Below are 144179 nucleotides of genomic sequence, written 5' to 3' on the forward strand. Positions count from 1 at the left end.
AACTGCAGGGTCTAGGGATAATCACTGTAGAAACTGGATGTGGGTTAACATTCTTTGTTTTCTATAATACCCTGAAGCCATTTGTCCTTTTCCTGCTTCAGAGATAGCATGGACTCCTGAATCAAGTCCAGATTTCTCTGCCTAACTACCATATTTATCCATGATCTTAGTAATCTGGACTAGCTGATATTTCCCTTTTATCTGCCCTTCTTTCTGGCCAGGTAGTCACCACTTGTCCCACATGTGAGCCTCTGCTTATAAGACTCCCTCTCCATTCAGCCTCCTGGCTTCCCTGCGTTGCATGCACTCACTTCAATTTCACACATCTCTGCATTCTTTTCTCTTTCTCCGCTCAATCAACAGCACACAATTTGGGAGACATAAGTGATTATTTCACATGTGTCAGTCTCAGGTCTTCCAAAAGGGAACCAGAGCTTAGCAGTGGTTTCAAAAGTGTGGTTGATGCATCAGCATCACCTGGGAACCAGTTAGAAATACATATTCTTGGGCCTCATCCTAGATCTACTGAATTGAAACTCAAACTTTAGGGGGCATCAAATCACTTGTCGGACTTATTAACAAGATCACTGGACCGACAGTTTTAAAGTCTCTGATTACAAAGGTCCAAGGTGGGGCCAGCAAATTTGCATCTCTAAAAGGTTCCCAGGTGCAATGAACTGAAAGTTTGTGTCTTTTCAAAAGTGTGTGTTAGTCACTCAGTCATGTCTGACTCTTTGTGACCCCATGGACTGTGACCCACCAGGCTCCTCGTCCATGGAATTCTCCAGGCAAGAATACTGGAGTGGGTTGCCATTTCCTTCTCCATCTCCCTCCAGAAAGTCATAAGTTGAATCTTAACCCACAATGTGATATCAGGGCCTTTAGGAAGCAATTAGGTCATGAAGGTGGAACCCTCATGAATGGAATTAGTGCCCTTATAGAAAGGACTCCAGAAAGCTCTCTCGTTTTTCTTCTGCCATATGAGGACACAATGAGAAAACGGCTCTCTATGAACCAAGAAGTGGTTCCTCAAGACTGCATCTGCCAGTGCCTTGATCTTAGATTTTCGGTCTCCAGAACCATAAGAAATAAATGTTGTTTAAGCCGTCCAGGGAGAAAGAAATGGCAACCCACTCCAATATTCTTGCCTGGAGAATCCCACGGACAGAGGAAGCTGGTTGGCTACAGTCCAGAGGGTTGCACAGAGTCAGACATGACTGAAGCGACTTAGCATGCAAACAAGTCATCTGGTCCATGTAATTTTTGTGAGAGCACACCAAATGGACTTAGGCGCCAGAAGATGCTAATGCAGCGAATCCAGGGACCACACTTTGAGAACTGCTACTATAGAGCTTAGCTTGAAGCTTGCCTCAGTAGACACTTAATTGGAACCTGAGCACTTAGGCGGTTTTTCATCTAAAATCTGATTTATTTTTCAAGGATCGATTATAGTTTGGTGAGATGGCATTTCCATGTTTTAAAATCATTTTAGAGACTAATTGGAGTAACATCTTAATACATATGTCAGCCTGGCGGCAGATAGGTTAAAATTGAAATATAAAATAGATAGCAGTGGACCCTGTTCAAAGTATGTAACATCTCTTTGTTTATTTAATTTCCACAATTTATGAGATAGGTTCAACTACTGTCATCTGTAGTTTATAGACAAAGAGGCATCAGAGATTAACTAACAGATTCATACAGCTAGTAAGGCATGGAGTTAGGATTTGAACTTGGTGTAGTTCCAATATCCACAGTCTTGACAATGATGCCGTGCAGTCTCCATCTTACAAGTGGGAAGAACAAGGCTCAGGTTGATGAGGTGTCTGGGAGCCCCATCCCTCACCACCTTTGAGCAAGATCCATCAGTTTAGATGGAGAAACACAGCATCCTGGGGTCATTTCAGCAACCACCAGCAGTACTATTTTGGTCAATGGTAATTTAAATTAGCAAGTTTGTAGGTGATTTTGGGGGGATGGAGAAGACAGTCACCATTAGGGTGGCATAGCCTGGGTTATGCCACCTCAAGTTAGCAGCCTGGACCAAATGGTTTCCTGGATTTCCACCCACAGACCATCCTGACCACACCTTTGAATAGCAGGTCTCAAAGTCCCACAATGCATCCATCTTCCCTCCTATAGATGTGGTGTTCAGCCTTTGCTTGGATGTTCCAGTAAAACAAGCTTATCAGTTCCCTAAACAGCCCATCCTATCTTAAGGACATAATTACACATGGTTTCTCAATCTTGAGCTGAAAATTGTCTACCATTACCCTAATTGGTTTTGGTTCTTTCTCTTGGGGACCTCCAGAACAACTATGATTCTTTTTTCATATGCTACCCTTTATGTATTTGAAGATTGACAACGAATATTTCCTCCTCCTCTACATCTCCAAATTTCCTGATCGCCGAAGAATTGATGCTTTTGAACTGTGGTGCTGGAGAAGACTCTTGAGAGTCCCTTGTACTGCAAGGAGATCCAACCAGTCCATTCTAAAGGAGATCAATCCTGGATGTTCATTGGAAGGACTGATGCTAAAGCTGAAACTGCAATACTTTGGTCACCTCATGCGACGAGTTGACTCACTGGAAAAGACTCTGATGCTGGGAAAGGTTGGGGGCGGGAGGAGAAGAGGACGACAGAGAATGAGATGGCTGGATGGCATCACCGACTCTGTGGACATGAGTTTGAGTGAACTCCGGGAGTTGGTGATGGACAGGGAGGCCTGGCGTGCTGTGATTCATGGGGTCGCGGAGAGTCGGATATGACTGAGCGACTGAACTGAACTGAACTGAACAATGACCCTATATGCGAGATAACAAAAGAGACACAGGTGTAAAGAACAGACTTTTGGACTCTGTGGGAGAAGGCGAGGTTGGGATGATTTGAGAGAACAGCATTGAAACATGTATATTATCATATGTGAAATAGATCGCCAGTCCAGGTTCAATGCATGAGACAAGGTGCTCAGGGCTGGTACACTGGGATGACCCTGGGGGATGGGATGGGGAGGGAGGTGGGAGGGGGGTTCAGGATGGGGAACACATGTACACCCATGGCTGATTCATGTCAATGTATGGCATAAACCACTACAGTACTGTAAAGTAATTAACCTCCAATTAAAATAAATACACGAATTTTTAAAAAAATAAGAAATGGGCCTCTCTGTTTCCAGAATTTCCTAGCTCTTCTGACTATTGACATTGTAAAAGGCACCCTGCCTGAGTTAGAAATTTATTTTGGAGCTATTTCATCTACCTCACCATTGGAAAGTATCTGTGAAAAGACTATATAACATTAAGGATTTGCAGCAAATATATAAATGGTCCAGGAGAAAGGGAGAAATTCAGACAGAAGTGTGAGCTCTCTGCCGCTAAGCAATACTCAGAAAACTGCCTGTTCAGGAAGTAAACCAACCCCTCTTCTACATCCAAACCAAGTGCAATGGATGTTCCATGTTTGTTTACAACATTTAAATAAAGAACCTTTGAGAATAGGCTTTGCTATGGTCCCAGGAACCATTAGGTCCCATTTTTATCTCAATTCTTTAAAAATTTTAAAAGATAGAAACAAATGATGGGCATTTCATGGACATGTCCTGTTTCTAAAGAGCATAGCTCTAGACAGACCAGGAGAGCATAAACATAAGTCTCTATAGAATTAAACTTCACATAAGTCTCAATATTTTTTTGACAACATCAATATAAACAAATTGGATCATGTTGTTCCTGACTTATGAACAATCACAATATATTCCTATCACATGGATTTCCTGTAAGCTGTCTTGCAGTAGGAAAGTGAAAGGCTTCACTTCAGTTCAGTCCCTCAGTCATGTCCAACTCTTTGTGACCCCATGACTGCAGCAGGCCGGGCTTCTCTTTCCATCACCAACTCCCAGAGCCTCCTCAAACTCATGTCCATTGTGTCAGTGATATCATCCAACAATCTCAACCTCTGTCGTCCTCTTCGCTTCCTGCCTTCAGTCTTTCCCAGCATGAGGGTCTCCTCCAATGAGTCAGTTCTTCACATCAGGTGGCCAAAGTATTGGAGTTTCAGCTTCAATATCAGTCCTTACAATGAATATTCAGGACTGATTTCCTTTAGGATGGACTGTTTGGATCTCCTTGCAGTCCAAGGGACTCTCAAGAGTCTTCTCCAACACCATAGTTCAAAAGCATCAATTCTTCAGTGCTCAGCTTTTAGTCCAACTATCACATCCATACATGACTACTGGAAAAACCATAGCTTTGACTACATGGACTTTCGTTGGTAAAGTAATGTTTCTGCTTTTTAAAATATTGTCTAGGTTGGTCATAGCTTTTCTTCCAAAGAACCCACATCTTTTAATTTCATGCCTGCAGTCACCATCTGCAGTGATTTTGGAGCCCCCCAAAATAAAGTCTGTCACTGTTTCCACTGTTTCCCCATCTATTTGCCACGAAGTGATGGGGCCAGATGCCATAATCTTAGTTTTCTGAGTATTGAGTTTTAAGCCAACGTTTTCACTATCCTCTTTCACTTTCATCAAGAGGCTTTTTAGTTCCTCTTCACTTTCTGCCAAGAGTGTGGTGTCATCTGTGTATCTGAGATTATTGATATTTCTCACAGCAATCTTGATTCCAGCTTGTGCTTCATCCAGCCCAGCATTTCTCATGATGTACTCTGCATATAAGTTAAATAAGCAGGGTGACAATGTACAGCCTTGACATACTCCTTTCCGGATTTAGAACCAGTCTGTTGTTCCATGGCCAGTTCTAATTGTTGCTTCTTGACCTGCATACAGATTTCTCAGGTGGCAGGTCAGGTGATCTGATATCCCCATTCCTTTAGGAATTTTCCACAGTTTATTGTGATCCACACAATCAAAGGCTTTGACATAGTCAATAAAGCAGAAGTACATGTTTTTCTGGAACTGTCTTGCTTTTTGGTGATCCAGAGAATGTTGGCAATTTGATCTCTGGTTACTCTGCCTTTTCTAAATCCAGCTTGAATACCTGGAAGTTCACGGTTCATGTACTATTGAAGCCTGGCTTGGAGAATTTTGAGCATTATTTTACTAGCATGTGAGATAACTGCAATTGTGCAGTAGTTTGAGCATTCTTTGGCATTGCCTTTCTTTGGGATTGGAATGAACACTGACCTTTTCCAGTCCTGTGGTCATTGCTGAGCTTTTCAGATTTGCTGGCATATTGAGTGCAGCACTTTCACAGCATCATTTTTAGGATCTGAAATAGCTCAACTGGAATTCCATCACCTCCACTAGCTTTGTTCATAGTGATACTTCCTAAGGACCACTTAACTTTGCATTCCAGAATGTCTGGCTCTAGGTGAGTGATCACACCATCATTGTTATCTAGGTCATGAAGATGTTTTTTGTACAGTTCTTCTGTGTATTCTTGCCACCTCTTCTTAATATCTTCTGCTTCTGTTAGGTCCATCCCATTTCTGTTCTTTATCGAGCTCATCTTTGCATGAAATGTTCCCTTGGTATCTCTAATTTTCTTGAAGAAATCAATAGTCTTTCCCATTCTATTGTTTTCTCTGTTTCTTTGCATGAATCTCTAAGAAAGGCTTTCTTATCTCTCCTTGCTATTCTTTGGAACTCTGAATTCAAATGGATATATCTTTCCTTTTCTCCTTCGCCTTTAGCTTCTCTTCTCTTCTCACCTATTTATAAGGCCTCCTCAGACAACCATTTTGCCTTTTTGTATTTCTTTTTCTTGGGGATGGTCTTGATCACTACCTCCTGTAAAATGTCATGAACCTCCGTCCATAGTTCTTCAGGCTCTCTATCAGATCTAATCTTTTGAATCTATTTCTCACTGCCACTGTATAATTGTAAGCGATTTGATTTAGGTCATACCTGAATGGTCTAGTGGTTTTCCCTACTTTCTTCAATTTCAGTCTGAATTTGGCAATAAGGAGTTCATGATCTGAGCCACAGTCAGCTCCTGGTATTCTTTTTGCTGACTCTATATAGCTTCTCTGTCTTTGGCTGCAAAGAATATAATCAATCTGATTTTGGTGTTGACCATCTGGTGATGTCCATGTGTAGAGTCTTCCCTTGTGTTGTTGGAAGAACGTGTTTGCTATGACCAGTGCATTCTCTTGGCAAAACTCTGTTAACCTTTGTCTTGTTTTTTTTGTACTCCAAGGTCAAATTTGCCTGTTACTCCATGTTGCTCTTGACTTCCCACTTTTGCATTCCAGTCCCCTATAATGAAGAGGACATATTTTTTCAGTGTTAGTTCTAGAAGGTCTTGTAGGTCTTCATAGAACCATTCAACTTCAGCTTCTTCAGCATTACTGGTCAGGGCGTAGACTTGGATTACTGTGATATTGAATGGTTTGCCTTGGAAACGAACAGAGATCATTCTGTCATTTTTGAGATTTCATCCAAGTACTGCATTTTGGACTCTTTTATTGACTATGATGGCTACTCCATTTCTTCTAAGTTATTCTTGTCCACAGTAGTAGATATAATGGTCATCTGAGTTAAATCCACCCATTCCAGTCCATTTTAGTTCTCTGATTTCTAAAATGTCAATGTTCACTCTTGCCATCTCCTGTTTGACCACTTCCAATTTGCCTTGATTCATGTTCCTATGCAATATTGCTCTTTACAGCATTGGACTTTTCTTCCATCTGCAGTCACATCCACAGCTGGGTGTTGTTTTGCTTTGGCTCCATCTCTTGTTTCTGGAGTTATTTCTCCACTCTTCTCCAGGAACATATTGGTCACCAACCGACCTGGGGAGTTCATCTTCAGTGTCATACCTTTATGCCTTTTCATACTGTTCATGGGGTTCTCAAGGCAAGAATACTGAAGTGGTTTTGTCAGAACTCTCTGCCATGACCTGTCCGTCTTGGGTGGCCCTCTGTGGCATGGCTCATAGTTTCATTGAGCTAGACAAGGCTGTGGGCCATGTGATCAGTTTGGTTTGTTTTCTGTGATTGTGACTTTCATTCTCTCTGTCCTCTCATGGATAAGGATAAGAGGCTTATGGAAACTTCCTGCTGGTAGAGTCTGACTGAGGGGGAAACTGGGTCTTGTTCTGATGGTCAGGGCCAGGTTCAGTAAATCTTTAATACAATTTTCTGTTGATAGGTGGGGCTGTGTTCCCTCCCTGTTGCTTGACCTGAAGCCAAACTATGGTGAAGGTAATGAAGATAATGGCTGCCTCCTTCAAAAGGTCCCGGGTTAATGGCAACCTCCTCCAAGAGGGCTTATGCCATACCCAGGTCTACTACACCCTGAGCCCCTGAAGCAGGCCACTGCTGACCCGTACCTCCACAGGAGACACTGAGACACAGTCCTGGCACAGTCTCTGTGGGTTGGGCATGCGTTTTGTGCCCTTCCAGGTCTGAGCAGCTCAGGTGACCAGGTGTTTGGCAAGAGCACCATCTCAGGTGTGCCGTATGTCTCCTCTGGAGAGCTGATCTCAGGCTGCAACCCTCCGGGCATATGTCAACCATCCAGGATCTCAGGAAGACGTGGTTAGCAGCTGGGAACGTGCTCACAGTTTGGTGGAAGATGACACCTTTGAGACTGAGATTATAGCCTGCCTCTCTGCCTCTGGGCAGGAGTGGCCGGTATGCAGCTGGCTCTCCACTGGTATTTGTTCAATCCTTTGTGTTGTTATCAGGCCAGGCTGAGCTGAGTTGGTTATTAGGTTAGAATGTTTCGCTGGAAATTTCTCTTTTCTGCAGTTGCAGTTAGGCACGTATTCTCTGTGTTGTTGTTGTTTTTTTCCTCTCCTGGTTATGTTGCCTTCTGAGATTTCAAAACTCCCCACAGACCCGCCTGTGAGAGGGTTCCTACTGTGTGGAAACTTCTCCTTCACGATTCCCTCCCTAGTCTCCGTCCCTAACTCTTTTGCCTCGCCTTTTGTCTTTTACATTTTGTCCTACCTCCTTTTGAAGAGAATGGGCTGCCTTTCTGGGTGCCTGGTGTCCTCCGCCAGGGTTCAGAAGTTGTTTTATGGAAGTTGCTTGGGGGTTTAAAAATTAAAGTCTATCGTGGCATTGTCAAGATTAACTATTTTTATTGGAGCTCTTCATGAGTGGGTCTTTTCGGATATTTCGGTGGAAATAGGAGTGATACAATTAAAGCAATTAAGAAAAGCTAGGTGCTCTCTCATTGCTTACACCGGTGCAGATTGAGACTCAGAGGGCACGTACCGGGTGTGAGGAAATGGGGCGGATGATGATCATTGAGTCTTTTTCATTTTAAAAGTTACATTAATAGTAGCAGTCAAATGGAGCAGCTGGGTAGTGTGACTGGCAGCACCGCATGTTTGATGGTTTGACTTAAACTCTGCCCAACAGGAAAAGGTGTGCAGAGAAAACGGCTGAAGATATTGGAAGAGGATTCATCCAGTGGAGAAGGTGAAGGGACTGAAGGCAGGAGCAGAAGTTTTGACCCTGGAGAGAAGAGATACGCCTCTTTCTCTGTGTTCAGGAGCAAGGGGTATCCCAGGAAGACAGCTTGGGCTAGAGGCTGGGGACTCAGCACAGGATGGGGATCTGTGCCCAATTGGTCACAGACCACCCACAGCTCACCTGAATTCCACCCCTTACATGTCTTCCCTTCTGAAGTCATGGGCCCTTTACATCAATTCACGCCACAGAGAGGTGATTGTAAGCTTTTAAGTATTGTTTTCAGTGTGCATGCATGTGTGCTGTCGCTTCAGTTGTGTCTGACTCTTTGCAATCCTATGGACTGTAGCACACCAGGCTTCTCTGTCAGTGGGATTCTCCAGGCAAGAATACTGGAGTGGGTTGCCATTTCCTTCTCCAGGGGTTCTTCTCAACCCAGGGATCGAACCTGGATCTCTTGTATCTACCTGCATTAGCAGGCTGGGTCTTTACCAGTCGTACCACCTGGGAAGCCCATTGTTATCATTGTTGTTTATGAAATCTGAACTCCTGAGCTAGCCTGTGTAGCCCAGGTCTCTTTCCCATTATTTCCTGCTCCCAACACCCACGTTCTGTTCTGCCCCCTTGCCCCAGTGCTCTCAGAGTGTGGTCCTGGATCAGCAACATGAGTACCACTTGGAAACTTTTAGACATGCAAGAGCTCAGGCTCTACCCTACTCTGAGAGAGGGCACCAGCAATCTGCAGTTTATCCGGGCTTCCAGGAGATCCTGATAACAACCTCAAGTGTGAGAACCATTGTTCTAGTTTTACCAGCAGTTCCCCAGTGTGTATGTTGGACACCTCCCTGCCTTTACACACGCTGTTCTCTCTAGCCTTCAGAAGCCTCCTCTCCCCCCACTCCTCTTTTTAAGAGTCATTTAAACAATCACCCCCGCCTCTGTATCTTGTTCCCTAACCAGCCCTCCCCACCTCTGCCTACGATGACTGCCTCTCTCTTCTGTGCCTCCCTGGAAACTGGCGACAACTTCTATCATTCAAATGCCATGCTTTGTTGCAGCTCAGGGTGGATGTGTCTGCCTCGCTAAAAGCCAGCAAGCTCCCCAAGGCTGTGACTGCTTGTGCTGGCACTCAGAAAATGCTCGTTGAGTCAAAGTGTTACTGATGAGCAAAGTATGAGAGAGGAGAAAAACAGGGAAAGTGAAGAGCGTCCAAGAGGACACCCACAGAATGATTCTAGCTGACATCTGAGTCCATATGTGTGTGGGTATGGTGCCACGTGCTTCGCTGTCATTTAATCCTCCCGACACCCTGCAGGTGTTACTGGGACTCACGTCACAGAGAAGGACACTAAGGCACAGAGACCTTACATAATATGCCTCCAGCTGGGACCTGGTAGATTCACACACAGGTGGTTCTACTCTTAACCCTATGATCTGAGAGAGGAGCGGGCTTGGCTCGGAGCCACTGTCAATGTTCACCAGTTCAACAAACATTTCCTCAGTGCCTGGGCCAGACTGAGACAGAAGTAGGAGGCAGACGAGGGCGCAGATGTGACAGTTGTTTCTGTTTTGGCCCTGGGGAAGCTCACCTTTGGGCGGAGAAGAAGGAGGGGTGAGCCAGGAATATATTTCACTTACGGACGATGACCGTGGATTATTCCAAGTCCTGCACAGCTCCTGCGGTAGGCAGGATGGATTTGCTCTGCCAGGAGCTAAGAGCTAGGCATAAACACACAGGCAGAAGAGTGAGGGAGGGGAAAAGAAGATTCAAGGCAGAAGGAAATGCAAAACTGACATGAAGAAGGCAGGCAGGTCTTGGCAAGCCTGCTGCAGAAGAGCTGTCCCATGGGGGCTGGGTGGAGCATGTGCAGAAGAAATGGTCTGGACTCTAATTCCACATCCCTTCCCAGTGTGCCGCCTGCTCCGGCAAACTGGAAATAAAGCCATATTTCCAGAATGCCTTGAAGCTGTGGTTCTGGATGTGACTCTGTTAACCAGATGTACCTGTAAAACTCACCACCTGCAATCTGCCGTAGCAGAACACAGATACTTCTGTTTTCCTCCAAATTTATCTCTGTGGTCACTTAGAGAAAAGAAAGGATCTGTGGAAACCCAAATGTTGGAAGGCCAAGTGGCTACAGCAATAAACCTTTATGGCAAGAGTGAAGAATTTAGACACTGGGGAGTTGGCTGGCTTCTTGAGTCCCTCTGGAGCAAAAGAAAGAAAAAAGACACACATGGAGTTACCTGCAGCATCCCCTATTGGGTACCAAGTTCTAGGTCAGTTAGGATCAGGTTCAGAAGAAAGGGACAAGAACAACGGCTTAACCATGTTATAAGTTTATTTCTGGCAGAAAATTCCAGAGGTCGGTAGTCAGGGCTCTGGCAGTTCTGTTCCATGGCACCGTCCACCTTGCTGTTCTTCCTCCCCTGAGGTATGCCCCTAGTCTTCATGGGCCAGGCTGGAATCCATCACACCTGCGTTCCCGGCTGTAGGGTGGAGAGGGGTACAAAAGAAACGGGGCAAAGGATGCTCATCAGTGTCTTCCTAAGAAGGGTTTGAAAACTCTCTCGTGATACTTCTGCTTTCATTCCACTTGTCCCTGGGCCACATCTAACACAAAAGACTTGAAAACGTAATCAACAATTGTTACTTTAATCAAGATGAAGGAGAGGCCACAAATCAGAGGGTTGTCTATCATCTTTCCAATGGGATGCACGGTGGAGGATGTCCCAGGAGGACATTCGGATGGATGTGTGTGAGACCGGAAAGGCCTGATGTGACACAGCTGGTACCCTGGGCTTTATCCTCTGACAACGAGGGTACCAGCTAGGTTTAAGCAGGAGAGAGACGGAAATGGAGCTGTCTTTTACAGAGATCTCAATGTGTGGATGGGTTCTGGCAAGGTGATACTGTGACCCAGAAGCCAGTTAGAAAGCAGCTGCCCCGGTCCAGATGAGAAGGGATGAGGGCCTGGACAGGGAAATGGAGGAAAGAGGATGGAAGAGCCAGGGTAGGGTAGGTGAGGACAGACCTTGGTGACCACTGGGAGATGGCAGTGAAGGAAAAGATGGGGTTTAGGATGACAGCAGGGTTTATTGCTCCAGCAATTTGGTAAATGACAATGCAGCTAACCAAAGAAAGGAGTGCTGGGACTTCCCTAGTGGTCCAGTGGCTAAGACTTGTGCTCCCAATGCAGGCGGCTGGGGTTCAATCCCTGGTCAGGGAAGCAGATCCTCCATGCTGCCACCAAGACCCAGTGCAGCCAAATAAATCTTAAAAAAAAAAAAAAAGTACAGCAAATGAGAGCAGTGCTGCTTGTGGTGGGGAGAATGTGATCCACTTGATGTTTTGATTAGGAATTTGCTGAGTCTAAGGCACCTTTTGGATGAGAGATGTTCAGCAAACAGACAAAAATACACGTTTAGAGCTCTGGAGAGAAGCCCGGACTGGAGTGTGTGTGTCTCAGTGACACCTGCAAACACAAGTTTGGGATGGCTTGACCAGAAAAGAATGGGGGAAACAAGTCAAGGATGAAGCCTGAGGAAGTGCCAGTGTGGTATGAATTCTCTGCAGAGTCCATTCTGATGGAAGGTTCTTTGGGAATCTCAGCTCAAGAAATTCAAGAATGCAAATGAATTCTTTTCCCAGGCATTCGGAACCTAGGGCAAATCTCTGGATTTCAAAACAAGCTAAAATCGCTAAAGGCTTTTCATTTCCCTGGATGACATACTTTAAGTTTGAAAAAAAAACACGTCATTTTGAAAGTTAAGGTTTCCATTACTACTCTGCCTGTGCCCAGAAAACCTCCTACCCCGTCATTATCCAGGGAGCCTCACTGTAATTATTCCGCCAGGCCCTGGGCCTGGACAATATCAGCAGGTTGAGTTCTGTGTTGTCAGTGCTGACATCAGAGATCCCTCTCTGACAAACTGCTTTTCAGCTTCTGGATGATTAAATGCCTTTCTGATTGCTTTCAAGAGATAGGAGTTTGACGGTTGGTCCCAGTAACTGCTGCAGTTCTAGAATGGTTAAAAATTTGAACAGCACTCCTTTCATTTCAATTGATTTTCTTTCTTTCTTTTTTTTTTTTTTTGGTGCATGTGGGATCTTAATTCTCTGACCAGGGATGGAACTCATGCAGTGGAAAGCACAGAGGCTTAACCACTGGACCACCAGGGAAGCCTCTTAATTGATCCCTCATTGCTCTTCCCCTTCTCCTCTGCCTCCATCCCTTTTTTCGTTCCTCGCCTCTTTTTCCTTCCTCCTTTCCTTTTTACTTTCATCTCCCTCCCTCCCACTGTCTCCTCCTCCATTTCATTTTAAGGGGTTGGTTAATATAACTCACCTTTGAAGCACTGTTTTCTTGAAATTTAACAATTATACTTTGGAAAATACTTTAGGCCAAAGAATATGATATCAGAGTGCTCACTTCTTTGGGTGGTCACTAGCAGAGAATTCAACTTACAAGAATCCAAGTAAAAGGGCATTCAATTATCTAGAAAATACTAAAATAACAAACCTAATTGAAACAACTTTTGTTCCTTTAAGAGAAACAAGAGCAAACTATTTTTTAAATGGTATATTTGTCTGAACTGGAAAGCTTAGGAGTGGGATTAGTATAGAATCCTATGATTAGTATAAATTAGGGATTAGTCTAAATTCAGCCAAATATCTAATAACTTCTAACGGCTAAGCTACATAACTCCCAAAGACAATAAAGATCCAGGGTTGGTTAGAACAAACTTTTAAATAGGAACTTGAGTTCTCTGGCCTCCAAAAATCAAAGAAAAATTTCAAAACCACTTTTAAAGAACTATAAAGAAAAAAAAAACTTCTTTGTATAAATTCTTAATCCACAGATAACAGTATCATCAGGATTCTATTGTTACTTCCCAGAAGCCAACAGAGAACATTTTCCAATTAATCTGCGCTTGAAACTGGTAAAAATGTAGACAGCAGCCAAGTCCATCAGAGTCCTGAGTCGCTGAGACAGAAGCCTCCAGCTGTGTTACTAGGAGACTCAAGCACTGCCTGGTGCAGCCAGAGGTGTTGATGAGCCTCATCTCCTCAGTAAGATGGGGAAGCTCAGAGAAGCCACTGGGAGTTAGTCTATGTATTGAAGAGGAGAGGCAGCCTTAAGAGAGAAAATGGATTTTAAAATAGTAACAACTCACCTGCACCCTTATTTTCAAGGTAAAACAGTCAGGAAATAAGAATCCTTTTAATTCTACCACCTAAAAATTACCACCGTTAATATTTTGATGAATATTCTTCTAGGGATGGAGGCATGCATGCATGAATGTGTGGATGGATGAACTGATGGTCTGATGGACAAATACACTAATATCCACAATAATATGCTTATAGGTATACGAATGCATTTAAGAACTTATAACTGTTGTTTATGGAGAGCGGAGTTGGTAAGATGATGGTGAAGGGCGACTGATTTTTTGAAAATATACACACAGGTTATTTGGATTTTTCACAACTACATATTACTATGTGTGTATTACTTTCCTACTTTTTTTTTAATTGTGAAAAATAATGCAATCATAGGGGAAGTGGGATCTTGTCGCCTGCTCCCCTGGGTGTGCCCTGGTGCAGAGGTGACCCAGGGTGGCCTCTGGGTGAGGCTGGAACGCCTGCGACTGGGAGCCCGGCGGAGATGGGTGGAAAGCAGCCCTGGCCGGGACCGACACGCAGGGCCATCCTCAGCTGCGAGGATCGCGCCTAGGCCGGGAGAGGCTGCCCCCTGCACTATCTGCGGGGAGGCGGCGGGACCGCGAGCCTCACCCAGCAAAGAGCGCCCGAAAGAGCGATAGGCGAGGACACGGCGGCCCGACCCCAGGGCGCCCTCTGGCGGAACTGAAGTGGGGGCGCGACGGAGGAGGAGCCTCAGACTCCCCAGGCCGGGATACCCTGCGGAGGAGCGAGCCTGAGGGGCCTGCCCTGGTTTTCTGAGATTAGTGTTTGGTTTGGGTCTTGGTTTTCATTTCCCACCTTCTTGTCTCTCCATCCATATTTCCTTCCACTCGTGTTGTTTTGGTTTTGTTTTTTTTTTTGCAATCCCAATCATTTTTATCTCCTCTCCAAAGTTATGCCTAGTCATTGTTAAAAATTTTAGAAAACACAAAATGTCGTAAAGATGAAAATAAATAAATCACCTTTAAACCTATAATTTAAGAGCTAAGCATATGCTTAAAGTACTTCTTTTCTTCTAGTATTTTTTCCTATGCATGATATTAAGTATAAGATGGGCTTCCCAGGTGGCTCTGTGGTAAAGAAATCTGCCTACCAATTTGCAGAAGATGCAAGTTCCATCCCTGGTTCAGGAAGATCCCCTGGAGAAGGGAATGGCAATCCACTCCAGTATTCTTGCCTGGAAAATTTCATGGACAGAGGAGCTGGGCGAGCTACAGTCCGTGGAGTCTCCCAGAGTGGGAAACGACTTAGTGACTAAACAACAAATATATAAGATAAGCCAAGAGGCAGCCAGGCTGGGTTTCTAGGGGCTGGAGGCCTCTACCCTGCCGTTTGGCCTTTCTATTTTCTCTTTCACCAAGCCATTTCAGCACCAGGGTGACTCCAAATAGCCTTACCCAGTTTGTTTAAATTACCTGACCTCAGTTTGTTCATCTCCAGTAGGGAAGAGTATAATTTGCCTAGAGGTTAGGCTTCCATGATTGCTGTGGAAATCAAATGTGTCTTGGAGCTGCATTTACAAGTTTTCTAACCTTGGAAATGCTATACGTCGTTGTGTTTGATCCTCCTGCATCAGTAATGAAGTCTCCCAGCTAGCAGAATGGCAGCTTGATGGGGGGACATGACTCAGTGTTGAACTTGTGTGTGGCTGAACCACACTGACTCCATTTTGTCATCTCTGTCTCAGGACCCCAGTCCTACCCACTTTGTGCCCTTTCTGCACACTAAACTGTAGTCTGGTCACAAGGACTGTGCCCAAGTCAGGTGGGTTCACTATCAACTTTTACGCTTGCCTTCATCTGATAGGAAAACTGGAAGAATGCCTTTTGCTAACCAGATGGTTAATGATCATAAGACTCCCGGCTGGGGGGGGGGGGCGGGGAGGCAGGGGGACAGGGAGACCCCAGATGCGGGCAGTGCCAGCTGTGCTTCTCTGGCACAGAGAATCTATCTGGATAGTCAGATTCTAGTTTCAGCTTTGACCCCTCTACATTCCTCTGCATTCCTTTGGTGGTTCCCAGTGCAGCTGCTAATACGCCAGCATCCTCTATCTGCCCCATCCTTCCTACGTGTTGTAAGTTACCCATAATCAGCTTCATATTGTGCTTAATGGAGTTGCCTGCTTGATTTTTTCCATCTCAAAATTCTTTCTCAGTTTGGAGGTTATTATTCAGTATCTTTATGGGCTACTCTGATGGCTCAGTGGGTAAAGAATCTGCCTACAATGCAGGAGACACAGGAGACATGGGTTCTATCTCTGGGTCGAGAAGGTCCCCTGAGGAAAGAGATGGCAACCCACTCCAGTATTCTTGCCTAAGAATATCTTCACCTCCCAGCAATTAGACAATTTCGTCACGATGTAGTGGCAGAGGCTTGAAGGACCAAACAACTGGCCCAAAGGCACACAGCTTGGCTGTGACAGGACTGGACTATAGCCCATAAGGCTTCTGACCCCCTGCCCATGCATCATCTCTAATAGAAGATGGGGAAGGAGAATTTCTTTGGAATTGTTCTAGGGCATGACTGTCCCTATGCAGAAAACACAGAGAAAGGGATAGAGGCCCTCAGATTCTGCTCAAAAAGTTCAGGACTGGAAGAATAAGCCCATTATTCTTTATGCATTTAAAACCTTTTTCTTTTTAATGATGCTCTTCACATGCCATAACAGAGCTGAACATGAATTTAGAAGCTGTTTGAAAATTTTATACACTGGAATTTCAAAATAGACAACTCAGTAGTCTGCTTGGATGTTAAATGAGTCACTTGAAATTAAGATTCTCTATTTTTCAGAACTGGTGGGATAATTGTCAGGGACTATTTGTGGGAATGCTCTGACCTGAGCCTTCATAAATACTGAATGACCAGTTTAACACTAAATACTTTCCAGTACAGACTGCAGCTTTCTTGATCAATTTCACAGACTAAGCCCTGAGCTGAGTTAGGACATGGAAGCAATGTATAAGACCTAAATGTTTATACTCAGTCCCACAGAAGAGATCATCCAATTTTGACCTGGCTGAGCAACCAGTAAGAATTTTTTTCATTAAGTCACCAAATTTATGTCTTGCCCTATTCTTATTTATGTACATGGTAACTGTTCCGGCATTAAAGGACTCAAAGGTAAGAGAACCCCCTTCCTCCTGTTAGCATGATTGATTGTATTATCCTAGAAGAGCAGTCTGCCTGCTCCACCAGGGCACCTGGCCTCTGCTGCCTTCCCCCACACCCATGTTTCTCTTGGGATGCACATGGGCAGTGGGGAGATAGGCCCTCCAAACTTGAAAACAAGAACCAGAAACATTTCCAGATGACTGTTGGGGGACCCAATTGGTGAAAATGAAGTAAGTACCTAAGAGCAAAAAAAGACCCTGGACATGAGAGTTCTTTTGTAATCCTGTTGGGGATTTTATTTTTGCCTGTTTATTTCATTAATAGTCAATTCAAGTGAGAGTTTTCACCTTAGGAGTTGTGTCTGTGAGACAGAAAATGTCAGTTTGTTCCCAGGTGAAGGGGAGGATAAACAGCTTTCTTACTCCCCTGTCAAGGGGTGCATCGTGCAGGCTGTGGCTCCTGTCCCAATGACCACAGATTCAAGGACCAGGTGGGACACCCAACCACCAGGAATGGAGATTAAGCCACACTGCAGGGTCCTTGGGGACAGCCCTTTGGCTGCAGGCTTCTGTGAACACCCCCTCTCCTGAGGACCCTCACTAGCTATGGTCGGTGACAGTCGCGAGGGAGGACTCTGCCAGCACAAAGACATCATGAAGTGTTTACGACCTGCTCTTGGGGAAAGAGGTTTTCCCAGGTGGCTCAAGTGGCAAAGAATCCACCTGCCAATGCAGGAGACTCAGGAGACTTGGGTTCGATCCCTGAGTCAGTAAGATCCACTGGAAGAGGTCATGGCAACCCACTCCCAATATTCTTGCCTGGAAAATTCCATGAACACTGGAGCCTGGCAGGCTACAATTCGTGAGGTCACAAACAGTCAGACATGACTGAGCACACACATACTTGGGGAAAGAAGAAAATGAGTTTTCCAGAATCCATCCTACCTAATTGCGCCAATACTATTGATAGTTCCCTCTCTTTTCCAGGTGTTGAATGGAGCCAATTACATAATAATTCATCTTCTGAAAATTCACTTAGCTTTGGAGAGCTGGAGGGTTGATTTTGTGTAGGATATTGTTTGATGAGACAGCCCTCCTCTCCCTTTTACCTCTGCAGGTAGGCAGAGCAAAAGGTAGGGATTGAGGGCAGAGGTGCCAGGCTGTTTCTGTCACCCCTGCCACTGGTACCATCGCCCCTATTCTTGTCACTTTCCTGAATATTTTCTGAGGAACTCCAGGAGAAAATGCAGGCAGGAGAAGAGCTTTGGATAACACCTTTCAAATCCCAGTGAAAAGGATCCTTTGTAACCCAGAGGCAGAAGGGGTAAACTTCAACCGGTTGGTTGAGAGCTGTCAAGTTCTGGAGCAAACCTGACCAATATCAGCAACCCACTGGCAGCATGAGATCCAGGGCTTTGTGGGGGCCGGGGTTTCTTGCATCTTCATCACCACAGCCTCTGCAAGGGTAGGCTCTGGTCTCCCGTGGGATGGATTACCGCAGCAGGTCTCCTCTTGGAAGCCATCTTGCAGCCCAGCAGGAATGGTGGCACCCACGTACACAACACACACCCCTTGTGCCAGCAGTGAGCCTACACCTTTCTATTGCTTCCAAGAAACCTAATGAAATGCAAGTGTGTGGGAGTGACAGTAGGGATAAGCTTAAATTTGCTGTAAATAACATTTTAAAAAGGAATTCATTTGCAAGCATTTATACTTTACTGTAACATTTCTTGCCACATATCTATGGATAAGAATCACCAGCCTATCCATAGTATTGGGGGGTTTCTACTCAAACGCCTTGGGGACTGGAGTCTGCCCATGGGTGTGGGGTCCTGACCACCCACACAGGCCTTGCCAACTCCTTCTCCTGGTAGGGTTGACCTCTTGCCCTGTATTTCCAACTATAGGTTGACATCCTATTCGGTTGGGGTACATTGGTAACACTTTTTCAGTTTCTTAAATGAGTTGCCAAATAGTTTTGCCTAATCGCTTGCAGTTGGGTTTCCATCATTCATACACAAGATCAAACATGATTTTGTCATGATGGACTGCTGGTTACATCCCTTCCTTGAGGATCAGCCTAGGAGCTGGGATGATGACCCCAAACCTGGTCAAGCCCCCACTGTGGTCTCCGTCAAAAGAATATTTTGAGGTATGTAAAAATTAACATGAAACTCAGTGTCAGTGACCACAGCCTAAGTTTTGCACTGACACCACCATCTTCACTCATTTATCCACCATCTGTGACTGCTTCCATGGCAACAGGACAGAGTGGAGGAGTCGTAATGGGCCGTATATGATGCCCTTGTTGCTTTGCACAGCTGCTCAGTTATAACTGGGTGCTGCAAACTGCAACCACACCTTGACCACATTTCAAGGGCCATATAGTGACATTTTAAAATTCTTTTTATTACTTGCTTATACTCATAACAAATCAAGACAAGTGAACTCTGTTGTATTCTTAAGGTACAATAGAATTTTGCTATTAAATTAGATATCAATTAGCAGTCCATGGGGTCGCTAAGAGTCAGACACGACTGAGCGACTTCATTTTCACTTTTCACTTTCATGCATTGGAGAAGGAAATAGTAACCCACTCCAGTGTTCTTGCCTGGAGAATCCCAGGGATGGGGGAGCCTGGTGGGCTGCCGTCTATGGGGTCACACAGAGTCGGACACGACTGAAGCGACTTAGCAGCAGCAGCATGGTTTTAGACTCACAGACATGGAGAACAGACTTGTGGTTGCCAACGGAGAGGGGCTGGAGGAGGGATGGACTGGGAGTTTGGAGGTGTCAATGCAAACTATTATTTGTAGAATGGATGAACAACAAGGTCCTACTGTATGTACAGGGAATGATATTCAATATCCTGGGACAAACCATCATCTAAAAGAATATTAAAAAGAATATATAACTGAATCACTGCTATACAGCAGATATTAATACAACATTATAAATCAACTATACCTCAATAAAAACATATTTTTTAAAAAAGCATGGTTGTATTATGCAAGGACATGGGCTGTGCTGAAAGAATACAATGCATGTTGATATAGATAAGCATTCATCACAGAAAGGCTTCCCTGGTGGCTCAGACGGTAAAGGCATCTGCCTACAATGTGGGAGACCTGGGTTTGATCCCTGGGTCGGGATGATCTCTGGTGAAGGAAATGGCAACCCACTCCAGTAATATTGCCTGGAAAATCCCATGGATGGAGGAGTCTGATAGGCTACAGTCCATGGGGTCACAAAGAGTCGGACACAACTGAGCCACTTCACTTCATCACAGAAAAGCTGTGGTCAGAAAATTTTTAAATTTTAAAATGGAAAATCTCCTTATAGCAGAATTTCTTCCCCAAAACAAAAAATGAAAATAAGTCTTCAATCAAACTAAGTTTCCAAGGAGTTCATTTGTTATCCATGCAAGGAAAACTGCTTACCAATGGTAAATTAATCAAATAACATTTGATTATGCAGCTGAAGACATGTGTCCAGACAAAATGAATTTAAGATTATTCATTTTTAGAGGAAGTTACTCAAAGAATTAGGACCTCTCTGGTGGCTCAGTGGTAAAGAATCTGCCTACCAATGTAGGAGGTGTGAGTTTGATCCCTGGGGTGGGAAGATCCCCTGGGAAAGGAAATAGCAACCCACTCCAGTATTCTTGTCCATCTGGAAAATTCCATGGATGGAAGAGCCTGGCAGGCTAGTCTATGGGGTCACAAAGAATGAAATAATTGATCAACTGAACAACACAGCTCAAAGAATTGAGGGCATAGAGGCAACATCAATAGAACATTTTTAAAAACCAAAGAAAATGATTTTGAGTCATTTTCTTTGGCTCTTGATGAGTCAACAGATATTACTGATAATACCATTATTTGAGGCATCAACAGCAACTTTTTTTTAACTTTTATTTTGTGTTGGACAGTTAATTAACAATGCTGTGTTAATTTCAGGTGTATAGAAAAGTAACTCAGTTGTACATACATGTGTTGCTATTCTTTTTCAAGTTATTTTCCCATGTAGGCTATTACAGAGTATTGAACAGAGTTCCCTGTGCTATACAGTAGGTTCTTGTTGATTATCTATTTTAAATATAGCAGTGTGTACATGTCAGTCCCAAATGCTCAAGCAAATTTGCAGTGATGGAAGAATTAGACTCTGAATAGTTGGCATGCAACAATCACAGGCAAGAATATTTTCAGAGACATTGAGAAAACACTAATGCAGGACAATGTGAAATAGAATTTAAAAATACAAGTGATGGTAATGTGTGGAGCAGCAGCTATTTTGCAGAAAGATATGAATCTATTTGAATTTATTATGCAATGACACTACAGCTGTGATTATTGAACCAGTGGTCCCAGTGGTGAATTTCCTTCATTCACACGGTTGCCAATTCTGTGAATTTTTGTCAGCAATAGGAGTTGAATAGTTCAGCTTTCCTGGCAACATAGCCATCTGGTGGCTTAGCAAGGGTAAGTTTCATTGTGATTATCTGAGCACAGGATCAATACTGGAATTTTTCAAAGCACCTTCATCCACTGTTATTGAATACTGAATGGCTTTGTAAATTCACTTTTGCTGAAGACTTTGATGTTTCTTAATGAATTCAACCTCCTTACCTGAACTTCCTTTAAACTCTCTCTTCCTAGGGACAGTTGGTAACTTTTTGCTATTTACTCTCAAAACGCTGGCTCTAGTGCTTACACACTTGCCTTTTAGATGCCAGGGATACCCAAGTCTTTACCTTCTGCCTGTCATTCTTTCTCCTCTTTGACTTCATCTACACCTATAGCTGGGCTTCCCCAGTGGTAAAGAATCCATCTGCAAGGCAGGAGACACAGGAGACAAGAGTTAGATTCCTGAGTCGGGAAGATTCCCTGGAGAAGGGAATGGCCACCCTCTCCAGTATTCTTGCCTGGAGAATCCCATGGAATGAGGAACCTGGCCGGCTACAGTCTATAGGGTCACAAAAAATCAGACATGACTAAAGCAACTGAGCACGCACGCATGCCTATAGCTGCAACTGTCCCATATGTGCCTATTCTCAGAATTCAGTATCTAGATTTCCAAACCCATATTTCCAGTTGCCTACTTGACACATTAACTTAGATATTTCAGACATCTTAAATTTAACATATCCAGAGCAATTCAGGGATCCCTAAGACCATTCAGGGTTGACAATTCACTAGGATTTATAACCTAAGAAAAGCTGTTACCTTCATGGCTATGATTTATTACAGCTAAAGGATACAGACTAAAAGCAAGAGTGGAAAACTATAAGAAACCAATGCAGGCAGGAGTACTAATGGTCAGACCCAATAAAGATAAGGGTAATCAAACCAGATGAAAAACCAGGACCAGCTGAGGTTCTTGCTGAGGGTGAAGGGAATACAAATGGGTAATGAAAAGAAGGTATTTATAAATACCAGCAAGTAAAGGTGGCTGGCTTCAAGACATATATTTGGTTGTTGTATTTTTTAATTTCTGTTTTGAATCAGTCGGTGCACATTTACTACATACGTGTATGTGACTAGTGACATAGAGCATATTCCAAATATGGGGCCCTTTTGGTTGACTATCATTGCATTTAAACAATTAAAAACCCAAAAAGGCAAAAAAAAAAAAACAACCCACAAACAAATGAGGATATTTTGTTCAGCATATTTTGTAATAACTTTAAGTGGAGTAAACCTATAAAAATATTGAATCAAAAAATACAGAAAATGGAAAAAAAATGTTAAATGTACATTATGTAAGGAATGTAAAATTCAAAGACCATGATTATAAATGGTCTATAAAGTACTTCAATGCCATACTGTCAGTGCTCAATAAATTTAAATAGTAAAAAGTGAAGTTACAAAAAAAAAATCGACAGAGCAATAAGGCACATGGGCAAACCCCATGGCCCAGGAGAAACCAAGCTCAGGCTTCCAGGCATCCTCCCCCAGGAGAGTCACAACAGTGTGTGACAACACCTGTGAAGTGTTGCCAATCCAGGAAGCTCACCCAGGCCTTGGCATCCTGGGGTTTTACTGGGAGTCAGTCACGTAGGCATGTGGCACCCATATGAATGATCTCAGCTATTCAGATGCCAGTAAAAGCAGTCATTCACCATGAGTCACATTCTGCGTGCTGTTGCTTTAGTCGGGCCTGACTCTATGCGACCCTATGGACTGTAGCCTGCCAGGCTCCTCTATCCATGGGATTCTCCAGGCAAGAATACTGGAGTGCGTTGCCATGCCCTCCTCCAGTGAATCTTCCTGACCCAGGGATCGAACCCACGTCTCTCACATCTCCTGCATTGGCAGTCAGGTTCTTTACCACTAGCACCACCTGGGAAGCCCACAATAAACTTATATGATAAACTTATGTGGTCACACTGGTACAGTATAGCCCGAGGCTTCATCCATATGTTGCTCAGTCACTCAGTTGTGTCCAACTCTTTGCAACCCCATGGACTGCAGCACACCAAGCTTCCCTGTGCTTTACTATCTCCCAGAGTTGGATCAAACTCAAGTCCATTGAATTGATGATGCCATCCAACCATCTCATCCTCTGTTATCCTCTTCTCCTCATGCCCTCAATCTTTCCCAGCATCAGGGTCTTTTCCAATGAGTTGGCTCTTTGAATCAGGTGGCCAAAGTATTGGAGCTTCAACTTTAGCATTAGTCCTTCCAATTAATATTCAAGGTTGATTTCTTTTAGGATTGACTGGTTTGATGTCCTTGCTGTCCAAGGGACTCTCAAGAGTCTTCTCCAGTATATAAAAATATTCTTATCTGGCAGAATATTCCAAGAGCTCAGAGGTTCTTAGGAGTCAGCTAAGGGCCAGTCCTGAAGGCAGAGCTTTCTAGGGAGTAACGTGCAGGTAACCCAGGGCTACAGAGTTAACTCTTTTCTGCACAACTTCCCTACACTCTAAGGAAGCTGTTCTTCCTTACACTGTATCATCTGCCATTACCTGAGAAATCAGCCTAGAGTGCTTTGCTTAACCCAGCATCCAATCAGATCTGCCTGTAAGTCCATTCCCTTTCTCAAATCACTTCTTGCACGGATTATGGCAAACTGGACTCATCTCCATTTTGCTTTCCTTCCAGCAGTTCTCTCTATTGCTTCCATCTGGAAATTAGGATCGTGAAAACTGCTGCGACAGAAGTATGCACAATCTAGGCATTGGTAATAAGCGCTCCGATAGAGGAATGCTTGTGATGCTGTGACAAGCAAATAGAGGGAACAGTCCGCTTGTGTCATGCTCCGCTCGACATACAGCATCACCAAGAAGATAAATTCAAAATCCCTGTATCCAGGACCTCTTACCCTGGCCCCTGCCTATCTTCCCACTGGCTTCCTAGGTCCTTTACTCTATGCAAACAGAACCACTTAGAGTTTCAATAAAGTTCACATGGTTTTGAAAGCGTTCACCTCAGATTGGGACTTGAACTGGCCAGTCTTCCAACTGAGATCACATACACGGTTTCAGAACCTAATGAAACTCAGGTTCTTGCTATCTCATCGCAGAAAGAATTCCATGACAGACAAAGTGACAGGTAAGAGGTGGATTTATTTAGAGGGAAACATTCCACAGAATGTGGGTCATCTCAGAAGGCAAAAGCACCCTCAAAATGTGGTGTGGTTAACTTTTACGGGCTGGGCAGTTTCATAGGTTAATGAGTAGGAGGATTATTCCAACTGTTTTGGGGAAAGGGAGATTTTCAGGAATTGGGTCACTGCCCACTTTCTGGTCTTTGAAGATCAACTTTGGAACTGTTGACACACCTTGAGTGTGTCATTTAACTTGCTGATGTGTTACAATAAGCATATACTGAGGCTGAAGGTCTAGTGGAAGTCGACTTGTTCACCATGTTGGACCCATTTGGTTCTATCAGTTCATCTTTCAAAAGTCGTGCTCTGCCCCCTTCCCTCCTGTTTCAATTTGACCTTGACTGTTCTGTTTCCTTTACCTGGAATGTCTACTCTTCAATATTTAGCTCAAACATCCTCTCTGATCTCCTACCTCCTAGTCGAAGATGCTGCGCTCCCTCCACCCTGCTTCCCTGATCCTCAGAGCATTCTGATACCTCTACTGTATTAATTTTCCAACTGCCTTCAATGGTTCATTCGTTTCCCCTTGGAAGATTGTTAGTTTCTGACAACAATCAAGTTATCTTCAAGGCCACAGCCCTTGCACCTAGCACTCCAATCCTAATAGGAGCTCAATAAACATTTGCTGAGAGAATAAAAGAAAGTTAAATTCTGAAAGAAGAGGGGAGACTGCCTGCTTATAGAGGGAGGGGAAGTTGTATAGACATAGGAACTTTTGAGTTACCATTAAAGGAAAATAGATGTTACCAGATTGAGAGAAAAAGCCATAAAATAATTTTCATCTGATTCCTATGCTCCATTATATACTAGCTGTGTGGCACTGGGCAAAATTCTCTCTCCTTGGTTCAGTTTCATCATCTGTCAAGTGAGGATAACTATTGCTCCTACCTATAAAGTTGTTAGAAGTAAAAGAAATTGCTTATTATGGCTTAGTGTCCTGTCTGGAACACAGCAAGGGTTATGTGAAATTAGGTAAGTTTCTATCCGCAAAGATCAGTTCGTTACAGATGTGCAGATCAAGGGAGGCCGGCACGGAATTTTGAGAGGCTCCCCAGCAGCCTCAACTATAAACGGCTCACTAGAAGGTTGCTCTTTTCTATCAGATCTGCTCTCACACACACTCCTAAGACCAACATGTGCAAAACTGCACAGTATTAAACACAGGGTGTTTGGGGGAAACAGGATTATGGGCAGAACACTCAAAAAACTGCATCAGTGACTCAAAAAACAAAAGTCCTAATAAAATCAACAGCAGCGTTTTAGAACTTTACCTTGGGAAAGACTGGAAGTTTGCTTGAGGAAGGGGTGTTGGAAATGTTACAGCTTGTGAGTTATTGTAAAGTGGCGGCAGAAGGTCGTCTGAAATGGAAGAGGAAACTATAATGCTAAATAGGAGCAGGCATTGCTGTAACACACATGATAAACTGAGGTTGGATATTTAAGGTGTCTATGTGTTTTTTGCCTCCCTACCCAGATCAGTTCGGCTGGCTGTAGTTTTTTGCATTCATCTACAGTGTTTCTCGTACATAAGCAAATGCAAATTTTGCTCTGTGATCAAATCATTCCCAAATATATCAATCACACAGACAAATTTGGTTGTGTGTTGTTTGCAAACCAAGTATTTTAGAACTGTTCAGTAAGATAGACAATAACTAGATTCTATCTTTTGGAAACTGTATCTGAGGAATGAATTAAAGGGAGCAGTTCTGAAGGGATTAGAATTCAACAACTGAAACTCAAGTCAGAGTTCTGGTTACTTCGAGGAGCCTTCAGCCACACGCAGGATGACCATTCATCCCACTTCACACCTCCGGTGTGGATCTCATTACAAACAGATCCCTGTTCATTTCTGAAAATTCTCAGTTTGGACAGTAATTTATAGATTTTAAATTAAAAGCATGATTTGGTTTCCTCAGAGCTTTGCCTTTGATAAAAATGAGCAATCATGTGTCACAAATAAAAGGATCAACCCTGAACTTTCCAATTCCAATGAAAATTTTCCATGGTTTCTTTAAAATCAAAATAGTTTCTTGGGACTAACATATGCCACAGTTTTCTGTGACTAGTTGTTGATCTATTTTTTTTTTTAAGGGCATTAATTCTAGAACAAATAACCATTTGGAAAAGTTTGAGTTCACTAAATAATTTATAGAGATTTTCAGTATGTAATACTTTTCACTTAAAATTTAAGGAATGAAACTATCAAAAATAATCTATCAAGTAGTTACTTTTCAAGGTAAAAGGATTGATAAAGGAAAAGGACTAAGAGTTTAAGCTGATACTTCACAAAGCATTACACTCCTGGGCAGCTCTGAAAGGACTGTTTCATTGAACATTTTCACTAATATAAAATTGGGGGGGGTTATTTTGACAGAGTCAGAGTTACAGGTATTTGGGGTAAATTAATTATGACATTATAATCCGATAATAACCATACTTAGGGGCTGACAGGACAAGGAGCAGACACTTGTTAGGGCTGAGAACCAGAGGTGTCTTATCCTGCCCCTGGCTGGACAGTTTCCACTTCAGCTTAGACACCAGGTACATTAGAGAATTGGGTCCAGAGAACTGGAATGGAGGCAGTTCTAGAAAGTCTGAGAGCTCAGGGGAACATGCAAACTCTGCTTTTTTTCTAATCAGTGCACTGGATTGGGGCAAGGTTTGCTTTAATGGAGCACTATAACCAGAAAACTGTCTTGACAGACAGAAACCAGAAAACTAGATATCTAAATGCAGACACAGCAGGGGAACTAGAAAAGCTCCAGCTGCCCTGCAAGCAGCTGTTCTTTTTCAACTAAGTCAAAATATTCATACACATTACTTCATCCTACTACTGTAACATTCATTTTTAATGGTGACATCTGAGAAAGGTTACTGGACCATTGGACAAAACAATCTTTTGGCCACTGTGACTACAGTCACAGAGGGACATGGGGCACATACTAAGAATAAAAAACCTGGCAGAAAGCCGGCTGTCTAGGTGTGTCTTAGCATTACTCAGTGGCCTTTCGTTATATTATTTACTATTAATTTAGCTACTTCAATTAGATCCTTAATGTCCTAAACTTGAAATGGTAGAGAGATTCAGCTTATGGTCACCATTCACAGAAACAAGGGTGAGTCTCGTCTGTGGACCAAGTGATCAGTACCTTTGATGTTGAAGATGATAGCATGGTGGATTATGGATTAAGAACTGTAGTTTCACTTAAATAGTCATATAAAAGGTACTATAGAAGTCTGGAATAAGCTGAAATTTAGGGGTTGGAAGATCTGGGGTTTTAAGTTCTCTGATTTTGTCACTTGTTATGTGACCTTGCATTTGTCCCTTGACATCTGGGTCTGTTACCAAGTCTCTAAAAATAGGAAGGTTAATATTCTTTTTCACAGGGTTGTTGAATCAACAGAAAATACATGTTATGTACACTATGTTTTAGTAAATGCGTAAAACTACCATTTAAACTTTTAAAAACTTCATATTATGGAAAGGTTCAGTTCAGTTGCTCAGTTGTGTCCGACTATGGAAAGTTTAAAGACTTAAAATACATTCCTTCCATAAATTAAGACTATTTGAATCTTTAATAATTAATCAGCAATAAATGCTGTGCACAGCTAAGTGTGTTTTGCCGATTTTTAAAAAAATAATTTATGTGCTGGGTCTTGGTTGCTGAGTGGGCTTCTCTCTAGCTGCGGAGAGCAGGGGCTACTTTTGAGTTGCAGTGCGTGGGCTTCCCTTTGTCGTGGCTTCTCGTTGCGAAGCACGGTCTCTAAGGCACGTGGCCTCAGGAGTTGCGTTTCTTGACTCTGCAGCACAGCCTGCATAGTTGTGGTGCACGGGCTTAGTTCCTCCATGGCGTGTGACCTTCCTGGATGAGGGATCAAACCCACGTCTCCTGCATTGGCAGGCAGATTCTCTACCACTGAGCCACCAGGGAAGCCCCTTGCTGTTTATTTTTTAAATAAGTTAACTCACCAAATATATTATGTAGTCAAGTAAGCTCTCAGTGCTCAACAAATAGCTACATTTCCTGTGTCTTCCAGTCTTGTTTGTTGTTAGGCTGGGGCTGTAGGCCTAGGTTCTGGATGAAGTAATGTATAGAAAGCATGTCTCTTTCAGATCTGGTTCTTAATAGCCAACATCACCAACCGGTCTGCTTTTTCCCGGATTTGACAACACTGTGGGCCATGTGATCCAGACGGCATAAAGATGGAGGCAGACTGCCCAGTCCACATTGGTCATTTCACAAGCAAGAATTCAATCTTTGTACTTAGCCACACCAGTTTGGTATTTTTCATTGTAGAATGGCTTACTCTATTCCAATGCCCTGTGTGAGGAATCAAACTACATCAGGTTGGAAATCAACCCAAAAAGGTGCCTACCACTATTGAGAAAGAAGAGTTTAGGATTCTGACCTGAAATTTAGTCCATCCATGCCAATGAAGCAATGTGTTTCATTATACAAGTATAAATACTACTTGTTTCATTAGTATTTCACATCTCTCATTAACAAATATACCACGCTCACTATGCATTAAACATCTTACAAGGTACTAGTATTTCTGATGAGTATGGAAGAGGACCTCTACCAGGATCTTTATATATCACTGGCATTGCAGTACCTTCTGAGACCTCTGAGGTATTTATAAATGTTTTTGAAACATTTATTAGGTATTTATAAATGTTTTAAAAAAAAAACACTCAAGTAAAATATTTTTATATAAATCAAATAATTTAATTAGTTCCATTCCACTTCAATCTACATCCAACCTGAAAAAAATGCATCATATTTAGAGAAATGACCAGGATAATCTATCTCATTATCCTTATCTACATGGCCCAAATCTTAACAAATTCTTTCTCTATTAGATAATAATACATGTTCTTGTGGGCAGTAATTCTTAATGCTGTTTTGCAGGTATTTTGATTGTAGAAAACAAAACCCAACACCCAACAAAAACAAAATAATATATTAGTTACGTAGTTCTTCCCATAGGAAATAACGCAAAGACTCTAACTAGGAGCTTGCCACAGCATTGTTATGAGATGGATATACAGTCCTGGAATAGAACAATCAGTCCAGGGTTATCACCAGACTAAACATATGAACAGCATTTCCCATCGTTTATGACAATTTAGGTTTTTATAGCTGGTCTTTCACTCAACCCAGAGATCCTCAGTGGCAGAAAGCATTAGTTGTCTTTCTCTCCCTAGTGACTGACTAGAAGGTATTAATAAGGCCTGACAAAGCAGGTACTTTATGTGCTCATGAAAAGACTTTTTAAAATTAAGGATAAACATAGGGAAAAAATATATTTACTAGACTTCCATAACTCATGCGTATATTTTAAATACAATCTAGAAATAAGAACATGATTTACATCAGGCAACAAGGCATTCAAGACTTTTAGAACAGGGAATCACACAGGGGCTTGCTAGCTCACAGTCTGCAAAAACCTCTCCCGGCATCCCAGGTGCTTTCAAACGTTCCATCAGGGTGGGAAGACTGGATTCTAGGGTGCTTTCCTTCTCACCATGCACCGTGAAATGTGTTTTCCCAGAAAACCTGTTACATCACAGGCCTATGAACAAGCCTGGTCAGCAAAGGTAGGAAAAATGGAACTTTTAAGTAACAATAGTATTTTAATTATACTATGAAGGAAACAAGTTGCTATGAACTGGTCTGTGAATAAACATTTAATGCATTGCTTCTATAAGAAAATACCTATTTATTATGTTTAATTTTTATCTTAATTTTCTGGTAGGATTATTGTTCTATTAAGTTTCTCATCATATACTGAAATATAAAAATTTAAGAGTAGGAAATAAAATTTTTCTCTATTTCCTTTGCCACTTCTATGCTTTGAAAATTCAAAATGGGTATGCCAGGTAAAAACTAATAAGGCACAATATATTTCAGATTTGCATCTTGATAAACAAGATAGACATTTAAGATGGTCAAGAGGACTTTCAAGCAAAAGTGAACATGATGCTCTCATGAACCATCATGGCTAAATGCAAGACCGCCACATGGCTCAACTACTGCTGCTGCGTCACTTCAGTCATGTCCGACTCTTGTGTGACCCCATAGACAGAAGCCCACCAGGGTTCCCCTGTCCCCAGGATTCTCCAGGCAAGAACACTGGAGTGGGTTGCCATTTCCTTCTCCAATGTGTGAAAGTGAAAGTGAAGTCGCTCAGTCGTGTCCGACCCTTAGTGACCCCATGGACTGCAGCCTACCAGGCTCCTCCATCCATGGGATTTTCTAGGCAAGAGTACTGGAGTGGCTCGCCATTGCCTTCTCCGGGCTCAACTACTAGTACACTGCAAATACCTACAGAAGGAAGGGAAACAAAATCTAGTAGGAGTTTTATGTGTGGAGTCAGGAGTTATCCAGCATGGAAACCATTTTAACATTCTGGGAAGCTCTGTATAACTATGAACCATTGTTGGAGCTGGAACGTAAAACAAACTGACACTGTTAAGTAAAACACACGACTTCCGGCAGATCTATGCACATTTTTATCACAAGTATGATGACCCTGGCTTTCATTTTACTGTTTCTTTCACACCTGAGATTTCAAAGTAAGTCTCAAGGGAATTTTTCTTTCCAATAAGAGAATTCAACCAACTTCAAAATGGGAAGAAAAAACATGCTGCTTTGTAGAAATTCATCACCATGGAATGCAACATTCCCTAAAATAAGATGTACTTTAAAAATTAGAACAACTTTCTAGCCAAGTACATCATGGAAACCCCTGAAAAAAAAAACACCCAATTCTTGACAAATATATCACTATTTAGAAAATTTGACTGCTTTTCTTTGATATCATTATTGCTCAAGTTCAGTTCAGTTCAGTCGCCCAGTCGTGTCCGACTCTTTGTGAGTAGCCAAAGAATTATACCACCAGCTGTTTCTTCCTTTGGAATATGGCATTATTTCTGAAATTCTGCATAATTTCTAATATTTTAAATGGTAAAGAAAGGGCATGCACCAAGCTGAATGTAGTGAGTGACTAATTTGCTTTTGCTCAAGAGCCAGCTTTTTGAGACTGTAACTGTGGTACTTTCACTAATGTCTTATAAGATACTCAGTGATATGCTATTAGCCCTGAAAAAGTTTTCTATACAGTGAGTGGGTGACAAAAGTACTATTTATTTAACACGACAGATGTTAATGGGACAGCCACAACCAGGTGAGTGAATATAAAGGGTTAAAACTGCTAGAAAATGGGAAGGCAGAAGGGCCTCAACCACAATACCTGCAGCAAGGACTGGATATGCATGCAGAGATAAATAAGGGCTAGGTACTTAAAGCTTTCTGATGAAAATTCTGCAAAGGGCTTGGGCCCACACTTACATTATTCTTACTATAAATAATAACAACAATAACAACCATGAAGAAACATGCAATTAGTCCTGAAAATAAAACAAGTCTGTCCAGAGTACCATAATATCTGGACTATAAAATCTGATGATTTATGTGGTCAGATTCCCTTATTACTAAATAGCTCACTGAAAAATTATTAAAGAATTACTGGCAACTATACAAAGCCTTTGCTGGTACAGGCGTTACAGTATGGGTACCCATCTGGTAAAGAAAATATCACCATCCAAACATCTTAAATATCAGTACCCTCTAACATCCAAGTATCCTAAGCCAATACTCTTAAACTGGTTTATCCAAAGGTACTCTCGTCATCTTACCTCTATTACCCTAAAATCAACAGTCCTTTGAAAAATTATAATATCCTTCATATTAAAAAAATCCAATGCCGTAGAAATCTCAAAAATGGAATGTTAGTAATGTTAATTATCTAAAGAACTTGGCTTCATGGAATAGCTTTTGAGTATTTATTGCTCAGATGGGTTCAAAAAATTCTTAAACATAATGTGGCAATGGCTTTCATACATCTGTAACAGAATATCACTAATAAAAATTTATTGGCATGAAATACTATAATTATGGATGTGTAAAATTTTTAAATTTTAAAGCCTCTTAACATAATCATGTATATCTATGTACAAAACATACATAAACTTCACTTTATTTAAAACATATGAAAGAGGGAATTTCAAATCACATTAAACATAATAAATATAGAACTTGCTTTGTTAAAAATCTACAGTATACATTCAAGGAAAGGCTAAACTTCCAATGCCAACTATGCATGAGACAAAATTAAACATTTACAATAATCAGTTTCCTAAAAGTGCTATTTTTAATACCTATAATAGGAAACTCATTCTTAGTGCTTTGTTTCCATCCAAACGTGTATACATTCCTTTATTCACAGAACCAGATGCTTCTGTTACTAAAAATACATATCCAAAGTTTTTATATCCTTTTAAATAGATTTAACATTTTAGCTCTTTGGGGGAGGAACAGGGAAGTCCAAACAAACAACACAGACCATCTTAAATTATTAAGAGATCACTGACTTTATAACATGCCCTGTTTCAACTCAGATATGAAATCTGATGACCATGTTAATGAAAAAAAATTCCCTGTTCATATATCTAAGGTAAGTCATCCTTCTCTACATGAGAATTTGTGTAGGCCGAGGAGCATCCACTATAGCAACCTTCCTGTGACCCAGGCCTTGACGACATGCTCCACTTCTGATTTGTACATTCTCTTCCAACCTGATTTGGCTTAGTTTCTTCAGGAGTGATATTCAGTACATTGATTGAACTGCTGGGGAAAGAAAGGTAGATCTTAATCATCATCTTCTCTTTTCATACCTTAGATATGCCTGAATGTCTAAAATCTGATTTCTCCCTTGCCCCATGCTAAATAAAAATTTTGAGGACAAGAACATACAAGTGCTTTCAGTTCAGTTCAGTTCAGTCGCTCAGTCGTGTCCGACTCTCCGCGACCCCATGAATCACAGCACGCCAGGCCTCCCTGTCCATCACCAACTCCCGGAGTTCACTCAAACTCATGTCCACAGAGTCGGTGATGCCATCCAGCCATCTCATTCTCTGTCGTCCCCTTCTCCTCCCGCCCCCAACCTTTCCCAGCATCAGAGTCTTACTAAAAATTTTGAGGACACACTGGTCAAGAACATACAAGTGCTTTAACATGGTCTAATTTATCACCTTGACTTATCTACCTATTTATTTATCTGTTCAGTCTACTCTGAAGGATGCTACCCAACCAGAGCCTAAGGTAGATAGATAACATGTGAGTTTTGAAAGCTAATGTCTCCCATACCACAACGTTCTAGCCTTTTTATGCTTGCTTTCTTCACTCATCGATTTGTTCATGCACGCTTTCGTCCTCCATCCATCCAGCCATGCAGATATTTAATGAGTGCCTACAAAGTAGTTAAGAGTCCAGAACCCGAACAGATGGTTTAGGTTCACATCCCAGCTGAACCACTTAGTACATCATTTCTGGCAAGTTAAGCCCTGCTCTTCTTCAGCTTCCTCAGCTGTAAAATGGAAATAATAATAGAATCCATAATTCACAGGCTTGGGGTGGAAACTAATTGAGTTAATATACACTAAGCACATGTGATGATGCTCAATTAACTTTAAGTGTCAGACAACAATTTAAGTGTCTGAACACTGATACAGCACCCTAGCTTCAGAGATACTGTCTGAGGTATGCTCTGCAACCAGCCTCAAAGCAAGGAAATTTAGTTAAATGATCACTTGCAAATCATGGGGCTGAGCCAATCAACAATACATTTTTATCAACTGAATAGCTTAATTTTTTCCATAAAACTTATTTTTCCTAGATATTCATTTTTTGGTGTGACTTTGGTTAATAACTCAACCCTATAATGTGGCAATCCTTAAAAAAAATTAAGTTGCTTTAATTCTAAAACTCCTAACCAAAAACATTGACAATTTTATACTTATTTGCTTAAAAAAAAAAAAAGGCACTTGCTTATAAATCAGATTCAGAATCCCTGCCATCTCAGATGAGAGTAGATCAATGGTGAACTAAGTTTCCTACATAACTTAGTACGTGAGTTACTTTGCCTGGAATGCAGGCACAGCTGATAGGTAAAATTCCACCCTACAGTGAAGAAGGAATGAGGGTGAGCTATAGAAATTAGGCATAAACACTCCTAATTATTTTGCCATAATCTTATTACAAACCCAAATCCAAAGTGCTTTAGGAGCAGGAATTCAAATACACCAAATAATTAAAAATTTCAAGGCCGATGTCAAGCTGCACAGCTTCTTGACTGATAACTAGTGACATGACTCTTATTTTATCCTCAGAGGCCAGCAACTGGGAACAGCTTAATGAAATTTTCTTAAGCTCTAAAATTCTGTTTCTATGCCAGTGATACTGTTCAGTGTAGCTCTTGGAATACGAGAAACAGAAAAGCATTTTTATAATCCATTTATGCTTACGTATATTTTTATATGCTGTTACTGAAGGTTTACAAAGGACCAAGTACTGTTTTAAGTGCTTTACATATACTGGCACTGAATCTCACCCAGTACCCTTAATGTAGGTACTAAACGTTGGCCTTTTTATTAAACACAGAGTCTTCAAGGAGTTATAACTATAAATAATTATGTAAAAAAGTAAAAATTTTAAATATGTAAATATTGTGGCAACTAGGCTACATTCTCTTTTAGGTACAGAATGCATTATAAGCATACTTCATTTGACTGCATTTCAATTTATTGTACTTTGCAGATATTGTATTTTTTACAAACTGAGGGTTTATGTCAATCTTGGGTTGTTTTTTAGTGATAAAGTATTTTTAAATTATGGCAGGTACATTGTTCTTTAAATACACTGCTACTGCACACTCAATAGATAACAATACCGTGTAAACATAACTTTTATACGCACTGGGAACCCAACAAGTTTGGGTAACACACTTTGCTGTGATACTCACTTTTATCGCAATGGTCTGGAGCTGAGTCTGCAACATCTCTGAGGGCTGCCTGCATTTGTAAATGGTGACTAGAATATGTATCTAAATCTTTACACAGAGTTCTGATTGGTCAATTTGGGGGTTTCAATAACATTCTACACATACACTCTGAGCTTACATTATCTTTTGACTGTAAGTTAAACAAATTTTAACTTCCCACATTTAACCCATCAGTCAACCCACTGGCTCTAACTGCAGAATACAGCCTAAATCTAAGCATAATCCTATCTTCAAGTTATGACCCTAGAGTCCAGATGACCACATCGCTCATGTCCACGCCACGGAGGTCTTCTAACTGGGTCTCCTGGCTTATGCTACTGGCTCCTACAATCTGTTTATCACATAATAAAATGAAGTAATCTTTTTAGAACTTAGATTTTTAAAAAATCATTCTCTCACTTATAAGGTCTCCAATTGTTTTCCAATGCCTTAGAACAACCCTACTTACAAGTACAGACTAACATAGTTTACAAATGAAATCTTAAGTGCGTCGTAGGAGGGGAGGTGTCAAGCACAGCAGGGTTGTATACAAACATATCAGTCATGAGTTGATAACTGATGAACCTGGGTGATGGGTACACAGGGGCCCTGACCGTATTCTCTTTATATCTGTATATATTTGAACTTTTACATAAAATATTACCTCTCACCTTCACTCCACTCAGTTTTGCTCGCACAAAAACACCTGTGTCCTACCTCAGGGTCCCTATACTTGCCTGGAGGGCTCATCCCCAAGTCCTTTTATGCCCCTCCATATTTAATACTTAGAGCCCTAATCCTTTTAAAAGTCAACTACAAAATAGAGTGCCTTGTCCTTTTCTAGAACTTCACATTTTTGTTTAAAAATTCTTAAATTTTATTTCAAAACTGGGCAATTACTGGTTCAAGGGCTATCTGGCCTCTTTAGCACTTAGCTCCATGCTAAGTGTCTGTCACTGGACAGGCCAAGTGTGTGCTACAGCCCCAGCTCCTGCGTTCTGAGATGCCTGGCCAAGTCCAAGTGCCACTATCTCCTACTTTAACAAAGAGGAATGAGATCACTGCCACACTTTGCAACATAGCCCTTTGCTCTTTTCTGTTCTTCTCTATCTCCCTAGGAATGTTCCATCTGCTTAGTTCAAAATTAATCTCGAAATAGGCTCTAAGGTAATGCTGATATTATATCTTAGAAAATGATTTAACAACTTAAGACCGAGGAAAATACTGAAATGCAGCGGTTAAAGGCAGTTATCTGGCTTTCCTGGGGGTGTGGAGCCACTCTGCCTGTCCTGTCGCCCTTGGACACAGACCCTCGTTACCAGTCCAGGGAAGGCAGCTCTTCTCAGGTCTGTGTCCTTCCACATCCATGACATGGGCATTCCACACGAGCCGCTTAAAGCGGTGCTCTACAGAAACTATCGATGCAACGTCCTTCTATTCAATACAGTTAAAATATTAAGTAACTCCTGAAATAAGATTGTACTTTAAGTTGTATTTTACCCGTGAAATAAAGAGTCACATGTATATATGACTCGGCTCCCAGAAGACAGACCAGAGCTACCTTGTTCACTACTGTATTCCCCCCACTAAGAGGCGTCTCTATGTAATGGATACCCAATAAATACGTGTACAATGAATGAGTCAAACTACTCAGTTCCTCTTCATAGCCTTTACCATTGCTCATCCTAGACAGGCCAACTCTTCCTTCACAACGCCTCTCTGGCACTTAACAAGTGTGTCAGGAGATCACCTACAGGCCAGTACCTATGTTCAGATGCACAAGAACGTGTCTGGCAAAAGTCTGAAGTAGAAGGAGAAGCAGGAAGAGACTTAGTCAGTTTAGACGTGCAAACTGGAGACCCGCTAGGCACACCGTGAGGCTTCTTTTGCCGTGGCCTCGAGGGTAATGCAGGGGTGTCCCAATCAGAACCTGTTAAAAAATAAAAAAGAAGAAGAAAAAGAAGGAAGAAAAAAAAAAGCACATATGAGGAACCATTACTAATAAATACAGTGAAGGTGATCAACTAGGATCCTAGACTAGGTTCATTTGCAGCTCTAAGGGAAGTGTGAGAACAAATTAATCTCAATATCTTCTGTACATATGAGTGTAGTCTAGCTAATCTGGTGATCTTTGCTATGTTCAGTCCACAAACATTTAGGAGGATCTAGTTTAAAAAATATTTCTAGATTGTGAAATTTTCAAAACTTGACATTACACCCACAAAAGTTGTTTTGGGTATGCAAAGTCCTCCTGTCATTTCTGTTTTGATTACAGTAAATTAAAATGTCAAAGTTGCCTTTTATTCCAATTAGAGAGTTCTTACCAGTGATTGCTAAAGTTATATATTAATAATCTACAGTACTTTATTTACATGTATTTTCAGATTAAAATGCTTACGAAGTACTCACTTCCTGAGAAGGCACTGAAAAGTTTCACATTTTCTGAGTTCTGGTGGTCAAAGGTAGTCATATTTAAAAACTGTTGCTTTAACCAACTGGCTCTTTCTTCTTCAAATGCCTTTCTCTACCGTAACAAGCAAACCAAAGAAATACTGATCAATATTTCAACATTCACACAGTTGCCATTTCACATGATTTCTCGAGGTATTTGTGCTTACTCTCTGACTATCTCTATATATTAAGTCAAAGGAATTAACCCTAGAAAACAAAAATTAAATTTCATTCAAGAAAGCTGTTAAAAATAAAAATTCACCCGTTTCTCCTAACAAGTCAACTATTTTCACATCAATTCTGAATAAATTCAAGAGTATAATACAGAAAAATAAGCACATTAGCATAACTTTAAACATATAGAATATCAGCATAACTTTTGAACATACAAAACATGGTAAATATAAGATTACAAACAACAGAAAAATACCCCATTGTGAACTAATCACTTGAAGAAAAAGAAAAGGCTTCACTGAGCACTGCTCTCTTCCGCGAGCCTCGTCCCAGTGCCTAGCAGCCATCATCACTTGACCACAAGAGGGCGCATGTCTAACCTCCCCCTTCTGGATAGGTGATGGATCCTAAATTCTCCCTCACCTCTCAGGTCTGTTTCCCACCTCTGTACTCAGTGAACTGAGGCAGGAAGATGCTCAAGCAGAGGATGGGGAGTGGTATGCAAAGTAACAAGAGTATCTGCTGGAGTGGCATGGAGAGAGGTGAGGGATATGAGATCAGAAACAGAGGTGATACCGTCAGATGGGAGAAAATGCTGGCACCAAAACTGTCTGTTTCCTGAGGAAGATAATAGCTATAGATAACATAGAATTTCGTAATTAAGGAGGAAGGCCATGTCAGCTACTTAAGATAACATACAGTCTTTCATTCATAAACATTAATACAAAATCATGGATCACCAGACATTTGAAGAAAATAGCATAAAAGAAAAATGCCAGGAGAAATAAAGAGAACTGGCAATAGGTAAAGTTCAAGGCAAGTTTTTTTAAGATAACACAAATTATCAGACAGATTTACAAACAACCGTAAAATATAATGCTAGACACAAAACAAAAAATACACTATAAAACTTAAAAGATAAATTGTCAACTAAAAACTCAGTGGATGAAGTGAAAAATCAAACTGACCTTGCTGAATACCAGGTTGGTGATGCACAAGATAAAAGAGAAAATATTCCCGAATTCGGAACATAAAGTCAATCAATAGATGTAGTCAGAAGGCCAAATATTTGTCTAGCAGAAGTTCCAGAATGCAAGAAAAGTCAGAGAAGGAAAAAATACAGAATTGAAGAAAATGTCCCTAAACTGAAGAAATATAGCATCTTCAGGTTAAAAGGAGATACCCAGACCTACCCTGGTAAAATTTCAGAACTCTTAGTTTAAAAATTCCAAAAGCTTCCACAGAGGGGGAAAAACACAGCACAGCTGTCTAAAATTAACGCAGGGTATATTATAACCAGGCTGCTCATGAGCAAAATCAAACAATGGAAGAATTAGAATAACTCAAAGTTTTGAAAAGAAAAGTTGGAAAATAATTCTATATCCAGGCAAACCAATCAAGTATGAATATATTTTTGGATAGTCCAGAATTCAGAATATTTTTCACTCACACACACTTACGAAAAAATTACTTAAGAAGGTAATACAACAGATTGAAAAAGGAACCCAAGAAAGAGAATATAAAATAGAAGTTTAACCTGATTCAGAAATCATAAAGAAAGCACACACAAAAAAGTCAAAGAATTTACTACAGATTCTCTTCTGTGTGGCAGTCTTAACGACAAAGAAGTGTCCAAACATATTACTTGGCTATAGAATGAATATTTATATAATCACAATGTTATCAGTGTTCTCTCTGGTTTTCAATTCTTAAATCTCCATCTTGGACAAAGTACTTACACTTGAATTTGTATTAAAAGTCAGAATATAAATGTGATAACACTTCACAGTGAAAAATAGTATCAACTGACAAAAACTCAGGAGTCGAGGGGTAAGAGCAGTGCAACAAAGATAACTACAAGGATGCCCCCATCTTTCATTCCAGGGATAAATCTATACTGTCTAACGTTGAGCAAACATGAAATGGAAGCATTAAACAAATTTACCTGAAGTAAAAAAACCAACCAGGAGAAACAGTTCTTTAAAAATTAGCTTAAAAAAGTAAAAATACTATGAAGAAATCATATGTATACGAGAAACAGTGCAGATGGGAGGTATGGCAAGGGTCCTAAACTCCTTGTGTTTCATAGTGGGGAATCAACAGGCTGACTGTAAGAAAAAAGGCTGAATTTTATTCAAGTTAAAATAGTTTTTCCCAGAAGAATCATAAACCTTCAATAGTGGTACCTCTGAGGAATGAAACTGTGAGAAGAATGAAGGATACTTTCACACCTTGTAGCTTTTTAGAATGAGTTTCTTTTTTAAAATCATGTCCAGGCATTACTTCTCTAATTTTTGAAAGGGAATAATGTATGTATACACTACTAAATAAAAAAGCGAGCTTTTGAAGTGTGCACACACAGTTCATCCCTGGGTAAGGCAATGGGGAGAGAGACTTTCATGTATACTGTATTCTCCTTTCCCTTTAAAAAAAAAAAAAAAAAAAAACCAAGACTCTCTCAGTTGAACTCTCTCCTGACTTTATATCTACCAACAGCGGAGAGATGACAGATGCCCAAGAGAAATCTCTTGTATGAAGCTAAACTCTTAACAGTAGAAAGCTACCTAAAAGGCATGACAAATGCTTAGTTTTTTCAATATAAAAATTTTTTTCAATTCCCAAATCTGGAGGCAAAATGATATACCTCTATTATAGCTTACATTTCACTATAAAATGAAATCACTGGTAAAATATTTGAGGAAATGTACAGCAAAGAAACAAAAAATAAGGACTTCAATGCATTCTAGTGAGGCTTCTTCAGGACCTTCAAACATTCTACAAGGAAGGCCAATTGCTTAAAATACCTCTAATCCTAGGCGAATAGCTGCTTCTGTAAAGCTTCGTCTTTCCTTCTCGAAATTCTTTTTCTGCTCTTTAAATAGGGACCATTCTTCTTTGAGGCGTTCCTTTTCTTCCAACAAGTAACAGTCTCGTAGCAGTGAAGTGGTGTCATCATCACATGCAGTAGCAAGCTGCTGCTATTAAATTTTAAAACATAGTAAGTTCCAGAGGGTCCCTGCAACACTCCAACAAGTTGAAATGAAAGCAAGGTGAAAAAGCATGCCAAACTTCAGGGGAAGGAGAGAGATGAAAAAGAATCAGAAAGTCAATGGAAATGAGGAGCCTCATTTCCCAAATGCTTCTACTCGAAAAGGCAAAGCATCGACCAATGATGCTTTGTGGTCTACATGCTAGCAAGCAGAGAACTTAGACTGTAAAACGTCAAGTGCTACATAGCCTATGAAATAAAAGAGTAAAAATCTAGTAAGGTTCAATAAAATTCTGATCCTTCACAGGGGAGAACAGTTTTAAAAGGTGTCTTGCATTTACCTGTAAAAGTTGCTGCTGAGTTTTAATCATCTCTTTACAGTGCTGAATTTCTAACTCGAGTTTTTCAGTTTCTTGTTCATGGTCTTGTCGTGAGATTACATCTTCATCGTTAAAACCTTCTAAGTGTACCTTTGAAACTAACACAAAACCAATAATTTGACATAAACCTTACAGTCTCCATTTTAGTTTATGGCATTTGGGGACATATATTTAAAAATCAAGAAATAAATTTAAAAATCAGAAAGCTTTTCCCTTTCTGGAATCTCAAAGGTTTTCTAAAAGGTAGTTATTTCCTTTGTCCTTTAAAAACTCCACTAGCTATAATAAAATAGAATAAATGGTAAATCATTTTAACACTAAAAATTTTTTTAAAGTAAGCAGCTATAATGAGCTCATGGTAACTATAAATTCATGCTATTTCTGGACTAAATGATATCCTTACTTACAAAGTTCTATTTCCAACATTAAACTTGTAATCTGTATACATGTCCTAATTAGAAATGTAAACCTATGTTCCCAGAAAAATTAACATTCATAAACTATACTCTTTTGACACTTCAGTGTCAGTGCAGGATTACAAATCTTGCTCTGTTATTAAATTTGACAAATATCAGGTCCAAAAATACTTGCTATTTACTAATAGACAGTGATGACTGAAATCAACAAAATCTCATGTAAATTAATTTTGATACTCTAATTGTTCTGACTTTACTTTTTAAGACAATTAGCAATGAGATTGTCATTTCTGACAATTTAGAATAAATTTTAAGTAGACTGCATTTACTTAACAGACGTCTTAATTTTCTTGATTTAAAAGCGTGCAAACTTGAACAAATATAAAATATTAAGGATATACTCATCAACATAAATCTACTATGTATCTATAATGACAGGAAGTGGTTATCTAAAAATAATACACTGTTGAGTGAAAAAAGAACACTGTAGAAAAAAACAAGAAATATTCAATTTATGGTTTATAGACATTTAAAATAAGTATTTTGCAAATGCAGAAAGGTCTAGAAAGGTATGCACAAAGCTGTTAAGTGTTACACATAGGGAACAGAGACCTGACTATTCTCTTGGGTTAGCCAGAAAGTTTATTTGGAATTTTCCATAAGATCTTATGGACAAACCTGAATGAACTTTTTGGCCAACCCAATACCTTATATACTTCCTGTTATTTTGCATCAAATGTCTATTATCTTGAAAATAATTTAAAAATGAATTATTAGCAACCTAAGAATAGGCAAGTATCTGGGAATACCAAGAAAAAGGTTTATATTTATACTATATTATGATTAATATTTCCTGATTGCCAAGATATAGTAACAGACTCAGTTTACTTTATTCAACTGTCTTCTGCACTTGGAATGGATGGACATAAGATGTCCTTTTTTGAGAGATTCTGAGAGCAAATCATATTTTCTCAAACTGCACATCTGGAAGTAGGCAGAATTTTGCTTTTCAAATTGCCAGGCCAAGCTAAGGACCTCAGTCTGAGCCCGTAACATGACTTTCCAAGTCAGCTTCCTGAGTGTCGCAGCTTACTCTATCTGCATTCAGGCGGGACTTACCTTGGTTATCAAGTTTTTCTACGTGACTTTTCAAAATTCTCCACTGTTTTCTGATGCTGTTGGTAAGCTGCTCTCTCACAGTCTCACAGGAAAGGTCCCATATACTCTCTCTACTCAGTTCCCCAGCATCCTCTTCAACATCAGAGATAACCTACAAGTGGCCGGAGATGGGAGGGAAAGACCAGTATATTAAAAATGACTTAAAGACACTCAGACAAAAATCATCAGACTGATGGTCAGATACATGCATCAAAATCATTTCTATGTTGTATGTGAAACATAAATGACCTAGTTCTTAACATAAATGTCTTGAGAAAAAATAATTAATACTAGAGATAGAAATTCCCCAATTCAGGTCTCTTTAAACCTGAATTTGAAGCCAAATATAGTTAGTGACAAAGGCATGGAGCTGTGTGAGGAAGAGCATCACAACCTGTCTCATGCTGTGTGAGGAGGTTTCACATGTCAATTGGTCCTCAGATCATGTTAGCACGTGAGGAAACTGAGGCTCAGAGTAGACTAACTATCCCGATGTCACACAGCTCTAATCCAACCTGCTTCCAATTTGGCTGTTGAGACATCTCCAAAGTAAAAGCAACTATTAATCCTATTTTTCTCAAATAATTTTTAAAAAGAAATTGGAAATATTTCTCTCTGTATTCTACCAGGACATTAAATCACTGTAAAATGTAGCAACCTTTACTGATATGATCAAATAGAATCAAAGCAGCGGAAAGAACACTGGGAAGCAATACTAAATGTATACCTGTCATAATAACCTGCATCTACATAAAATGGGCCTAATTTGTTATTAACATTCAGGAAAGTAGATATTCATACTTAACTAATTTGAACAATAGATATCTTGCTGGAGAAAAAAAGAAGAAAAGAGAAAATAAAAACAAAGAAGGGCTGATTAGACTGTTCCCACATGCAGAGACAGCAGAAGTAAGGAAGTGACGGAGTCTTAAGAACTGTATCAATATCTGAAGTCAGCAATGGACTGACAGAGGTCAGGCTCTCCCAGGGGGCACAGATGAGGGAAAAGCCCAGGGTATGGCTCACTATGACTCTGGTTCCTGCCAATCAACACTCTGGAGCAAGCTGACGATAATTTTTTCAAGAAGCTGCACCATCTCCGTTATACATTTCAAAGAATACCAGAACACTACAAATTCATTATTAAAATTAATAATTGCCAAATTGAGTGCAAAACCATTAAATGAAGATTAAAAACACACTTAGCAAAAAAAAAAAAGTCACCACACTTAACTTGAATTTTGGGTATATATTTTGGCTACAATTAAGTCAGCAAAATGATAAATGAAAACTTGGATGCTAACTAGGCATTCCAAAGTTATATTTTACTAATGAGCCAAAATCTTTCCTTACAAGTAAGGAATGGCTGAATTACTTTTAGGAGAAAGTGGATCTAGAGAAAGATCTTCTAAAAATTAGAAATACACTTAAGAGATTATTGTTTCTCCAAACTTCAGCATTTGAATTATGAAAAACTATACAGGATACTATCATATGTATTAAATTTAATTTTTAAATAAATTTAATTCAAAAGACACTTGCTCCTTGGAAGAAAAGCAATGACAAACCTAGACAGTATATTAAAAAGCAGAGACATTACTTTGCCGACAAAGGTCCGTCCAGTCAAAGCTATGGCCTGGCAGTCATGTATGGATGTGACAGTTGGCCCATAAAGGAGGCCGAACGACAAAGAATCGATGCTTTTGAACTGCTGTGTGTTAAAGAAGAGTCCCTTGGAGTACAAGGAGATCAAACCAGTCAATCCTAAAGAAAATCAATCCTGAATATTCATTGGAAGAACTGATGCTGAAACTGAAGCTATAATACTTTGGCCACCTGATGGGAAGAACCGACTCATTAGAAAAGACCCCGATGCTCAGAAAGATTGAAGGCGGGAGGAGACAGGAATGACAGAGGATGAGATGGTTGGATGGCATCACCGACTTGATAGACCTGAATTTGAGCAAGCTCTGAGAGATGGTGAAGGACAGGGAAGCCTTGTATGCTGCAGTCCATGGGGTCACAAAGAGTCGGACATGACTGCGCAACTGAACAAAAACAACAACTATCATTTCAGAAAGCTCCCCTTCACTTACACCTACTTTTGCTGGCTAAAAGTTAATGAGAGGTGAGGAAAGGCTGGGCCCAAAACTGAAAAACTAGAGGAGTCAGAGAAACGACGCCAACCCTGGCAATGTGTAAAGTGAGTTATGAACTGACCCAAAGTGATAGAAAACCTTTCAGAGAAAAGGTTAATTAAGGGAATATAAGATGTCAACATCAAGCAGATCTCAATTGGAGAGTCTAAAAGAACATTTAGGTTCTTCTTTAAAGAAGGAAAAAAAGGTAGAAGATGAGCTTATCAGTTGGACTGATTTTTGATACTACAAAATAATCCTCAGATACAGGTTAAAAGGGGGATTCCCAGGTGGTGGCAGTGGTAAAGAACCCGCCCGAAAATGCAGGAAACGTAAGAGACATGGGTTCGATCCCTGGGTTAGGAAGATACCCTGGAGGAAAGCATAGCAAGCCACTCCAGTATTATTGCCTGGAAAACTCCGTGGACAGAGGAGCCTGGGGGCTACAGCCCACGGGATCACAAAGAGTTGGACACAACTGAAGGAACTTAGCATGGCTCAGCACATGTTAAAAAACAAGTTTGGTGACTTACTGTTAATTAGCACTTTCCATCAAAATCGTCATTTTCACATTTAAGTTACTAAACTAATGAACTTGTCTGAATTTAAATTTCTATGTAAAGCACTAAGTTTAAAACACTTTTCACCAATATGTGACTTGTTTTTTCAGACCTCTACACATTAGGCCCTTATCAAATGATTTCCCTACACTTTCTATCTCAAAAATACCTACTAAGGGCTAATTCAAATGTGACTCTCTGCAATGCTTTCCATAGTTTTGTTTTATACACTGCACCACCTCATGTACCTGTTAATGTGTATAATAATCACTTCTCTATACACCTTTCTCTCTCAAAAAGAGCTTCTTGCAGGATGCAATGGTCTGAGTGCTTGTGTTCTCTCAAAACTCATGTGTTGAAATCCTAACCTCACAGCATTAACAGGTGGGTGATCTTAAGTAAGTGATTAGATCATGAAGGTGGAGCCTTCATAAATGGGGCCCCCATCAGTTCTCGCGCCTCTTTCCACCATATGAGGACAAAAGTGAGCAATCCAAGCAGGAAAAGGGCCCTCACGGACACCCACTCTGCTAGCATCCAGGTTTTACGTTTCCAGCCTCCAGAACTGTGAGAAAACTTTTTGTTGTTTATAGGCCAACCAGTCTTTGGTATTTTGCTTTAGCAGCCTGAACAAAAGAAACAGTCAAAATCTTCTTAGCTTTTTCTTTCCAGGGATTAGAACACATAACGGACATTCAATAAATTTATGGACTAAGTGATCATTTGGTTCCCAAAATTAATAAGAGTTTCACTCTCTGAAAAGTAGAGCCTGCTGAAGTTACTGAAAACTGAAGCTACTTAAAGGACATTTGGCACAATGCTCAGAAGCAGGAGCTGTGGAGTGAGACAGCCTTGGATTCAAATTCCAGTTTTATCATATGTTGACACTGAACTGGCTTCTGTGCCTCAGTTTCCTCACCTATAAAAACAGGGACAATTACAGTTCCAAAGCCATCAAATTATTGTAAGATGTAAGTGAGACAATGCTTATGAAGTGCTTTTCAGGGTGCGTGGCACAGATTGAGTCCCTAGAAAATCATTTCCATCATTTCCCAGGGGATGTCAGGAAACTTAGAGGGACATTTTTTGGGGTTGTCAGAGTGACTGGGGGTAGCATAGCAGTCCAAAATATCAATAGTGGCCTATCTACTATTTTACTTGTTCTAATGAGCAATCTGAAGACTGTATCAAGAGAGGAAAGAGCCACTTACAGTTCCTGTACTATCATCTGCTCTTTCTCTAGGTTTCTGCTTTTGGGGAGAAAGAAGAGAAATCATTTCCTTTTTCATTTGCTGAAGAACCTTCTTAAGTTCAGCATTTTCCATTAGGATTTGTTTCTGACGATATTCATAATCATTCAAGAGAATTTTATACATTTCATCTTCATTCCTGAGAAAGAAACTGTCAGTATGAAAATGCAGTAGAGAAAGGGAAGTCTGGTGAAATGTGTCAGTTTCAATTGTGCTTTACCTGGCTTCGGTTTTACCCGTCCTCCAGGAGCCTCTTTTCCCATCAGCTCTCCCCACGTAATTTAAAACTTCCATAGCTACAAACATGAACACAAAGAACAAACCAATTCTTACATTACATGTTTAAGTGTTTAAAACTCTAACACTCTATATGCATGAGGGACATAAGTTAACCTGGTATACAGATTAGGATTTAAGTTTCAATTCCATCACTCATAAACATCTTGGCAAGTTACTGAACTGCTAAGCCTGTTTCTTCATCAATGGGGTAGTAGTAATGAAAGTATCTAAGAGCTGTTGTGAAGATGGAAAGAAACGTTAAAGTACTTAACATAGTAAGTACTTCCTAAGCGTTAATTATCACTATTAAATTTTATCATCAGGGTTGACAAACTATATGGCCTGTAGGCAACTGCCTGATTTTTTTAATAAAATTTTTATTAGGACACAGCCTCACCATTTGTTTATATATCTTCTACAGCTACTTTTGCACTACGATGGCAGAATGACAAAAGACCACAGAACCCACAAACGTCAAAATATTTTCTATGTGGACCTCTACAGAAAAAGTCTGCCATGCCCTGTATCTTGACCACCGTTGACATCATCGTCAAAGGAGTCAACGTTCCTAACAGGATTAATCTGTCTTCTGCCCCAGGTGGAGATGAAAGCAGTTGACATAAAAAGGAATAAGATCAGAGTAAGTATTGTAATTTTAGAGCTGATTAAAAAATCATTACAGAATGGTCACTTCCAGTTGGGTTTTGAACAGGAAAAGAACTAGATACCCATAATAAAATGGCTCTGCTACAGAGTTAAATATTTAATAAACTTCTCAAAGTGTTACATTTTATACTTCTAGTATATCATCCTGCTCTTTGTTATTTCTTTCATGAATGAATGACAGGTTAACCCATCTTAAAAAGTATTAAGTGTCCAAATTGAGTTCAAGATTTATAATGTCAGAATACGTAGGTTTCTAACCTTGTCTTAATTGCTGATTATTACACTTTCATTTTTCAATTAATTTTAAACTAAAATGTTCAAATAACCGTAACAGTGCTCCTGTACTGAATGACAGTAACACAGTCAACACTGAACTGCTTGCTGGTAACAGGCTTAGCCACCATGTGACAGCCTGAAACATCTGCTCATCAGCTGTTGTATGCAAGTCCAAGTTCAGAATGATGTATAATGTGGGTTAGATGACAGTGTATAGTCCACTTGGAAACCACTCTTCAATAAATCAATGCACAGATTTCCTGTTCCCTCTCTTGGCAGGCCTGCATAACTTTATCTGTGTAGCTTCACTTTTGTGTGTCTGTAGTTCTATTTTTTTGAAGTATAGTTTATACACACATATACGTTCTTTTTTATATTCTTTTACACTATGGTTTACCCCCGGAGATTGCATATAGTTCCCTGTGCTATACAGTAGTATCTTCTTGTTTATCCATTCTAAATAGTTTGCATCTACTAACCCCACACTTCCAGTCCATCCCTCTCCTTCCCACCCTTCCCCTTGGCAACCAGAAGTCTGTTTTCTGTCTGTGAGCCTGTTTCTGTTTTATAGATAGGTTCATTTGTCCCATATTTTAGATTCCACATATAAGTGAGATCATACGGTATCTGTCTTCCTTTTCTGACTTACTTCACTTAGAATGATAATCGTTACTTGTATCCATGTTGCTGCAAACGGTATTCTTTTTATGGCTGAGTAGTGCAGTTCTATTTTTTAATCTACAATATTTACCTGAAAGCATGCGTAAACTTAGATGAAGTGAAAAAAGTATATTTTAACGAACTTTAACTTTCACTGTCAAACTGTACTTCAAAGATGCTCAGCTAAAGTAATTGAAAAGAACTCCAAGTGACATGAATGATTTGGCCTGATGATAACTAAAAAAATCACACTTTTGAGACTCAGGAACTGATCCTAATTTTCATATTATAACAGTTCTTTGCTACGAAAGATTAGTGTGTCCTCTGGCTTAGCTGTCTTCTGTGGATTAATCTTACAACTGTCATGTTAAAAAAAATACATGCAATTCTTATATGCAACTAAAGTAGCAAAGCAAAATCACTATTTTTCAAGTAACCAGTTGTCTCAATTTCTAGTTCACATAAATATACACCATCTATAATCAATTGTATAAAGAATGAAAATGACACTTCATGAATTACTGAGCTCAATCCCTCTACATTTCTTAGCGTAATACTAATTTATTTCCCTTTGTTTTATCTTAGCCAGCTGCTTTTTACCAATTTTTTTATCCTTCTTGTTCATAACAAGTTGATGTAAACGTTCCTTTAGTTTATTATATTCACGCTCTTTTCTCTTCATATCATGATTATATTGAGTAGCTCGACTTGCAATGATATTTTGTAATTTCTGCACCTAAAAAAAAAAGCATTTTCCATTAAATGAGTCCCTTTTGGATTGGTAAACTCAGTTAAAATTTACAAATTCAAGACACCTTGTAAATCATCCTAGAATTCAGCTCCTCATAGAATTTAAAAATTATAGGATTATTCTTCCTTCTCTATAAGCACTGGAAACCACTCTTTAAAACATCATTAAATAAAGCACATAAAGTGTTTATTTTTTAATTCTGAAATTTCCAGAGCTTCTAACTCTCTAAATTATCTTCTATATCTTTCACCCCTAGATATATAGATTCTGATCATTTAGAAACCACAAACTCTTATGGAAGTATTAATGTGATTAAAGCTTCATTTGAAACAAGCAGATCATCTGTAAGGACTTCCTTTTACCACTGACTTGAATCATTTTATTCTTTCTCAATCTGTGACAAGCCCAATTAGTTAAAGCATGTGGCAGCAGATAAACAGGTTTTTCTTTCTCTGATCAAAAACAGTTCTCAAATTAGAGTGAGACAAACAGCAGAAAGAATCTGGTTCAGACATTTGCTAAGTACATATTATATGCCAAGCACTACTGGTCAATGTTTATATCTGCTACGACTGCTTAGGCAGCCCTGGATGGGAAGTAAGTTCTATAAAGACATTCTTTATCTCTGCTAGAGATGATCATGTTTGACTTAGTCCTTACTAAAGAAGAACGATAGTCAAACCATTTCAAGTATAATCAACAAATTAAGTGAAAATTTTCCATGAAATAACTCAAGGAAAAGTATACATAACCTTGTGGTTTAGGTAAGATACTTCATTACCCACTTACTAAATATACTACTACATAATCAAACATGGCAAAACAAACCTGTCTAAATCACTATAAGGTTTTTCAAGAAATATGCTCCCTTAAAAGTCTTATTATCATCAAAGCAACATATACAACACTGAAAATGTTCTGCTTTTACAGTGATCACATGGTCAGAAATCAAACTGCAGAGCAGTAAAAACCTAGTGATTTCTTATATAAATTGAAAGATAATTTCAAATGCATTATTAGCTCTATAGGTCCAAATACCAACTAATCAATAAAGCAAAAATGAGATTAGAATTATAATGTCTTCAGCACAGAAATAAGATTTCTAATGTGAATTGCTTTTTTCAAAGAGTAACTCTTGTGTTCATTTAGTCAAGGAATTCTCTCACTAGATGGACAATGTCAATATTTCAGATAGTTCAGGAAGAAGCATTCAAGATACAAGTAAAGGTATGACAGAGAATAAAAGATCTGCATTTAAAGCACCCTGTGTCTGACAAAAAATGGCCGTGCATGTTGAGTCCAGGATGGATGGTACAGATGGTACAGGATGGATGTCACGAGCTGTGCACTGACATACTAAGCCAGGTAAACCCCTAGGGGAGAGGGAACTGGAGAAGGTTCCTGACCTCTCAAGTTGAGTATGATACAACACTATATACAAAGGAGGTCTGCCATACCTATGTGACACAGGATGAATAAACGGTTCTTTTTTGTTATAAAGTTAAGTGACCATTAGGGTCATCTCAAATTACAAACAACAACAAAAAATTCATTTAAACTTTATCTGCAACAACTGACAACTCACCTCATCTTTTTCATTTTTCAGTAGCTGATGCAAATTCCTATTCTTGCATTGTAATTGTCTGTCTCTTTCCTGAAGACCAATCATTTCTCTCCTGGAGGTTTCCAGTTGTTCCTAAAACATTCGTATGCAATTCTGACTAAAATTAACACTGGATTCAGAGCAACTGAATCCTTAAAAGATTAGTAAAAACAAGTTACATGCACTAGGATTTGTTACCTAAAATTGAAGTTTAGCAGCACACAAAATATTTAAAACAATTATTATAAAGCTTGATACTATAGTTACAAATTTTAAATTTGGATAGCAAATTTTATTTAATTTAAATACCAATTTTAATATATATGCAAAAGACCTTCAAAGTGAATCCTTCAAAAGACCCTTCACCTATTCCAGTGATATTGCCACTGAACACTGTCATAATTTCCTTTTAATACTTTTTAACACTTCTATGGTACACTCTTAAGAAAGATCCAGAAATGATTTGGAGCTAAGTCTGAAGACAGGTGACTAAGCAAAGTAAAACACTCCAGATCAGAAAAGGTGGGACTGCAGCATACCAGTCCTGCCTTGCAAACGGTAAACTCTCTCAAAACCTTTCCCCAAGGGCAACGGCAGCATTGCCAGAATCAATATGGGATTAAAATGTGTGTGTGTTAGTCACACAGTCGTGTCTGACTCTGTGACCCTGTGGACTGTAGCCTGCCAGGCTCCTCCATCCATGGGATTTTCCAGGCAAGAATACTGAAGTGGGTTGCCATCCCCTTCTCCAGGGGATCTTCTCAACCCAGAGATTGAACCCGGGCCTCCGACATTGCAAGGGGATTCTTTACCGTCTGAACCACCAGTGAAGTCCTGGGATTAAGATGCTCACTTTCAATTCATTTCACACATTTCCAGAGGAACTGTGCCAAAGTCTGACGAAGCTGCTGGAGTATTTTTTAAATCCTCTAATCTTTATAAAATATAAAAGGCACTCAAGTGATGTCACAACTAACCACAAACAACTTGCATGATTTCTGTAACAATGGACCTCAAGAAAAATTTAGGAATATAACTTAGATAGTTACAAGGTTGCCAATATTTCCTATCATGATTAAAACTTCCTATCATGCCAGCTCATCTGGCACTGGGCCAGCTGACATGTCCCACACACATCAAATCAGATTCTCTCAGAGTCATCCACACTTTACATGAACTCACCATCTTCTCTGCAAATCTATTTCTTATCCCAGTGAATCATACTGCCATCATCAGTAAATTCAAATCAGAGACCTGAACAGTATCTTTAATTCATGACTCTCTTTTCCCCAAATTCGATTTTTCATAAAATTCTACTCATTCTACTTCTTGAGGTTTCCTCATATCTCACTCTTACTCTCTTCACTGGCACTTTCTCAGTTCAAGCCCCAAACACCCCTGGACTGAGCAATTGCTAAGGACTGCTAAGAGATGACCTTTTCACCAGGCTTTCTGAGCCCTTTTCCTCCATTTCACTATCTTCTGCACCTCCTCCTCTAATCTCTTCAGCCAACTGCCAGATGGATAGTCACATGATGCCTTCCTTGTGTTTACATTCCTTGGTGCCTCCAGGTTTCTGCACAATGCCTTTCATACCTGGAGACAGCATCCCAGCCTCATGTCTTACTATTCTTCATCATATATCACCTAGGTCAGCCCCTACCGAGCTATTTGATGTTCCCTGAAAGGAAAATGCTCTCCCTTATTTCCATGTTTTTAAATGGGTCATACGCTCTGACTAGAATGGCTTTCCCAACACTTAGTTCAGTTCAGTTCAGTTCAGTCGCTCAGTCGTGTCCGACTCTCCGCGACCCCATGAATCACAGCACACCAGGCCTCCCTGTCCATCACCAACTCCCGGAGTACACTCAAACTCATGTCCACAGAGTCGGTGATGCCATCCAGCCATCTCATTCTCCGTCGTCCCCTTCTCCTCCCGTCCCCAACCTTTCCCAGCATCAGAGTCTTTTCCAGTGAGTCAACTCGTCGCATGAGGTGGCCAAAGTATTGGAGTTTCAGCTTTAGCATCAGTCCCTCCAATGAACATCCAGGATTGATCTCCTTTAGAATGGACTGGTTGGATCTCCTTGCAGTATAAGGGACTCTCAAGAGTCTTCTCCAACACCACAGTTCAAAAGCATCGATTCTTCGGCGATCAGCCTTCTTCACAGTCCAACTCTCACATCCATACATGACCACGGGAAAAACCACTGCCTTGACTAGACGGACCTTGGTTGGCAAAGTAATGTCTCTGCTTTTTAATATACTATCAAGGTTGGTCATAACTTTCCTTCCAAGGAGCAAGCGTCTTTTAATTTCATGGCTGCAATCAGCATCTGCAGTGATTTTGGAGCCCAAAAAAACAAAGTCTGACACTGTTTCCACTGTTTTTCCATCTATTTCCCATGAAGTGATGGGACCAGATGCCATGATCTTTGTTTTCTGAATGTTGAGCTTCAAGCCAACTTCTCACTCTCCTCTTTCACTTTCAACAAGAGGCTTTTGAGTTCCTCTTCACTTTCTGCCATAAGGGTAGTGTCATCTGCATATCTGAGGTTATTGATATTTCTCCCAGCAATCTTGATTCCAGCTTGTGCTTCTTCCAGCCCAGCGTTCCTCATGATGTACTCTGCATATAAGTTAAATAAGCAAGGTGACAATATACAGCCTTGACGCACTCCTTTTCCTATTTGGAATCAGTCTGTTCCATGTACAGTTCTGACTGTTGCTTCCTGACCTGCATACAGGTTTCTCAAGAGGCAGGTCAGGTGGTCTGGGATTCCCATCTCTTTCAGAATGTTCCACAGTTTATTGTGATCCACACAGTCAAAGGCTTTGGCATAGTCAATGAAGCAGAAATAGATGTTTTTCTGAAACTCTCTTGCTTTCTCCATGATCCAGCGGATGTTGGCAATTTGATCTCTGGTGCCTCTGCCTTTTCTAAAACCTGCTTGAACATCTGGGAGTTCACGGTTTACATATTGCTGAAGCCTGGCTTGGAGAATTTTGAGCATGACTTTGCTAGCGTGTGAGATGAGGGCAATTGTCCGGTAGTTTGAGCATTCTTTGGCATTGCCTTTCTTTGGGATTGGAATGAAGACTGACCTCTTCCAGTCCTGTGGCCACTGCTGAGTTTTCCAAATCTGCTGGCATATTGAGTGCAGCACTTTCACAGCATCATCTTTCAAGACTTGTAATAGCTCAACTGGAATTCCATCACCTCCACTAGCTTTGTTAGTAGTGATGCTTTCTAAGGCCCACCTGACTTCACATTCCAAGATGTCTGGCTCTAGGTCAGTGATCACGTTATCGTGACTATCTTGGTCAGGAAGATCTTTTTTGTACAGTTCTTCTGTGTATTCTTGCCACCTCTTCTTAATATCTTCTGCTTCTGTTAGGTCCATACCATTTCTGTCCTTTATCGAGCCCATCTTTGCATGAAATGTTCCCTTGGAATCTCTAATTTTCTTGAAGAGGTCTCTTGTTTTTCCTATTCTGTTGTTTTCCTCTATTTCTTTGCATTGATCACTGAGGAAGGCTTTCTTATCTCTCCTTGCTATTCTTTGGAACTCTGCATTCAGATGCTTATATCTTTCCTTTTCTCCTTTGCTTTTCGCTTCTCTTCTTTTCACAGCTATTTGTAAGGCCTCCTCAGACAGCCATTTCGCTCTTTTGCATTTCTTTTCCATGGGGATGGTCTTGGTCCCTGTCTCCTGTACAATGTCACGAACCTCCGTCCAGAGTTCATCAGGCACTCTATCTATCAGATCTAGTCCCTTAAATCTATTTCTCACTTCCACTGTATAATCATAAGGGATTTGATTGAGGTCATATCTGAATGGTCTAGTGGTTTTCCCTACTTTCTTCAATTTAAGTCTGAACTTCGCAATAAGGAGTTCATGATCTGAGCCACAGTCAGCTCCTGGTCTTGTTTTTGCTAACTGTATACAGCTTCTCCATCTTTGGCTGCAAAGAATATAATCAATCTGATTTCGGTGTTGACCATCTGGTGATGTCCATGTGTAGAGTCTTCTCTTGTGTTGTTGAAAGAGGGTGTTTGCTATGACCAGTGCGTTCTCTTGACAGAACTCTATTAGCCTTTGCCCTGCTTCATTCCGTGCTCCAAGGCCAAATTTGCCCGTTACTCCAGGTGTTTCTTGACTTCCTACTTTTGCATTCCAGTCCCCGATAATGAAAAGGACATCTTTTTTGGGTGTTAGTTCTAAAAGGTCTTGTAGGTCTTCATAGAACCGATTAACTTCAGCTTCTTCAGCATTACTGGTTGGGGCATAGGCCTGGATTACTGTAATATTGAATGGTTTGCCTTGGAAACGAACAGAAATCATCCTGTCATTTTTAAGATTGCATCCAAGTACTGCATTTCGCACTCTTTTGTTGACCACGATGGCTACTCCATTTCTTCTAAGGGATTCCTGCCCACAGTAGTAGATTTTTTTATTATTTCTTTTAATTGGAGGCTAGTTACAATATTGTAGTGGTTTTTGCCATGAATCAGCTATGGGTGTATATGTGTTCCCCATCCTGAACTCCCCTCCCACTTCCCTCCCCATCCCATCCCTCAGGATTGTCCCAGTACATGGGCCCTGAGCACCCTGCCTCATGCACCAAACCTGGATTGGTGATCTATTTCACATATGGAAATATACATGTTTCAATGCTAGTATCTCAAATCATCCCACCCTCGCCTTCTCCCAGAGTCCAAAAGTCTGTTCTTTACATCTGTGTCTCTTTTGCTGTCTCGCGTATAGGATCATCATTATCATCTTTCTAAATTCCATATATACTGTATTGGTATTTTTCTTTCTGACTTACTTCACTCTGAATAAGAGGCTCCAGTTTCATCCACCTCATTAGAACTGATTCAAATGCATTCTTTTTAATGGCTGAGTAATACTCCATTGTGTATATGTACCACGACTTTCTTATCCATTTGTCTGCCGATGGGCATCTAGGTTGCTTTCATGTCCAAACTATCGTAAACAGTGCTGCGATGAACACTGGGGTAGACATGTCTCTTTCAATTCTTGTTTCCTCAGTGTGTATGCCTAACAATGGGATTGCTGGGTCATATGGCAGTTCTATTTCCAGTTTTCAAAGGAATCTCCACACTTTTCGCCATAGTGGCTATACTAGTTTGCATTCCCACCAACAGTGTAAGAGGGTTCCCTTTTCTCCACACCCTCTCCAGCATTTATTGTTTGTAGACTTTTTGACAGCAGCCATTCTGACCAGCGTGAGATGGTACCTCATTGTTGTTCTGACTTGCATTTCTCTGATAATGAGTGATGTTGAGCATCTTTTCAAGTGTTTGTTAGTCATCTGTACGTCTTCTTTGGAGAAATGTCTGTTTAGTTCTTTGGTCCATTTATTGATTGGGTCGTTTATTTTTCTGGAATTGAGCTGCAGGAGATGCTTGTATATTTTTGAGATTAATTCTTTGTCAGTTGCTTCATTTATTATTATTTTCTCCCATTCTGAAGGCTGTCTTTTCACCTTGCTTATAGTTTCCTTCCTTGTGCAAAAGCTTTTAAGTTTAATTAGGTCCCATTTATTTTTGCTTTTATTTCCATTACTCTGGAAGGTGGGTCATAGAGGATCCTGCTGTGATTTATGTCAGAGAGTGTTTTGTCTATGTTTTCCTCTAGGAGTTTTATAGTTTCTGGTCTTACATTTAGATCTTTTATCCATTTTGAGTTATTTTTGTGTATGGAGTTAGAAAGTGTTCTAGTTTCATTCTTTTACAAGTGGTTGACCAGTTTTCCCAGCACCATTTGTTAACGAGATTGTCTTTTCTCTATTGTATATTCTTGCCTCCTTTGTCAAAGATAAAGTGTCTATAGGTGCATAGATATATGTCTGGGCTTTCTATTTTGTTCCATTGATCTATATTTCTGTCTTTGTGCCAGTACCATACTGTCTTGATGATAGCTTTGTAGCACAGTCTGAAGTGAGGCAGGTTGATTCCTCCAAGTCCATTCTTTTTTCTCAAGAGTGCTTTGTCTATTCAAGGTTTTTTGTATTTTCATACAAATTGTGAAATTATTTGTTCTAGTTCTCTGAAAAATACTGTTGGTAGCTTGATAAGGACTGCACTGAATCTATAGATTGCTTTGGGTAGTATACTCATTTTCATACTGATTGTTCCAATCCATGAACATGGTATATTTCTCCATCTATTTGTGTCATCTTTGATTTCTTTCATCAGTGTTTTATAGTTTTCTATATCTATAGGTCTTTTGTTTCTTTAGGTAGATTTATTCCTAAATATTTTATTCTTTTCATTGCAATGGTGAATGGAATTGCTTCCTTAATTTCTGTTTTCTCATTGTTAGTCTATAGGAATGCAAGGGATTTCTGTGTGTTAATTTTATATCCTGCAACTTTACTATATTCATTGATTACCTCTAGTAATGTTCTGGTGGTGTCTTTAGGGTTTTCTATGTAGAGGATCATGTCATCTGCAAACAGTGAGAGTTACTTCTTCTTTTCCAATCTGGATTCCTTTTATTTATTTTCCTTCTCTGATTGCTGTGGCTAAAACTTCCAAAACTATGTTGAATAGTAGTGGTGAGAGTGGGCACCCTTGTCTTGTTCCTGACTTTAAGGGAAATGTTTTCAGTTTTTCACCATTGAGGATAATGTTTGCTGTGGGTTTATCATATATGGCTTTTATTATGTTGAGGTATGTTCCTTCTATTCCTGCTTTATGGAGGGTTTTTATCATGAATGGATATTGAATTTTGTCAAAGGTTTTCTCTGCATCTATTGAGATAATCATATGGTTTTTAACTTTCAATTTGTTAATGTGATGTACCATATTGATTGATTTGCGAATACTGAAGAATCCTTGCATCCCTGGGATAAAGTCCACTTGGTCATGATGTATGAACTTTTTAATTTGCTAGAATTTTGTTGAGGATTTTTGCATCTATGTTCATCAGTAACACTGGCCTGTAATTTTCTTTTTCTGTGGCATCTTTGTCAGGTTTTGGTATTAGGGTGATGGTGGTCTCACACAATAAGTTTGGCAGTTTACCTTCCTCTGTGATTTTCTAGAAGAGTTTGAGTAGGACAGGTGTTAGCTCGTCTCTAAATTTTTGGTAGATTTCACCTGTGAAGCAATCTGATCCTGGGCTTTTGTTTGTTGGAAGATTTTTTATTACAGTTTCGATTTCCGTTCTTGTGATGGGTCTGTTAAGATTTTCTGTTTCTTCCTGGTTCAGTTTTGGAGGTTATACTTTTCTAAGAATTCATCCATTTCTTCCAGGTTGTCCATTTTATTGGGATATAGTTGCTGATAGTAGTCGCTTATGATCCTTTGTATTTCTGTGTTGTCTGTTGTGATTTTTCCATTTTCATTTCTAGTTTTGTTGATTTGATTCTTCTCCTTTTTTCTTGATGAGTCTGGCTAATGGTTTGTCTACATTACTTATCTTCTCAAAGAACCAGCTTTTAGTTTTGTTGATTTTTGCTATAGTTACCTTTGTTTCTTTTTCATTTATTTCTGCCCTAATTTTTGATGATTTCTTTCCTTCTACTAACCCTGGGGTTCTTTATTTCTTCCTTTTCTAGTTGCTTTAGGTGTAAAGTTGGGTTATTTTTTCGATTTTTCTCTTGTTCCTTGATGTAAGCTACATAGAGTTACATAGAGAAGAGAAGAGGGAAGAGGGAGTCAGAGGTGACCAGCAGGAAAAGAGGGGGAGTCAAAAGGGGAGAGAGCAAGCTAGCCAGTAAGCACACGCCTAAGTAAAAATGGGTACTGAAGATTAAGATTCTTAAAGGTACAAAATTGATAATACCACAAAGATTAAAAATCTAGATGTTTTAGACTCTCAAAAATACAATATTAAAAATACAAAACAAAATAAATCACAAAAATTATAAAATATATATATGAAATTTGTTTTAAAAACAGGGTCTTTTCTTTTGCAAGGTAATAGGTTTTAAAATTAAAGGAGTAATAAAGAACTTAAAATTTTTTTTAATTTTATTAAAAAATTATAATAGTAAAAATATATCTAGGAATTTCTCTGGAGCTGTTCAGGGTAGTGTGGGGTCAGTTCAGTTCCAGACAGTTCTTCATTCCAGCTTATACTTCTTCTCAAGGTCTATAGGCCCCTTCCAAGCTTCCTAGTCAATGCCAACTACAGGGTTTTAATCTGTTGCACCTGTCACTTCCACAGGGGTTCCCTCTTCTTTGTTTATTTTGGTATCCTCTGTTTGCAAGTCTCTTCAGTGTCTAATTTCCACCCTGACACAAGGGGGCGAAGGTGGTCACTTATTTAGGCCCACTTTGCTGTGGGGAGGGAGGAACACGGCAAACAAATATCATTAGCATGTGTGGGGAGTGCGCGCAGTGTATGGACCACAGTGGGTTTGCCCCAGCTCACAGCGGCGTGTGCGTTCCCGGTCTACACTGCTCAGGCTCCAGGTTGCACTGCAGGGGAACTGTCCAAACGAGACCCTGCATTTCCTGCACTTCTCAGGTCTAAGCTGCTCAAGTTCAGGTTCTCAGGTACTCCACAAAGTCACAGACTCAGTTGGGTATGCATTTTGTGCCCTTCCCAGGCTGGAGCACCTCAGGCGGCCAGATGCTTGGTGAGTGCACTGTCCCAGGTGGGCTGTGTGTCTTAATCACCTCCCCGGTCCCAGTAGCTTGGTTTTCCAGTTACACCACGAGAGCGCTGTCTCAGGCATGCTGTGTGTCTCCTTTGGGGAGCTGATCTCTGGCTGCAACCCTCTGGCAGATGTCAACCGTCTAGGATCCCAGCAAGACTTGGGTTAGCAACTGGGAGTCTGCTAACAGTATGGTGGAGCATGCTGGTCTCTGGGGCCGAGATTGCCCTTTGTCTTCTGGCTCTGGCTGTCACCAGCCTGCCTCTCTGCCTCTGTGGGGAGATGGTCCGATCTGCAGCTGGCGAGCTCTCCTCTGGTATTCACTCAATCTTTTGTTATGTGAGCAGGCCAGGCTGTACCTTAGGTTAGAGCTTTTCACTGGAAACTTTTTTTTTCCTCTTTCCGGTTATCTCACAGTTTGGGTTGCTATCTCACGTTAGCTCCCTCAGATTGTCCTCAGGGCATTCAGGCCCGGTTCTTACCTAAGCATGCAACCCGCACCTCACTGTCCAGCCCACACTTGCTGGTGGCAGACACAAGCATCTGGGCTAGTTCTCCGCTGGGAGCTGTGGTTAGGTACATATTCTGTGGGGTTTTTTTTTTTCTTCCCCTCCCAGTTATGTTGCCCTCTGAGATTCCAAAACTCCCCACCCACAGACCCGCCAGTGAGAGGGTTTCCTGCTGTTTGGAAACTTCTCCTCTTTCACAACTCCATCCCCAGGACAGGTCTCCATCCCTATCTCTTTTGTCTCTCTTTTTGTCTTTTATATTTTGTTCTGCGTCCTTTTGAAGAGAATGGGCTGCCTTTCTGGGTGCCTGGTGTCCTCCGCCAGCATTCAGAAGTTGTTTTGTGCAAGTTGCTCACCATTCAAATGATATTTTGATGAATTTGTGGGGGAGAAAGTGGTCTCCCCATCCTATTCCTCTGCCATCTTAGGACCGCCTCCACTAGTGAATTTTTATTCATTCCTCAAATCTCAGATCAAGTGTTACTTCTCTCTGTAGCATTCCTTACCTCCCACACCAAGAATGAGTGAAGCAAATAATGACAGATCAACCTGTCCTTTTACAATGGACTACAACCTCCTTGCAAAGAGGGACTGGGTTCTACTCATATTTGAAACCCAGAGACTACCACAAAAATACTCCATAAATTCTGCACAACGAATTCAGTGAACAGTAGTTAGATCTAGAAACTTTTCTAGGACAGATCAGCAACTTCTCCCATTATACACACATTTCTGTCCACAGCTGATCCAAAATACCAGATTTTGGCCCAGGTCAAATCCCAAATTAGAAGATTTCTTAGAAAACACTCTACGCTTTGGATCGTCCCAATGAATGATCATTTCTTAGAGGAAAGGTTCAATAGTCCCAGATTATCAATATTATTATGTAATTACTCACTAGCTATTTACAAGACAATGAACCAAAAGTGCCTAGAAAAAGTTTTAATGCAGAATTTCTCCCTTCTAGGACTTAAAACTTTGGGTCTGTCTAATTCATAAGATCTTCCATAAGTTTCTCTGATTAAAACTAAAATCCACAGCCTTTATATAAGGTTGGGGGCTATCAACTATCCCCTTTATCAAAGTTCCCCAATCAGCCACAGCATACAGAATGTACAAAAACCTAATATTATTATAATAGAGAAAATACACTGTTATATATGTATATTAGCTAAGACAACAACATACAATAGGTTCGGCAAAGACAGGCTGGTATGGGCAAGGGCTGCTGAGAAGCTAAAATGCTTCCCTATTATATATATTTTATATTATATACTACAGAGTCTATTATTTTCTAATAGAGCTTAGAGATTCAAAATGCTGAGCAGGTTGTTGTTGTTATCTGTTCTTGGAGTGGGGTAGGAGAAGATATACAAGAAAAATAAAAAAGGAAACCCATTATAGAACAGTATCTTTAAAAAAATTTTGCCTTGAATTGACTATCACCTCCTTTATAATATACAATCGTAAGTCCCTACCAGACTGTGATTTGAATACCTTCTTTCCTCTCAATAAATGAGAAATTCATTTCTTAAATAAATGAATATATTTTTTTTAAAAAGGAATACATCTGTTCCTTTAAAAGGAAAGAATGAAAACAAAGTAGAGCCAGCAACAGATGTTCCATAGTTCAAGGTAGCAGGTCAATGTAAAAAGTATTTCTTTTGTTCTGAGAAATAAGCAGGTCTCTGAATGCATTCTTCTCTGGTCCTCTCTAGAGTCCCAGGGACTTCTAAGACTTAGTAGTTATCTGGTCTGCTTTCATTATTGAGCTTTAGCAACTGTGGCATAGATCACATCAAGAATGTTATTCTTGAAATAAACTGATGCAGTATCTCACAGTAAGATTATTTTAAATTAAGCATATACTTTATTAAGCAAGATTGCACAGGGTTGGGGGAGGTCCTCATTTTATTTTCCTCGGATGTAAGTTAACTTGTCAAAGATTCATTAAGACACCAAACAGTTCATAAAATCATCGCCTTCAACATGGATATCAGGAAGCAGCACAGTTGATTTGTACAAACTATGCTCACTTTCACTCAGCAATTTTAAAAAATCCTAAAACTTAAAAAAAAACTAAAATTTGTTTGATAAAGTCCAATGAAAATTTATAGTATCAAACTACATAACAATGGCATTGAAATACATACTGAAACGTAATTTCTACCTTAAGTTTTGCATAGCAGTTCTGTAGATGGTCCATATCGCTTCCCAGTTTCAAATTCTGTGTTTCCACATTTTCCTGAGCTAGAAGGTTCTTCCGCTGAAGTACAAGTAGCTCATTCATGCAATTTAAAACAGCAACTATATTTAATTCTCTCTTTGTCTCTTTACCTTTGGATTCTTCATATAATGAAGGAAAACCGAAAGTAGTCAATTCCTAGTAGGAGAAAACGTTTTCCTAAAAGTTGGTTACTGACAACTTAGTAAATAAACAAAAGACAGAAATCTCTTCTGAAAAAGAAAACTATCCTGAGATACTTCAGAGAATAGTACCTATGCCAAAGGACAAAGAATTAAGAGACCTTGGGCTCTCTCAGCCTCTGCTCCACAGTTACCTGTGATCTGGAATAGGCACTTAGGTTTCTACATGTAAAATAAGGGTAAGACTCCCCCTGGCAGAGCTCCTGGAGTGATGAGGGAGCCGACTGGCTCCAGACAAAAGCATTCAGCTGGTATCTAGACTAGATGGTCACCAAGGTTCTCTGCAAATCTAATATAAATTCTGGGCCAATATGTAACATTTGTGTGCTTGACAAGTTTACCATTCTTATGTTCTATTGTATAACATGATTTCTGTTATTTATTTTATCTTACAAACAAAAGTTACCTGATCCAGATATGAGATACTCTGCTCAATATTCTCTTCTGTGCAGAAGGCACTAAAATAACTGTGCACGTTTTTTGACAAAGGTATTGAAGAACATAGCACTTGCTGTGAGTATAAACTTGATGGAGACATCTTTGTTTCTGAGGTATATGGAGAGAGAGTTTTGCTTTCTGAAAGAATCAATAAAATGCATTTACATAAATAATTTGCAAAAATGCATGCAAAGCTAATAACATGATCTTCATTACCAAAGATTCTGAATGATAGAAATATAGTTTTTTCAAATTAGGGCAAAGCTGGCTTTTGTATGAAGACTATATAATATTTTCTAAAAAATATACAATAAAGTGGTGCTCTTAGAAGGCATGTTAAGTTGCAATATTCTATCTTAAAAATTAACATTACTTTAGATTTATAACACTGTTAGGCAAAAACCTACTTATCTATGCACTCAAACTTTATGTGATTAAAGGAATAAATCAGAGAAATACACTGAGGTAGCCAATGAATTTATTTCAAACACAGAAAAATCTCCTCCTCAAGCAATCAACTCTTCAGCAAAAGCACCTAATCCTACTAATTAGGCACAATTCTTAGCTCTCCCTGATGATTTTACTGAAGAAAGATGAAAATTATATATTTCACTCCTATTTATGTCTCTTTCTAGGTACATCTTCAATGTTTATGGTAATTTATTGTCACTGAAAATTAACATTTGCAATTACTGTTCTAGCTTACAACCATTCTAAACTCCATTACCTGAAGACAGACCTGGATCTGTAACAGTCATCCAATCTCCCATAGCAATCACCAGAGCCAGGATACCTGAGGAACCAATTCAGCAGTGACACATTCAGCCCAGCTGCTGTCAGTCTTCTATGTAGGCATTTCCTTAGAAAACAAATCACAGAATAAGAGCATCAAATTAAATATATGAAAGCAAATATAAAGTCAATGTGTCAGAAATAGTCATATGTGCTTCATACCAGAAGGATTCTGTATTACTCTCAAGTACTATCATATAGAACACAAGTTAAAGCACAATAATAAAAACATTGTGTGTGCGTGTGCGTGTTTAAGTTCAGTTCAGTTCAGTTGTTCAGGCATGTCCAACTCTTTGTGACCCCATGGACTGTAGCACACCAGGCCTCCCTGTCCATTAGCAACTCCTGGAGTTTGATACTCAAACTCATGTCCATTGAGTTGGTGGTGCCATCCAACCATCTCATCCTCTGTCATCCCCTTCTCCTCCCACCTTCAATGTTTCCCAGCATCAGGGTCTTTTCCAATAAATCAGTTCTTCCCATCAGGTGGCCAAAGAATTGGAGTTTCAGTAGTCCTTCCAATGAATATTCAGGACTGATTTCCTTTAGGATGGACTGGTTGGATCTCCCTGAAGTCCAAGGGACTCTCAAGAGTCTTCTCCAACACCACAGTTCAAGATTCTAGCTTGTGCTTCATCCAGCCCAGTGTTTCACATGATGTACTCTGCATATAAGTTAAATAAGCAGGATGACAATATACAGACTTGACGTACTCCTTTCCCGATTTGGAACCAGACTGTTGTTGCATGTCTAGTTCTAACTGTTGCTTCCTGACCTCCATACAGATTTCTCAAGAGGCAGGTCAGGTGGTCTGGTAGGAATGGCAAACCACTTCAGTATTCTTGCCTTGAGAATCCCATGAACAGAATTAATACTGTGTGTGTAAGGATCAAGGTTAAAAGGCTTCTCAAGTTATAGTAAGGTATTCGCATTACTTCACATGTACAAAGTACATGATCTGACTCACTATAAACCTAAGGTACAGAATTGTACTAGAATATTGGAGTAGGTTACCATTTCCTACTCCAGGGGATCTTCCCAACCTAGGGATCAAACCCATATCTCTTGCATCTCCTGCACTGGCAGGCCGATTCTTTACCACTGAGCCACCTGGAAAGCCCTAAAAAATATTTCCAAATTATATCCTTTAAAGTAAAATTCCTACTTTACTTTTTTGAAAAGAAAAAAATTTCCTCGCCAGCATTCCCAATTTTTGTTTGCAGTTTTTACTAACTATATTAGCAAAACTTTTAATTAGTGTTGGCATGGATGCAATGAAATGAATACTCCCATACACTGCTCTCCAGAAAGATTAGATCAATTTATACTACTACCAAGCAATTCAACAATATATACCAAAGTCTTAATAATGAAAACATATTTTGATCCAGAAATTCCACTTTTGAAACTTAATCCTAATAAAATAACATTTTTCACAAAGATTCACCTACATATTATTCCTTAGATTATGAAAAAAGACAGAAATCACTTATAAGTTCCACAATAGGAGATTGGTTACATAATACATTTATATACTGGAACACTGTGCATCCTTTAAACACAATCATTCAGAATTAGAGTGGCTAACAAATACACAAAAGGCAAGAAACATATATGAATCAAGTAGACTAAGTATAAGAAACACATAAACTTTTTAGTCTACCATTCATACTTCTATTTTTCTATAGAGATAAAGTGAAATTATAAATTGTAACTGGAAATCAATTTCAAGGTCAGGAACAGGAGGAGAGAGGTGAATACGGGAGGCAAACTGGAGAACACATGTCAACTCTTTGGACAGCTGCTTCCCAGCCACGATAAACTGTGGCCAAAAGAGAAAGCAACTCCTATGTTGGTACATCATTTCATTTTGAGAGATGTTGAGATGCTGGATTTCTCCGTGAAATCTCCAAATAGCATTAGCAGCTAATTACAAACATTAACTATGCAAGCTACCCTTTGCAAAGGCGGAATGGCTAGAAGGGGGAGATCAGAGCACCACACATTTTGATCTGAGAGGTGGTTACTTAGGTAAGTGCATCAGTACAATTCGTCAAGCTGTACACTTAAGACCTGTGCACTTGACTGAGTAGAAGTTATACCTCAAACACCACCATTTTTAAATAAGCCAAATAAAATGTGTCTTTAGGCCAGATCTGGACTGTAGATGGAGAGTTTACCATACCACCTCTCTTTTGAATACTCAAGATGTGGGAGAATATTCACAATATGATGTTAAAGTGAGACAAAATCTTTCATTCACGCAGTAAAATTTTAACTGTGCTACTACATGCTAACATGCTTTCCTAGGCATAGGGAAAGCCCTGCTCTCACGAAGTACACATTCTGGTGGGGTAGAAATAGACCAGAAGTAAGCAATAAATTACAGTAACATCACATTCATTGTGATGAGAATAAGGAAAATAAAATACTAATGAGAGTATGGGGGCGGATATCTGGATCAGTCAAGGAAGGCTGCACTGAGATGCTGATGTCTGAACTGAGACCTAAATGATACGGAATCATCAACCACAAAAAATAGCCAATGACCAGAGAAGCCCAGGTGGAGAAAACAGCACATACAAAAACCCAAGATGGAAAGAACTCGGTACATATGAAAAACATAAGAACAGCCGGGACACCTGAAGCACAGCAACATATGCACAAAGTTGGCTTTCCTCTAAACTGCCATGAAGAGCTCTCAAAGCTTTCAGGCTTTAAAAAATATCATTACAGCCACTCTGCCCTATGAGATTATAGGGGGGCAATAGTGGGCACTGAAGAAATCAAGCTACTGCAATAATTCAGGCAAGAAGACCAGAGTTACTGTATGTCTCTTCAGTGAAAGCAGAGACGCATGGATAGATTAAGGATGTGTCCTGCAGACGGAACCTTCAGGATTTATAGATGGATTGAAACAAGGGCAAAAGAGAGATGACAATTCCTAGATCACACAGAAACATACTCGTGCAATTCACTGTATGTGATCTGCATACATATTATGCAATTCACAATTATGTGATATCACATATCACAATTACATGATAAAATGTCACATATTATACACATAACATTATGATGTCACACACATAGGTTTTCTAGTCTGGCACTAATCTTTTGCTCTTTTGCTACTCATGTGTTTTGGAAAGAACACCTTGAACTCTTGTACTTTCCACTGACCTTAAATGGGTGTCTTTAGCAACAGGAAGAACAGGATGAGAGTTGAATCTGCACTCAGAAAGAAAAATGATCTCACTTTTGGTTTTCAGAAACAGTCGCAATAAGCAAAACAGAATCCAAGGGACCATAAACCCAACGATTCTAACCTGGCTCTGCTTTGGGTAAGTTACTTTAACTTCTCCAAGCCCTAGTTTCCTCACGGGCAAATTGCCATTATCTTCTAAGGATTGAGACAATGCACATAAAATATTTATTTAGCAACTGCCTGGCATATGGGACACATGTAATTAATATCAGTTGTTATCATCATCATCCCAACATGAATCTGATTTGTATAAATGACAGGATTCTAAAACCTGTAACAAAATGCACTGCTGCTCTCAGTAAGACTTCACCATAAATCCTCAGATCTGAGACACATCATTAGAAAACATAACACTGGCTCTAAGTCCCTTTTCTCCTCATACAGAAAGATTATAAACACCAAAATGTGTCTACTGCAATTCCTTGTTGTTCAGTCCCTAACTCATGTCTGACTCTCTGCAACCCCATGGACTACAGCACACCAGGCTTTCTTTTCCTCCACTATCTCCCAGAGTTTCCTCAAGTTCATGCCCACTGAGTCGATGATCTACTACATATCCACACTTTCAAACTAATTTAAGTCAGTTACTCTTAACTGTGTATTGAGCTCTCACAGTGTCTACAGGTTTCAACAGTAAACTGTTCCCTGTCCTGTTAAAAACAAAAACGTAGTTGCAAAATATTCAGGTCTAGATAAATATCCAAAGTGAAAACCAAAACTACTCTTCTGTTCAATGAGGCACCAAATTATACACATTGAGGCTTGTGATAAAATATCACCTAGCCAGTCTTTTCAAGAACAGAGAATACACATCAATATGCATCCGCAAAGAGAATAATTTTTGCAAAGTATTCTATAATTGTCTCCTGAGAAACATGTATGAGGGTCAAGAAGCAACAGAATCAGAACAACTGACTGGTTCAAAATTGGGAAGGGAGTACGTCAAGGCTGTATATTGTCAACCTTAAATTATATGCAGAGTGAGTTCAGTTCAGTCACTCAGTCACGTCCGACCTTTAGGAATGCATGGACTGCCAGTCTACCCCATCAATCACCAATTCCCGAAGCTTATTCAAACTCATGTCCAACGAGTCGGTGACACCATTCAACTATCTCATCCTCCATCGCCCCCTTCTCCTCCCACATTCAATCTTTCCCAGCATCAGAGTCTTTTCCAATGGTTAGTTTTTCCCATCAGGTGGCCAAAGTATTGGAGTTTCACCTTCAACATCAGTCCTTCCAATGAATATTCAGGACTGATTTCCTTTAGGATGGGCTGGTTGGATCTCTTTGCAGTCCAAGGGACATCTCAAGAGTATTCTCCAACACCACAGTTCAAAAGCATCAATTTTCAGCACTCAGCTTTCTTTATAGTCCAACTTTCACATCCATACATGACTACTGGAAAAAACCATAGCCTTGACTAGGTGGACCTTTATTGGCAAAGTAATGTCTCTGCTTTTTAATATGCTGTCTAGGTTGATCAGAGCATTTCTTCCAAGGAGCAAGCATCTTTTAATTGCATGGCTTCAGTCACCATCTACAGTGATTTTGGACAAAAAGAAAAGTCTGTTACAGTTTTCACTGTTTCCCCCCCTATTTGCCATGAAGTAACGGGACTGGATACCATGATCTTAGTTTTCTGAATGTTGAGTTTTAAGCCAACTTTTTCACTCTCCTCTTTCACTTTCATCAAGAGGCTCTTTAGTTCTTCTTTGCTTTCTGCCACAAGGGTGGTGTCATCTGCCTATCTGAGGCTATTGACATTTTTCCCACCAATCTTCATTCCAGAGTGTGCTTCATCCAGCCTGCCATCTCGCATGATGTACTCTGCATGTAAGTTAAATAAGCAGGGTGTCAATATACAGGCTTGAAGTACTCCTTTCCCAATTTGGAACCAGTCCATTGTTCCATGTACAGTTCTAACTGTTGCTTCTCGACCTGCACAAGAGATTTCTCAGGAGGCAGGTAAGATGGTCTGGTACTCCTATTTCTTGAAGAATTTTCCAGTTTGTTGTGATCCACACAGTCAAAAGTTTTGGCATAGTCAATAAAGAAGATGTTTTTCTGGAACTCTCTGGCTTTTTTGATGATCCAGTGGATGTTGGCCATTTGATCTCTGGTCCCTCTGCCTTTTCTAAAACCAGCTTGAACATCTGGAAGTTCACGGTTCACACACCGTTGAAGCCTGGCTTGGAGATTTTGAGCATTATTTTGCTAACATGTGAGATGAGTGCAATTGTGCAGTAGTTTAAACATTCTTTGCCATTGCCTTTCTGTGGGATTGGAATGAAAACTGACCTTTTCCAGTCCTGTGGCCACTGCTGGGTTTTCCACATTTGCTGGCATATTGAGTGCAGCACTTTCACAGCATCATCTTTTAGGATTTGAATTAGCTCACCTGGAATTCCATCACTTCCACTAGCTTTGTTCGTAGTGATGCTTCCTAAGGTCCACTTGACTTCACATTCCAGGGTGTCTGGCACTGGGTGAGTGATCACACCATCATGGTTATCTGGGTTGTGAAGATCTTTTTTGTACAATTCTGTGTATTCTTGCCACCTCTTCTTAATGTCTTCTGCTTCTATTTGGTTCATACCATTTCTGTCCTTTATTGAGCCCATCTTTGCATGAAATGTTCCCTTGGTATCTCTGATTTTCTTGAACAGATCTCTAGTCTTTCCCACTCTATTGTTTTCCTCTATTTCTTTGCATGGATCACTGAGGAAGGCTTTCTTATCTCTCTGTGCTATTCTTTGGAACTCTGCATTAAAATGCATATATCTTTCCTTTTCTCCAGTCCCATCATTTCATGGCAAATAGATGGGGAAACAGTGGAAACAGTGGCTAACTTTATTTTTTTGTTAACTATGACAGCTACTCCATTTCTTCTAAGAAATTTTTACCCACAGTAGTAGATATAATGGTCATCTGAGTTAAATTCAACCATTCCAGTCCATTTTAGTTCACTGATTCCCAGAATGACGACGTTCACTCTTGCCATCTCCTGTTTGACCACTTCCAATTTGCCTTGATTCATGGACCTAACGTTACAGGTTCCTATGCAATATTGCTCTTTACAGCATTGGACCTTGCTTCTATCACCAGTCACATCCACAACTGTGTGTTGTTTTTGCTTTGGCTCCATCTCTTCATTCTTTCTGGAGTTACTTCTCCACTGTTCTCCAGTAGCATACTGGGCACCTCCCGACCTGTGGAGTTCATCTTTCAGTGTCCTATCTTTTTGTTTTTTCATACTGTTCATGGGGTTCTCAAGGCAAGAATACTGAAGTTGTTTGCCATTGACTTCTCCAGTGGACCACACGTTGTCAGAACTCTCCACCATGACCCATCTATCTTGGGTGGCCCTACACAGCATGGCTCATGGTTTTATTGAATTAGGCAAGGCTGTGGTCCATGTAATCAGTTTGATTATTTTTTTTTGGTAATTGTGGTTTTCATTCTATCTGATGAATAAGGATAAGAGGTTTATGAAAGTTTCCTGATGGGAGAGACTGACTGAGGGGGAAACTTCACCCTGTTCTGATGGGGGGGGTCCATGCTCAATAAATCTTTAATCCAATTATATGCAGAGTACATGTGAAATCCGGGATGGATGAAGCACAAGCTGGAATCAAGATTGCCAGCAGAAATATCAACAACCTTAGATATGCAGATAACACCACCCTTATGGCAGAAAGTAAAGAGCCTCTTGATGAAGGTGAAAAGACACCGAAAAAGTTGGCTTAAAACTCAGCATTCAAAAAAATGAAGATCATGGTATCCAGTACCATCAGTTCATGGCAAACAGATGGAGAAACAATGGAAACAAGTGACAGACTATTTTCTTGGCTCCAGAATCACTGCAGACGGTGATTGCAGCCATGAAAGTAAAAGATGCTTGCTCCTTGGAAGAAAAGCTATGACCAACCTAGACAGCATATTAAAAAGCAGAGCCATTACTTTGCCGACAAACATCCATCTAGTCAAACCTATGGTTTTTCCAATAGTCATGTATGGATGTGAGAGTTTGACTATAATGAAAATTGAGCGCCAAAGAACTGATGCTTTTGAACTGTGGTGTTGGAGAAGACTCTTGAGAGTCCCTTGTACTGCAAGGAGATCCAAGCAGTCCATCCTAAAGGAAATTCGTCCTGAATATTCACTGGAAGGACTTTTGTTGAAGCTATAACTCCAATAATCTGGCCACCTGATGTGAAGAACTGATTCACTGGAAAAGACCCTGATGCTGGGAAAGATTGAAGACAGCAGAAGGAGACGACAGAGGATGAGATAGTTGGATGGCATCACTGACTCTATGAACATCAGTTTGAGCAACCTCCGGGAGTTGGTGTCAGACAGGTAAGCCTGGCGTTCTGCAGTTCATGAGGTAGTGAAAAGTCTGACACAATTGAGCAACTGAACTGAACTGAATCTGTAACCCCCAATTCTCTTTATATAGCATGGATTAGAGTAGCTGCCCAAATTTCCAAAATTATGAGTGAATTTTATGAGCAAGACATAAGGATTAAGAATTCAATATCTTGTGAAAGATACTTCATTCATTTAAGATGGATGAGAACAGTCATGGAATAAAGAAAAAAAAATCTGTAAAGTAACCCATAAGAATTTTTTATCCTATACGTCAGAAAGACAGTTTTGTTCCTTCCTAGTGAATAATATATATATAGGCACATAATAAACTTTCGTATTTCAAGTACTCATCAATGTACATTCCAATAAATCTTCATAAGAGAAAACCATACTAATTGCAGTAAAATTGCAAACTTCAGTAAAAATGTTATCTCACTATTTCTGAAGAACTACTTTGGCATCCATCTATGTTCTATGGGCCTGAAGTACAACGCCATATACCTCAGTGTAAAATAAGCAAGGGTAATCTGGTCTTTTCTGGGTGGATTATGCTGAAGTCAAGAATTATCAGGTAGCCATTTTTTAGGTTAGAATCCTGGCAGAAAATTGAGAAGCAGTGAGACAGCATATTAAAAAACAGAGACATTACTTTATAAACAAAGGTCCGTCTAGTAAAGCCTATGGTTTTTCCAGGAGTCATGAATGGATGTGAGAGTTGTACTATAAAGAAAGCTGAGCGCCGAAGAATTGATGCTTTTGAACTGTGGTGTTGGAGAAGACTCTTGAGAATCCCAAGGAGATCCAACTAGTCCGACCTAAAGGAGATCAGTCTTTGATGTTCATGGGAAGGACTGATATTGAAGCTGAAACTCCAACACTTTGGCCTCCTGATGCGAAGAGCTGACTCACTTGAAAAGACCCTGATGCTGGGAAAGATTGAGGGCACGAGGAGAAGGGGACAACAGAGGATGAGATGGTTGGATGGCATCACTGACATGGGTTTGGGTAGCCTCCAGGAGTTGGTGATGGACAGGGATGCCTGGCATGCTGTGGTTCATGGGGTCGCAAAGAATCGTACATGACTGAGCAACTGAACTGAACTGAGTCAGTTGAACATAATGATTTACACTGTTTCTGAAAGAAAATAATGATTTTAGTAAGTTTCCAAAAAGAAATCTATCACTTTTCATGTCAAATCATTTTCCTTCATATGTATTTATCTATATTACAGATAGGAAACTCGGGCTCAAGGAAGTCAACAGGACTGCCTGAGGTCACACTTGTAATGTGTTGTGAAGTTCAGTTCAGTAGCTCAGTCGTGGCTGACTCTTGAAGCCTAGACACAAATCTCCACCTTTAAACTGGTGCTCTTTTCACTCTACCATTCAATCTTTCAACACCGTACAAACAAATCCATCGATTAATCTATGTTAAAAGTAGAATATAATCAAAGATTTTCATCAAGGTTCTTTAAAAGACTGAGTACCTCTAATTCATTTTAAATGATTCCACTCAGAACACCCAATTCTTAAAGGATCTTACCTACTATTTAAATTGAGGTACACTTCTAAACTTCTCCCCTGCTGTGCTACCAACAATAGCTTTTTACTCATTTATGAACACTTAGCTTTAAAAAGGCATAAAGACAATGCCTAGAAATGAGTTCAGTTCTACAGAAAGTTTAATGAGGGTGGAAATAAGTCATTTTACCATTTACCCCTAAAATATTAAGACAACATCAAATACAAGTTTATGGATCTTTAGCAAGAACATTTGTGGTTCTAGGTTAATTACATGTGTTTTTTCCAATAGATACGTTCCTTGCCTGGTTCTTCTTCCTTCTTCCTCAGGGTTGCACAATATATATCAACCACTTATAGAATTTTGGGGTAGGCAGCCTGTAGGATAGTCATTCCTGTATACACCTTTAGATTATTCTGTTCCTTCAGTGTGGGCTGTATTTAGTGACTAACTTCTAACAAACAGAATAAAGCAGAAGTGATTGGATTTTACTTTCATTAGGTTATAAAAAAAGCCGTAACTTACATTTGGGGTCATTCCTGGTGGCTCAGATGGTAAAGAATTTGCCTGCAGTACAAATTGGCTTTGATCCCTGGGTTGGGAATATTCGCCTGGAGAAGGGAATAGCTACCCACTCCAGTGTTCTTGCCTGGGAAATTCGAAGGACAGAAGAGCCTGGCACACTGCAGTCCACAGGGTCTCAAAGAGTCAGACACGACTGAGCAACTAACACTTTCACACTTTCACTCACTCAAGGAATCTTGCATCCCTCTTCCTGGGGAAAGCAAGCTGTCATAGCTGTCCAGTTGTGAGCAGCCCCATGAAAGGCCAATGTGGCAAGGAACCAATGTCTCCAGCCAACAGTCAGTGAGGGCTTGAGGCCAGTCAGGAGCTACGCGAGTGAGTCTGGAAGTAGATCCTCCCCAGTCAAGCCTTGTGATGCTGGCAGCCTTGGTCAACACCTACAGCAGCCTAGTGAGAGACCCTGGGCCAGAGGCACCCAGCTAAGTGGCACCCAGATTCCCAATGGACAAAAACTTGGAGATAAATGACTTATTTTAAGCTGCTAAATTCTGGAGTACTGTGTTATGCAGCAATAGATAACACAAGTTTATATACACATATATGTATTACATTTCTGAGTCCCTTCCATAATTATGTTTCCTGCTGAAACATAACTAAAGTGATACCATGCACAACAAAAGCAACTCATCAGGTTTATGACAATGATACCATGCAGTATTACAACGAATCATTTCATATAATTTTAGTTTACTAGTTTATGAACTTCTACACTAGGGTGGGAAATGTATTCATCTTTGTATCCATCAGTTCCTGAAACACAGCAGGTGCTCAAGCAGACGTTTATAACTTGAACCAAGTCCCACATCTGGCACACTCACTTTGGCCTGCGTGCTCCACTTGTGCTTTCTTCTTTCACCTGCCCCGAAACAAACATTTCCTCAAAGCCCAGCTCACCCACCATCATCCTATTCACGTAGACCAAGGAACTTTATTCTCTGGTCCTTCTAGTTTATTTCACTTTTCCCATCTAGACTCCTGAGTCACATTCTCCACTTCTGTACCCACACCCCATTTTAGTAGAATAATCAGTGAATACCCAAGTAAATAACTGATGATAAATTAGCACATTCATTCCAGCAAGCAAAAGTGGATAAACAAAAACAGCAATGGAAGAGAAGCACAAGATGTGAGTCCTTTAGAGAAAAGAACTACTCTTCATCATCTCCCAAATCTCTCCTAACACTTCTACCCACGGAAAGAGAGCTTGGCAGAAACCTAAGTGATGCTTTGATTACAAGATTTCCTTCATACAGTACACTATGATAAGTGTTCTTTTCAAGTTCACTTGAAATTCAAACTTGAGAAGGCACAACTACCTACCTAATCAGAGTTCTAAGACAAACTTCAATCAAGTGTCAGAAAATATTGCTTTTTTCATTATACAGGAAGGTAGTAACATGATACCATCCGGGCTTCTAAACATTACACAGGATTTTCCACAAATAACCAAGTAAAGTCTTTGCTAAAATCTCACAAAGTTAGAGTTACCCAACTTTGGGTTAAAAAAATAAAATTCTTAAAACGAAGTCTTTAAACATTCAGTTCAGTTCAGTTCAGTCGCTCAGTCGTGTCCGACTCTCTGCAACCCCATGAATCACAGCACGCCAGGCCTCCCTGTCCATCACCAACTCCCGGAGTTCACTCAAACTCATGTCCACAGAGTCGGTGATGCCATCCAGCCATCCCATTCTCGGTCGTCCCCTTCTCCTCCCTCCCTCAACCCTTCCCAGCATCAGTCTTTTCCAGTAGTCCTTACAAATTCAGCCATAAAACTTTAGAATTTAGTTATCTGCATACTTTAATAAATGCTATTACTCTCAAAAACTAAAAACTTTATGATTACTCGGAAAAATACCATGTTCTACAATGATTTTATTCCAAAGTAAACTTACAGCTTTCAATTATTATATTTTCAATTATTAATACCTTTGTTACTTTACACAAAACTATTCAGATATGCATATCAGTATGGATAAATATTAAATTAAACCTCTTAGAATCTACTTTTTACAAATTTAAGATCTAAATGATTTCATCTGAGTGGCATAATAGTATAGATTTTTCCATAGAAATAAATTCTTCCCCATAAATTAAAGTTTAACATATATCTGAATGGCTGAAACTCAAAATCTGATATCCCTTTAATCACCCGCCCTGTTGCTGAGTTTGTGCCTCTGAGGCCCTACAGTTGGGGACACAGTGCGAATACTGTAAGCCTCGTAGGCTCGGGGCAGACAGGTCATATCCTGACCAAGTCTCTCTCAGCTGGTTTCCTCACCCAAAAAACAGGGTGATACTACTTACTTTGTAGCGTGATACTACCTACTTTGTAGGGTGGTTATGGGTATTTAGTGACATAAGTGGTAAAAACTAAGTACCGAATACCTAGGGAACTGATCTAACACACACGTCAGGTGCTGTTCTAAATGCTTTAAAACTTTATGAAAGCAACCTTCACAACAACTCTGAGTCATCACATTATTTCCCTTTTCAGTGATAAGGGACATGAAGTACAGAAAAGCTAGGTAATTTGCCCAAGGTCACACCGCTGGCAAGTGGCAGAATCGGAGGCTATTGTCCACTCCACACTCCAGAGCCAAGGATGCTGCTTCATGGATGAGGGGCCCAGGAACAGTATCTGCTACCACCCCTCATTAGAGCATTTGGGCAAAACTGCAGAAAACAGTGTGCAGGTACAAACCGCAGGAAAATTTTTCACGTGTATCCTTTTGAGCTGAGGGATACAACTGCCGTGAAGCTCCAAGTCAGAATCCTCCATTAGAAAGCTACCCTCTTAGCAGCTTAGGGAGCAGGAAGATACATCAAATCCCTTATAAACACCGTGACCCAGATACTGCTGCAGTACGAGAAACAGTACTTAAAGCACAGGGTCCAAAGTCAGACCACCTGGTTTCAAACCCAGTTCCAGCACTTACAAGGTAAGTGATTCTGAACAGAAATATCTGGACCTCATTTTCTTTATCTGCAAAAGGAAAGTAAAACCAGTCTTTACCTCAAAGGATTATGATAAAAAAAAATCCAAATTAAATAATTATGGTTAAGTAATAAACTTAGCTTTAAATTTACTTGATAACTTTATTAAATAAGTATATTCATGCAAATGACTTATAAAACAGGGTCTTGGGTATATGGTAAATGCTCAATAAATGTTAGCTATTAGATATTTTACTAATCTGGAATATTTCCATGATATTTTATAAGTTAAAAAAAAAGGCTGCAGGACAATAAAATGATCTTATTTGGTCTTTTTAAAAAATCTAAAGAATGTTCAAACTACCATACAATTGTGTTCATTTCACATGCCAGCAAGGTAATGCTCAAAATCCTTCTAGCTAGGCTTCAACAGCACGTGAACCGAGAACTTCTCGATGTACAAGCTGGATTCAGAAAGGGCAGAGGAACCAGAGATCAAACTGCAAACATTCGTCAGATTAAAAAAAAAGCAAGGGAATTTAGGAAAAACATCTACTGCTTCACTGACAAGGCTAAAGCCTTTGACTATGTGGATCACAGCTAACTGTGAAAAATTCTTAGAGAGATCGGAATACCACACCACCTGACCTGTCTCTTGAGAAACCTGTATGTGGGTCAGGAAGCAAGTTAGAGATGGACATGGAACAACAGACTGGTTCCAAATCGGGAAAGGAGTACATCAAGGCTGTATATTGTCACCCTGCTTATTTAACTTATATGCAGAGTACATCATGAGAAATGCCAGGCTGGATGAATCACAAGCTGGAATCAAGATTGCCAGCAGAAATTATCAACAACCTCAGATATTCAGATGATACCACCCTAATGACAGGAAATGAAGAACTAAAGAGCTCTTGATGAAGGTGAATGAGGAGAGTGAAAAAGTTGGCTTAAAACTCAACACTCAAAAAACTATGATTATGGCATCTGGCCCCATCACTTCATGGGAAATAGATAGGGTAAAAGTGGAAACAGTGGCAGATTTTATTTCTTGGGCTCCAAAATCACTGCTGATGGTGGCTGTAGCCACGAAATTAAAAAACGCTTACTCCTTGGAAGAAAAGCCATGAAAAACCTAAATAGCACGTTAAAAAGCAGAGACATGGACCAACAAAGGTCCATACAGTTAAAGAAAGGTTTTTCCAGTAGTCATGTATGGATGTTGAGAATTGGACCATAAAGAAGGTTGAGCACCAAAGAATTGATTCTTTTGAACTGTGGTGTTGGAGAAGACTCTTGAGAGTCCCTTGGACTGCAAGGAGATCCAACCAGTCCATCCTAAAGGAGATCAGTCCTGGGTGTTCATTGGTACGACTGATGCTGAAGCTGAAACTCCAATACTTTGGCCACCTGATGCGAAGAGCTGACTCATTTGAAAAGACACTGATGCTGGGAAAGATTGAGTGCAGGAGGAGAAGGGGACAACAGAGGATGAGATGGTTGAATGGCATCACTGACTCAATGGACATGGGTTTGGGAGAACTCCGGGAGTTGGTGATGGACAGGGAGGCTTGGTGTGCTGCGGTTCATGGGGTCGCAAGGAGGTGGACACGACTGAGCGACTGAACTGAACTGAACTATGGTGTTGGAGAAGACTCATCTTGAGAGTCCCTTGGATTACAAGAGATCAAACCAGACAATCCTAAAGGAAGTCAACCCTGAATATTCACTACAAGGACTGATGCTGAAGCTCCAATACTTTGGCCACCTGATACGAAGAGTTGACTCACTGGAAAAGACCCTGACGCTGGGAAAGACTGAAGGTAAAAGGAGAAGGGGAAGACAGAGGATGAGATGGTTGGATGGACATGAGTTTGAGCAAACTCCAAGAGATAGTGAAGGACAGGGAAGCCTGGCACGCTACAGTCCATGGGGTCGCGATCGAAACAACAATATACAAATGTATGTACACATATAAGTTTTGCTCTGTAAAGTTTGTATCAGTTCAGTTCAGTTCACTCAGTCGTGTTCGACTCTCCACGACCCCATGAATCACAGCACGCCAGGCCTCCCTGTCCATCACCAACTCCCGGAGTACACTCAAACTCATGTGCACAGAGTCGGTGATGCCATCCAGCCATCTCATTCTCCGTCGCCCCCTTCTCCTCCCGCCCCTAACCTTTCCCAGCATCAGAGTCTTTTCCAGTGAGTCAACTCGTCGCATGAGGTGGCCAAAGTATTGCAGTTTCAAGTTTGTATGAGAATAGAAAAAATTAGAAGACAAGACCAAGACGAACCTGGGAGTAGAAAAGAAAGACAAGGTCAGGACATCCATGCCCTTCACAATGTATTTTCACACACAAAGGTATTAATAATCCCTTTTTTTGCACCTTCCAAATTTTCTATAAGTGAATGCATTTTTCATATAATGAAAAATAAAATCCACATTTAAAAAAGGCAATTACAGAGATAAGCAGAGAAAATGGGGGAGAGTAGCACCCAAACTCACCAAAACTAAAAGCAGAATGGCATGAGTGATAAAAAATATAAAACATTTATCTTCAAAATAATCAGTTAAAAGCTGCGCTACCAACACACAAAGCCAAGCAGCCGTGAAGAGCAAAAATTGATTAGAAATATACAAATGTCCCAGAGTTATTCAGACAGTCAATTATGTAAGTGAAACAGAACTTTACCAGAGGTCAGTAGTTTGCAATGTTAGATGGCAACCCAGCAGTCCACAAAAATTTGAAATGCATAAGTCTTTCTACGAATCAATTATACTTCAGGCATCTATTACCACATATTCAATCATACAAGTTAGCAAGCGTAACATATAAGAACACTGTTGACTACAGCTTTATTTTTAATGGCAAGAAATTGGAGAAAATTTAAATATTAATAAGGAGGGAATTCCCTGGTGGTCCAGTGGTTAGGACTCCATGCTTCCACTGCAGGGGGCCCTGATCCGGGAATTAAGATCCCACAAGCCCCATGACGCAGCCAAATGAATGAATGAATAAACATCAATAGAGAAACAGTTAAAAATCAATATATATGGTACAGTCAGAAGAAGGGGTACTCTGGGATTAATAAAGTGAAGTAGATTTGCACATATAGTGTGAAAAATAAGTGATAAAAACAAAAATATTTTGATTACCATTTTCTGTTAAATTATCTAAATACATTTAGGAGAACAGTATGGAAAGGTTACAAACTGTTAGTAAGGACAGCCCTGGGGAATGGGATGCCTGGGTGCAGAGAGGGGTGGGCCAGTGTTTTCACTTCTACAGCACACATTTATATAGCTGGATATTCTAGGGCATGTATTGTTCTGCAACGTTTTTAGAGGCTTCATGCACGGTTAATGAGACGATATGGATGCACTTTAATCCCAGACAGGAGCACCCCAGGCTTTTAGTGGAAACATCGATGTAGACAAATGATAAAAGCTCCCCATCAATCAATGACACTTCCAGAACCTACCCCCTCCTCATGATCATATATACAAGTGAGTAACGGTTCTACACTCTTCACACTGACCCTGGCCATGTCAGAGCATGCCTGTGGGGAACCAGCCCACCAGGGAGGAAGGTCTGCCTTGCATTGATGGGAAAAGCAAAAACACACAGTACTGGCTGGCCTGGCAAAGATGGACTCTTCCTCCAGATCAATTACTATCTAAACTCAGCAGGGAGAAAGAAGACGGAGGTTGACTTTGGTTTGTAACTATTAATATTCTTCTCAAAAAAAAAAAAAATGCTCTTAATCTACCAACCTTCTAGGACTCAAGCAACTAGTACAGTGCATTTCTCTGCTTCAAGACAGCAGCTGATGAAGTTAGACAGGTATGTCCTTATAGTCTATGCCACACCATCTGGTATTTCATTATACAATGACTTCTTATTGGTCATGTTTTCATCTGTTTTGGTCTTAGCTCTTCAAATAAACATCTTTTTCAGGACACTGTCCTCTCAGGGAAGCTGTACAAGGTGCTGAAAGAGCACCAGACAAAAGTCAAGGGCCACAGATCCCAGAGCCACTTACACACTGTGCAACCCTGAGCAAGGGATCGTTTCTTTGGTTTTCAATCACCACAGCTGTAAAATTAGGATTTTTTAAGACTTTTCAATTCTACTATCCATGATTTTTACATTTCTCATGGGACCTAATATAGAATTGAGTACAGCTATTTATATCAAAATTTTCTCACATTTTTAAGCAGAATATGCACACGCTGTCTTCACAATGATCAAATGAGATTCTACCTAATTTTAAGAATAAAATAATTAAGTGTAAATCATTTATTTGAAACAAGTAAACTGAAATCATTTTACATGTATCAACTGCTTAAATTTCACAATAACCCAGTCAATTGCCCCTATCAGAGATGAGAAAACAGGTCCATCAAGCTTTCTTACCCAAGGTCACACAGCTAGAATATGATGAAGTCAAGAAGCGAAGCAGAAGAGTCCAGCACATTTAACTACACACCCTCAGTTCAGTTCAGTTGCTCAGTCATGTCTGACCCTTTGTGACCCCATGAATCACAGCACGCCAGCCTCCCTGTCCATCACCAATTCCTGGAGTTCACTCAAACTCATGTCCATCGAGTTGGTGATGCCATCCATCCATCTCACTCTGTACTATCCCCTTCTCCTGCCCTCAATCTTTCCCAGCATCAGGGTCTTTTCCAATGAGTCAGCTCTTCGCATCAGGTGGCCAAAGTACTGGAGTTTCAACATCAGTCCTTCCAATGAACACCCAGGACTGATCTCCTTTAGGATTAATTGGTTGGATCTCCTTGCAGTCCAAGGGACTCTCAAGAGCCTTCTCCAACACCACAGTTCAAAAGCATCAATTCTTTGGAGTTCAGCTTTCTTCACAGTCCAACTCTCACATCCATACATAACCATTGGAAAAACCAAAGCCTTGACTGGACAGACCTTTGTTGACAAAGTAATGTCTCTGCTTTTTAATATGCTGTCTAGGTTGGTCATAACTTTCCAAGGAGTAAGCGTCTTTTAATTTCACGGCTGCAATCACCATCTGCAGTGATTTTGGAGCCCCAAAAAATAAAGTCAGCCACTATTTCCACTGTTTCCCCATCTATTTGCCATGAAGTGATGGGACCGGATGCCATAATCTTAGTTTTCTGAATGTTGAGCTTTAAGCCAACTTTTTCACTCTCTTTCACTTTCATCAACTACACATCCTACACATCCTACTATATTGTAGGAGAGGAGGGAATACACAATTGAGTTGTGAGTTGCTTTCTTAAACCTGACACATACAGAGGCTCTTGCTTTCTACCACCTCCCCTTGAGACAAAATTATAATCCAATAATATTATTCCAATTGAATAACTATAAAGAAGCAGACAAAATATTAAATAGCAATACAAAAAATTTTCTGAAAAAAAAATCTTGTGAATATACAGCCCTTCTCCAGGCTTTCACTGAATGGCCATTCCTTTCTCTTTGTGCTTCCAGAACACTTTGCATTAACTCTGCAGTACAGAACCAACTGTAATAACACTTTCTCTCCCACCACCTAAGCTGCATTCCTGGCCAGAAGGCCTGTCAGCATAATGCTTGTACCCTTGCTGTGGTATGGCAAATAGATGGGGAAACAATGGAAACAGAGACTTTTATTTAGGGGTGCTCTAAAAAATCACTGTAGTTAGTAAGTCGCAGCCATGAAAGTAAAAGATGCTTGCTCCTTGGAAGAAAAGCTATGGCCACCCTAGGCAGCATATTAAAAAGCAGAGACATTAATTTGCCAACAAAGGTCTGTCTAGTCAAGGCTATGGTTTTTCCTGTAGTCATGTATGGATGTGAGAGTTGGACTATAAAGAAAGTTTAGCACTAAAGAATTGATGCTTTTGAACTGTGATGTTGGAGAAGACTCTTGAGAGTCCCTTGGATGACAAGGTGATCCAACCAGTCCATCCTAAAGGAAATCAGTCCTGAATATTCATTGGAAGGACTGATGTTGAAGTTTAAGCTCCAATACTTTGGCTACCTGATGCAAAGAACTGATTCAATGGAAAAGACCCTGATGCTGGGAAAGACTGAAGGTAGGAGGGGAAGGGACGACAGAGGATAAGATGGTTGGATGGCATCACCGACTCAATGGACAGGAGTTTGAGTAAGCTCCCAGAGTTGGTGATCGACAGGGAGGCCTGGCATTCTGCAGGTCATGAAGTCAAAAAGAATCAGACATAACTCAGTGACTGAACTGAACTGTACTTGCTTTGGTATGAGGTATCATAACTGACCCTCAGTCAATACGGAATCCAATAAAGTTTGCTGAATGAATGTCAACTAAGTTTGATGATATATTAACGTGATGTATGCTACTTTAATACTGTGACAGACCAGAATCAACACTTCAGTCCTGCTGCAACTTAGTAAGGCTTTCAATGGAGTCTTGATCATCTCGAAGTCTCTAAGTCTTCCAGCTTAGAGAAGCAGGAAGGTGATTAGATGTTTGAATCGAGAGCACGACAACTTGAGACAGTATGAAAGTGAAAGGCGCTCAGTCATGTCTGACTCTTTGCGACCCCAAGGACTGTACAGTCCATGGAATTCTCCAGGCCAGAATACGGGAGTGGGTAGCCTTTCCCTTCTCCAGGGGATCTTCCCAACACAGGGACTGAACCCAGGTCTCCCACATTGTTCCAGGGCAGAGGTAGGAATAGCAGCAATCATTCTTGAGAGGATTAAGAAAAAAAAAAACCCACACTGATCTAACTTTGTAAACCTGAAAGGGAGCTAAGTGAGAATTAAATACCAATAAATGGCAATTATTTTTTAAATCTTATTTGGACTTCTTAGCCAACGAGCCTCCCACTTAAAAGTAGAAAAACAGGCAGTTTTGGCCACAGTTTCAGAGGATCCGTGAAGCCATCCGGAGATTTGCCAAGGATCATGGACAGGGATTGAAGAACTTCTGTTTCAGATAACTATGTGAAGCTGGTACGTGAGAAGAACTACTGCTCTTAGCTTTTACTACCTGAAAAATAAGTTCACCAGCCATGTCACTCAGCCTTACGATGGCCCTAGGAAGGAGTCAATACAACACTACTTTCTTGATGGAAGAATATGAAACTCAGGGAGGTAAGATAACTTAGCCAGTTGCACACCTAAAAGAAAGGAAAACTTAGCTCTTTAACCTGGAAGGTAAGAATAAGACTAGCTATATATAGCCTTACCTTGGAGATATTGTGGTTTGCTTCCAGATTACTGCAATAAAGCAAGTCACATGAATTTTTTGGTTTCCCTCTGCATCTAATAGTTATGTTTACATTACACAGATAGTCTACTACATGTGCAATAACAGCATTATGTCTGAAAAAACAATGAACATGCCTTAACTAAAAAATACTTTACTGTAAAAAAATGTTAACCACCTGACAAGGCAGGGTTACCCAAAACCTTCAATTTATTAAAACACACAATAATGTGAAACAAAGAGGTATGTCTGTATCTGATTCCAAAGCCTCACAAACCTTGGCCTCCTCTTGACATTCAACAAGTATCTGGAGCAAACGATATACATTTTTTGAGACCATCTCCTCATAAACTAACACAGCTGGTGACAGACTGTATTAAATGATGATTTCTAAACGGTCTTTTCCTTCATTTTTAAAATTACATTTATTTAGCATGCTGCTGTTGCTAAGTCACTTCAGTCGTGTCTGACTCTGTGTGACCCCATAGACGGAAGCCCACCAGGCTCCCCCGTCCCTGGGATTCTCCAGGCAAGAACACCGGAGTGGGTTGCCATTTCCTTCTCCGATGTGTGAAAGTGAAAAGTGAAAGTGAAGTCACTCGGTCATGTCTGACTCGTAGCGACAGGTACATCTAAAAGAGAACTCCCCCTCTGTTCCCACCCAGCAGAAAGCATGTGCAAACCCAAGGTACACCTGAAGGGAAGGGGCTCTGGCCCTAAGTTAGTGGTTGGGATGGTGCAATCCTCTGAGTCCCAAGCCTCAGTCAGGAGAGGGCTGGAGTGAAATACTGGGCAGCCTGTACTCCCGCTGCTGGCCCTAAGAGAAGCATGCACCATAGCCAAAGGTCTGTTTGATGCCCTCAATGTAGTACCACTGCCAACCCTGCCGTTCTCTCCTCCTCATGGGCAGGAATGCCTCAGCCTTCCAAACACAGCTCATTCTCTCCATTCTTGTCAATGAAGGTCAAGGTGATGGTGGCAAAGCCACCTTCTGGCCAAGATTTAAACCTCCACTTTATCGCAGTATGTTTCTCAGGGACCAGTTCAAAGAATTCTCCAGACACTGACACCAATCAGCTGAAACTTGCCACCTTTCTCTGCTTCTAACATTGCAGGAAGGCTTTCCAGGTGAAGTGGAAATGCAAATTTAATCCCTAGGTTGGGAAGATACCCTGGAGTAGGAAATGGTAACCCACTTACTCCCATATTCTTGCCTAGAGAATTTCATGGACAGAGAAGCCTGTCAAGCTGCAGTTCATGGGGTCGCAAAGAGTAGGACACAACTGATTGACTGAACACAAATGCATAACATTACAGGAACATGGGTATAGGCCTGAACAAGCTCTTGGGTAGTTAAAAAAAGGGGGGGGGGGCAAAACAAAACAAGCTCCCTTGGTGATGTCAGGTTTCTCTAAGTGGGGATTTTGACACCAACAGGTCTGATCTGGGTTTTTGAAGGGGCAGATTTGGCCTTGCGCTCCTCAGTTTTCAGTGCTGGCTGCCCAGCTGGGTCTACTGACTCTCCAGGATTGTAGGCAATTTTGTACCCTGTGTGAACTCTGTTTTGAGGATGCTGCTGATTCTTTAAGGCCATGAGATTTGTGTCTGGCTCATCTCTGGCAAAGCTCACACTAATCTCCATTTCATCCACAATATTTTCATCAGACAAATTGGGGATCTCCACATGGCCCTTGTACTGCACTCCAGAAGTACCTGTTCAGGTTTGTTTGATGCTCCACTCATAAAAGAAGGTAAATTTGCCTTTGTGATGGTTAACGGATGCCTTCCCATCAATATTTACTTCTGACACCTTGAACTTCTCATTTAGCACACACATAGGAACAGTGTTTTCAGTTTAACTGTGGACGTATTCAAAGCATCCTTCTCAATGCCAGCTGTTGACACTGGTGGTGTCTGCTTACTCCTCCATGGTCCAGCATGGGTCACCCTCACCCCACCTGGCCATCGGCTCCCCTCACACGCTGCCACCAGCTCCAGAGCAGCCACAGTCTCAGGACCATCCAGCCCCAGCCCCCCAGCAGTGCCTGGAAACTACTAGAAGCCAAAATGTCTTCTTGCTGTTATATGCTTGATCCTATGTAAAAGGACATTTCTAGAGCTTGGATACAGAATACAGGCATACCTCACTTTATTGTTATTGTGCAGATATTGTGTTTACAAATTGAAGGTTTATGGCAACTCTTCATCAAGAAAGTCAACTGGCACCATTTTTTATAATAGTATTTGCTCACTTCATGTCTCTGTCCACATTCTGTTAATTCCATATTTCAAACTTTTTCATCATTACTGTGTTTGTTATGGTGAACTGCGGTCAGTGATCCTTGACACTACTACTGCCACAGAAAGATTAGGATTCGCTGATAATGGTTAGTATTTTTTAGCAAAAAAGTATTTTTTAATTGAGGTATGTACATTGTCTTTCAGGCATAATGCTATTACATACCTAAAATACTATAATACAGTGAAAACATAACTTTCATATGCACTGGGAAACCAAAAATCCATGTGACTCACTTTACTGCAATATTCACAAAACTGGAACCAAATCCATTATATTTCTGAGGGTGGCTGTGGAAAGAATAATGCTGAAGGTTCCATCTTTTCGAAAGGAAGCACAGACAATCATATTAAAATCAATAGCAAAAGACTGACAAACTCAAGACTCTATCCTTTATAAACTAAACTATTAACCATTAGGCAAAAAGTACAGTCGTCCCTCAGGATCCAAGAGGGGTTGGTCCCAGGGCCCCCCGCGGATACCAAGCTCTGAGGATGCTCAAGTTCCTTATAGTACAGTACAATGAACACAGTCGGCCCTCCTTATCCACAGGATTCACAGTCACAGATTCAACCAACCTAGGTTCAATTCAATTGATTCAATTCAATCTGTGGTTGGTTGAATCCGTGGATAAAGAGGGCCGACTATATATACGCAATGGCTGGTATCCACCTTGGATTACAAGTATCTACTGGCCACTCATGAAACTGAATTTTTAGAACAATATTATTCTAGAAATCGCCTCCCACATTATGATTACAAAATAGGTCCCATTTTCAGTAGCCCTGGCACAAAAATATTATAGCAAACAGAGCAATTAATGGTCGGGGCTGGCTGGCCAAATTAACCAGTGACAATGAAGACAATGAAGGAAAGATAAGAAAAGCTTCAGAAGCTTGGCTGACAAACACAGTGACAAATATACAAAAGGGAGTCATGTATTCTCTCATGTAAAAATCTGTTTTTGGTACTAGATAGACAATAGTGTCACACAGATAGAACACAGGAGTAAGGTTACCAGCAGGTTTGGTTAAGTGTGTGAAGATAAAGAGCTCAGTCCTCATGAGACATTCAAATGAGGATAATCTCTAGGGCCTGGAGATTAAGATATCAGGGCAGATTAGGGAGTCATCAGCATACATGTGGTAGTTGAATCTATACAGAAAAAAAAGGCGGGGAGACAGAAAGAAACTTCAAGAAGATCAACATGTAAGAGGTGAGGGCAAGTGACCTAGATCTAGGAGATGAAAACACAGGGGTGAGGGGAGGTTTTAGGAAAACCAAGGAAAACGAGTTTTAAAGAGGAGGAAATAAGGAACAGCAGCAAATGCCACAGAAAGGGCAGAGCTAAATAGAATATTATGTTGAATCTGGTAATTAAGGACTTTATGACAAAGCTGAGGAGTAAAAATGGAAATCAGATTTCAGAAAAATGATCAGTAAATAAAAGGAGATAATAAACAAAAGTCACTCGTTCCAGAAGTTTAGTTTAACAGAATATATTTACCCTTTCTGAATGTAGAGGGTTTAGCTGATACAAACAGAACAAAAAAAAGAAAAAATTCTGCCTTTAAGTTAGTTCTTATTCAAATACAGCATTTTTATGTCAAATAGTTAAGTATTCAAAAGATGTAAAGTGTTTTTCCAGGCACCATTCTGGATACTAACATATCATTTAATCATCACAAACCTATGAAGTAGGTTTTACTATTCCTAATTTACAAATGAGACAACTAAGGCACACAGAAGATACACTACTTTCTGAGGTCTCACAGCTAGCAGTATGGTAGTCAAATCTGAAATTTCACTCAAAACAATTAAGAAGTGGGGAGGGCAATGTGAGAATAGATGAATGGGTTAATAGACGAAAGCTGTAAATGTTATAATAAGACTGCATTGACTGTTTAACTGGACAAATTTTAACATCTATTCAAGAACTTATTTTTAATTTGAAAGAATTTGTGTCTTCTCTCATTTCAGAATCCTACACTGCTGAGACCTGACATATTCATGCCTCTTCTGACACTCAGATTCAGCACTGTATTATAACTGTCATTTTTCTTACTGAATCACAAGTTGATTGAAAACAGATGTGTATCTTATTTATCTTGGTGTATTTATTCCTCCAATCCTAAAAGTAGAAAATTCTAGACTTCCTATTGTAACCATTTCACAGATATACAAATATCAAATTATGTTGTGTACCTGAAACTAATATCGTTATATGTGAATTATACCACAACTTAAAAAAGAAAGATGCTCAATAAAGCCTGGTTGTATGAACGACAATTTTTACTTTTCAGAACATCCTGGGGGCTTCAATAACTTATTTTTAAAGTCTTAAACTGCTATGTACTATTCTGACTCAGATATTACTTGGATTGTCTATGGACCACTCAAATTACTGATTTTGCTGGAAATACCATTCTGAAGTAAAAATCAAATATAATTCCCCTGGATAAAACTTGTTAAGGATTCCCTATCACCTACTAGTCAAAGGTCATAGCCCTGTTTTCCACCCTCTAATCCTAGTTGCCTGCTTCCAACTACCAAACTGGGATTCCCTAGTGGCTCAGTGGTAAAGAATCTGCCTGTCAATACAGGAGACGTGGGTTTGATTCCTGGGTCAGGAAGATCCCCTGGAGGAGGAAATGGCAACCCACTCCAGCACTCTTGCCCAGAAAATTCCATGGACACAGGAGCCTGGCAGGCTATATAGTCCATGGAATCACAAGAGTCAGACACAACTTAGTGACTAAACCACCCCAGCAACAAACAAGTAGGTGTAAGTCACTAGCCTCATGGGACTTACTTACATTTTAGTGGGGGGGAGATAAAAAATAAAGCTGACATTTTATTAGATTTTTGTTAATTGCTCTGTTTTAATCTTTTGGTCACTGTTTATCCTTTTTAAATAAAATTTAAAAATCCAACCACACACACACAAAGCTCTGGAAGTGTTCCGACTTAAGTGTGTAAAATGAATTTAAACAAAACAATTCTGGGGCAGTCTTTTTTATCTTTTTATTTCTAGATGCATACCACAATGAAGGCACTCAATATCTTTTATAAAACCTGAGTCATAGCTAGTTTGGTCAAAAGAAGCTATGTGAGGTTTTCAGACATTCCCAATATATAATGTGTCAGCCTTGAGGCCTTAGGCATATCATCTTAACAGTTAATGTTCTTTCTCTTACATACTGCCTTAGCATGTTTCAAATACAATGTGCTTTAACAAGCCCTGTCACAAGGCGCAATGTGTTAGGAGGAGATCTTCACACTTCATCCTAGAATAACTAAGTCTTTGCAGTTATCTTCAAGCTGCTTCACCCATGTTACTAAATCCTGGGCCATGATTATCTTCATTGTACAGATGGGGGAAGGAAGGATATAAAATGACTTGACTGAAGAGCCCCAGCAAGTCACTGAAAGAGCCTTCATTTTAACTATCGTTCCTGTTCCTCTCTTCAAACAACCATTCTAAGAAACTCTCACTGCCAGCAGGCAGAAAAGAGCATGAAACTAGTTATTAGTTTTAACTTCAATGAATAGCAGAAGCTTCCTAGACCTGCAGGTTTTGATAGCTGTAGGATAGGAGATTTGATAGATTAAGTTTTGCTGACTAAATCCAAATTCATAAATCTACCTCTAACTTCTAAATTTCAAAAGAGCATGAAGCAAACTTTAAAGGCATTTTTTCTCTCTCTCTCCTGATCTCTAAATCTATCAAAGTTTGCTCGGTCCCCTAAATGTGTCAAGTCATACCTACCTTTTCAGTTCAGGATCCAGGCTGCCAGAATTTTCTCCTACTTAAACTGTAAACCAATCCCTCCCGAGCCAAGACACCTATCATTCCTAGCCAACTCTAGATCGAGGCACTAATCTGAACTGTTAGGGGAGCCCAGCAATTTTAAATTCCAGGGAGCTCCCCTCTTACACCTCCAAACCACTCTGGGAGGAGTGCCTCTTCTAACTGTCGCCCCATTATGGGGTCCAGAAAAGGGAAATGTCAGCTGTCTCAGATTCAATAAAAACTATTATCCACGTTGCCATTAATGGTAATTTGGAGATCACAACTAGTAATGGAAGTAATAACCTAAAGATTCCCACGTTATGTGTGCTGAGAACAAATTACTTAGCAGATGACATTTCCTAGCCCAAGTGACTTGCATAACTGGGCGATCAGCACAGGCTCGAAAGAGAGCAGGAAGCTCACACTTCAGTTTACTGTACTTTACTACAGAATTCTACACCAAGACATCCTCACACACGCCTGCCTTGAGATGATGTAAGTTGCTGCCCTAGTCTTTTAACCAGACCGGTAGGGGGGCTCTCTTTCCCTGCAGCGGCCAGCGACCACTCCTTCTAACGACTGACCCCTGCGGCTCCAGCGAACAACCCCGAAGCCCGCGAGCCCCGCAGCTTCTGCTCGGCGGACACCGCAGCCCCAAACGGGCCATCCCCTCCTCCCTCGCCATCCCGCGCCGGGCGCCACCCTCTCTCCACCCCGGAGCGGGTCTTGGGGCTCCGCTCTGCGACGACCAGCGGGAGCGGTCCCCGGGTCGGCACCTACCTCCCACCGCCTCCTCCGGGCGCAGCCGGGGGTCACCGCTCGCCCGCCTCCTTCAACCGCCCAACGGCCGCGCCGAGCCTCCCGCACCGAAGCGGGGCGCCGCGCCAGGTGCCGGCGCTCACCTCCGCGCCCGCCCGCCCGACCCCGGCCGGCGCTCGCCCGCCCGCCCCAGTCCCCGCAGGCGCCGTCGGCCCTCCCCGGGCGGGCGCGTCACAATCCCGGCGCCGCGGGAGGCGCTCACCTTCACGGCCCGCGGCCGCGGCGGGGAAGCACCGCCCGGAGTCCCGGCCCTGCTCGCGCAGCCCCGAGGGCCCGCACAGGCGCGGCGGCACGCTGAGCCCGGGCCGACGGCCCCGCCCCAACCTCCGGCTCCCGCCTTCCCCGCCCCCGGCCGGGCTCCGCCCCACCCCTCGCGGCCACCTCCCCGGCTCCGCAGGTTCGCGAGGCCTCGCCGCTTCCCATTGGCTCCGCCAGTTGCTAGGCGATGAACAACAGCGGCCTGCATTGGTCCGGGGGCACCTCCAAAAAAACCCGGAGAAAAAGAAAACCTCATCCCTAGAGCCCGAGCGGGATGCGGTCGCAGCTGCGGCTCGCGGCACCTGTTACGCCCTGTGATTCACCCTGCCGGGTCCTGCTCTCCACCCCCTCCTCACGCCCGCGGAGCTCGGGGCCCCGGGCTTCATGGGGCTAGGGGCGGGTGGCGGGGTCGTGGCTGCTTCAGAGCACACTTCCCGAGCCCCTGTGAACCCCAGCACCCACCCGAGCAAAAGTGAAGCGCCCAGTAAAAGTTCTGTGGGCTTGAAAAAGTGGGGAAATAAGCCAAACAACAGCCGGCACCCAGAATTAGGTCAGGCCCAGGGGAAGGGAGGGTCAAGCGCTGGGAGTCGAGGATGCCAAGGAGAAAAGTTCATGTAAATTTAGGGCAAGAATTGGACCTAGGCGAAAGACAGCGGGAAGTCTAAGAAAAGGCAATCGTGAATTAGAAGTTTAGGCAAAACTGCTCCACACCCCACTGATCAAAGTATGCGCAAAGAAAATGTATGCCCGCTACTCCCTTAGCCAGGGTCATGGCGGCTCCTCCCGTGTTCCATGGCCTCCTAAAATTCTCCAGCGAAGATGAGAGGCCAAAAAAAGAAGGAGATCAGATGGAGAAATCGCAGGCATATGAGTTGAGTTATAAAACAAAGACGTACTTGGATAGATTTTTTTTCTTTAAGTGAAGCCAAGAAATTTACTCAAGAGAGTAAAAACAGGTTTGGTATTTTAAGGAGGATCCTGAGAGCACTTTGAAACCAAAATACTATGAGAGAAGGACAATAATTGTTAAAACTGAAGAACAAGGGAGAAAGGAGTGCCTTCTTCCAGTTCACACACGTATATCCAGCCCCAATCCTGATGAAAGATCAAGGCGAGAAAATGAACATGCCATGGCGACAACTTCAGAATCCAAGGTAACCCTCCTGTTGCTTTTGGCCTAAGCTATCGGGAGGCCAGGACTGATGCAGGTAAGCATAGGTGAATGACAGGCCCTCCTTGAAAGACGCCACAGTGCAGGCTGGTGGGAAAGCCAATTATTATCAATAATTAATCGCTAACCCAGACAACTGATGAGACTAGAAGGGGGTTACCCCTGCTCCCGAGAAGAGTTCTGAAATTTCAACTGTCCACCCCTCAAAACCCCACACCCCTTCCCATCTTAGGAAGCAAGTTCGTGTGACGTTTGTCTTTGAAGTAACACTTTCAGCTTCATTTTGACCATTTAACTGCCTCACTGTCAAAAAGCAAGAGCTTACTCTTCGATTAGCTAGATGCATGGAGATCGAATTCAATAAGCTGCGTCTGCGACTTCCTGTTGTGGCCTAACAATTTACAGAGTAGGATTTTAAGAAGGGTTGGGTCAGGAGGAGGTGAGTTAGGAAAAGTTCCGGCTCTGCCCCGGGCCTCAAGGGTGAATCAGACCTGTCAAATTACACCAGCGCTTTACTGTCTTGCTCTAGAGACCCACTTTCCACTCCTAAAAGTTATTGAGGGAGCTTTTGTTTATGTGGGTTATATGTATTAATATTTACTATACTAAAAACAAATCTAAAAATATTTATCTAAAAAATAATTATGTCATCATAAATAGCACATTTTAATGGAAAATAACCATGTTTCCCCCTAAAATAGTCGCAAGAGTGGTATTTTAAAAATTTGCAAATATCTATAATATCCAGCCTAATGGAAGAAAACTGGATTTTCAAATCTGCTGCATTCAATCTGTTGCAGTATTTCACCTGGCCCCTGGAAAACTCCATTGTGCCCTCAGAATGTGAGTTTAAAAAAAAAGGCAAATAACATTTTAGTATTATAACAAAATAGTTTTAACTTGCAGACTCCCTGAAAGGGTCTTGGGGAATCAGCTCTTAACACCCTCTCCCCTTCCTCAGATTAATGCTCTGAAAGCCACCAGTCTAGACAGGTTTTGCTTCTCTGTCCCCCTTTGTCAGTGACTGTTTTAGGAACTAAGCATGTGGTGTGAACATAATGGGAAGGTGGGGGAAAGGGACTCCAGGGGGAGGATTTTATTTCTCAGAACCCCTAAGAAGTTTTTTCCTTACTTCTTGCCTTGGCCATCTTCCAGTTAGAAAGATATGTTTCAACCTATGGTGGCACATCCTGGAACAATAAGCAAAGAAAATATAGGAATGGTAACCTAGAACCAAAAGGTCACTAAGTGGCTAAGTTAACCTACCCTGGCTCTGCATACCTCATGACTACTCACGTTTGACATAGTAAGTAGCCTCATAATGCCTAAGCCATTTTGGGTCAGGTCTGCAGTTCCTTGGGGCTTCTCCGGTGGCTCAAAGGTAAAGAATCTCTCTGCAATGCAGGAGATGCAGGAAGTACGCGTTCAATCCCTGGATTGGGAAGATCTGGAGGAAGGCATGGCAACCCACTCCAGTATTCTTGCCTGGAGAATCCCATGGACAGAGGAGCCTGGTGGGCTACAGTCCGTAGGGTCACAAAGAATCAGACATGACTGAAGCAATTGAGCGATCATGGGATACAGTTTCTTGCAGCCAAGAAGATCCTGGCTAATGTACAGGATAAAGATAAAGAACTTGGCTGTGGCCTGAAAATGGTCTAAGGACGCTTTGGGCCCAGGGACAAAGGAATTGGGCCTAATAGGACTTTGCTCTAAAGGAAACAAAGGGGAAAAGACATGATCTGGAATGTTTCTTAATGTTTAACTGTGGTTGCTTTCCCCTTTCCAGGCAAAATTAGGAGATTGATTATCAAGTGGTGTTATTTTCCAAAAAACATAAAAACTTCCATCCTTGCTCCTCTGTAGTCTGTATCAGTGGTCAGAATAATAAGTTATCCCACTTTTCTGCTTTGCTTCCCTTCAGTCAGTGTTAAAGTCAAATTTCTTTCCATGGCTACAAGTTTCTTATCACTTGCCCTCCATCTCCTTACCTCTCTGACCTCGTAGCCTACAACTCTCTCCCTTACTCAGCCATTAGCCACCCCAGTGCTCCTCATCCTTGCCAGGACTTTCCTACCTCAGAACCTTTGCACTGTTAGTCAGTTTGATTTCTTCTCCTTAACGTCTATATTACTTATCTCTGCCCTTTGAGATCTAACCAAAGTCACCTTCTTTGTGAGGCCCAACCTAACAACATTATTTAAAATTGGAAACCACCTCCATCCCCAGCTTCCTAAAGCTCTCTTACCTTGCTCTTATATAGTGTTCAACCATAATACAGAGTTCACTTAGTTTTATTTGTTGTTTGTTTGGTTCATCTCCCTTTACTCGAATGTAAGCCCAGCAGGGACAGATTTTGCCTCTTTGTTCACTAGTGTGTGTGTGCTCAGTCGCGTCTAACTCATGTGCCCATGAACTGTAGCCCACCAGGTTCCTCTGTCCCTGGAATTTTCCAGGCAAGAATACTGGAGTGGGTTGCCATTTCCTTTTCCAGGGGATCTTCCCGACCCAGGGATCAAAACTGATTCTCACTTCCTGCATTGGCAGGAGGATTCTTTACTACCACAGAGCCACCTGGGAAGCCCTCACTGATGTATGCCCAGTGCCTAAAGCAGTGCCTGGTACTTAGTGATTAGTGCTCAATAATTATTGGTGAATAAATATAACTTTAAATGGATGTTTTTCATTTCAAATAAACAACCTTGACCAAGTATATACATGTTCCTATGATGCTGCTTAAAAGTATCACATTTGTAGACATGGAATTTTTGAAAAGAAATCTTTCTTTGAGAACAGATCTGATTTTTGGAATGATCCAAAAGTTATTCAGATCCAAATCTGATGAACACATTCTGGAGTCATGTTAAAAATGCCAAAACCTGTGTTTTCCAACTAAGTTACGGCATTTGGGTAGATAGGGAAAGGTCAGAAAATAAAATGTGTTTGATTTTCTAAGACAGTAAAGTGACTGTGAACATAATTTCAAAGAGGAGTTCTAAAAATAACCCTAGTAGCAAGTTGCAGGAAGAGTGTACATATATTTTAAGCTCTATATGTTTCAGTGTATGTGTGAGTGAATCTCTTCCAACATGTCTGGTCTGCAGACTTCCATTCTTGCCCTTACCTTTTTTTCAAAACTGAAGATCAGATTCTCTCTGCTGCCCTCCCCTTCAATTAAGAATCTTTCATGGCCTTTCATAGTGTTTAGATGAAATTGACCTTCCTACCCAGATCTTGCATGATCTGACCCCTATATTCCTCTTGGAATGCTCACTTTGGTATACTAGAGTGATGTACTATATGTAGCAGCCCCCTTTTTTCTCGTCTGGCCCTTTGAACCTGCAATTCAGTCTGCTGGAAGGTTCTTCCAACAGGAGTTCAACACTGTGACTTTTTTTTTCCATCATTGAGATCCCACTTCCATATATCCCATGTCCGGTTTGTCTACTTATTTGCTTGCTGATTGTCTGTTTCCTCCCACTAGAATGTAAACCCCATGAAGGCAGGGACCTTGTTGATCATATTTGCTCTGTAGCCCCAATCTCTTCACGCCTTCACTGGACGGTTGCTAACCATACTGTTAAAAGTGAAATTGCTTTACATTGTATTAATTCCTGTGATATATGAATTTTTATAAGTTATGTATTACTACAATTTTAAAGTATTTTAATTTTGCTGAAATAAACAGGTTCTGACTTTTAACACATGTAGTAAAAATTAATAATCCACTCCATATTTACTTATTTTTGTTCTTCAGAAACCAGTTTTTCAAATAACCCAGCAAGCATTCAGGTCACATTGCTTCTAACAACATGTATCTTCAAATCTGGATAATAATGGGCCAATTTATAAAGGCTTTCTGGTGTAATTCATACCATCTGGATTATTTCAATAGCAGCAATAGTTTCTGGATCTAGTGAGGAACATTGCTTGTCAGGGCTTGTGTGCTATAACAGATGAGAAGAAGGGCTGAGTCACCTCTCCTTAACGGCCCCATTTTCATTACTTCTGTGCCCTGGCAGGAACTGTCTTTCAAAGGGTGACAGGGTGGAAAAGTCTTGCTCAATTCTGTATTAGGAACTTTCATATCCATAACCTGATTTTATTCACGAGATCAACTTAAGCTAAAGGCCCTGAGACTTCAGAGTCCTCACTGTGGGCTGGAGTGGCCAGGACTTTTCCATGGAGGAGAGGGAAAGGGACTAGGGCTTTGGGACAATCTTGACTGTGCAAGCCTGACAGTAGGCAGAGACCAGACCATTTTTAGGTCTGCTTCTTAGTCTAAAAGGTGGCCTTACTCTTAGCTGTGCTTGGCTCCTCTAGCTCCTGAGTGAGTCTCTGCATCATGCTGCATTTCCAAAGATGATTCATTTGTGGCCAATCCCATTGGATTTAGGCCAGTAATAGTTTAGCTTGCAACGAGTCCTATGTCATTTGTAAAGTGCTGGCTGAGTTTGCAGAAGAAGCAGACCACTATAGTTCCCTCTTCTCATCTCCACCCAGGTGAAGATTCTCAGAAAACTATCCATTACCCATCCTGCTGCTTGTCACTACCCTACCCCCATCCTGCCCCACCACCACACACAGAACAGCAGACAAAATGCTTGATCATCTTCGAGGAATTTCACTCGTAGTGCTTTAGATTTTTGTCTGATGTGCTGAATGTTTTGCTATATCATTTCTTTTGAAAGTGGATTTTTTTTTTTCGTTTGTTAAGGGCTTTGTTGTTGTTCATTTGTTTGTTTTTGAGCCTAGTGATTTTTACCAAGCTCTAACTCCAATTTTCAACTTTCTATTTGTCCTAAAATTGATTTATTAAGTTTAAAATATGTCATGTAAAATTTGATTTTGCATAAATCACTCCAACGGTTAATAAGGTGCTATCATAGAAAACTAATCAGGTACCAACCAGAGTAGTTCTCAAACACTGAATTTCCAAAAGAGAAGTATTTCCCTTAGGAAATGCAGTGAGTGCACGTGCAAAACATACAAGCGCAGAAATACTACTTACAGCTTACCTTGCTGACTACAGTGACCGCCAAACCTTTCTCATACAGAGCAATGTGGCTCAGTCTACTTCCTATACTTGCAAATTTTAAACACCGAGCATTGAGAGGGCAACAAAAGAGACTCCAAGGAAGTAGGAAGACTATAAATGACCCAAAATGTTTTTTTAGTTATACTGAAATCTATTTAAAAACCACATAGCACAAAGATCCAGCCTTAACTTGAGTAGTTGTGACATCATTCAACAGCAAAGCACCCTTTTATTTCACATACTCTTAGTTTTCCTGCTCTTATTTTAAAATTTCTATAACTGTTTAATGAATACTTATTAAATGATTACCACGTGAGAGACTGAGAGATTTTAAGTCCCTGCTCACTACAAGAGGGCTTCCCTGGTAGCTGAGGTGGTGAAGAATCTGCCTGCAATGCAGGAGACCCATGTTTGATCCCTGGATCAGGAAGATCCCCTGGAAGAGGAAATGGCAACCCACTGCAGTATTCTTGCCTGGAGAATCCCATGGACAGAGGAGCCTGGTGGTCTACAGTCCATGGGGTTGCAAACAGTCAGACACGACTGAGCAACTAACAACTGCCTTCTTTCTTCTTCTTTCACTACAAGAACTCAAAGTTTCCCAGGAAGACAGAATGATCCATTGACACTCGAGTCTGACTGCCTGGACTGAAATACTGTCTAGCCCACTTGGGTCCATGTTGACATCACTGAGCTCCCAAATCCACCTGGGGTTTTCTTCCTCTGGGCATTCTGTTTAGTAAACAATAAATGCTTCATGGTCTGCGTCACTTCTAGTTAGGTTGTTTGATAATTGCAGCCAAATACAATACATTGAAAAAAGAACTTTCATGAAATGATCTGAGGGTGTGATATTTCATTTTATTGGTACAAATATATTCAACTGCCACATGTGGAAATAGTCACGTGAGCAAAAACGTCAATGAAAAATGAAGTATAGGAGTTATTTACAGAGGGCCGAATGAAATAATTAAAGAATAAGCAGGAACATGTGGGACTGTGTCTTTGCTTTCAACTATAACTATGTATCTTGGATATTAACATTTTTCTAAATTTTTTTTCTTTACTGATTTAACTAGGTCAGAAAAGACACATTCATAAATACAACTTTTCATGAAATAATTTGCTATTCTGAAAATTTTAGGCTTCAGCTCAATGTCTTCTGGCTAGTCTTTATGTTGTATATATATTCCAACAAAAGTCATATGTAAATAATTATTTAGAAATCAAGTCATAATCTAGATGTACTAGTGAAGCTAGATATTTAAAATTAAAATTAATATATTTGCATAATGAATGACACTTTTGTAGGAAAAGTAATCTACTTATTATTCATCCAGTCTATAAGATTATATTTTAATATGTTGGATTTTCTTAAGAGAGTTCTACTTATCCTTACTTCCTAAGCTCAGTTCGTTGGGTTTTTTTTTTTTCCCCTCTAATTTTTGGCCACAGCATTTGGCATGGGGAATCCTAGTTCCCCAACAGAAATCGAACCTATGCACTCGCTGTGTAATGAAAGTATGGTGTCTTAACCACTGGATCATCAGGGAAGTCCTTTCACTTAACCTTATTTAAAATCCAGACTTTTGTGTACTACTTTAATGAAGAGTTTCTGTAATATGAATCTCAGTACAGAAAACAGAGATGTTGCAATCAACAATTTTTATCTTTTTATTCTGCAACTGGCAATGCAGTTTTGTCTTAGTAATAAGTTTCCATTTGATCTCATTATTTCTGTTTCACTAGGTAAAGTTTTGTTTTGTTTTGTTTCTACATTCTCAGTGAAGAAGAAATTTGAAAGCTTGATTCCTGGTGGATTTTATTTTCTGCTTTGTAAACCCCTATCAATGATGTCATCAAATAATTGTTCAAATTGAGATACAGTGGAAGAAAATCCTCTGTATACGGTATAAAACACCCCATAAAAATTCAGAGTTGAAACACTTGGATATCAATTAAAATATAGTATTGATTTAAAGTAACTGCTTAAGGTTTACAATAGTGAGTGAATCTGCCTGTCCCTTTAAAAAGAAAAGCTATTGCGTCTGGTTGCTGAGCTCTCTTGGATTTATTTTATCTTAGCAGCTGTTCCTGAAGTCACTGTTATTCAAATGAGGGTTTTCAGGCTCTTTGTTGTGTTTTTTTCATACCTAATGGTATATGCTATCAAACATAAAACTCAAATTTAGAATGGGGTGGGGGTAAGGACAATTACAAATACAGTAACATTGAAAAAAATCTCTAATTTTAATTTAACAAAGACTGTTGAGTATGATCTCCTGAAGCCCCAGTGATAGTAGCAAGGCAAAACTCCTGAACCTCTAAGCACCAGAAGTTTGGATGGTATATTTAGTAATAGTGTATGTGTGGGGGAAGATATCCTAAATGGAAATAATGGGACTTTCTGTGGTTATAAAAGATGGGGACCGAGCACATCAAACGCTTTTCTTGCCACTTCAAAATAAGCAGATTGTAAATTTTACCCAACATAGGCTATGCTTTGATCTAGAAAGAATAACTTTATAACATATACTTTTTGTTTCTTTTATTTTTGTTGTTGTTTTCTCAAGAAGTAGCATAAGCCTGCAAACTCTGGGCAAGGAACCTGGCTTTGCCTCAAACATGTACTTTTCATTTAATTTACAAATTAAATGATTAGCTTTGCTAAGAGCAAAGTATATATGGAATTTTAATTTATTTAGGACTCAGTCATATGAAACTCATTTCTAGTCATGTATAATCATTTCCTAGTATGAATGTCAATGATTTATTGAGTAATTATCATTTGTCAAACAGTATTCTAAGTGCTTACATATTAATTCTTTGAATTCTCAATACAACCCTATGAGGTAGGTATCGTTATTGCCTTTATTTCTAAATTAGTAATTAAGAAAGCAGAGGTTAATTTGCTCAAGAATACCCTGCTAGGAAATTTCAGAGTTAGGGTTTACAGAGCTCTTGTCTTAACCACCGTGTCATACCCAGTATTTAGGACTGCCTTAACCTCTCCTTCTCCAGTCATTTTTGTTCAAGTGTCTGCTGACTAGTGAGTAGAAATCTTCAAACCAGGATAACAATATCTGCCCATGTATATGAAGACTCTCCAGTAGTACAGAGCATGGATAGTTTTAAGGGACTCAATTCCACTTGCTTAACTTTCATTTCTTTTTTAAAAAATATTTATTTATTTATCTGCTGCGCCAGGTCTTAACTGTGGGATGTGGATTCTAGTTCCCTGACCAGAGACTGAACCCGGGCCCCCTGCATTGGGAGCACAGAATCTTAGCCACTGGACATCCAGGGAAGTACCTCAACTTTCATTCCTATACTTTCCTAAAATTTATCTGCCTGAAAATATGCTTGCAACCTCTTTTCCATATCCCCCCACTTCTTTTTTTTTTTTAACAATTTCCATTTTCCCATTTAACCTAAGAAAGTCTTTCTTCTCACAAATTCCGCATCATACTGTGGTGAGTTGACTTTAGTTGCACAGAACATGGAAGATTAGAAGCCTTTGTGAGTGCTGAGAAAGGGAATGATGACTGGAGAACAAAAGTGTCACCTGCTAGAGCACTAACAATAATTTAAATGGCTTTAGTTCAGATTTCAGCTTGAAGGAGGCCAAGGTGCAGTCTTATTCAGTCCTCTGAAATCCAGGTTTATCTGACACCAGCTGCCTCACCGTGTCGCCTAAGTTAGACACTAAGGAGACGAAGTTATATACCTGAGGGGCACCTGTGGGGAAGTCTGCGCCACATCTGTTCTGGCCCCCAAGCTTGGCCCCCTGGGTCTGTCTCCAAAAGAGGTTGGTGATAACATTGCAAAGGCAGCTGCTGACTGGAAGGGTCTGAGGACTACAGTGAAACCGATCATTCAGAACTGATAGGCCCAGATTGAGGTGGTATCTTCTGTGTCTATCCTGATCATCAAAGCCTTTAAGGAGCAACCAAAAGACAGAAAGAAGCAGAAAAATATTAAGCACAGTGGAATCATCACTTTTGATGAGGTCATCCACATTGCCCAGCAGGTGCAACACCAATCTTTAGCTACAGAATACTCTGGAACCATTAAAGAGATTGTGGGGACTCCCAGGTCTGTGGGCTCTGATGTGGATGGCGGTCATCCTCATGACATCATAGATAAATGACAACAGTGGTGTGGTGGAATGCCCAGCGAGTTAAGAGCTGCAAAGTAACATAATTCAATAAAGGGTTATTTGACAACCAGTAGGAAGAAAAAATACTTTAAGGAGCAGATCATCACATGGTTTTTGGCATATAGTTGAAAGCAGTTCAAGGAACTGAGTAACAGGGCTATGGCAAATCCCTTCAGCTCTCATCTACCTACTTCTGTGAACAAACTGCTTCAGCAATTATATCTATAAGAACAGTATCAAACTCATGACTAGAGGTGGGGTAAAACTCAATATTGCTCTATAATACTCATTCTCAAATCCACTGGGGAAAAAAGCCCTTTCCATTTTGCTAACAGATATGTTTTATTTTTATGCTTAAAAATAGTTATCAATTTGTAATATAGCCGTGTTTGATCAGTTAAGTACTGCTAACAATTTTAGTGACAACTCTATCCAGAGACAAAACTAGGACCTTAGAGTTAACAGAAAGCAAAATTATGTAAATATATAGTTGTAAAAAATGATGCAGTCATCAATATAAATTTTTCAAGTATGAAAATATGCAATAAAATAGCAGTCTGTGGGAGCAATGGAAATATGGAAATGAAAATGAGTTCAAGAAGAAGAAGGAACAATGTAAATTTTCTGGCTGTTAGAATAGCTAGGTCACATATATTTAAAATGAATAATGTTGGGTGAAAAAAGTACTATGGGATTTAGACTCTTTGGGGTAACTTTAAACGAGTGAGCTAACAGCTTTATTTTAAAATATCATGAATTGCATGCAATATGCTGGAAATGATGCTCTGCAAACGTACATTGAAAAATTACAGGTGGCAATATAAAAATACAGGAAGGATGCAAATTTTTCAAGATTCTTTCAGGGAGGTATGTGAGCAGAAAGTTTGAAGCCCACTGATCTTGAAGCCACAAAAGATCTGCCCCGGGGTACTTAAAATGTGGTCCAAGTAATCATTAACACTACCGTTTTACATATTAAAAACATGACTGCTGTGTGAAATGCCCTCAGTCACTGTTCTGTGCCCTGGATATTCAGCAAATGCTAGCAAATGAGAACTGAACATACCACTTTGCATTGTTACGGGTACTTTTCCTGTGATAGTCTAGCATCTCTAAAGTGGGCTACTGTGTGTAACTGTCCACCATACTGCGTATGTTTTAGGAAAACAATAAAACAAAATATAGCTTTTAAGATAAATGTGCCAGAAGATTTTCCAGTGATTTTTCTATCAATATAAGCCTAGTCTATGAGATCCTTAGGCTAAATATTTTCCAAACCCAAATTTAGGACCCATGATCTGATATGTGAAAGTGTCCTTTGAAGGTTAAACAGGCAGCTTACTGGAAATCAGAAATTACCTGAAAATTCAGGGACTCAGGTCAAAGTAGGTAGGTATGATCTTCATCACATCTACTATCTCAAAGTGAAAGTCTTATTCTAGTACCAAACTTGGACTCTAGAAAGCATGAATTCTCATTTTATTCTGCTACTAATCTTCAGTAAATCTTCTCTGGGCTTCATTTTCTTCATATGTAAAAGAAGTGGGATTGCTTACTTATTTTTTGTTCCTTTTCTGTGCAGAAGATTTTTTTCATTCATTAATTCAGCAAGCTTTTACTGAGCACCTGCCATGTACTAGATTCAAAGGTGAATGAGACAAAGTAAGTCCCTACCCTCAAGGTGCTTCCAGGCTATGAGGACATTGAGACTGTTAATTTGTTTACAGATAATTACAACACAGACTGATAAATGCTGTAACAGAGGAGTGTGGAAAGGCATAGGTAGCGGTGGCTCAGTGGAAGGAAGTGTCAAGTTAATGGAGACTTCATGCAGAACCAAACTCTGAAATGTATCTCTTTTTTTGGTCCATCTCATGCTTTAAATTTTTGAAAATTTTCAGTCCTTTTAGTTATTTTTCTTCTTTTAATTTATTTTTAATTGGAGGATAATTGCAAAGTTGTGTTGGTTTCTGCCATACAACTCGAATTACCCAGAAGTATACATATGTCCCCTCTCCCTTGAGCCTCCCTCCCACCCCCTCATTAAATTTCCTTTACTTTTGAAGATGTAGCAATACATCCATATAATATAAAATTCAAAATGTATAAAAAGGCATGCTGTGAAAAGTTTCCCTGTATCTTCCCTTCACCAGCCTAGTTTCTCTCCTCCAACACAATCAGGACTGCCAATTTCTTGTATATTCTTCCAAAGATTTGAATCATGTCTTAAAAGAATGGGTGTAAGATAATCAAGTGAAAAAGAGATGGAAGGAGCATTGCGACAAAGGGAACAAGCAGAGCTTGTGGGGGAGTTGGGCCTTTGGGGCTGCAGGGCAGTGCTTTGAAGGCTCTTTCCTTGCTAAGTTTGGATCTGATCATGAAGCATTAGGACAGCCACCCATGCTGAGCAGAGATGGTGCCTGATTAAAATAATGATTTAGAAAGAGCACTCTGACAGAAATGAGAACAGATTGGCGAGAGGTGAGATGGATGAGGGAGACCAGTTAGGAGGCAATCGTAATAATCCAAGGAAGTACTAATGAGAAACTAGGGCAGGACAGAATCAGTCTCCATTAGAAAGGGGGCCAACATGGAGTTATTAAGGAAGAAGGATGAACAGCATTACTGGATCAACTGGATTCCAATGGATTAATTCCTGTCTGTTTTCACCTAAGAATTGCCTCAGTAAAGTTCTAAGAATAATTAGACGTAATTATACACACACACACACACACACACCATTGAAGCATTGACGCAGTCACCAGGGTAATCCATATGGTCTTGGATGTTAATCTCAGTGAGGTCAAGATGTCCAAGCTTCCCAGGTCAAATTTCATCACTTAAATTCTTATCCCTGGGCTTCCCTGGTAGCTCAGTGGTAAAGAATTCGCTTACCAATGCAGGAAGCCAGGAGTTTGATCCTTGGTCATGGGAATACCCCACATGCTACGGGGCAACTAAGCCCATGTGTCAAAAGTATTGAGCCTGTACTCTAGAGCCTGAGAACTGCAACTACTGAGCCCACATGCCATGGAGCCTGTGCTCTGCAACAAGAAAAGCCACCGCAATGAGAAGACCGAGCAGCGCAACTAGTGTGTAGCCCCTGCTCACTGCAACTAAAGAAAAAACAAAATATCCTTGCAGCAACAAAGACCCAACACAGGCAAAAATAAAATATAAATAAATAACGAATTTATTTTTTTAAAACAATCCTTATACTGTCTGTCATCAGAAAAATCCTCTGTAACCACACTCTTCTCTGAACAGCCCCTTCGCTTTCTAGTGATAGTTAATAATTAATAGTTCTGAGGGAAACCTGGTGTTCCCTGAGGATACTGCATTCCCTGCAGCCCTGGTGAGTGGTGGCCAGTTTTCTTTTGCCTCAGGCACCACTGGGTGGGAAGGTGATCCAGGTGTTCCAAGTCATGGTCTCTCCTGCCCTCCCCCAACAGCCTCTCTGAAGCTCATGCTCTGACGCTCACCTCCAGACCTCTTGCTGTGGTCTCCTCCTGTCCTCCTGGGCTTCCCCACACGTTCTTCAGAGATTTCAGCACCAGGTTTACCGTCTTTCTCTCCCATTCTCCTGTCATTATTCTAGGTGATATCAGTATCCACACGGCTGGTACATCCAATCTCATGGACTCTATTCCTCAACCTCTTTACCTCCAGTGATCTTTTCTTCTGCCACTCCACTCCAGCCAACAACCCCCACAGTTATCCTTAGTTCCTGTCGTTTATAATAACTGCCTCCTCTCAATTATCTCAGTGTCAAGCATTTTACTTCTACATCCAGCTCATGCCCTCAGCTCAAAAAATTCTTCCACTCTACCAGGCGCTTTGTTCATCTGACCCTATTGCCTTTTCCCTGTTCATTTCCCTCCCTCAGGCCCTCATTCTCTCCTTACCTAACTTAAATTCCATGGTCCTGCATTATAATTACTCCTTTAAATCCGCTGTCACCTCTTTCAACCTTTTATTGCTTCCATTATATCATCCTTTAAAAAACCCCAACTCTAGGAATAGTCCTGTCTCTACCTTCTGTTTCTCCTCTTAAGAATCTAAATATACCTCAAGAAAAAAGTCGATTATGCTGACATCAGACCTTAAGTTGACTCTTCCTGCTGATTGTCGATTCTTCTCTATTTTCCTAGTCTATTTATTTGACTCTCCCAGGGCTATTTCTTTCACGAAACTCCATCACCTTCCCCATATTTCACTGACCATTACTCTCAGACGAATATAAGCAGCAACAGAAACTGTCAGCATCCAACGCCCCTCCTTCTTGCATCTGTTCCCACGTGCCATCTTTTCCTTCTATCGCAATGAGTGAGCTGCTCAGTCTGCCTACCATCCCCTTCACTGGTGCACTGGGTTCCAGTCCCCGCTGTTCCCATGGTTACTTCACTGTCTTTCTATACGTTCAATTTTTTTTTCTCTCTGTTGAATCATTCTCATTAATGAACAAACAACACTTTAAAAAACATTACCCCCTTGACTTCATATTTCCTCCAACTACCACCTCATTCTTTTGCTTCCCTTTACAGAAAAAATTCCTTAAAATAATTGTCTGTGCTCAGCATCTCCACATCTTTACCTCCTTTTTGAATCAGCCTTTAATCGGGCTTGCATTCAATCATGGATGCAGGTAGCTCCTGAGTTACTTATAATGGCTTTTCACCAAAGAGAGATGAGAATTGGATGTATTCCAGAAAATTCTGAGAAGAGACTTTGTTTCAGCTTGGTTGATGTGCCTACTTCTTGAACCAATCACAGTGTTATGAGAAATTCGGTCACATAGATTAGTCTGGATCATCTGCTAACATCCTCTGCCAGAGACAGAGTTCCCATGATTGGCAGTTCCAGTGGAACCACATGGAGTAAATGAGCATTTAGGGAGTGATGCTGTTACCAAAGAGAAAGGGACACAGGATAAACGTAAAAAACAGATGCCCTAATAACGTTCCAAAGGTGGAACAGGAGCCTGGAACTGGGTGGCAGACAAATCCTAGAAGGATGACTGCAATATAATTTAAATCACAGTTCATTCCATAACAAAGCAGAGTGGGTGAAATAAATTTCAATGCCTTATCTGATTATCTGGGTTCCCCTGCTGGCTCAGTGGTAAAGAATCTGCCTGCCAATGTAGGAGATGAGGGTTTGATCCCCAAATAGGGAACATCCCCGGAGAAGGAAATGGGAAAATCCCATGGACAGAGGAGCTGGTGGGCTACAGTCCCTAGGGTCACAAAAGAGTCTGACACAACTTAAGGACTAAACAACAATCCAATCATCTATAAAATATAAATAATAAAAATAATTTTAAAATATTTTCTAAAATAATATTAGGAAAGTCTCTATAAAGTAAAACGTAGAAAAAGACAAAAGAATCTAGCTTGTGTTGCAAACTGGCAACACATCCAAATCAGAGCAAGACAATAAGTTTTAATCATCATTGTCATAAGAAATAAAGGTTTAAGTTCAGCACACTTTAAATTTAGCACACTTCTTGCAAACCCAGAGTAGGAAATAAAAAACATGAACACATTCTAAAATATTCAAACAAAAATAGTCTTAAGAAACAAAAATAAGCATTTGAAGTAATATGGGTACAGAAAGTTTTGCTATCTCATTTGTTTAGTGTAATGATAATGTTTTCAAAATGCCTCTTTTCTCAACTATGTAAAACAAAACAAAACAAATGAAATAAAATAGGAAAAAAAAAACCTGCTGGAGATTTTGAGACACTAAAGTTCTCAGAACTGCTGTTCGCATTTATGTAATATGATGAACTATTTATAATCCCAGCATTTTCAGAATTCAACATATTTAAATGTTGCTACCTGATTTTACAAGCCAAGAGATTTAAAGCTAGAACTGCAAGCAATATGGATAGAATAGTCAAACCCAGACCAGATGGCTCTTTAATGCTTTTTAAGTAGGCTGGTGGTAACATCATGTTATCTGAGGACCCAAAATAGCTCTTCAAAAATCTCTCTCTTATCTAAGAGACTTGGTGCCTGAAACCCCACCTTTAGCAATTGGGGAAGGTTAGAGGATATATCCTGGAGGAGGGCGTGGCAACCCACTCCAGTATTCTTGCCTGGAGAATCCCCATGGACAGAGGAGCCTGGTGGGCTGCAAGTCCATGGAGTCGCCAAGAGTCGGACACGACTGAGTGACTAAGCTCACACACACCACCCTGTACTTAGTTGCTCAGTCTTGTCCGACTCTTTGCGACCCCATGGACTGTCTGCCACCAGGCTCCTCTGTCCATGGGGATTCTCCAGCCAAGAATACTGGAGTGGGTTGCCATATCCTCCTCCAGGGGATCTTCCCGAACCCAGTTCTCCCCCATTGCAGGTGGATTCTTTACCGTCTGAGCCACCAGAGAAGCCCTAAAGTTATATTATTATGCAACCTCCTCCCAAGCTTTCTGATCCAATCTCTAAAGGCATGGGGGCAGGCTGATTTTCAATTGTAGAGCAAATTTCATCATCTTTTCACAAGGGTTTTAGACTGAGTGACAACCTTCTGATGTCCCTGTAGGTCCAGCAATATTCACCAATTTCTACTTCTGATTACATCAATATTTTCCTTCAAAAGCTGACATTCAAACCCAAAATGGGCTCCAGTAATATGGTTCTGGGTTTTTATTTCTTCAAGCTTCTTTCTGCTTGCAAATTTATTTGTTAGAAACTGGAACTTAGATGCAATAAAAATAACTGTACTCTCCAAAAAGATAAAATAGATCTGAAGCTACATGCAACAGGGAAGTATTTATAACAAAGTCAGTTTACGGGAATTATTCATAACAAAGATAGTTTAAAGATGTATTTAGCTGAGTAGCACATATCTGCCTTAGGTAATAGTTTGGAGAGGCTTTTAAGTTCTTTAAAGAGTTTTGAAGCCAAACGAGTGGTAGAAGTTAACACTGCTATCACCCAAAAGGCCAAAGCTAAAAAAACAATCATGGTACCACCGAGCATTCACTCACAGGAGCTTCCAATTTGTCAGGTGATGGATGGTTTATCTGATTAATAAACTCCAACCACCTGCTCTGAATACAGCACCACACCCTTCCCTCTTTGTTTGCAAGAGTTCTTAGCTGTGAGTGTATCCAGTGCTGGCTAGAATCAGGCCCACCTTCTCCCAGGGGAGAGTCCACTGTCTGTCTTCTCTACAGAGGCCTGAATAGAAATAAATCAGCCATTCAATATGCCTACTCAGTTGAAAGCCTATTCCCTAAGGGCTGACCTCAATCCCACAGTGAATGCGGAACCGATTAGCATATCATGGATCCCAGAGTACCAAGCATTGTCTGGTAAACAAAAAAATTAGAAACACAGGAGTGGGACACAAAAGCAGAGACAAATTAATGCTCTATGTGTGTTGATGTTTATCTTTGCTTAAATATTTTTGAGACAAGTGGTCAGTCATCTGTAAATAAATGTCTAGTTAGATGGTGGGGTGGAGGCAGTGTTGTTCATTCAATAGAACACTCAAGATTTAGATTTCACAGGTGAGTTTTAGAGTCATTAAAAATAAAGATGACTTCCTCCTTCCATTAAACTCTTATTACCTTTTGGTTTTGCTTTTAGTTAGGGCTCTATTAAATTGTATTTATATGTTTAGCTGTTTACTCTGTTGAACAGACAAAAAATAAGACTGCAGGAATCAACAGTGGTTAGCGGAACAAGCTAAATGATTAGATGAAGGTCAGCAAAGCCCAGAACATGGAAAGGTCTACAGGATAGATGACATGGATTTTCCAATAAATAAAGTACAAGAAAAATAAAAAGAGAAAAGAGAAATCTACAAAAGAGACATGAGAGACATATTGACCACATGCAATGTGTGGACTTTGTTTAGACCTTACCATAAATAAATAAATGTTTAAAACATTATGAGACAATAAATAAAATGGAAAAAAAAGCATTATGAGACAATTGAGGATATCTGAATACTGGACATTTGATTAAATAAAGCCTTTGTACTGAATATACATAGTTATACTGAATATATATAGTTAAAATGATGTGATGTCTAGGATTTGTTTCAAAATATGCAAGGTTATTGACTGCCCATGGTTAATAATTATTAAGGTTGAGAGATAGGTATATGGAGATTCTTTATATTGCCCTCTCTTCTTTTGTTTATGTTTGAAATTATCCATAATAAAACTTTTTTTAAAAAATCAGCAAGGTCTGAATAATAAAACAGAAACTATTCTTGTTAGAAATACACTACAGTACTTCTACCTATTCTTATATAAATACAATGTAAAAGTCCAATCAAAGTTCATAAACATATAAGCTCTTGTGAATGAATAGGCATAAAGCACTTGAAATGCTGCTATATATACTACATGATAAGTGTTCAGTAATTGTGTTAAATGTAGTAGGTCTAAATCTTGGCTTATAAATGCAAGCATTTAAGAAAGAACATATTTTTCTATAGCAGAATACAATCTCTTTTTCAATTCCACTTTCTACTAGGGTGGTAGAAAAACGAAGTATCAGTCAACTGTAAGATCTGCCCAAATTTTCACCTGTATTTTACCTAAATTGCAGAGGCATCTATAGAATCATGTGCTGAAGTCGGGGGCATGGGGTGGGGGTAGGGGGAATCTATCTGAACCTTTACATCTTCTGTTCACAGTGAACATTTTCTGAGACATCCACACAGGACGCTCCATCCTTGGGCTGGGTGGATCTCTAATCTGCTTCCAGGCCATTCTAAGTTCTTGGAACTCATACTGCTGCTCACCACAGTGGGCCATCCTTGAGACTCTCCAAGGCCATTTTGCTTGGGGTTTTCTTACTTTCTGAGGCTCTAACTCGGAGACCAGACATCAATCTCTTCTTTTGAACCTCACAAACCTAGTTGGGGTCTTGCCCAGCTTCATTCTCCTTTACCGTACCCCAGTGCAGACAGAGCCTAGGGAGCTGGTGCAGGGTTGCCTTTTTTCAGGACCCATTAGAACAATTTCTCTATCATTTCCATTCAACACAGCTTCATCTGCAGCCTGGGAAGCGCTTGCTTTTTATCAGCTGTATTCCCTTACATAATTGTTTGGGCTCAAGTGCTGGAAAGGTGTGTTTTTCCTACTTTCTCCTATCGGATTCCCTCTCTGAGGCAATGCTTAGAGAGAGAATAACTAATTACATGGAGAAAGGAAATAAGTGATGGGGGAATGTGTCCATAAGTATGTCAATTATTTTCCCTTCCATTCCAACAATGCATGAATGGAAAAAGTACACAGCTGAGTTCCTTAACCTTTTCAGAGTCCCATAATGAGTTAAGACAGCTTTGGCTATGATTCAGAACATCCAGAATGAGGATCGGATTGGGTGGGCGCCCTTGACGCAATCCCCAAAAGAACAAATGAACTCTCCAAAGTGGGCTTACAGGTTCAAAAGAGATTTCCCCCTTCAATGTTTTCCAAAAATCTATCCCAAGAGAACTAGTGAAAGCTAACAAGCTCAGACCCAGAGAAATGTGGCCAGATAGCATCCACCAATTAATTGTTGCACTTCAAATCTAGGATGAAGGTTCAGGTTTGCAGGAAAATTTTTTGTGTGTTTGCAAACAAAACAGAAGCTAGGAAAAGTAAAATTTGCTTTTAGTCCTGAATCATCCCCTCCCACTGTCCATTTGGAAATCATGCCATGCTGGTGGTTTCACTTATTCATCTAACTGTTCAGGCATTCAGTAAACATGTGTATCAATGTGCCAGGCACTGTGCTAGGAACCCACTCTCAACTAAGACTGAGGCCATTGGAAGATCATGTATCTTCAATATGTATTGGGTTTTGTTTCCTGATCCAAACTGACAAATCTGTGGATAGGAATTTGAAAAAAACATTAAGCCAATGTTCTGGCTGGAAACATCAGTTATTATGGGCTAAGGAATGTGTAGTTAGGAGATGTGTGACTAAGAAAGAAAAACACTAACAGTGGCTTTCAGCTGAACAGAAGGGACTAGAATGAAAAGGCCCTTTATTAGCACAGTGATGGGAGTGCATTGTGCATCTGACTGTCAGGTTAAATGCCATTGCGTTATTACTGGTCTAATGAATTTTAAAAGTATCATTCTAACGCAAATCCAGTGAGCAACAAAGATAAAGAAATTCTGCAACCACAGCTGAAAACATTGCCACCTCCAGGGAAGTTTATAAACCAGCCTACACTCAGGCTGGATTATGCTTGGGCCCATTAGCCACTCACTCCTCAAAACAAACATCTCTTTGAACCCAAGTTAAGGGCCAAGAGAAAAAGCACTAATTGTAATCTAACAGTTGAGGGACCAGAAGGTCGTGTATTCATTCCCTTTACTTCACAGCCTCACATATTCCCAGAATTTCCAGCTCACTGAAAGAAATCAATCACTTTTTCCATTATATGCTATGCATTTTCTCTATCAGTACGATAAGCTGATACTTGCTTTGTTCAGTTTCTATTAATTAGTGATAATGATGGGGCTTATAGCCAGTTGAATTAGGTCACTGGTTAAAAAGAAAGGTCTTCATAGAAATTACTGGGTTTTTTTTCTTGCTATGGCATAATGCTATTATTTTTTAAACAGTTAAGAGATCAAAGCCATTTCCATAAGACATTTAAACAAAGTGGCTATTCAGGTGGGCTTTCATCTGAGGATTGGTGACTTTGAAAAATTTAGTACATAAAAGAAAAACAAGAAATGCCCTTTCTCAAATACTTAAACTGTAGCCGAAGGATCACCCTTATTTTATAGACACACTTTGCTTCAAACCTCACTTTTGAGATGAAAACCATGTCAATGCAAATTTACATACAGAAAAGTATGTATGAAGAAAGAAACAGCTTCTTTGACTATGAGCCATAAAACCCCTCTGTATGCTGTGTGTGAGTAGAGGGGACCCATGTCCCAGGATGCACCAGTGGGCCACAGATGCCTGATGACAGGGAGAGGGTTTGCTGACTCAGGGTCTTCCTCTCTGCCCCACATTAGGCACCTGCCACAGCCTCAGAGCTTCCTTTCAGGTCCAGCTGGGTAATTTTTAGGTAACTCTATACATAGCATTAACAACAAACACTATAATCACAGCCTTCAATCCAGTGACTAAATGCAATAGATTATTTTGTTTTCCATTTTTCCAATTACCTCAGCTTTATGGCTGTCTTCCATTTTTGCACTTGGCTATTCTTTCCTTGTAAAAGCAGCAAAGCTGCCTCCAGCTTCATCATCTCCATATTTTTGACTAGTAATTACAAACGTCTAATGAAAGTGGTCTTTTAGTGTTTAAATTTGTAAACTGGAAACACTTTTTTAAAAAATGTATTTCCAGGCTTAACTGGAGGAAGATTAGACTCTGTGACTTTCTTCTTTCTCCTGAATCTATTTGTAGCGTCAGAAAAGGCTTAACATTCTGGTTTTCCAACATATGCACTATGTACCTTTTCCCCTGTCTTTCAAAATCTTTGTAAACTGATAGAGCACCAAAACCCACATTTATATTATATCTGATGATGAGTAAGGCCTTACCTTGTTGTGTCTACATCACCTGCAGTTCCTAGATCTTCTCAGTGTAGTTGGCTGGTAGTTTTCTCATACTGCTTTAGGGTTGGTGATGCATAGGAAGCTTTATTCCCATGGCCGGAATAGGAATTCTTGGCTACCTGAAGGTTAACACTAGACTCCTTTCTCATCATCCGTATGGAAGTAATCAGATACCACTATCTTCCACAAACTCCAGCATGTCACAGTATGCCACCTGGTCTCTTTTTTCTGAGTTAGTTTGAAAAACCTGGGTTAAAAGAGATTAAGTTAGCCAATGGATCCACAGCTGAGGGTGGTATAATTATTTCTCCCCACTTCCCCACATCTGTCATTGCATCTGGCCCCGTCAAGTTTCAAGTGAATAAAGAAATGAGATACAGGAGACACAAAAATGGCTTTGAATTTGTGGCAAAGCAGACTTGCCAAAATCCTCCCTTTACTAAAAGATTTATCCACCAAGTTATGGACATAGATGTGCAACCTTAGTCTCTGTGATAGGAAAAGCCCTGTCCATAACTTATAACACAGAGGAGGCCTGATGGGCACACCCTTTGGAGGTTGGCAGCTCAAAGAAAAGATAGAGAAAGAGACTGAGTCAGGTGTGCTCAGTTACATCACCTAATTCACTGATTAGGAGGAAGCTTATTGAGTTCTTTTCTTCTGGATGGTGAAATGGAGATTCCTTTCTCTCTATGGTCACATGAACAATGGCAACAAAGCATGCACCCCTAGCACAGTCATAAATGGTGCAAGAGTCCAGGAAAAGGAGTGTTTGGTTGAGTTGCTAGGCTTCCTTGCCAAGATGGGTTTGTCTGGGTCCCATGGGTAAGAAGGGGGCAGAGCCACAGATGGATCCTCTCTGGCTGTTCTCCTGGTCAATGGTGTCTTGTCAGTGCCTAGATGTCGTTCCTTCTCTCTCTTTCTCCCGTGCTAAGCTTGCAGAATTCATGGAGGCCTAGGCCAAGATGATTCTTTCTCAGTGAGTAATCTCACTTTCAAGGATAGTTTTAACCATCTCAGTTCTCACTCTCCCACCCCCATCCCAACCCAATTCAAAGACTGAACCAAGAATTTCTGGAGCAGACCCTGCATCGCTGAGCCAAACCTGATGGATAGGCTGTGGCCAAGATGCCCGCAGAGGTAGAAGGTCTAAACTCCTGTCCTGGCCCTGCTCCTTTCGGATGTTGCTAGAAGTAGCTTAAACTGAAAATAATAATGATGATGATGATAATAATAATAAGCTTCTTAGTTTAACCTGTATCGTACTGTACTTCTCCTTATTATCCAAACGTCATTCAAGTTTTCTTGATAGTTTTGGAAGTCAACTATCTTTGGAACAAGAAATTGCTTCTCTTTCCCGAATCACCAGTCCAAGTTTGACACATGATACAGGATGCTCGGGGCTGGTGCACGGGGATGACCTGGAGGGAGGATATGGGGAGGAGGGAGGTGGGAGGGGGGTTCAAGAAGGGGAACACATGTACACCTGGGGCGGATTCATGTCAATGTATGGCAAAACCAACCAATATATTATTGTAATTAGCCTCCAATAAAAAATAAAAAAATTTTAAAAATAAAATTTAAAAAACTAAAAAATATTTTATTGAAAAAAAAAAAAGAAATTGTTTCTTTCCAAAAGAAAGGCAAATTGAAAACTGAAAGGACCATATTTTCATAGAAGTAAATCATGCTTGTAATCTCAAGATTTTCTTTTTAACCTACTTAGTTATAAAGATAGCTGTATGTGTATTTATGGATACATAATATTTACATTGAATTAGACAGGGTTCTTAGTAAAAGCAACAGAATGCATTCTGGCTAGTTTAAGTAGAAATATCCCTTTAAAAAGGATATCAAAGGATGTTGAGGGGCTCGTTGGGTACCAGAAGCTAGGCCATCAAGGATAAGACTCAAACCATCCTCAAGGGGATTCTCCAGTGAAGACGCTAGAGCTCACACTGTAAGCGATGGATACAAGATGTGAGGAATGTTGCCATGACTGCCCTTTTAGTGTGAGATGTTTCCAAAACCACCCTCATCGATAGCTCCATTCTTTACTGTATTGAATTTCAGTTTCCTCACTTCTAAATAAGAGATTTGCATGAATAGGACTGAGTCAGTATCACATGTCTGAACCCTAGCTGCAAGGAAGTCTAGAAGAATAACTTGCGGATGAGAGGCTTATAATGTGGAAATTTTTCAAGCAAAGAAATAGTGGTTCAGATGCTGTGTGACCACAAGCATGAATAGCGTTGACTTCATCCAACCCTTGATTTTTCAACAGTGATCATATATCCCTCCTTTCTAAACTTACTTTTGCCCAACTCTTCATTTGAAGGGCCAGACATGCTTCTTTTCATACCATTGTTGTTGTTATTTAATTGCCAAGTCATGTCAAATTCTTTGCAACCCCATGGACTGTAGCCCACCAGGCTCCTTCATCCATGGGATTTCCCAAGCAAGAATACTGGAGTGATTTGCCATTTCCATCTTCAGAGGATCTTTCAGACTCAAGGATTGAACCCGCGTCTCCTGCATTGGCCAGCAGGTTCTTTACCACTGAGCTACCAAGGAAGCTCCTCTTCATGCCATACCCTTCCTCTAATAAGAAGCAGGATTTGCTGCAACCGACCCCAAATCTATACTCAAGAATCCTCTCCCCTCTTCCCTTTCCTCCCCTGAATGATTACATATTTCCCTGCTTTTGTGAGCTTGTTAATGCAAAAGACTGTTAATTTTTTCTACTGTTATTACCTTGAGATTTGACAGGGGTAGAATTAATTCTGGAATTCAAAAACATCATATATTAAATAATTAAAGCTTTGAGACTCTTCAGGCTAGGAGAATAATAAAGTCAGAGGTAAGATTAGCACATAAAATTGTATGCACACATTTTTATATATTTACTAGAAATGGGTCACAGACTTGGCTCTAATATTTCTATGGTCAAAAGAAAGTGAGAAATCTAATTGGTTGTGAGATTTAGAATGCTCTAGAAGATAAAGCTAAAGGAAAACTATATGTTCCACAGAAGACTAGTTTTCCTTGATTTTGAGTCTCCTACAGACATAAAATATCTTCATAATATTCCTATCGAAATATTTACATATAAGGTTTTCATATCACTGTTCATGATAGGGTATCTTAAAATCTAGTTTTTCTGGGAAAATACTACAACAAAGCAAAATAACCCAGTATCAGTATGTCATTCTCTATAGCTTAATCTAAAGGCAAAATCTGAACTCTAAATAGATGTGTTTAACACAGTATCCTGGAAATTCTTCAATTTCAGGGAGGTGCTTTCAGAGCTGCCCTGTTTAGGGGAGCAGGATTGAGTTAGAAGGATCTGGAATTTTGTTATCATCTGTTATCTTTTTAATGTATCTTGGGTTTAACTTGCTAATCTTTTTGTTGAGGATTTTTGCATCTATGCTGATGAGGAATATTGGTTCATTGTAATAGCTTTGTCTGAATGATGTTGGCCTTAAAACGTGAGTTGGGTTGTATTACCTTCTCTTTTATTTTCTGGTAGACATTGTGTAAAGTTAGTATTGTTCTTCCTTAAGTGTCTGATAGAATACACTGATGTCACTGCCTTATACTTCTCATTTCTTTGGTCAAGCCTCATTTGGGTAAGGTTGACAGGTAAAAATTCAGAATTCTAGGTTAAATTTGAATGTTACATAAATGACAAATAGTCTTTAAATATGTTTGTCCCATGCAATATTTGAGCCAAAATTGTATTAAAATATTACTAATTGTTTATCTGAAATTAGAACTTAAGAGAATTGAAAACATGTACTGGTACATGGATGTTCATAGTAGCATTATGATTAATAGCTAAACTGTGGAAACAATACAAATGTCTATCAACTGACGAATGATAAGCAAAACGTGGTGTAGTCAAACAATGCAATATTATCAGTCATAAGAAGAAAGGAAAGTACTGATTCATACCATCACATAAAAGAAACTTAAAAACATTACACTAAGGTAAAATAAGTCAGACACAAAAGGCTGTATATTATATGATTTATATGAAATATCCAGAACAGGGAAACCCATGAAGACAGAAGAAAAAAATTAGTATTGCTGGGGTCCAGAGAAAAAGGATAATGGAGAATGATTGCTAGTGGGTATGAGGTTTCTTTGGAGGGTGATGAAAATATTCTGGAATTCAATAGTGGTGATAGTTCCACTTTGTAAATATACTGAAAACTATTGCACTGCACACTTAAAAAGTATAAATTTTACCTCAGTTCAGTTCAGTCGCTCAGTCATGTCCGACTCTTTGTGACCCCATGAATCACAGCCCGCCAGGCCTCCCTGTCCATCACCAACTCCCGGAGTTCACTCAAACTCATGTCCATCGAGTCGGTGATGCCATCCAGCCATCTCATTCTCTGTCATCCCCTTCTCCTCCCAGCCCCAATTCTTCCTAGTATCAGAGTCTTTTCCAGTGAGTCAACTCGATGCATGAGGTGGCCAAAGTATTGGAGTTTCAGCTTTAGCATCAGTAAGAATCTTAACCGGGCATCATCCTGTATTATTTATTTAATCTGGATGCATTTGACGGGTGACACAAGTTACATACTTCTGTACTCTAGCTGGAAGGGATTCTGGGAAATATTGCTCTGAGGCCCATAATGTGAAAAACTATCAAAATGTAGAGAGGATGTTTGAAACATATTGAAGAGTCTCAAATGGCAGATGTTTACTACAGATGCTGAAGTTAAATTGCCTGCATTGGAATGTCATTTCTGCCACAAACAGGCTGTGAGACTAGAGAAGGTTATATAGCCATCTGTGTTAGTTTCTCCTGCATACAATTTGTTAGTATTGGCACTGCAGTTGTTTACTAACGGGTCTTCCTGTTGGCTTCTCTGGTGGCTCAGATGCTAAAGAATCTACCTGCCATGCAGGAGACCTGAGTTCAATCCCTAGGTCAGGAAGATCCCCTAGAGAAGGGAATGGCAACCTACTCCAGTATTCCTGCCTGGAGAATTCCATGGACAGAGGAGCCTGGTGGGCTACAGTCCATGGGGTCATGAAGTATGGGACACAACTGAGCAACTAACACTTCATAAATGGAGTATCAGTTCAGTTCAGTTCAGTAGCTCAGTCATGTCCGACTCTTTGCGACCCCATGAATCACAGCACGCCAGGCCTCCCTGTCCATCACCAACTTCCAGAGTTCACTCAAACTCATGTCCATTGAGTCGGTGATGCCATCCAGCCATCTCATTCTCTGTCGTCCCCTTCTCCTCCCACCCCCAATCCTTCCCAGCATCAGAGTCTTTTCCAGTGAGTCAACTCTTCACATGAGGTGGCCAAAGTAAATGGAGTATAACCTTTAAAAATTGTGAATCACTATACTGTACACCTGTAACTTATATAATATTGTACAAAACAGTACTTCAATAAAAGATAAATTTGAAAAAATTTTAAATGTACATTTGAACTGATGAGTTCATAATGATATTTTTAAATGTAAAAATAATTGATCATCTTTGAAGGATAATAGGGAAGCAATATATTACTATCTTGAATGCTATAAATAAATGGAAAGAATCAAACATTTATCCTTTCTTTTCTATATGAACATTACTATTGCGTAACCAAATAGTAGAGTAAGAGATCACCTCTTTACAATTATAAAGTGAATAAATAAAAACTAAATTATAACATTTGAATATTACTAATTTGAAACTACCAATGAATAATGAATCTAAGAAATGAACATCAATGGCTGCTAGCATCATAAAAATAAAAGTGTAAGCAAAAGAAAAGATGAAAGAGAAACCTATAGATTAAAAGAAATATATTAAAAAAGTTTTAAATGGGCAAGAGTCAACCACAGTGTCTCAGGAACTGCATGGTGAATAACCACAAGGATATTACTAGAACAAAGTCAACACAGTGCAGTTATTTTTGGAGAAACACAGGAGATTATAACTTTGCTAATGTCAGAGCAATATCAATAACCTCAGATATGCAGATGACACCACCCTTATGGCAGAAAGTGAAGAGGAACTCAAAAGCCTCTTGATGAAAGTGAAAGAGGAGAGTGAGAAGGTTGGCTTGAAGCTCAACATTCAGAAAACAAAGATCATGGCATCTGGTCCCATCACTTCATGGCAAATAGATGGGGAAACAGTGGAAACAGTGTCAGAATTCACTTTTGGGGGCTCCAAAATCACTGTGGATGCTGATTGCAGCCATGAAATTAAAAGACACTTACTCCTTGGAAGGAAAGTTATGACCAACCTAGAGAGCATATTAAAAAGCAGAGACATTACTTTACCAACCAAGGTCCGTCTAGTCAAGGCTATGGTTTTTCCCGTGGTCATGTATGGATGTGAGAGTTGGACTGTGAAGAAAGCTGAGCGCCGAAGAATTGATGTTTTTGAACTGTGGTGTTGGAGAAGACTCTTGAGAGTCCCTTGGACTGCAAGGAGATCCAACCAGTCCATTCTAGAGGAGATCAATCCTGGGTGTTCATTGGAGGGACTGATGCTAAAGCTGAAACTCCAATACTTTGGCCACCTCATGTGACAAGTTGACTCACTGGAAAAGACTCTGATGCTAGGAGGGATTGGGGGTGGGAGGAGACGGGGACGACAGAGAATGAGATGGCTGGATGGCATCACCGACTCGATGGACATGAGTTTGAGTGAACTCCAGGAGTTGGTGATGGACAGGGAGGCCTGGCGTGCTGTGATTCATGGGGTTGCAAAGAGTCGGACACGACTGAGCGACTAACTGAACTGAACTGAACTGAATGTCAGAGCACATGGAAGGCTCTCTGGAGTGCTGGCAAAGCTGTGTATCTTTACCTGGGTAGTGATTAAAAGGGTGTTTAATCGATCATACTTTACTAAGCTATATATTAGTTTTGTGGCATTTTCTGTATTTTTATTTTATTTCACAATATTAAGTTATAAAACATTACTGTTGATTGAATGACATTATTTAAACCTCTTGAGCCTTAGCTTCTTTGCCTGAGTTATGAAGATACAGCTTCATGCTCACTCTGAAATTTTATTTTACAACCCCAATAATGTTGACCTTATAGTAGTTATTTGTCACGGTTATGGGAAATGATTGTTTATGTTACAATCCTCCAAGCCAGTGCTTAAATCATGTCTGAGGAGTGGAGGAAGTAGAGAGGACTGGCTTAATTTTGACAATAATTGCCTCTACACTCCCATTTTCTCTTTACCATGCCTGAGAAATACACTCTTTCACCAGGAGCCCATCATGGAAGGGGAGAAAGTCACAAAGTGAGATACTCTTAGGCAGTGAAACCTCCTGTTCTTTCTTTCTCTTGGGAGGATATATGTTTATAATCATGAATTACTAACCTGCTTAGGACTGGGATTGCAACCCAGACAAAATCTGCTGAGAAATATCATGGGATTTAAGGTTTGACAATTTCTTTCAGCCCCAGTAAAGGGGAGCCCTGGCCAGGAAGTTTTGCGTGATATTACATCACAAGGTCCAATCCCACTGATGACTGAGGCAAAGACTGAGTTGTTGATGTGAAGAGCTCGGCAGAAGGGCTAACCAAGGGTGGGAGATGGCAAGAGCCATAGTGGACTGGCTCCTCATGACTGACAATGATCCAGCCGTACCTCTGTGACTGCCGGGCAAAGAGAGTCTGTGCCCATGGGTCTGGGTGTTTGTGTAATCACAAAGGTAAGTCTGAGGGAGCATGAAAACACTCACTTGGTTTGGGAACATTTACCTTCCTTAGTCTTTCTTCCTTTTTAATACGAGCATTTATTCCTCTTGTAAATAAATACTTCAATGGTTTTGCTTTCTATTTAATTTTTTATTAGTTGTTTTTTATTGTATTTCTCAGAAATAAGTCTATGACAGGCTGGAAATTAAAAAGTGGGGGGGAAAAGGTGCCACAGATAGTCTGAGAAGCACTAAAATAGACTATACTAGAATCAAGAAATTCAGTTCATTGAAAGACATCATAAAGAGTGAAAGAACAAGCCACAGAATTAATGAACTAATTAGAAAAAAATGGGCAAAAAACTTGAATAGTCACTTCATATGAGAGGAAATCCTTATGGCCAATAAGCATACAAAAAAAGATGAATTCATATGGAAAATGAACATTAAAACCATAGTAAGAAGCACACATTCACCAGATTGGCAAAAATTTAAGTCTCCTAATTCTAAACATTGGTGGAAGGTATAGAAGCCCTCATAAATTGCTCATGAAAGTACGAAATTGGTGAAATCACCTTAGAAAACCCTGACAGTAAGAATCTACCAGAGCTTAATATGCACATGTCCTGAGCCAGCAGCTCCACTCCCAGACACACCAGAGATAGTCAGCACAAGTGAGTCAAACAGAAGGTTCAAAGATTCTCAGAGCAGTATTATTTGTATTAACTCCAAACTGAAATAACTAAAATATACACATCCCTCATCTGAAGAACAGATGCATTCAGGTGTAGTCACACTGGAACACTAAACATGAAAGAAAATGAACAATCCACAGCTTCACACAACAACATGGATGAATCTCTGAGACATACACAGTTGTCATAAGGTTTCGCCATGGTCCCCGCTAGGGACACAGGATGTGTCAGTGGTCTCAACTAGTCTGTAAGTTTAGATACATCCTGCTTGGAACATTCTCCACTAGAAACTCAGCTCCACTTTAGAGCTGGGGGGTCATACAAGAGGTAGATGTTGAAGTCACAGATGGAGTCTGGAACCAGGAGAAATTTCAGATTTTGACTTGTGCCACTACTCACCAAACGCTTCTGTGGGTGGTCCCTGCTACATAAAGAAAACCTTTCAGTTTTGCTTACAAACAAAGGGTTGTATTTGCCAACCATTTGAAAAAAAAAAATGGAAGATGTTATTCTCAACTCCAGGAGTGAGAATTAATTTTGGTTTGTCTCCCCTGTGTGTCTTGGGGTCTACAGATTGCAGATTTTTGGAGCCAATGTCTCTGAGTTGACTCTGTTGAGAAGAAATTTCTCTCTAACTCAGGAAAAGAATGAAGATGAATAGCCTGCTGTAAATCCTGTTGGTTCACAGTTTGAAAGCTTGTTTGCACAGATGTTAATAACGATGTGTGGCTTTAAAGCACTTCTTCCATTATGCCAATCGTTCCTTTCTAACATCCCCTGAGGAAGGTTACTGTCTATTGTATTACTCAACTCTCTTAACACCAATCCTCTCCTGACAGCAAGAAACACAGTCCACCTTCTCATGTGCCAGAGCATAGAGGGAGGGCAACTTCCCTTTTGAATTAGAAAAAAAGCTGTATTTGCGAAGGGGAAAATCTATATGTCAGGCTTCTCTGGTAGTTCAGACAGTAAAGGATCCGCCTGCAATGCGGGAGACCTGGGTTCAGTTCCTGGGTTGGGAAGATCACCTGGAGGAGGGCGTGGCAACCCACTCCAGTATTCTTGCCTGGTGAATCCCCATGGACAGAGGGGCCTGGTGGGCTATAGTGCATGCGGTTGCAAAAAGACAAGGCAAAGAATCGGAGATCTATATGTCAGTATTTATAAATAATAGATTTTTACTGTATTAATTATATCTATCAAAATGTATTAAGGATGTGGAATTTTATACTAGAATCATGGGGGTGTGACATTCAATAAGATACACTCTCCAACCTTCAGTTCTGACAATCTAGTGAGGGATAGTACTTAACTACTATGGAGGGATGTGACTTATAGTTTTTTACTAATCTTTAAATATTCCACACTTTTACTTCAAGTCATCACTCATTAGTTTCTTCCTTTTGATTATGAGAAAGGAAAGCACCAACTTCAGTTTCTGTTCTTTTGCCCCAGTCAGCAATAATTATGGAGACACATTCCTGAGATCTCTTCATCTAAAGAAGAGCAAATGCACAAACGTGGCACTGAATTCGTGCAGTGGCACCATGTCTGTGGAGAAGTCAACATGTCATCACGTGACTACGTTGTAAACCCTTACAACCGTAAGCATATTCTAAGGAGGGTGAAAAGTGAAAGTGAAGTCTTTCAGTCGTGTCCGACTGTTTGCGACCCCGTGGACTGTAGCCTACCAGGCTCCTCTGTCCATGGGTACAACCATAAGCATATTCTAAGGAGGGTAGCTCTTGTTAGATGAAAGCTGAGGGTTTTTTTTTGTTTTTTAGCTGAGCCCTTCCACGGGAGCTGAGTTTGGAAGCCAAGGCTGTAGAAATTTTCATTGTTTTGCATAACAGGATGAGAAGAATTGGGTGTTCTCACTGCCAATCCCTGGGTTGTAGGGGATGGGGAGGGAAGAAAGTGGGGGAGGGAAGGAGAGAGGAAAGTGAGGGTGGCAAGGAGTAGAACGAAGCTAGGGTGCCACGTGGGGTGGAGTGGCAGGAAAACCCCCTGCCCAGTGGTGGGATGGCCAGACAGATGATGCCTGAGAGTCTACTGGAAGTAGTCAGTGGAGCTGTAGTGGAGCATCCTTCCACCCCTTCTCTCTTCCCCATCCCTCAGTGAAGTCTGCTACTTGTGTGAAAGGGTATTTTGTGTGCGTTGGACAGAATAATGGCCCCCAAAGTTGCCCTAATTGCTAGAGCCTGTGAGTCTGTTAGGTAACTCTGTGGAAGTGATGAAATTAAGGATATTGAAGTGGGGAGATTATCCTGGACTTTCTGACTGAGCCTGATGTAATCACAAAAAGTGAATTGGGAGGCAGAAGAGACCAGTCAAAGGGAAATGGAACTCCAGAAGAACTGCACGGAGAGAAGCAATGCTGCTGGCTTTGAAGAGGAAGGAAGGGGGCTGACTCCAGGAGCTGGAGAAGGTCAGGAAACAGACTGTCCCCTGGAGCCTCTGGGGTGAACACAGCCCTTTTCAACACCTACATTTTAGCCCCAGGAGACCAGCATTGGACTTCTGACCTCGAAAACTGTAAGATAATAAATTTATATTTTTAATCCACTAAGTTTATGATAATTTGTTACAGCAGCAGTAGAAAACTAATACCAGGTATAAATCAGGGAGAGGAGTTGAGTGCAAAGACAGAAAAATGTGAGCATGATTTAGGGGCAGTCATTAGACCCAAGGGTTGCTATAGTGAGTAGGAGAGAATTTAAAGCCAGAAGGTCAGTTTTAGTCAGGCTGTGGGGCCCCTTAAGTGAGAGATTAATGAGTTTAGACAGAATCTCTGGGCCACTGGAAAGCCACTGACAGGTTCCAGCATGGAGACTTAATGAACAGAATTTCAGAGGCAGCGATGCAAGAGTGCTGAGGGCCTCTTGGAGCAAGCTCTGTAAAGATATGAGGGCTACCTTGGGTCTTGGCTGAGTTGGGTCAAGTGAACAGGCCCTGGGTCTCCCACCCCACTTCTTCAGAGCACTTTGCCTTGTTCCCTAATTCCTATCCTGGGCTTCTACTTCAGAGCTCAATTGAAGAAGTGATTTGCATCTAAAATAATAAAAAGGAAACAGAAAGTGAGCAGAATTTACTGCACAGAGAAGTTAAGTGTCTTGCCCCAGGTCGTCCAGCTGGAAGGTGGGAAGGCAGGGACTTAACCTCCAGGAATCCTGACTCCCAGTCCTGGGCTGAGCTGGCGGTGGGTTGGAAGAATTGGAAAGATAAGCTGGTGAGGCCTTCTGTGGGATGATGCTGAGTCATGGACAGTAGACGCTTTGACTATGAAAGATCTGGTCATAAAGACAAGCCCCAAGAATCAATGTATCTGGGAGACTTGATGGACCCAGAGGTAGCAGATGCCAGTGAGAAACCCCTTCCCAAGTCCAGAAATCCACGGACAGGAAGACTGGATGTTTAGAGCTCCAGCGTGATGGAGAGGCACACTGGCAGACTCCAAGAGGATACACGAATGAAGCAGAAATGCTTTCCCAAGGAGGGTCCAGTCTCTGGTTAACAAAGCAAGAAAACAAATGAACTGATAGAGCAGGAAGCAGAGACCTGGACTCCAGCTTCTGCCAAAGATTCCAGATAAATTACAGCCTGGTCTGTTAACCTCCTCATGACCCCGCTTCCAGGAAACCTGTAAAATCATAAACCAAACGGCTCTGCAAAGGTTCGAAATGAATGTTCAGGGTTTTGTGGTTCTCCAAGTACGCCTTTTGATTGTCAGGGTGTTATTACTTAAACAGGAACATTGTAATTACTTTTGCATTATTACAATACACAAAGTGATTTAAGCAGTAAAAAGGCTTTGATGAATTAGTAGTTTTTTTATTCCTGCAGTTTTGTGGCTCATGGTCAAAAACGTCTGTTAAAAGTTTTCAGATCCATGAAAAAGCGGCTGTAGCTCCTACCCAGACTTTCTTTTCTCTGACTCCAAGCCTGTGTATTTTTCTGCTTTCTGGGCACTCCACCCAGATGTTCCGCCCTCATCTCCAGCTCAACTCTGCAAAATTAAACCTTACTTCCTTTCACTCCAGGCTCACTCCTCCTCCTGTATTTTCTTTCTGGGAGAATGGCTCTTCCACCCACTTGGTTGTCCCAGTCACATATTTGAGGAGTCATCTTTATTCTCTTTTTCATCCTGTCTTCCGCCATCATCCTTTACAGTCATCAATTACCAGCATAACAGTAATATGGGCCACCATTTTTGAGTGTCTGTTATACTTCGGGCACCTAGGATACTTTATTGTTAATCCTCACAAATTCTTCAAAATTTATATTGTCATAATTTAAAAGTCAAATATCCTCAGATTTGGAGACGTTATTTCAGCAAAGGCATTATACCAGCAACTGCTAGTAGAGAGCAGGATTTGAACTCACATCCATCTGATTCTAAGACATATACATTTTCCAGTACCCAGGGCTGCATTCAATAGACCACTGAGTGTTCTGCCAAATTTTCCTGTTAATTATTGCTAAAATCCTCCCACTTGGCTTCATTTGCAAGGCTGTTCCCTACCTTAGTTTACACGTTCATTAGTTATCACCAGGACTCTGCACCGGTCTCCCTACCTCTCAATCTTGCTATATTTTCAACTAACTTGTCTAGTGGTGTATAGGTAACCTGACTGGCCACAGACATGTTCCTGGACCTACTAAATCAGAATCTCCAAGCCTACAGGTCTGTCTCAGTAACATGTACCACCCCCACAGCCCTGCTCCAACACATACTGATTCTTAAGCGCAGCCGGTAAAGCCAAAGAGATTTCTAAGAGGGAAACCCTTTGCTTAAAACCTTCAGTGACTCTTTTTTTTTTTTTTTTTAATTTGAAGATAGGGCCTTTGGGGGGCTGTGATGTCTCTTTGCTGCTGAGTGCAGGCTTTCTCTAGTCGTGGTGAGCGGGGGCTACTCTTCCTCGTGCGTAGGCGCTAGATCATGGGCACCGCAGTTGTGGCGCAGGGCCTTAGTTGCCCACAGGCGTGTGGAATCTTTCCAGATCAGGGACTGAGCCTGTGCCCACTACATTGGCAGGCAGATTCTTAACCACTGGGCCACTAGGGAAGTCCCTTCAGTGACTCTTGATCCCCTACAGGTTAGATTCAATAATCTTTACCTTGACATATAAGAGCCTTTTATGATTTGGCTTCAACTACACTTTCTAATCATGCTGGCCCATAGAAGTCCCTCAGTAAACTGATGTATGGTGTGGTAAACAGAATAATAAACTCCCAAAGATGTGCATACCCTAGTCCACAGAACATCTGAATATGTTCCCTTACATGGCAAAGGAAATTTCGGAAGTGTGATTGAGGTTATGGACCTTGAGATGCGATGATTAGCCTCAATTACTTTGGTGCCTCTTGAGAAACCTGTATGCAGGTCAGTAAAGCAACAGTTAGAACTGGACATGGAACAACAGACTAGCTTCAAATAGGGAAAGGAGTACGTCAAGGCTGTATATTGTCACCCTGCTTATTTAACTTATATGCAGAGTACATCATGAGGAACGCTGGGCTGGAAGAAGCACAAGCTGGAATCAAGATTGCCGGGAGAAATATCAATAACCTCGGATATGCAGATGACACCACCCTTATGGCAGAAAGTGAAGAGGAACTAAAGAGCCTCTTGATCAAAGTGAAAGAGGAGAGTGAAAAAGTTGGCTTAAAGCTCAACATTCAGAAAACTAAGATCATGACATCCGGTCCCATCACTTCATGGCAAATAGATGGAGAAACAGTGGAAACAGTGGCTGACTTTATTTTTCTGGGCTCCAAAATCACTGCAGATGGTGATTGCAGCCATGAAATTAAAAGACGCTTACTCCTTGGAAGGAAAGTTATGACCAACCTAGATAGCATATTAAAAAGCAGAGATATTACTTTGCCAACAAAGGTCCATCTAGTCAAGGCTATGGTTTTCCAGTGGTCATGTATGGATGTGAGAGTTGGACTATAAAGAAAGCTGAGCACTGAAGAACTGATGCTTTTGAACTGTGGTATTGGAGAAGACTCTTGAGGGTCCCTTGGACTGCAAGGAGATCCAACCAGTCTATCCTAAAGGAGATCAGTCCTGGGTGTTCATTGGAAGGACTGATGTTGAAGCTGAAACTCTAATACTTTGGCCACCTGATGCAAAGAGCTGACTCATCTGAAAAGACCCTGATGTTGGGAAAGATTGAGGGCAGGAGGAGAAGGGGACGACAGAGGATGAGATAGTTGGATGGCATCACTGATTCAGTGGACATGGGTTTGGGTAGACTCTGGGAGATGGTGATGGACAGGGAGGCTTGGCATACTGTAGTTCACGGGGTTGCAAAGAGTCGGACACGACTGAGTAACTGAACTGAACTGAACTGATTGCGGTGAGCCCAACCTAATCACATAAGTCATTAAACCCAGAGAAACTTTTTTTCAGCTGCAATCAGACAGAGATATGATGATGGGGAAGGATCAGAGAGGAGTGATGTAAGAAGGATTTGACCAGCCATTACAGATGGCGGAGGAGGCCATGAGCTAAGGAATACTGTAGTATCTAAAAACTAAAATATTCTCCCCTTGGGCTTCCAGGAAGGAACGTACACACCTTGATTTTAGTGCATGTTGGACTTCTGACCTCCAGCACTGTAAAACTATTGACCTGTTATATTTTATGTTGCTAGGTTTATAGTTATTTTTTATAACAAGAATAGGAAACAAATGTATACAGTTTTCCAAAGGTGATCTGCTCATCCATACTTCTTTCATGTACCACTTTCTCTGTGTGAAGTGCCCTGTTAGGTATACTTGGAAAACTCCTACTCATCCTTCAAAATCCAGCTCAAATTAGCTAATTCAGACAGGCATTCACCTACAGTTCTTTCAACTTCAGTAGCACCCAATATTTTATTCATAAGTGCTAACATGACCTTGCTTTGTGTTTATTTACAGTTCCCATTCTCCCCATTCTCCTTAGGATTGAGATCTTATCAATTTTATTTTATATTCCTAGCCTGGCACAGTGCCTGGCATTAAGTTAGTGCTCAACAAGTATTTTCTGGGTAATAGCTATGAGGATATTGAAGGAACTGTATTATAGAAGCAACTCACGCAAGTCAATCAATGTTGGATTCTGTGAATTCTTAACAGAATATCAGGGTTTTAAATGTCAAAGGTAATGATTACAAAGATGAGTCTCTTTGGGATTGACACTTGATGTTTACCACTTACACCTACTTTTGAAATCAGATCATTTTTATTTTCCTTATATGGAAAACATTGATTTCTGATATTTAACTACAGGCAGGCAAAACAGAAAAAAAAAATTGCTTGGGTTAAAGCAAGTTCTGCATCCCTATGTGATTATTAAAACTGAGTTTACACATTTTCCAGGAACTTGAACCCCACTGATTCCCTTGTTCTACAGCCATGTGAAGAAGTTAGGAGCCTTGCCACATTTCCTCCACATTGTGAGAAAGCCTTTGGTAGGTGGGAAAGCCCTTCCCGGACCCCAGGGAAGAAACCAGATCTTCCAGAAGAAATCCAGTCATTGTGTCCCGCCACCCCAGGCTTGGCCCCACTTTGTGTCACAAGGAGCCTAGGGTTCTGTCCCAAGCCTGCCTCAGGGCCCAGGTAAGAAAAGAGGACAGGGACTAGAAGTGTCACTCATGCTTACCCCCCTAAGGCAGGGTCCCCAGCCTCCAGGATCTCTGATGATCAGAGGTGGAGCAGATATAACAATAATAGAAATAAAGTGTACCATAAATGTAATGCAGTTGCATGCATGCTAAGTTGCTTCAGTTGTGTCCGACTCTGCAACCCTATGGACTGTAGCCTGCCAGGCTCCTCTGACCATGGGATTCTCCAGGCAAGAATACTGGAGTGGGTTGTCATGCCCTCCTCCAGGGAATTATAGGATTGAGCCTATGTCTCTTTTGTCTCGTGTATTGGTAGGCAGGTTCTTTACCACTAGCGCCACGTGGGAAGCCTAATGCACTTGAATCTTCCCCCAAGCTACCCCTCCCTCCTCCCTACCTCCTGGTTTGTCCCTGGTGCCAAAATGTTGGGGATTCCTGGAGAACTCTTACAGTTTGCTATCATGAATTGCTCCGTTTTCAACCCTGGTGGAAAACTAGAATCACCTGGAGGAGGCTTATTATCAAATTCCTGGGGAATTTTTATCAATCAGTCTATAATAGGACCTGTGTGATCCAACCAGTCTATTCTAGAGGAGATCAATCCTGGGTGTTCATTGGAGGGACTGATGCTAAAGCTGAAACTGCAATACTTTGGCCACCTCATGCGACGAGTTGATTCACTGGAAAAGACTCTGATGCTGGGAAAGGTTGGGGGTGGGAAGAGAAGGGGATGACAGAGAATGAGATGGCTGGATGGCATCACCGACTCTATGGACATGAGTTTGGGTGAACTCCGGGAGTTGGTGATGGACAGGGAGGCCCTGCGTGCTGTGATTCATGGGGTCGCAAAGAGTCGGACACAACTGAGCGACTGAACTGAACTGAACTGAACCAATATTTTTCTAAGCTCCTCAGATGATTTTGGCGTGAAGCCAGGTTTGGGTTCCCATCAGGCAGTGGTTTTCAAATTTCAACTGGAATGAGAATCAATTGTGAGGGTCCTTAGGTGAAAAGAGCAATGGCCTCCAGGGCCAGCAGGTCTGGGAAGTGCCTGGGAACCTGCTGGTTTGACCTGTGAGAGAGTCAGTTCCTAGGCAGGTTGATAAGAAGTCCAGGGTCCCCAAGGAGGAAAAGGGGTCTGGGGCTCTCAAGGAGGAGAAAGGGATCTGGAGAATTCTCAAGGAAGAGGAAAGGACAAATGTCTTTTTTTTTTCTCTCTCTCTCTACATTCCTTAGTCTTCTTCACATAAAACATTTTTTCTTTAAGCCCGGGACTGATGATTATACAACAAAATCAGTTTAAACTCTGTACTAAGGATTATATAACAACAATGTATCCTGCCTGAGGACAGTTTCTCCTTCCTGAAAACCATCTGGCTAATCCTGTTATCTTAAAATGTAAATTATAGGAGTGAGTCTAGTAAGATCTTTACAACCTGAGACATTCTTGATTTATTATAATAACTAATTAAAGTATATAATTCCCTTGCTAAGACTAGGGATGGAGTCACTCTCTTCTCCCCCTTCTGATGTCTATGTCAGAAGCTTTCTCTGTCCCTTTTTACACTTTAATAAAACTCTGCTATACAAAAGCTCTTGAGAGAGCAAGCCTGGTCCCTGGTCCTGAAGCTAAATGTTCAGAGATCAGGAAGCCCTCACCATTCACCGTAAGCTATTACCTGCAATTCTAGCCTGGCAGCCCCTCTGGGGTGTGTAGACTGTCAGCAGCTGCCAGCTGGAGGCACCCAGCCTCACCTATTGTCCAGGCCAGGACATTGTCTTAAGTAGCAGATACACTAGGAAGGTACAGGGGCCCAAAAACAAAAGCTGCAGTTGTTCATAAGCACTGACTTTTTTGTGCAAAACACTGACTTTTTTTGTGACTTTTTTTTTTTTTGACACCACCAAGGGGAGAGGAAAAAGTACAGCGTGGATTAATGACCACATAGCATACAGAACACACCCCTCCTTTCCCACCAAATGATAAAGTGAATTGGGCCTTTATGAGTTCCTTCTTTCCCACAGTCACATCCTGAGGTAACATATTAACCCATGGACTGTAGCCTACCAGGCTCCTCCATCCATGGGATTTTCCAGGCAAGGGTACTGGAATGGGTTGCCATTTCCTTCTCCAGGGGATCTTCCCAACCTAGGGATTGAACCCAGGTCTCACATATTGTAGGCTAACACGTCACCATCTGAGCCACCAGAGATGTCTATTAACCCATTAGTGAAGTGAGTGAAAGTCACTTAGTCATGTCCGACTCTTTGTGACCCCATAGACTATACAGTCCATGGAATTCTCCAGGCCAGAATACTGGAGTGGGTAGCCTTTCCCTTCTCCAGGGGATCTTCCCCACCCAGGTATCGAACCAGGGTATCCTGCATTGCAGGCAGATTCTTTACCAACTGAGCTATGTGGGAAGCCATTAACCCATTAACGTCTGGCAAATGTCAAAAAAGCGTTCAGTACAAATCCACATGTGAGCTCTCACAACACACTGCAGACATCCAGTTCTTTTAGGTCCATCCAGCCTCTGTTCATCCAGTTCTTATTCACTTAGCTTAATCTTTGTAACAAAAACATTTTGTCTTTACTGACATAAGTATACTGGAATCTGTGAGTTTGTCACGGTCAGGGACAAACCTGTCAGGCAGGCCAGCTTTGCTCAGTTATCTGTGGTTTTGGTTCCAAATATTTACATAGATGATCCTACTCCTTAAGAATGAACAAATATTTCCTTACAGGGGGAGTGAAAACAGACTGCCTCGCTGCTCACATTCACCCTCCCCAGCTTCTTGGATACAAGATAGTGTAGAATGAATAAGTCAGGTTGCCTTATCTGCTGAGATCAGGGGTGTCTAACACATCCTGTGGACAGATCCAGATGCAGACTTGAGGCAATGAAACAAGAATGGCCATCTCTAGGTCAGCTCTGCCTAGAGAAGGTTGGCGATGCTGAGCAGACAACAGTTAGGCTGCACACACTTGCTGGAGGCTCACCTGCCTTTCAAATTCTCCTATGGAGTTTTACATATAGTATAGCAGACTACCTGAGCTGCCTCTTGAGAAATCTGTATGCAGGTCAGGAAGTAACAGTTAGAACTGGACATAGAACAACAGACTGGTTTCAAATAGGAAAAGGAGTACGTCAAGGCTGTATATTGTCACCCTGCTTATTTAACTTATTTGCAGAGTACATCATGAGAAACACTGGGCTGGAGGAAGCACAAGCTGGAATCAAGATTGCAGGGAGAAATATCAATAACCTCAGATATGCAAATGAACACCACCCTTATGGCAGAAAGCAAAGAAGAACTAAAGAGTCTCTTGATGAAAATGAAAGAGGAGAGTGAAAAAGTTGGCTTAAAGCTCAACATTCAGAAAACTAAGATTATGACATCCAGTTCCATAACTTCATGGCAAATAGATGAGGAAACAATGGAAACAGTGAGAGACTTTATTTTTTTTGGCTCCAAAATCACTGCAGATGGGACAGCAGCCATGAAATTAAAAGACACTTACTCCTTGGAAGAAAAGTTATGACCAACCTGGACAGCATATTAAAAAGCAAAGACATTACTTTGCAAACAAAGGTTCATCTAGTCAAGGCTATGGTTTTTCCAGTAGTCATGTATGGATGTGAAAGTTGGACTATAAAGAAAGCTGAGCACTGAAGAATTGATGCTTTTGAACTGTGGTGTTGGAGAAGACTCCTGAGAGTCCCTTGGACTGCAAGGAGATCCAACCAGTCCATCCTAAAGGAGATCAGTCCTGAATATTCATTGGAAGGACTGATGTTGAAGCTGAAACTCCAATACTTTGGCCACCTGATGTGAAGAACTGACTCATTGGAAGAGACCCTGATGCTGGGAAAAATTGAAAGTGGGAAGAGAAGGGGACGACAAAGGATGAGATGGTTGGATGGCATCACCGACTCAACGGACATGAGTCTGAATAAACTCTGGGAGTTGGTAATGGACAGCGAGGCCTGGCATGCTGCAGTCCATGGGGTCACAAAGAATTGGACACAACTGAGCGACTGAACCGAACTGATACTTATATATAATATACACTTCATATGATGTACTTTGCTTGTTAACTCTTGAGGGTGGTTTGGATCTTATATAAAGGAGGGGCAACCACATGGTATCACCTGCACTGCTGAGTGTAGTGAAGTGTACCCTATCATTCAGATGCCCTCAGTGGTTTAGGGAGGAATATGATTCACTTTGTTCCAAATGTATTATTCTCCATAATTACAGCCTGAAAAGGAAAAGTGTCACACTGACTTGCTGAATTCTCAGCATGACTTGAGATCACTGATGGCAGTGACCATGCCTGTCTCTCATGCAGGCATGAGAATGGTTTGCCCTTACTGAGCCCTGGTAACTGGTCACTGTATCAAAGAATTAAACAACTAATAACATGTTGTGCATTACTTGGTTCTACCCAAGTTTAGCTGTGCTTCCATGGTTTCACAACTTGTGTTTGAAAGCTTCTGTGAAACATTAAGGAAGCAGAAAACAGTAGTTTATGGAAACTGACTAAAATCTGCTGTTGGCAGAAATCACATATTTGCAAACAATTCTGACAAAATGGAGGTGTGTTAAGAGGCTCCAGGGCTTTGTGAAGCCTTGGCTGACTCCCTGCATTGAACATTTGTGGTCCTTTGACTTGTGTTTTCCTGCCCGTGAGGCACAGTGTTGAGTGCTGACACAGAGTTTTTCTGGCCAGTCATGGGAGGTTGCGTGCTCACACACGTGAGATGCAGAATTGAGAACATTTTAGTGGAGCTCCAAAAAAAGATTTCTGTTTTCAAAAAATGTTTATGCTAGCATAGAAATGCTTTCTGATTCCACTAAATTATGGCATGAATTTACATATTTGTGAGCCCCTGGAGAGATCTAAGTTTACATCAGAGGCTCTCTCCTGGTTCTGTGAAAGATGGAATCTTCATTCCCTGATAGCTCAGTTGGTAAAGAATCCACCTGCAATGCAGGATACCCCAGTCCAGTTCCTGGGTTGGGAAGATCCACTGGAGAAGGGATAGGCTACCCACTCCAATATTCTTGGGCTTCCCTTGTGGCTCAGCTGGTAAAGAATCTGCCTGCAATGCTAGAGACCTGGGTTCAATTCCTGGGTTGGGAAGATCCCCTGGAGAAGGGAAAGGCTACCCACTTCAGTATTCTGGACTGGAGAATTCCATGGACTGTATAGTCCATGGGGGTCACAAAGGATCGGATGTGACTTTCACTTTTGCTTTCAAGCAAATAGGGTACCGATACTCTTTTGAGGAAGTTTGTCCCCTAGAGTCTTTAAGAATAGGATCACCTGGAGGGATGGCCACCATGCACACATTATGTTTAACTGAAAAAGGTTTTCACAAAATGAAGGGTTCAGTTGTGTCTGACTCTTTTCTGCCCCATGAACTGTAGCCTCTCAGGCTCCTCTGCCTGCCCATGGAATTTTCCAGGCAAGAATATTGGAGTGGGGTACCAGTATTCTTACTCCATGGGATCTTTCTGACCCAGGGATTGAACCTGTGTCCCTTGAGTCTCCTGCATTGGTAGGCAGAGTCCTTACCACTGAGCTACCTGGGGTACTTTCCTTACTATGCAATGTCTTTTAATAGCTTCCATTCTAAGCTATTACATCTTTCAAAATGCTGGTCACATTTACTATATTGATTACCTGACACACTAACGGACTGTGATCTGCCATTGGAAAATACAGTATAAACACAAAGAGTGTGCCCAAACTAAAGACTACCAGTAAGTCACAGACACTGCTTGGAAGGTTTGGAAAGGTTGTGATTCAGAACATCCACCTTCCAGAGCACACTCATCAGTAGTGACCTATAGCCCATGGTCTGGGAAGGTGGGCTGTCTGGATCCACTTGGGCGACAGCACCCTGGGCTCTGCAAAGAGTAGGGATGCTGGAAGGCTTTGCATCCTTTCACTGTTAGCACAGCGTGGTCAGGAACAAGCCAGCTCTCCTAGATCTTGGCACAGGCTCACAGAGTTGTCACCCAGAAGGAAACCTCTCATCCTTTGAGATGAAAGTCAAATGTCACTTTCATGAAACTTCCCTTTAACACCTACAGTTCAAAGTCTTCTTTCTGTCTTCTCAACATCTGCCCCCTTAATCTACACTTCACCTTGTGTACATAACACTTTCAAAACTGTGTATTGATTGTGCTTTGACCTTACCTCCTTTACTCACTGTAAGTTGCTTGAGGACTGTTATGATGTCTTACTTATTTTGTATCCCAGATCTAGCACCGTGCCTTGTACACAATAGGTGCTCAATTAATATCTGGCATATACACATGCAGGCCAGAGAAATGATTTGCCTTACACTTGTAAGTTGAAAATGACTTATCTTTGGAAAGTGTCACTAAATTTTGTGAAGACTCACTTATTCAGCATTGGTGTTTACACGTCTCTTATCCTCTGCCTTTCCATCCATCCATCCATTACTCTGTCCAACACTTACTGAGATTCTTCCACGTTCCTGTATTAATCATTATGGTTACTAAGATGGGTAAAGCAGTCCCTGCCTCTGAATCCCAGAGTCTTGTGGACAGAAGACCGTGTAGAGAGTAATGACGACACAGGATGAGAGGGGCAGGAAGGGACAGCTAAGACAGTTTGCTGACTCTCACCATAGATTTTGTTTACTTCTCTCAAACTTCTTAAACTCTGCCCCACCAGCAGAGATTTTAAGTTTTATATACTTGTAGTTTGTATTATGAAAATCATAGCTCTGTGAAAATATAAAATTATTATAACACTGAATATGGTTTTTCAAAGTGTTTATATATATCTAAAGTAAAGATAAAACAGAAATTACGATACAGTGTGAAAAGCATACTATTTAAGTGGAATAATCTCACTTTACCGCTGAAACTCTTCAAAGCCTTCCCTTTGCTCTAAGAAGGAAATGTGAACTCAGGTCTTCCCACGACGAAGCGTCTCCAGCTGGTCTGACCTCTTCACACTCTTCTTTTTCTTGTGTTCCAACCAGTGTGGCCCTTACTGTCCCTCTGTTTGGCACACACCTCCACCCCTTGATGGGATTAGGGGTGGGGTCTGCCTCCAATGTGGGAGACCCGGGTTCGATCCCTGGGTCGGGAATTTCCCCTGGAGAAGGAAATGGTAACCCACTCCAGTATTCTTGCCTGGAGAATCCCATGGACGGAGAAGCCTGGTAGGCTACAGTCCACGGGGTCGCAAAGAGTCGGACACGACTGAGCGACGGAACGGAACGGAACGGAACGTGCAGCCTAAAACCTCATCAGAAAGGTTTTCCCTGACCATATTTTTTATTTACTTGGCTGCTTTGGGCCTTAGTTACCTCATGTCATGTGGGATCACGGACTCTCTAATTGTGACACACGGGTTCCAGAGTGCATGGGTTCCAGAGCTCACAGGCTCAGTAGCTCTGCAGCATGTGGGATCTTAGATCTCTGACCAGGGATCCAACCCCCAACCCTGCACTGCAAGGCTGATTCTCAACCACAGAACCACGAGGGAAGTCCCTCTGACCACCTTGTATAAGGACAGTGGCCCATCATTATTTCTATCACAAGAGACCATTTTTTCCCCTTCACAGACCTAATCACAATGTATCATTATTTCACTTGAGTACTTCTTTTGCTGGGCTTCCCAGCTGGCGCTAGTGGTAAAGAATCCGCCTGTCAATGCATGAGACAGAAGATGTGGGTTCAATCCCAGGGTCAGGAAGATACCCTGGAGAAGGAAATGGCAATCTACTCCAGTATTCTTGTATGGGAAATCCCATGGACAGAGGAGCCTGGCAGGCTACAGTCCATAGGGTCACAAAGAGTTGGACGCGACTGAAGTGACTGAGCGAGCATACACACACACACACACACACACACACACACACTTCTTTTGTTAGGCTGTGAGCTCAAGTGTTAACCAGCCTATCCGCAGAGTCCCACATGGCTTTCAGCACATGGTAGATACTTAATATACTTTCTGAATAAATATGTTTTTTGAATGTTAGAGCGGCTCAGAGAAAGACCACCTACGGGCTTGCAAGGGGCGGACGTCTTCCACCAGAGGGAAACGCCTCTGCTGAACGCAGCAGTGGAGCAACAGCGCCGCCAAGCGATCAGCCACCATTTCTCAAGGCATCTGCTTCTCCAGAAATCTTCGCATCACGGGGCTGTTCCTGGAATTTAAAGGTGAATCACAATCCATAAGGCTTCTTCCTTCCTTGCTTTCTTTCTTTTTTTCTTTCCCCTATTAAAAAAAGTCCAAAAACTACCGTCAAATTCCTTCCACCTCTGCTCCTCCACAGAGCGGGACAATTGAAGACGTGTGGAGGCCAGCGAGCTAGGCCGGCTTTGGCTGTTGCTATGGTAACTTTCCCCTTTATTGACAATCTTGCAGAAACATTTTAAAATCTGCACTCTTTGAAAATGTCTGCTTGCTGTTACTGTTTTTCAAGCTTTGCTTTGCTTTACCGTATTTAATTTGCTTCACCTTCTGATTTGTTTCATGACATGTTATTAAAATTCCCTGAGGAGTCCGTAGGAATCTGCGCTGCTGAGAGGCAGAACTGTATTCTGGAAGCTTCGGTGATTCCTATCCGAGCACCCCTTACAAGGTTTTTAAAAACCATTGCCTAGAAAATCGCATGGACAGAGGAGCCTGGTGGGCTGCAGTCCATGGGGTCGCTACTAGTCGGACACGATTGAGCGACTTCACTTTCACTTTTCACTTTCTTGCGTTGGAGAAGGAAATGGCAACCCACTCCAGTGTTCTTGCCTGGAGAATCCCAGGGACGGCGGAGCCTGGTCGGCCGCCGTCTATGGGGTCGCACAGAGTCGGACACGACTGAAGCGACTTAGCAGCAGCAGCAGCAGGGTATCACTGCTGAGCCGCTGAGGACAGGCCCCGTGTTGGCCTGGAAGCTGCAGCAGGCAGCTCACGTCTTAAGGTGATGCTGGAAAAGCCGGCTTTGTCTCTTCATCCCTGCCCCTCGTCTCCGTTGCTGCAGGCCCTGGGTGTGAGGAGTGACCCTGATTGCCCGTCGCGCTTGCTTGTTTTCTCTCATTAACCACCCCTTCCAGACAGGAGAACAATGTTCTGCGCTCAGTTAGAATGACGCTAAAATGCCTCCCGGAGGTCTGTCAGCGCGGAGAGGAGAGGTAACAGTGGGACAGGCCATCAGGCGGCAATGGCAGGGCCCCGTCTCGTTCTCGGGCCCTGGAAAGGGGAGGATTCAGGGAGGATGCGCAGTGCAGGCCTGCACGGCTACCGCAGCCAAGTGGAAGCGTCAAGCACAGGAAATGGAGCAAAACGTGGTTACGCAAAGGCTGCTAAGACTTACGGAGCTGCCAGGGCTCCCGGGAAGAAGGTGAGGGTAAAGTTTATTTGCGTTGTGAGAAAAATAGATCCCAGCCCTCTCCTAAACGTTATTACACAGCCTTGAGGTCCATGTTGTTCTTCAAATATGAAGGGAAGCAATTTCTCCTGGCGAAGACCAAAGCCGCCCCCACCCCCACCCAAGCCTGTACCGTTTCTGGAAAGGAGTACATGCTTCCACCCGCTCCCATTTAATTTTTTTAAATGGTAAATATGTGGTAGTTGTTTTACATGTTTCAGGTAAAACATGAATAAGCATGTCCCTTATTAAAGGGAAGAAAATCAAATAGAGAAACAGTACAGAGAAAAAATAAAAGGTTCTCTCATCTTTCTTACCGCCTTTCTACTCAACTCTCTAGGAGCAGTTTGGTGTCTAGTTTCCCGGGGTGTGTGTGTGTGTGTGTGTGTGTACAACTGAGGTGAACAATTCACCTTTCAGACTCCATGATCCTGTTATGCTGTTTTCAGAGTACAATCTTAAGTGGATTTTAAAACTTTATTAATTTGTTTTTAAATTTACTTACTTATTTATCTACTTATTTATTTTGTGTGTGTGCTGGGTCTTCCCTTGCTGTGCTCTGGCTTTCTTTAGTTGGGGGTGAGGCGAGGGCAGCTACTGTCTAGTTGCAGCGCTCAGGCTTCTCATTCCAGTGGCTACTCTAGTTGTCAGCTCTAGGGCTCCGAAGTTGTGGCTTGTGGGCGCTACAGTGCAAGTTTATTATTGTGGTGCAGGAGCCTAGTCCCTCCTCGGCCGGTGAAATCTTCCTGGAGCAGGGATAGAGCCGTGTCCCTTGCATTGCAGGCATATTCGTAACCACTGGACCACCAGGCAAATCCTCCCGAGTGTGGTCTTTTTTATTTTAATTTGGTCTCATGCAAAGCCTCCTTGGGCTGGTACTGCTTTGGTTGCCTCCAGAATCCCACTCCCCAACCCTCCTGACTTCATGCTGACCTCCCTGCAAACCATGTCCCTGCTCCTTGACTGTGTGTCAGTCTCATCCTGGACACACTGTCTGAATTTTGTCCATGCCTTCTGATTCTCTCACTTTCTTGTTCTTCCTAAAAGCCCAGCTCTGATACTGATGACCGTGCTTCCCAGAATCATTTTGCCCGAGTGAAATCCACCTCATTCTTTACCATCAGAGTCACAAGACTCTCCCAGTGACATCCATGGAATCTCTTTATCTTTGTGTGTGATATAAAATTCCAGCCACCCCCCCCCCCCCGGGTGTTTATACCGACCCACTTAAGCTCTTATTTCACCAAATTTGTCATCTTGCCAGCTTAACATCAAGCTTGGTTCTCTTAACACTAGGAGTCCCTCAGTTCAGTTCAGTTCAGTCGCTCAGTCGTGTCCGACTCTCCACGACCCCATGAATCACAGCACGCCTAGATTTGAATAAATGAAGGGCACGTCTACCACACACAATCTGTTTGGTTAACACTTTGTACGATGAAAGCAAATTTCCTTATGAGTGAAATAAGAGGTATCTTTAACCTGTGTGTAAAAAAAAGAGGGAAACTGTACTCAGTATTATATAATAACCTATAAGCAAAAAGGATCTGGAAAATAATATATATATATATAACTGAATCATTGTGCTGTACACCTGAAAGTTACATAATATTGTAAATCAACTATACTTCAACTAAAAAAAATTTTATGTGTCATTGTTGCAAAGCTTGTCATGGAAGCTCCACTGTCAGATCGTTTGGCATTTCATTTCTAAGTGGAATTGTGGTATCAGATGGCTGCTACTTCTGTCTCCTTCCCCTCCCCCATGCATCCTTTCACATTCATTATGTTTACCTATAATTTCTTTCACATCGATTGAGAGAAAGTATGTATTCAGGGCATAACCCTGTGATAGGCGCTAAGAGGGATATGAAAAAGTCATGGGCCAACTCTTTTAAAAAGGTGTTAATTGAGTTTTTCCCACATAAAACCCCCCATAGCATTTTATTTCCTAACTCTACTTCTCACAATCAACTTCATTTGCCCATTTAATGCAATTTGCTTCTCATGATAAGATTCTATTAAGTGATTATTAAGACAGTCTGAGTTACTTCAGCCAAGCACGTCTAGAATCATTACCTACCTCCTGGGGGTGATGCGAGGTGTAATTAGTTAAAGCTCACTGTTACCTCTCAGCATCCAGAACTACAAACAGAGCCCATTTCCTCGCAGTTAAGCCAAGAGCCCTGGACTTAGTCTAGCAGCAGGACCAACACAGCTGCTCACATTTACATAAGCCCCACAGACCCATGTTTAATGACAGTCAATGTCAGATCTGTGGAAACAACATACTAGAGGTTGGCCATCTGTGTTTTTAAATTGATGTATAGTTGATTTACAGTATTGGTTTCAAGTATACAACATAGTGATTCAATATTTTAATAATTTCACTCCATTTAAAGTTATCATAAAATATTGGCTATATTCCCTGTATTGTTGTTTAGTTGCTAGGACATGTCCCACTCTTTGTGACCCCATGGACTGTAGCCTGCCAGGGTGCTCTGTTCATGGGATTTCCCAGGCAAGAATACTAGAGTGGGTTGCCATATCTTTCTCCAGGGGATCTTCCCGACCCAGGGATTGAACCCGCGCTTCCTGCATTGGCAGGCAGATTCTTTACCACTGAGTCACCAGGGTATTTATTCCCTGTGCTGTACAATATATCCTCGTTAGTGTTTGTTTTATATCAATGAATAATTTGTACCTCTTAACCTCCCTCTGCCCCACACATAAATCACTAGATTGTTGTTGTTGTTTTGGACGGTGTCTATTGATATCAAATTGTATCCTTAAGGATTGATTTCTGTTGGTTACAAAACCCTGTTATATAAATAGTCCCCATCTTACTGTTAATAAACAAAAAATCTTTCACTTAAAATAACTTGAAACAAATCAGCCTAGCATTCCCCTTGAATCACTCATTCTTTTAGTCTTTCACAAACACTTCCTAAGCTCTTACTGTACAGGAAGGGCTAGGCTAGGATCTAAGGCTACAATGTTGAGGAAGAAAGTCACCACCCTCAAGGAATTTATAGTCAAGTGGTTACAAATGGTTACAAAGACTTCGGGCAAACTTTCTCCATTTACTCAAAAGTCTACCAGGTACTCAGTTCAGTTCAGTTCAGTCGCTCAGTCGTGTCCGACTCTCCGCGACCCCATGAATCACAGCACGCCAGGCCTCCCTGTCCATCACCAACTCCCGGAGTACACTCAAACTCATGTCCACAGAGTCGGTGATGCCATCCAGCCATCTCATTCTCCGTCGTCCCCTTCTCCTCCCGCCCCCAACCTTTCCCAGCATCAGAGTCTTTTCCAGTGAGTCAACTCGTCTCATGAGGTGGCCAAAGTATTGGAGTTTCAGCTTTAGCATCAGTCCCTCCAATGAACATCCAGGATTGATCTCCTTTAGAATGGACTGGTTGGATCTCCTTGCAGTATAAGGGACTCTCAAGAGTCTTCTCCAACACCACAGTTCAAAAGCATCGATTCTTCGGCGATCAGCTTTCTTCACAGTCCAACTCTCACATCCATACATGACCACGGGAAAAACCATTGCCTTGACTAGACGGACCTTGGTCGGCAAAGTAATGTCTCTGCTTTTTAGTGGTTTAAAAACTTCACTAATGAGTCAGACAGAACAAGTATCATATGGTATCCCTTATATGCAGAATCTAAAAAGAAAGGATACAAATGAACTTATTTACATAACAGACTCACAGACTTTAGAGAATGAATTTATGGTTTTGGAGTGGGGGACAGATGAGAGGAGGAGGGATAGTTTGGGAGTTTGTGATGGACAGGTACACACTGCTATATTTAAAATGGATAATCAACAAGGACCTCTTGTATAGCAAAGGGAACTCTGCTCAACGTTGTGTGGCAGCCTGGACGGGAGGGGAGTTGGGGGGAAAATGAATATATGTGTATGTATGACTGAGTCACTTTGTTGTCCACCTGAAGCTATCACAACAGTGTTAATTGGCTTTATTCCAGTAAAAAGTTTTTTAAAAAATTCACTGATTAAAGTGCTTGAGTCAAGTACCAAGGGCCCAGAGGTCCTGGGGTCTCTTCCCTCTTGGGGGCTAGTGGTTAGTTTCCTGGAAGATTAGAAGCCTTTAATTAGAAGAGGGAGTGAACTGCTTCAGTACCCAGCAGACAACAGTGAGGAAGGACATGGGTGTTGTTCAGTTGCTCTGTCATGTCTGACTCTTTGAGACCCTCATGGTCTGCAGCACACCGGACTTCCTTGTCCTTCACAATCTCCTGGAGCTTGCTCAAACTCATGCCATTGAATCAGTGATGCCACCCAACTATCTCATCCTCTGTCATCCCCTTCTCCTCCTGCCTTCAGTCTTTCCCAGCATCAGGGTCTTTTCTAATGAGTCAGGTCTTCGCATCAGGTGGCCAAAGTATTGGAGCTTCAGCTTCAGCATCAGTCCTTCCAATGAATATTCAGAGTTTATTTCCTGTAGGATTGACTGGTTTGATTTCCTTGCAGTCCATGGGACTCTCCAGAGTCTTCTGCAACACTATAGTCTGAAAGCATCAATTCTTCGGTGCTCAGCCTTCTTTCGGAGAAGGCAATGGCAAGCCACTCCAGTACTCTTGCCTAGAAAGTCCCATGGATGGCGGAGCCTGGTGGGCTGCAGTCCATGGGGTCGCTATGAGTCGGACATGACTGAGCAACTTCACTTTCACTTTTCACTTTCACACATTGGAGGAGGAAATGGCAACCCACTCCAGTGTTCTTGCCTGGAGAGTCCCAGGGACGGGGGAGCCTGGTGGGCTGCCGTCTGTGGGGTCGCACAGAGTCGGACACGACTGAAGTGACTTAACAGCAGCAGCAGCAGCCTTCTTTATGGTCGAACTCTCACATCCGTACAACGACTACTGGAAAAAGCATAGCTTTGACTAGATAGATCTTTGTCGGCAAAGTGATGTCTCTGCTTTTTAATATGCTGTCTAGTTTTGTCATAGCTTTTCTTCCAAAGAGTAAGCGTCTTTTAATTTCATGGCTGCAGTCACCCTCTGCAGTATAATAAATAATAAGAGATCAGGGTGAAAAACTCAAAAAAAAATTTCACAGAGTATTGCCATGTGGGACATTTAGCATAAGGACCAAGAGCTCTGCAAACTCCTGCAGCTCTTCAGGGTTTCTTGCCTTATAGTGCCAGGCAATCATTTATTTGCATAATAGCTCTAACTCAACAGAAAAGGTTACAGCATGGCTGCTAGGCAGGGGAATAAGTCATGGAAGATGATTTCCACCGAAAAACATTCCTGGAAATTTAAATCACTTCTTAAAATGATTAAACTCAGCTCTTAAAGTCATTCTTCAGTGATAAGAGGTAGGATACAATTTGTAGCTCAGTATAAAGAAATGTGTTCTTGCCATTTTAACTGCTCCTGAATGGATTTGGCCACTTTGGGAGGTAGTGAGTGTCCTGTGGCTTCGAGGTATTTAAGCAAAATCTGGACAGCACCCTTGCGGAAAAAAAAGTACAGAAAGGTACAAAAGTACTATAAAGTACAGAGCTAAGAATGCTTTTACATGTGTTAATGTACAGTATAAAACGGCCAAAGATCTGTTAGCTTTTCAGTGAGAGTTGCTCAGTTTTGCTTCTCAGCCTGGAAAGCCTAGTTGTCCTAGGCCCACCCCTGCATTGTTCCCTTTCAACTCTGAGTGCTCGGGTCTGCACATACCTCATTTTCTGATGGGGTCTCCAGCCAAGTAACTGTGGAGCAAAGCTGCTTCACTGTGGACCTGAGCCTGCAGGAGATAGGACAGTCTCAGGAAACAAACCTGGATTTAGCAGGAAGCCTTGGCTTCCCTGGTGGCTCAGATAAAGAATCTGCCTGCAGTGCAGTGGGTTAGGAAGATCCCCTGGAGAAGGAAATGGCAACCCATTCCAGTATTCTTGCCTGGAGAATTCCATGAACAGAGGAGCCTGGCGGGTTACAGTCCATGGGGTCTCAAAGAGTTAGACAAGACTGAACGACTAACACACTTTCATGCTTGTTAGCAGATAC

At 41.0% G+C, this 144179-nt stretch overlaps 1 protein-coding gene, 1 long non-coding RNA gene and 2 pseudogenes across 13 annotated transcripts; 2 read left to right on the forward strand and 2 right to left on the reverse strand.

Annotated features, from left to right (window-relative positions):
• Positions 1 to 10729: 10729 nt before the first annotated feature.
• Positions 10730 to 90888, reverse strand: SSX2IP (SSX family member 2 interacting protein). 12 transcript variants are annotated; one of them, XM_088835446.1, is made up of 15 exons: positions 90774 to 90870; positions 66926 to 66973; positions 63693 to 63812; positions 62922 to 63091; positions 62259 to 62434; positions 50925 to 51035; positions 49189 to 49324; positions 46928 to 47003; positions 46669 to 46858; positions 42721 to 42871; positions 41147 to 41283; positions 40621 to 40794; positions 37601 to 37715; positions 36956 to 37121; positions 32134 to 33000 (listed from the first exon to the last, which is right to left on the reverse strand). In XM_088835446.1, the coding sequence occupies exons 5-15, from the start codon at positions 62376 to 62378 to the stop codon at positions 32823 to 32825; spliced, it is 1554 nt and encodes a 517-aa protein (XP_088691572.1). In that variant the 5' UTR covers positions 62379 to 62434; positions 62922 to 63091; positions 63693 to 63812; positions 66926 to 66973; positions 90774 to 90870; the 3' UTR covers positions 32134 to 32822. The 12 variants fall into 12 exon arrangements, with proteins under 12 accessions (XP_088691570.1, XP_088691572.1, XP_088691571.1 ...); XM_088835445.1 differs by having other exon boundaries at positions 62259 to 62492; XM_088835436.1 differs by having other exon boundaries at positions 62259 to 62471; positions 63681 to 63812.
• On the reverse strand, positions 78661 to 85626 carry LOC129540933 (activator of 90 kDa heat shock protein ATPase homolog 1 pseudogene; annotated as a pseudogene).
• Positions 90204 to 97685, forward strand: LOC148778058 (uncharacterized). Its single transcript, XR_016037207.1, has 3 exons — positions 90204 to 90247; positions 91801 to 92037; positions 97627 to 97685. It is a non-coding gene; the product is annotated as an uncharacterized LOC148778058 (long non-coding RNA).
• Positions 97686 to 100629: 2944 nt separating this feature from the next.
• LOC129540364 (large ribosomal subunit protein uL11 pseudogene) lies at positions 100630 to 101222 on the forward strand (annotated as a pseudogene).
• Positions 101223 to 144179: the final 42957 nt, after the last annotated feature.

This window comes from Moschus berezovskii, chromosome 4 (genome assembly GCF_049115385.1).
Source record: "Moschus berezovskii isolate FMDL1 chromosome 4, NW_MosBer_1.0, whole genome shotgun sequence".
In the NCBI taxonomy this organism is placed as follows: domain Eukaryota; kingdom Metazoa; phylum Chordata; class Mammalia; order Artiodactyla; family Moschidae; genus Moschus; species Moschus berezovskii.

Bases quoted from the DNA above. Each gene is read 5' to 3' on its own strand.
- SSX2IP (XM_088835435.1), bottom strand. From the start codon at position 63,723: ATGGGAGATTGGATGACTGTTACAGATCCAGGTCTGTCTTCAG. The intron at 47,004-49,188 runs GTAAAAAGCAGC...TCATGTTTGTAG, and splicing joins CAAGAAGGATAAAAAAATTG to CTATGGAAGTTTTAAATTAC. The intron at 41,284-42,720 runs GTAAGTCCCGCC...GTTTTGTGTTAG, and splicing joins AGAAAAACTTGATAACCAAG to TTTCAAAGGTACACTTAGAA.